At 42.3% G+C, this 124,029-nt stretch overlaps 2 protein-coding genes and 1 long non-coding RNA gene across 5 annotated transcripts in view; 2 read left to right on the top strand and 1 right to left on the bottom strand.

The window, feature by feature from the left end:
- The window catches only part of LOC112067853 (uncharacterized), an 8,696-nt gene extending 5,113 nt beyond the window's left edge, over nucleotides 1–3,583 (bottom strand). Inside the window, exons 1-2 of the long non-coding RNA XR_002893429.2 lie at nucleotides 3,481–3,583; nucleotides 2,427–2,537 (exon numbers count right to left, since the gene is read on the bottom strand). This is a non-coding gene — a long non-coding RNA (uncharacterized lncRNA). The remainder of the gene's footprint in view (nucleotides 1–2,426; nucleotides 2,538–3,480) is intronic.
- A 10,070-nt stretch (nucleotides 3,584–13,653) lies between these two features.
- On the top strand, nucleotides 13,654–31,316 carry LOC111951902 (rho-related GTP-binding protein RhoQ). 2 transcript variants are annotated; one of them, XM_023970227.2, is made up of 5 exons: nucleotides 13,654–14,187; nucleotides 14,551–14,609; nucleotides 23,302–23,466; nucleotides 29,218–29,313; nucleotides 29,576–31,316. In XM_023970227.2, exons 1-5 carry the CDS (start codon nucleotides 14,046–14,048, stop codon nucleotides 29,735–29,737), a joined length of 624 nt encoding a protein of 207 aa, XP_023825995.1. In that variant the 5' UTR covers nucleotides 13,654–14,045; the 3' UTR covers nucleotides 29,738–31,316. The 2 variants fall into 2 exon arrangements, with proteins under 2 accessions (XP_023825995.1, XP_023825996.1); XM_023970228.3 differs by having other exon boundaries at nucleotides 13,654–13,937.
- A 35,141-nt stretch (nucleotides 31,317–66,457) lies between these two features.
- On the top strand, nucleotides 66,458–97,066 carry socs5b (suppressor of cytokine signaling 5b). Of its 2 annotated transcripts, XR_011474060.1 has the most exons (3): nucleotides 66,458–66,997; nucleotides 91,169–94,894; nucleotides 94,927–97,066. XR_011474060.1 is itself a non-coding variant. In XM_023970022.3 (2 exons), exon 2 carries the CDS (start codon nucleotides 91,186–91,188, stop codon nucleotides 92,869–92,871), a length of 1,686 nt encoding a protein of 561 aa, XP_023825790.1. In that variant the 5' UTR covers nucleotides 66,458–66,997; nucleotides 91,169–91,185; the 3' UTR covers nucleotides 92,872–97,066. The 2 variants fall into 2 exon arrangements, 1 of the variants encoding a protein (XP_023825790.1); XM_023970022.3 differs by having other exon boundaries at nucleotides 91,169–97,066.
- Nucleotides 97,067–124,029: the final 26,963 nt, after the last annotated feature.

Consider the following 124,029-nt stretch of genomic DNA (forward strand, 5'->3'; position numbering starts at 1 on the left):
ATCATTACCTTTCCACTATGCAGCAGAACTCTAGTTACCCACTCAACCTGCACTCAGAGCATTTTGTATTATTCTGTACGTAAATCCGAGACCCTCCATTTAGTATGTTACATTTGGTATGGTTACATAAGACAGATGGTTACTTAAGGCAAAAACGAAAGTAGGATGGTTGGTTGGGGTGGATGGGTAAGCGTATAATGCAAGCCAAAGGTTGCGAGTTCAAATCTCATCACAGACAACTTTAGCTTTTTAGCTAATTAGCAACTTTTCAACTACTTACTACTTTTTAGCTACTTTGCATGTTAGCTAACCCTTCCCCTAACCTTTTTAGTTAACCATTCCCCTAGCCCTTTTAAACCTAACTCCTAACCTTAACCCCTAGCCTAGTTAACGTTAGCGAGCTAGCTAACATTAGCCATCTAGCTAGAATTCATAACATATACGTTTTGATAATTGGTAACGTATTATACATCTTGCAAATTCATAACATTGTACGTTTGGAAATTCGTACCGTATTAWACGAATTGTAATATCATACGAAATGTTTATTTTATGAATTTATTTTACCCTTATTTTACCAGATATGTTGAATCAGAACACACTCATTTACAGCAACAACCTGGGGAATAGTTACAGGGGAGAGGGGGGATGAATGAGCCAATTGGAAGCTGGGGATGATTAGGTGGCCATAATGGTATGAGGACCAGATTAGGAATTTAGCCAGGACACTGAGGTTGACACCCCTACTCTTACGATAAGTGCCATAGGATCTTTAGTGACCACAGAGAGTCAGGACACGCGTTTAATGTCCCATCCAAAAGACGGCACCCTACACCGGGCAATGTCCCCAATGACTGCCCTGGGGCATTGGATATACAGTAAATTCAGAAAGTATTCARACCCTTTGACTTTTTCCACATTTTGWTAAGTTACAGCCTTATTCTAAAATCTATTAAATWGTTTTTTTCCCTCATCAATCTACGCACAATACCCAATCATGAAGCAAATATCACCTTTACATAAGTATTCAGATCCTTTACTCAGTACTTTGTTGGCAGCGATTACAGCCTCCAATCTTCTTGGGTATGAAGCTACAAGCTTGGCACACCTGTATTTGGGGAGTTTCTCCCATTCTTCTCTGCAGATCCTCTCAATCTCTGTCAGGTTGGATGGGGAGCGTCGCTGCACAGCTATTTTCAGGTCTCTCCATTGATGTTCGATCGGGTTTAAGTCCAGGCTCTGGCTGAGCCACTCAAGGACATTCAGAGTCTTGTCCTGAAGCCACTCATGCATTGTCTTGTCTGTGTGGTTAGGGTTGTTGTCCTGTTGGAAGGTGAACTTTAGTCCCAGTCTGAGGTCCTGAGCTCTCTGGAGCAGGTTTTCACCAAGGATCTCTACTTTGCTCCATTCATCTTGCCCTCAATCCTGACTAATCTCTCATTCCCTGCCGCTGAAAGCCATCCCCACAGCATGATGCTGCCACCACCATGCTTCACCGTAGGGATGGTGCCAGGTTTCCTCCAGACGTGATGCTTGGCATTCAGGCCAAAGAGTTCAATCGTGCTTTCATCAGACCAGAGAATTTTGTTTACGTGCCTTTTTGCAAACTCCAAGCGGGCTGTGATGTGCCTTACTTAGGAGTGGCTTCTGTCTGGCTACTYTACCATAAATTCCTGATTGGTAGAGTGCTGCAGAGATGGTTGTCCTTCTGGAAGGTTCTCCCATCTCCACAGATGAACTCTGGAGCTGTGTCAGAGTGACCATCGGGTTCTTGGTCACCTCCCTGACCAAGGCCCTTATACCCCAATTGCTCCGTTTGGCTRGGCGGCCAGCTCTAGGAAGAGTCTTGATGGTTCCAGATTCTTCCATTTAAGAATGATGGAGGCCACTGTGTTAATGGGGACCTTCAATGCTAGAGAAATGTTTTGGTACCCTTCCCCAGATCTGTGCCTCGACACAATCCTGTCTCGGAGCTCTATGGACAATTCCATCGACATCATGGCTTGGTTTTTGCTCTAACGTGCAGTGTCAACTGTCGGATCTTATATAGACAGGTGTGTGCCTTTCCAAATCATGTCCAATCAATTGAATTTACCACAGGTGGACTCCAATCAAGTTGTAGAAACATCTCAAGGATGATCAATGGAAACAGGAGGCACCRGAGCTCAATTTCGAGTGTCATAGCAAAGGGTCTGAATACTTATGTAAATAAGGTTTATTTTTTTACATTTGCAAACATTTCTAAAAACCTGTTTCTGCTTTGTCATTATGGGGTATTGTGTGTAGATTTTAATGAGGAATACAATTAATTTAATCCATTTTAGAATAAGGCTGTAACATAACAAAATGTGGAAAAAGTCGAGGGATCTGAATACTTTCCAAATGCACTGTATCTATATTTTTAGACCAGAGTAAAGAGTACATACTGCTGACCCTCCAACACCACTTCCCGCAGCATCTGGTCTCCCATCCAGGGACCAACCCTGCTTAGCTATAGAGGCAAGCCAGCCGTGGGATACAGGGTGGTAAGCTGCTGCCTAAAATAGAAAATGGGAGATCCACAAATTAATACATCCCATATGAAACGTAACATACCATACTAAATGGAGTGTATCGTATTTAAGTATAGAATAATACGAAATGCTCTGAAACTAGCTCGATACAATCCACACTCAGTAGGCCTAACCAGTTTTCCAGTTGTCCAACCATTTTATGCAAGTAAAGTACATGTTGGTTAAAAAAAAATCACGCCCGGCCTGATGGAAACGGCACATTTGTCGGTAAACTTTCCAAATGTCGACAAAACAAAATACTCTAATCAAGGTGAGATATTTTTTGTCGGTAAAATCAATTACGCGAGAAATACCGGTGGTAATGGTATTAGGACCAAATATTTATATAATAAACATCATATCGAAGTAAACTTGGAGTCACGCGAGGATGTCATGTGTTGTGTGGTCCTACGAGTCGGGAAAACATGCAGTTTATTATAATACATATTAATTTCTGATTTTACAATATTCGCATTCCAATTGGATGGAAACCTAGCTAGTGATTGCAATAATAGATAAATGATTAGTCGGTAATTACAATGGCATTCATAAAATATAAAATGTTTAACTTTTTTTTTTAAAGATTCAAATTAAGGTACATTTGCAGATAATTAATATTAAACTCGCAAGGTTGATGACCTGGCTAAAAGTTAATTGGAAGCGCAACATCTAGGCTAACTTCAAAAGCTAAATAGCGTGCTACTACGCCATGGACTTCATGGGAATTGAATAATAAACAACAAAAACTCATGTCTGAATAAATGACAGAAAATTGTCTGAGTTAAATAGAGATCCATCCGGAGTCCATTCGTGGTGACACCTTGGCTATGTTTATGATACGGTGGCAGTGGCACAGAGTGAACTTAACAGTTTTCTTTATAAATGCTGTGGTATTTCTTCAAAATCATTCACGTTTTGTGGCACTCACCTACTGTGAAGATTCCCATCGAAAGCGTCACTGTTGTTATCCAAAAAAGACTGCTGCTTCTGAAATAATTACGGCCATGGTAGCTTTCAACTGGTCCCTCTGTCAAATCAGTACATGCAACAATAACAGTGGAAATGCTTGTGTACCGTAGTAGACTGGCCACATACATACTTACTTATTAAGGAAGTTTCTTATAAAAATGATTCATAAATATTATCCTGCCAACCACTATATGAAGAAGTTTTTAAAAAACAAATCCAAATTGTACCTTTTGTAATGACCACACAGAAACAGTGTTGTATCTTTTTTGGCATTRTATTCATGTAAGGAATCTGGCGAGACATCAGTAGATTTATAATTGAACACATTTATGAAGATTGTACACTTATGGAGATGTGCTGYTTGGATTCTCTACTTATGATAAAATTCTTTCAACTTATTTCTGTAATTCATTTCATTATTCTTTTGGCCAAATTTCATATTCACAAATGTACATTTACAAACAAAACACCACATTTTAAGACAAATACTCTGCCAACAAAAAAGCTGTTAGAATTATAACTGTGTGTATGCCTCTTAAGGCCCTTGTGTAATGTGATATTGTACCCCCTAGCCCAAATGTCCTTTGTATATTCTTTATATATACTTGTGTACTTTTTGTATTGATTTGTCGTTAATAAAAATGTATAAAAATGAAATGAACATTTTTAAATAAAACAAACAACAAAAAACAAAAACAAAAACGTAGTAGACTGCTGTCTGTTTGATGTTCAGTGCTATTCGCGATTCTAAACCCTAACCATAACCCTTTACCTAACCTTAACTATTTAAAATGTTAACTTCAATGGGGTATAGCATGGACCCTGTCTGAATAGGGTTAGGCTATTGTGGGTAAATCTTTCTTTCAGTCATATGATATCATCCAAGGAATGATAGGAATTGCTTTGAATGTGTGCATGCATAAAACATTTTATTTTTTAACATTTATAATATATAGGCTATATATTTCTTTATTTTGCTGATGCTTTGTGTTTTTTTTCTATTTTATTCAAAGTTATAAGATTAAAGTTAAGTCAAGGTGGGAGATTATCCAACTTGTTTATTGACATAGCCAAGATCTAAGCTAATRATTCTACAGTAAGCAGGTCATGGGACCATTAGATGTTTACAATCTTGATAATGTCTCACCATCTGAATGAAAATAATGAAACAGAGGTAATTTCACCATTAGTCAAATGGTCCATTGGCGAAACTGTTTATCATGACTCATGTATTCTCTGATCATTGCATGGTATGTGTCAGAAGTATTTAAATGCTGACAACAACAAAAACTGTTAATGGACTCAAAGAACAGCCTACATGAGGCTGTTAATCAATAGAAACTAGGTATATGTATGTGCTATGCATTGAACATCATATGATATATCCTGTTATATGCAAATGTTATATATAGACTATGTATGTATTGAGGTGGACAATGCTGATTTTGCAAGGGGCTTGATGTGTGATAGGATTAGGATAACCCCCAGAATGAATTGCTGTCAGGTACTGTACATTGGCCGAAAGAATGGAACTCTTGTGAGCCGTCCCAAAACATGGAGACGCTGATACTCATTTTCCAGATAAGGAATGAAAAGACACAATCTCACCGGCCAATATGAAAAGTAAGATAATTGTTGTTTATTGCATCTGATTACTTATTATTAATATATAATAGTATTACCGGTAAGAGATAAAATGCCTAAATATATTACAGTATATTGTAATACTATTTACTGAATATGATTGTTTTTTTAACTACTTGTGTGTCAACTACCTGTGTGGGGTGTCCCTAAATTTCTTTCAGGGGCAATGAGTGCCATTGAAGTGAAACTGTCCTCTGGCTCAGTGTTTACATAGGCTATGAAGAAACCAGCAAGTCTGGACAAGTCAAACTCAGTGATGAGCCTTTCACTGTAATGGGCCTATAYGTCAATGATAGCTGAGGCAGCATGTTGATAATGGTCCTATTAATTAACAAACAATTAAACAGCCACGTTTTTCTTAATTTGATGGCTTGTGTCTGTTGTATTTGAAAAGAAAACAGCAGTTGTGAAAAAGGTGCCATTCATGAATGGCATTGTGCATTTCACAAAGAAGTCATGTGAGTTCATATTTCTTCACGCTAATTTTGTAATTGTTTGGTTAATTAAAATGCTCCATTGTGGTTGTTGACATAGCCATCAGCAAAGGACTTTCAGCGACTCACCCGTAATCATTTTCAACATGTGCTGTTGAAATAATGTAACTTATTGAAATAATCCAAATTGTTGTCTTGTTTTTATAAGCCCTTCTGTAATTTATGAWGTTTAATAATGGATATACTTGCACATCTATCTATTCCTGTTCACATATTCATTTGTGGTAGTGCAACAACAACAAAAATGCACTAAACTCATACAAATTCCCTTCTCACTGCACACAAACCACTGGTTGATAAACACATACCAAAACACAAGTTATTGAATTGCTGGAAAAACAAATGTTAATAAATGCAAACAAACCATGAATTTGCACTGCAAAAAACAAAGCATTTATAGTAGTTTGTTTACACAATGCCAAACACTAATGTTCATAAGGCACCTTGAAAATGTAGTAAATCAACTACATGTTTGCTACACACAAGTCAGCATTTGTTACAGTTATACGGCACCTTGAAACAAAACGTTCAACTCGTCGTAAATGTCCGATTTCATTCAGTAATGTATTTTATGTCTGATTCTCGTGTGCCAATGACCTTGCATGTCATGTGTATGTCGTTGCTGGGGGTGGATGGGAGAGAGCCTTTAGTCCAAAGGCCATTCAGGTTATCTTAACCTCAGCAAATCAAAGATGACCCCCTCCCTAACACAAATTTACCCCACCTTAAACTGTCACCAAAAAAATCACACTACATCAGCACTTTATTTAAGGCGGAGTCTAATAGTGTAGTCCAGAATCTGGTGATCTATATAAAAAGGCCAGTCAAAGAATTTGGGAGACAGAGCTCTTACAGACACCTACAGATTCTTACACATCTTAAAAAGCGTCAGCCTCACAACAATATGTGGAAAAACAACAGCACTGGTAAGGAGAGATCACTGGTTGGCACAAAATATAGGTTGGATATCAAATCTGTATTTTTTTTTAGCAAGCAGGTGAATCATAGATGATAATTATTGTCATTTTGGGGGGGAAATGGAACCAAGTTGTTTAATTTTTATTCTTTAAAGCTGAACATTTGCTTTTGTAAAACATTGGATTTTTGTGGGTGAAAAATCAAAGGAACTTCACAGATTTTTGTCTTAACACCTTTTTTTCTAAGTGTATCTTGAACCTAAAAGGGTTCTGCGGCTGTCCCATAGGGAAGCCCTTTGAAGAACCCTCCAGGTATAATGGTTTTGGTTCCACTTAGAATCCTTTCTACAGAGGGTTCTACATGGAACCAAAAAGGGTTCTCCTATGGGGACAGCCGAAGAACCCTTTTAGAACTTAGAGTGTATGGGGTTTGTTTGCCACTTGTAATGCTGCAAAGTGATAGAGAGCCACATACTGTACACATTATCTCACTACATGATAAGACCCCACCATCTCTGTCCTGCCATGGCTCCTGTCTCCCTCTTATCTGACCTGTTTCCCCCTCAGATGACCCTAGAGAGGTTACAGTCACCGGAGCCTTGTCCCGGAGCACCAACCGCAGAAAGAGGACCAGCTTCACCAAAGAAAACGTGGCACTTCTCCGGGTCACATTTGAGACAGACCCTTACCCTGGCATCAGCCTGAGAGAGAGCCTGTCTCAGAACACAGGCATACCTGAATCCCGCATCCAGGTAAGCAGCTAAACACACACACACACACACACACACACACACACACACACACACACACACACACACACACACACACACACACACACACACACACACACACACACACACACACACACACACACACACACACACACAAGGCTGTAGAATACGGCTGTAACGTAACAAATGTGGAGAAAGTCAAGGGGTTTCAATACTTCCTGTATGCAAGCATGTACACACACACACACGTGTAATGGGGGTTGTTTACATTACAGGGGCTCTGTGTTCAAATGTGTCCGGCATAGGTGCTGCTGATACTAGTATCAGGGTTTCTGTTTATCTTTTAAATCACTAAGATGATGTAAGCGGTTTTTATCTGTGGTATTGTTTGGTCTGACTGATAGACTGTACTACACTTATAGTAAACAGAGCAGACAACAGCAAGACAAGCCCCAACACTCTCACACTATTTTACAGGTGCTTGTTGGTGGGCTTGGGAAATTATTAACATGGGCACAAAGCAGATAATAATCTTAGCCATTGGAGTCAACTAACTGCAACACAGTATCTGTTTGCATCGGATGTACATTCTAACTGCTATGTAATAACACAATTGTTTTGTCATCTCTCTCCAGGTGTGGTTCCAGAACAGGAGGGCTCGGACTATGAAGTATAAGGGAGTTAAGGCTGCGTGGCAGTTCGACTCTGGCTTCCACTCCCCTGGTGGGTTCACCCCTGTCCAGGACACAGTTTCCCAGCACCACACCATGGGGACAGGGGCAGGGGCTACCCAGCCTGGCCTGGCCCCTCTGTCCACCTCCCCCTACCTGCCCCCTGCCTACCCCATCCAGTTGAAGGAGGAGTTAGATGACTTGTTCTATGGATGCTGCCCTCCAGCCTACACTGGAGTGGAGGAGACTGGCCACTACAACTCCCTGTTCGAACCGAAGCAAGCCAGGGTGCTGGGATACAGCGCCAGCCCACCACTGAATAGCCCCAGGCACCAGATGATTCCAGGAACCTGGCCCCAGGCGGGTGATCAGATGTCCCCAGTGCAGTCCATGTGGAGCCCCTTTCCTCTGGAGGTAAGGAAATGCAGCGCAGGCTCCAGCCAGGCCTTCCTTTACCATAGCTCAGCTGAGCAGCAGCCCCTCTACAGCAACCCCCAGGAAGCCTATGGAGGCCCCATTACCCAGACCCAGGCCCCAGCCACCCCGGATTCCGGCTACTGGGAGGTTGGACAAGAAATCACCCCTACGATGGAAGGCCAAGGTTCCCAGTTGTATGGCTCCTGGAGCACGGATATGTCTACCCCAGAATACCCAGAGCTCCCTGTCCTGTCCCTGCAGGATATCCTGAGTGAGCTGGATGAAGAGTGCTGGGAGGGAAATGGCCTGAACAGCTACCCAAATGAGGATGATCTGGTTAACTGTTGAAAACTTTTTTTTTGTGGAAAAACAAGGGTTTTACTGTATAGCCTGTGTTGCTGGAATGTCAACTATGGACTACATGTTGACAGAAATGTTCTCAGAGAGACAGAGAGAGGGGATCATCTTTCGGAATTCTACAACAATCGTATTCATTCTCCCATGAACTTCATCCCACTTCATTTTATGTTATCTATCTATATATCTATTTATTAATATTTTGTTCTCTGTACTTAAATGCGAAATAAATTTACATAAGTTTACATTTGTTTGTTTTACTCTGAAGAACGTTTTCTGAAGAACTCATTGTGTTACAACAGCTGAGCCGACACTTTTGATTTCAGAGGAAGTAATATCATATATTGTTGATTTATAAAGTATTATGCCATAATGAAGGGTATTTCAAACAGATCAAAGAGCCTAAGTAGGCCTTCAAGATGTTTGTGAGTAAGCCTTGAATTTACATTCCTTTACACTCATTTGCATTCGTCACGCATGTGATCAGTTGTCACTCATGCACAGCGTAAAGAAACACATCCACTAAGATGGTGGTTGTGAGTCACAGATTCATAGTATGCGAATCCGAGTAGCTGGTCATTGTAGGCCTACTGTATTAGTTATAATGCTGTTTCTGACCATAACTCTTAAGTTGTCCATACAAGCTGCTTTGTGAAGTGCCACGTTGTTCTTGTGTCAAGAGTCCCGAGTGGCACAGTGGTCTAAGTCACTGCATCTCAGTGCAAGAGGTGTCACTGCAGTACCTCGTTCGAATCCAGGCTGCATCACATCCGGCCGTGATTGGGAGTCCCATAGGGCAGCGCACAATTGGCCCAGSATCGTCCGGGTTTGGCCGGGGTAGGCCGTCATTGTAAATAAGAAGTTGTTCTTCACTGACTTGCCTAGTTACATTTTTAAAAAGAGTCACTGGTGGTCAATGATACTGATCGTACCGTATTTTTACAGCAGTTATGCAATTATGCCACTTGAGGTCATTAGAGAAGCGTTCATTTTGAATTTCATGGTTACCTCTCAACGCGTCCAGATGTATTCAGAGATCTACTTTATCTATAGGTTTACTACATTAAGGTCTTGGTACATTTTACAACTAGCAACTTGAGACACAGGGAAAGTATCACTGTATGAGCTCAAGGACATGCTAGATGACCATAAATGACTAAATTGAAATGATGATATATCATAGGGTACATTTTATAGATTTTAGAAACTTGATTCTGATTCAATATTATGTATTTTCTCTATTTTGTTTTGTATTTCTTGGACCATGTACACTTGTAATGCTTTCCTGTGCTGAAATTTCCTTAGGTCGCTCGCTCTCAAAAATTCAACCCTCAAGAGACTTTATTCCTACTAAAATAAAGTATAAATACTTTGGAAAGAATGTATATTAGAAATGATTTAGCTAAAATCACAAACATTTTTGAATATAAATAGGACAGTCTATGCCATCCATGTTTCTGTCGCTCCTGGATATGTCTTAAGATACTGTAAGATTTCTATAGACAACATTGAAGATCCCTCCGTTMAACCCATGACCTCACTACACCTCTCGTAATACAGTGGTATCTACCAGATCAGCTGAGTAGGGAGGTGCATATTTCTGTTGCTAGGACCCAACATTTTCCTGTGGCTGCTAACTCTGTAGTCACACCTAAACCCCACAAGGGAAAATGAGCTGTGAGACACAATCGAAAGAGAGACGCTCTCTCACACAGCAACACCATTCATTCACAGTAACGTCCTAATTGAGGAACATGAAGGAAAATGTTTGAATGCAAAGGTGAACATAATAGTGATTTTTTTGTAGTAGTGTAGGTAATGAGCCTTGATACCTCAGAGACCTAAAGAGGAGACAGAAATGCATGTACGTATGGACACATGCACGCACGCACGCACACACACACACACACACACACACACACACACACACACACACACTATTCTAAAATTGATTAAAATGTTTTATTCCCTCATCAATCTACAAACAATACCCCATAATGACAAAGCGACAACAAGTTTTCAGAAATGTTTGTAAACTGAAATATAACATTTACATAAGTATTCAGACCCTTTGCTATGAGATTTGAAATTGAGGTCAGATGCATCCTTTTTCCATTGATCATCCTTGAGATGTTTCTACAAAAACCAAGCCATGAGATTGAAGGAATTGTCCGTAGAGCTCCAAGACAGGATTATGTCAAGGCACAGATCTGTGGAAGGGTACCAAAAATGTCTGCAGCATTGAAGGTCCCCAAGAACACAGTGGCCTCCATCATTCTTAAATGGAAGACGTTTGGAACCATCAAGACTCTTCTTGTAGCTGGCCTTCCGGCCAAACTGAGCAATCGGGGGAAAAGGGCCTTGGTCAGGGAGGTGACCAAGAACCCGATGGTCACTCTGACAGAGCTCTAGAGTTCCTCTGTGGAGATGGGAGAACCTTCCAGAAGGACAACCATCTCTGCAGCACTTCACCAATCAGGCCTTTATGGGAGTGGCCAGACAGAAGCCACTCCTTAGTAAAAGGCACATGACAGCCCGCTTGGAGTTTGCCAAAAGGCACCTAACAACTCTCAGACCATGAGAAACAAGATTCTCTGGTAGGATGAACCCAAGATTAAACTCTTTGGCCTGAATGCCAAGCGTCACGTCTGGAGGAAACCTGGCATCATCCCTACGGTGAAGCATGGTGAGACAACAACCCTAAGCACACAGCCAAGACAATGCCGGAGTGGCTTCGGGACAAGTCGCTGAATGTCTTTGAGTGGGGCAGCCAGAGCCCGGACTTGAACCCGTTCAAACATCTCTGGAGAGACCTGAAAATAGCTCTGCAGCAACGCTCCCCAAACAACCTGACAGAGATGAAGAGGATCTGCAGAGAAGAATACAGGTGTTCCACGTCATACACAAGAAGACTCTAGGCTGTAATCGCAGCTTCAACAAAGTACCGAGTAAAGGGTCTGAATACTTACGTAAAATGTGATATTTCAGTTCAATTTTTTTAAATAAATGTCTAAAACCTGTTTTTGCTTTGTCATTATGGGTTATTGTTTGTAGATCTATGAGTGGAAAAAAACACTAATACATTTTAGAATAAGGCTGTAATATAGCAAAATTCTGAAAAAGTCAAAGGGTCTGAATATTTTTCCGAATGTACTGTATGTTTATGTGTGTGTACATACGTACGTACGTGCGTGCTAGCATGTGTGTGTCTGTGGAGGCATTCGTGTGCACATGTCACATGAAAAAGGTCTTATCTAGAAATATGAAGAGCAAACCAATCCAACGATAAATCCCCAAAGAAAGTGCTGCAGACTTATCTGTTACTGAAGATACTGAGACACTGGGTTTAGATTTATTTGCATGGACTTTTCATTTCATTTCAATTTTCTCAACAAGAGGGGTCAATCAAAACAGTCAAACTTGGACTGTCAAAGAGGAGCTACTGGGACAGCAGCCCTGTCTTTTATAGATACCTTGACCTTTAAACCTAGTCCGGTTACAAATAGACAGTTGACATTAAAGTCCTCCACTGGGAAATCAGGTCAGCAGCTCACTAATGAACTCATGTAGCTTACCAACATCAAACGTACACCAGTAGCCTAGTTTAGGCCTACAGAGTGATGCTCTGTGAAATTAAGACAGGTTTTATATACAGTACATATACAGCAAATTAATATATGCATTATATGTGTATTCATTAGATTACATAAAAACAATGCAGATAGTCTCATTTGGAATTTGACTAAATGCTGTTACTTATCTTCTCTGATTGGTTCATAACACCTACTATGCTACATGTTATGAACAGCAAGTATGAGGTAATTGTTTGGTCACGTGAAAGCTACAGCAAGTGGCTGGGTTCCTTTTGCATGGGCTGGTGCCCCGGGTGGACGGAGTTAACACATTTGAGACCATTCCATTGGTTTTAACAAAATGCTCCATTCACCCGGGGCACCGGGCCATCCGAAACGAGCAGGCCCCTTGTCAAACGATATGATAGCGCTACACTGGAGGTTGAAAGCTAGAGCTTCGCAGCTCAGGGGAGCCACGCCCCTTGATGCTGATTGTACAGTTGTACAATCGGGTTAGGGACTATCAACAAAGTGGATATGAAGTATAGGGATGTTGTGTGGGAGAATGTATGCATTTGTGCACATGTGGCATATGATATCAAATGGAAATAGGGTAGGAGAGAGAAGTCCAGGACATATGTTTTCTGGGACAAACATGTGTAACAATACAGCTGTTCCCACCATTATCAAACAGATGTGTGTGTGTGTGTGTGTGTGTGTGTGTGTGTGTGTGTGTGTGTGTGTGTGTGTGTGTGTGTGTGTGTGTGTGTGTGCGCTTGCTTGCAAGTGTGTTTGTTTGCTTGTTCTTCCTCCTTAAAAATCATGGGTCTGGGTGCGCTAATTCAAGGAGCCAGCCCACACCTGTCCAAGTGCCACACAGAGTCACAGAGACTTCTCTTCCTGCATACTGTATTTGCACAGCATCCACTCCCCGTGGTGTTTCCATCTGCAAGATCCTCACGCTACTCTCTCCACTCCCTCTTCAGGTCATCATGACATTGTCATACTTTTGTTTAGGCTAATGATTTGGGGCAATTATGCCATCATTTGGGATTAATTAGGACTAAAACCATAGAGAAAGTCTCTGGATTTAACACCATTATGCGTAGGGTATAGGCTATGACTAAAATGTTGTGTCTGAAGATGCAAACCAAGTGTAATAACGATGAAACAAAGGCTATTTGGATACACCTCAACAATATAGCCAAGTAGTTTCCTAAAGCATAATATCAATATAAACCATCCACAATCTATGGATTTTTACCAAAACCCCATTGGTCTCAGATATAGCTCCGCCTCTACAACAAGCGAACTCACCTTTTCTATAGTGCCAATGCAAACTAGGCGAGGGACCGAGAGTCAAGGGGCGAACTGGGGAACAGCGGGCTTCCAAGCGCGTGTCTCGCAAATACATCGACGATAGGGCGGGGGACTGGGGCGAACCCGTTTTGACTACTGGGACTTTCTAGACTTTGCTGAACCGGTAAATAGCCACCCTGCACAGTGCCTGTGTTTTTTGTGTATGCAGTGTGGAAATAAAACCCCTTTACGGCCACATTTGCAAACTGGACGGCAGCAAGGAGGAAGGAGAAATGGAGTTTCCATTGGTCTCGGTGAGTCGCGCATTTGGTCTCCGTCTCTGGTAATGCCAGTGGTGTGGGGATCTCCGTGCAGCTCAGGAAAACAGGGCGTCGGAGGATGGTGGTAATGATAGGATCATCATGGCAAACGGAACTGGTACTCTTATGTTGAAATGCGTTGTGGTTGGAGACGGTGCTGTGGGCAAAACGTGTCTGTTGATGAGCTATGCCAACGACGCCTTTCCAGAGGAGTATGTTCCCACTGTGTTTGACCATTATGCAGGTAAAATGATTTAGGAACATGTCATGATCTTACATTAACATTTAGGCTGTGTGTGTGAGAGTGTGTGTGTTCTCGAATTGAATCATTTCCAGTTACCTGATCCTTCCTAATAAAATCGGACACTCTGGTAATCTAGTTACTGTTGCATGAGTTTAATCTCTATACCAATTTGTTTGAATAGTCCCTACATTCCAATGTTCAGGGGAAGGTGAAGTGTGTGTTTGAATGTAGTGCACTGCTTCCATTTTCTACTTTCTTTGTCTCAGATTGCATAGGAATACATCTGTTTTCTATAATCAAAACCACTTGGGATAAGAGATCCCTCTGTCTCTCTCTAAACAAGCCTTTTTCATTGCTTTGCAGTGAGTGTCAACGTTGGCGGAAAGCAGTACTTATTGGGACTGTATGACACAGCTGGTCAGGTACAGTGAGTTTATTTTTACTCTGGCTGGTTGCCAAGCATGCCACGTCCAAGGACACAACCTCTCCCGATGTGCTCCCCCCCTCTCCCGATGTGCTCCCCCACTGTTAACCAATGGTGCTGTAGACACACCCACAAGCTTGAAATTCTGATCACTCTAAACGGCAACAGGTGACGGATTTCTCCACATTGCTCTAGTTTCCAGTCAGTCTGGTGTGTGATAGACCGTGGTTGGTAGGCCTAGTTAAGCCTTTCAATAGGTCTATTATGTAGAGAACAGGGGTCCTATGTCCAGTAGGGAGGTTGTCACTGTCTTGTTTATGGGTTGGTTCTTTACAATGTGGCATTCAAATCTGCAAGTGTATCACTCAACTCACACTGTACACAGCAGCACGCAGTCAAATGTGCACACCCATAACATTTTCACTCACCGTCCAGCAAGCTCTCGCGTAAACACACACTCACTTTCTCCTCTAAGACCTCTAGCTCTGTTTTTCCAAGCTGGGTCTTAAGTTAAGGCATGTTACATGCAGCGACTAATTGATAACACTCTCCCCCGAACCCGTCCAAATAGGTCCCGAACTGAAACACTATTCACCTGGTGAAAGGGTGAAAAGGTTTTGAGGATGAGAAATAATACTACGAGGCCCGTTTGTTCATTTAATAAAATATAAGTACATGAATAGTTTAGCTATTGTCTCCCAACAATCCCAAATATTTATTCCCACTCGAATCTGTGGCTACCATAACTCATTCTTTGGAGAAACTATATGATCTCAAAACTACGTTTCAGTAGTGTTTCACACAGCTTTCTGTTACTCTTTGGTGTTTGATTGCAATTCCATGTCTGGAGCCTTTTTTTTTGTTTTCTGATTCAGACCGTCTGTGAAATTGAGAAGTTTCCCAGATGTCGACTGTGGGCGCAGAGGCCACCGAGAGTAGTTACTTCTCTTCAAACGCAGCCCCTCCACTGCTCCACCTCGGCTGATCTCTTTATGCTTGAGCACAAGGCCAGCTGGTAATGTTTATAGCTTCAGCATCTGATCAAAGAAGGGAGTGCTAGAGGGAGGGAAACCCGGAAGAGGGAATAGAGAGAGACCGAGGGGCTGGCTGAGACAGAGGGGGAAAAAACAGAGTGAGTGGGGAGCGAAAAACTACAAATCTGCTCTGGAAACCTGTAATACAGCCCTGTAGGAGGCTCGGGCTGGGGGTATGGAAGAATGCAATGCTAAATACTATACCCCTCTCTGTTGAGGAATCTCATCCAACCCAGCCACCCATCCGCTAATTCACACTCTCCTGCTACAGTCCCCACCTTCTGCTCTGCATCAGACATGTTTTATTGGCTCCAAAGACCTTTTAATACTTATGCCCCTGGCAGAGCTGAAGCTCACAGAATCGTCAGCTTTTTCATAGGGGAAGATGATTAACCATTTGCTCAAAGAGAGGGGAAATGAGCCTCTCATTTTGTCTGTGTATCACTTATTCCACCACCCGTGTATTTCACACATCTATACGTAACACGTTCAGTCACATTTCTTAGCTCTTGAACATGTGGGCCAAGAACAGAAGGAACAGAATGGAATATACTTTATTGATTTGTTCATTCATCCCCTCCCTGGCTGATGCACTAATCATAGAAAGCTAGCATTGCTGCTGTGGATAGGAGGAGGAAGCAGGAAGTGGATGTTAAGTGCTGTTGTACCCATGGCAACACTGGGCTCTCTCTACTCACTCTACACTCTTTCCCTTTTTTTTTGCCGCTCAGTTTCTCATTTGCTCACTCCCTCCTGCACTCGCACACCTCACACTCAGTTGCACATGCCCACCCCCCCTTTTGTTTTGTATAGTGCCTCATTAGGTTTTGTACCCTCCCTGAGATGTGACCCCTAGACATCCCAGCAGGGGGTAGAGTAAAGTGGGCTCTGCTGCTGCCACGGGGCCTTGTTCCTCTCCACTCAGCTGAACACCAATGGCAGCACTAGACATGTCATTCACATTTGAACACTACAGCTAGATAGAGGTTGCTGATGGATGTTTTAAACTGTTTCACCGTTGACCACCATAGGTCTAAAGCTCCATTATTTGGCATGTGATGTAATCACCTTGAATGGGATACATCAGTCTGAACTATCACTTTAGTCCCCGTGTTGGTAAATGCTCAGACAGTTTTGAGGATGAGCCGTGAAGTACTGTAATATGAAATGCAGTTACTAGCTGGCAACCAACTACCAGTAAGTTACTGTACAATTCACAGTAAACATTTTACAGTGCAGTGTTCAAACAGTTTTGAGGATGGGCCATGAAGCGTAGTGCCTGCGCTTGTTATTCTCCTTGTGGCTATGTTGGAACAGGCGTCTCTGACACAGCTGCCAGGCACGAGGAGGAGGGACTCATTGATAACATAGACTGTCATGTCAGTGACTCGACACACTCACAGCTGAGATCACATACCCAGCCAAGTAGTAATGCCATAGAAAGCCTCGCCCTGATCGAAATGTAAGAACCCGTATGGGGAGAGTGGTTGGAATATGCCCTGCCATGAGTACCTTTATTAGTTTCTTAACCCTTAGCCTGCAATTTCTGCTCCCCTGTGGAAATCGAATTAACATAATAAAAAAATCCCTAGCAAAATCTGTCAGTTTAAACTAGAGATCTGTTTTTTTGCATGGACTGCGTCTAGGGTTGCACATTTTGGGGAATATTCAGATATGGGAATTAACAGGAATATGTGGGAATTAACGGGAATATAGGAATTAACGGAAATATATACAAATTAATATTAATACCATTTAAATGTAATATTTTTTGCATTGGATATTTACCATATCATTTGGAGACAAACATAAACCTTTTACCTTATTTTAAGTAGACATAATTGCAAATTATTACATCCTTCCAATAGAAAAATTATAAAATAATTTGTTACGAATTTAACTTTAATTAAATGAGTTGACTCTTCACATGGGATCATTTCACTGAACAACAAAATAAAGGGAATATTAAATGATCCCCAATGATCCATCGCATTTCCCAAAAACATTTTCAACATACATCTGTAAAATGATAATCTAGAAACTAAAGCTTTGGTTGTCTTCCTCTCCGGCTTCTATGTCTTCTCCCTGGACTTCCTCAATGTTCACCTCTTGAACATCAGACTCTGAGGCCTCATCTTCACTGTCACTTTCCAACCTTGTTGAGGATGGCTCGTTGTTAGGCTCAAAAAGCCTCACAGTTCCCAGATGACCACCAATTTTTCAACCCTTGTATTGGTCAGCCTGTTGCATGTTTTGTGTGTTCCCAAACAAGGACCAGTTGCGCTCTGAGGTGGGTTTTGGAGGATGATGGAGCCAAGGTGGTGGCTGGTCCACCAGGTGGCTGATGAGATATGTTGGCACGACTGCCATATTGCATCTCCATCCCAAAGCCCTTGATTGGAAGTGTACTTCGCCAGACTGCCAAGAACCTTGCCCTCATCCAGGCCAAGGTGGTGAGACACGGTAGTGATGACACCATAGGCCTTGTTGATCTCTGCACCAGACAGGATGCTCTTGCCAGCATACTTGGGGTCTAACATGTACGCTGCGGCGTGTATGGGCTTCAGACAGAAGTCTTCACGCTTTTTGATGTATTTCAGAACTGCAGTTTCCTCTGCTTGGAGCAACAGTGAAGTGGGCAGGGCAGAACGGATCTCTTCTCTTGCATCTGCAAGCAGAGTCTGAACATCAGACAGGATGGCATGTCTCCCTCAATCTGTGCAATGGCTACTGCTATAGGTTTCAGGCTCCTTACCACTCTCTCCCAAAATACGTCATCCAGGTGGATCCTCTTGATGGGGCAGACTGGATAAACATGATAAACACACTCCAATGGGTGTTGCTGGGCAGCTTCAATGTGGTGCTCCTATTCTTCTCACTGTGCTTGTGAGATAGATTGCTGCTATAACTTGATGACCTTCACATACCTAAACTTGGCTCTCTTGTAGAGGGTATCCATTGTTGTCAGTGCCATGATGTTCTTGAGGAGCAGATTCAATGCATGAGCAGCACAGCCATTGGGTGTGATGTGAGGATAGGACTCTTCCACTTTACGACAAGCAGCCTTCATATTCGCAGCATTGTCTGTCACCAGTGCAAATACCTTCTGTGGTCCAAGGTCATTGATGACTGCCTTCAGCTCATCTGCAATGTAAAGACTGGTGCTGGTCTGTTGTCCCTTGTGTCTGTGCTCTTAGTAGAATACTGGTTGAGGGGTGGAGATTGATGTAGTTAATTATTCTTTGGCCCACAAACAACTGACCACCGTCAGAGATGATTGCAATACAGTCTGCTTTCTCTATGATTTGCTTGACCTTCACTTGAACTCTGTTGAACTCTGCACCCAGCAAATGAGTAGATAAAGATGTCTGGTTGGAGGGGTGTATGCTGGGAGAAGAATATTCAGAATCTCTTCCAATACATTGCCTGTGTGCATCAGAGGTGAATCAGTTGCATACACAGCTTGAGCGAGACATTCATTCAGCATTTCTCTGACTACGTTCCTCATTGAATCAAGAAAAGACTTCTGATTCCAGGAGGACCATGAGCTGTTGCTTCCATAAGGTGTCTGATTCACTTTTGTCAGAGGTTGCTTGTTGTGAGCGCTGAGGGATCTTTATGCACTTGGCCAGATGATTCTGCACCTTTGTTGCATTCTTCACATATGATTTGGCACAATATTTGCAAATGTACACAGCTTTTCCTTCTACATTAGCTGCAGTGAAATGTCTCTACATATCAGATAGTGCCCTTGGCATTTCGGGTAAAGAATTAGAATAAAAATGAGTAATGTTTTAAAATTACAATTCCATGAACAGATACAGTTAGATTAAACAGCTCTTTTGAGAGAAATGTTTTAAAATGAAACATGTATGGAAATGGGTGAATTAACACTCCTCGGTTATCAGGCTCAAGCAAGCTAAAACCCACACGTTAGAAATGATTTAAACCACACTTTGCTGTAGGCTACTTTTACTAATTAACAAAAAATCATGTATGTCATCAAATAAAATTCACCCAGTATTGTAATCAAACTTACCAGAAAGCATGTAGTCTTGGCTCAGACAGTGTAGTAGTGTGGGCTCCATAGCATCTCATTAGTGTGCAAGATCAGCTGTACATGTGATGGAAGAATGCACTGTGCATGCAGAGGGTTGCAATTCCATTGAATTGGGGATAGTGTAACCAAACAATTTTTTTTTATTTTTTCACCTTTATTTAACCAGGTAGGCTAGTTGAGAAACAGTTCTCATTGCAACTGCGACCTGGCCAAGATAAAGCATAGCAGTGTGAACAGACCACACAGAGTTACACATGGAGTAAACAATAAACAAGTCAATAACATGGTAGAAAAAAAGAGAATCTATATACAATGTGTGCAAAAGGCATGAGGTAGGCATAAATCGAATAATTACAATTTAGCAGATTAACACTGGAGTGATAAATCATCAGATGATCATGTGCAAGAAGAGATACTGGTGTGCTCAAAGAGCAGAAAAGTAAATAAATAAAAGCAGTATGGGGGGTGAATGCCACAAGACCTAGAATTGCTTCATGTGTATCCCTCAAAAAAAGGTTCACTGTTATAAGCAAACTTTTAAAAATGAATTTAAGTAAAATTCCCCAAATTCCAGGGCTTACTTTCTGGGAGAATTCCAGAAATTTACTGGAAAGTGTCCGACCCTTTGCAACCCTAACTGCGTCTCAATCCACCGCATCCTTCTGCATATGCGGTGAAAGGTGGCAGAGCTAGAGCTGTGTTTGTCAGATCATGAGACATCCCGAAGAATCAGTCTCCTCAAGAAAACGTCTGTTGCATCCAAACGTTTTGGCCTACAAACTGTTATGACCACTCAATTGAAAGATGAGACCCTCACGAACATGATGTTCTCCATTTTTGTAGACATTTTTGCAAATGTATTTAACAAAAAAATACCTTATTTACATAAGTATTCAGACCCTTTGCTATGAGACTCGAAATTGAGCTCAGGTGCATCCTGTTTCCATTGATCATCCTTGATGTTTCTACAACTTGATTGGAGTCCACCTGTGRTAAATTCAATTGTTTGGACATGATTTAGAAAGGCACACACACCTGTCTATATAAGGTCCCACAGTTGACAGTGCATGTCAGAGCAAATACCAAGCCATGAGGTCGAAGGAATTGTCCGTAGAGCTCCGAGACAGGATTGTGTCGATGCACAGATCTGGGGAGGGGTACCAAAAATGTCTGCAGCATTGAAGGTCCCCAAGAACACAGTGGCCTCCATTATTCTTAAATGGAAGAAGTTTGGAACCACCAAGACCCTTCCTAGAGCTGGCAACCTGGCCAAACTGACCAATCGGTGGAGAAGGGCCTTGGTCAAAGAGGTGACMAAGAACCCTATGGTCACTCTGACTGAGCTCCAGAGTTCCTCTGTGGAGATGGGAGAACCTTCCAGAAGGACAACCATCTCTGCAGCACTCCAGTAATCAGGCCTTTATGGTAGAGTGGCTAGACGGAAGCCACTCCTCAGTAAGGCACATGTCAGCCTGCTTGGTATTTGCCAAAAGGGACTCAGACCATGAGAAACAAACAAGATTCTCTGGTCTGAATAAACCAAGATTGAATTCTTTAGCCTCACGTCTGGAGGAAACCTGGYACCATCGCTACGGTGAAGCGTGGTGATGGCAGCATCATACAGGATTCGAGGGAAAGATGAACGGGGCAAGTACAGGGAGCTCCTTGATGAAAACCTGCTCCAGAGCTCTCCGGACCTCAGATTGGGGCGAAGGTTCACCTTCCAACAGGACAACGACCCTAAGCACACAACCAAGACAACGCAGTAGTGGCTTCGTGACAAGACTCTGAATGTCCTTGAGTGGCCCAACCAGAACCCCGGACTTGAACCAGATCGAACATCTCTGGAGAGACCTGAAAATAGCTGTGCAGCGACGCTCCCCATCGAACCTGACAGAGYTTGAGAGGATCTGCAGAGAAGAATGGGAGAAACTCCCCAAATACAGGTGTGCCAAGTTTGTAGCGTCATACCCAAGAAGACCCGAGGCTGTAATCGCTGCCAAAGGTGCTTCAACAAAATACTGAGTAAAGGGCCTGAATACTWATGTAAATATCAGTTTAAAAAAWAATCTAAATGTGTAAAAATGTCTACACCTGTTTTTGCTTTGTCATTATGGGGCATTGTGTGTAGATTGAGAGGGGGGCTGTAACGTAACAAAATGTGGAAAAAGTCAAGGGGTCTGAATACTTTGAGTTCTCATTGTGTATTATTACTTTTATTACATTTTAATACTTTTCTTTCTCTTTTCTTTAACTGCATTGTTGGGAGGGGCCTCTAAGTAAGCATTTCACTGTTAGTCTACACATGTTGTTTACGAAGCATGTGACAAATGCAACTAGATTTTTACATGCATTCTCAAACAGTTTGAAATGGACTAGAAAGCAGAAGTATCAGCATATTTTCTGTAAGATATCAGCTAGGCTTCATGAAGGCTATTTCTATTTCCATCAGTTCTTGAAACCACTGCGCTCACAATAACCTTTATTTATTTAACTAGGCAAGTCATTTAAGAACAAATTCTTATTTACAATGACGGCCTACCGGGGAACAGTGGGTTAACTGCCTTGTTCAGGGGCAGAACAACAGATTTTTATCTTGTCAGCTCGGGGTTTCGATCCAGCAACCTTTCGGTTACTGGCCCAGCGCTCTAACCACTAAGTTACCTACCGCCCCCAAATGGTAATAACAGACACTATTGTGGCATCGCCACTAGGTCGTCCAAGACTTCTTAATTATCCAGTGCACAGAATTGAATTCACTTAGATTTTTCTGTTTTTTTACCTGAGCAATGTTAAGTTAGTTTGTTGAGCTAATCAGACGGTCATATTAACGATTTTAAGACCTATTGATTTACTTCCTTCAAGCTTGCCACCTCGTCCATCACCATAACTAGTCTTCATGTGTGCACTCTGCATGTATAAACTCGGGTCATTCAGAGTGTGCCGGGTGATGTAGAAGAACATCCTCTCAGAATTGGGTATCAGGGAGCAATGAGGAAATGCTTGATCTCATTTACACAGACCGGACCATGTTGGATATGTGAATTAGCTATTGGCGCCACACAATAAACTGAGGCCTATCGGAGATGGCAGTTTGTCTGATGCCTTCCACACTGCTTCCTGTAAAGTACTGCTAATGTGAAATAATGCCCAATAGCCACAGTCAGAGACAGAGAGACGAGCTGCTGTCTGATGGTCATCTGTAGAAATCGGCACATCCCTCCATTTCAAAACTAAATTCTAGTGGCTAAATGTTTATCACTCCCTTCATACAAAAGTGTTCATTGTTCTCATAAAACAGCCTGGTAGCTTGGCAGTGTGCTGTGTTGTGCATGGTGAAGTCCGGTAGATAAGCACAGAATAAGTTTGCTCTCCTCTCTGCCTCAGTGAGGAGGAGAAAAAAAGATTGCTGCATTTGGAGCTCATTTTTCCTACGGTTTAATTATTCATGAGTATTAACTCTGAGGATGTGGCAGTCTTTTGGTGGATATTATGTAAGGAAGGCTGTTGCTCTCTTTCTCCCCAGTGTCTTTGTTCCCCTCCCCTAACTTCTCCCTCTCCTGTGTCTCTTGTTACCCGCCCTTACATTTTTCCAGGAGGACTATGACCGCTTGAGGCCTTTGTCGTACCCCATGACCGATGTCTTCCTCATCTGCTTTTCTGTGGTCAACCCTGCTAGTTTCCAGAATGTGAGGGAGGAGTGGGTCACCGAGCTGCAGGAGTATGCCCCAAGTGTCCCCTACCTCCTCATAGGCACTCAGGTGAGCCACCCCACCGATAGCCTGTATCTATACTTTGTCCTGGCCATTTCACATGCTGAGTTTCACAGAGTGTACTGTATTCACCTGGCATGTGCTGTCCTCATCCACCCTACTCATTCTTACGMCCTACTTCACATTGACAGGGGAGGTGGATTATAAAACTGAGCCTCCACTTAAATGTACTGTACTCTGGTTTATTTAATTCTTAAGACCATTCACGAACATGCATGAAGAAATATAGGTGTATAGTTCTGAATCATTCAAAAGTAGATGGAACTTAATAGTAAGAGTAAATTTAACTTTTTCATTTAGTAACTCTCAAATACTTTCCAAAAGATCAAACCACACGTATGGGTGTCCCTCTGCCAGCAATTCCCTGGCCACCAGAAATAGAAAATGTCCATATTGGCGGTGGTGAGTTTAGTGGAGTGGGTCTGTGGTTTATCGTTCTTTCAGCTGATATTTACTTCTCTTATCAGTCCCACCGTAACTCACATTCTCACACTGCATACTGATATGGACCCAATCAATTCACAGATGACCAGAGCTACAAATCAAACACTACCACAGAAGTGTTCATGAATGTTTGTCTCAATAAAGAGTTTGTTACACGTATCAGTTGGGCATGTGCGGGGTAAAGTAGGGTCATTTTTTTTCTCTCCCCTTAATCATATAACGATTCACTTTTACCAGTTGAATGTAGACACAAATAAGACTTTTGTATTACCATTTTTCTGAAATAAATTATTAAAATGTGCAAATGAGGCAATATCTCATTAAATGCGTTTAAATCACCATTTTATTTCAGCGGGCTCTCTCTTTGAAATCACTTCTAAGATTATTCACAATGATATTGGGCTGGGCGCTGATAGGGGAAACTTTGAGTTGAAGCTTTTATTTTAGGCTATTTACAGAAAAATAACCCCCGGATGCTTTGCTAGCAATAGACAAGAAATCCACAGGGGCCGGCCAATTGGATCCTAGTCTGCTTAAGTGTGCAGCGCCCATCGTTGTTGGCCCAATAACCCAAATGTTTTATTTACCATTGTTATCAGGAAATATTCCAAAAGTATGTAAATCCGCTTTTGTGCTGCCGCTCCATAAGGGTGGAGAAAGTAGAGCTCTTAACAATTATCACCCCATTTTCAAGGCTTTCGTGTCTAGCTAAGATTCTTGAATCCTTGGTAAATGTACAACTTTGCTCTTTTTATTTGAGAAATGTGTTTTTGAATGTAAACCAATCAGGGTTTAGGCCTGGGCATAGCGCTATTACAGCAACCACTTTAGTTGTTTATGATCTTGTCAATGCTTTAGACACTGACAAACAAAGCAGCACATTTCGTATGAAAGGCTTTTGATACGGTTGATCACGCTATTTTCTTGAATAAGTTGTCCTCGGTAGGCCTGAGCTCCGACGCCTGTTCTTGGTTTCACGATTATCTTAGTGACAGACCTCAGATTTGTAAAGCTTGTGCTTAATAAGAGCAAAACAAAATTCATGTTTTTAAACTCTAGCGAGAATGTTTCAGATGAACTACATGTTCACTCCATTAGATGGTTCGCCAATCGAACGTGTCCCGCATATAAATACTTAGGCATTTGGATTGATGTGGATTTGACGTTTTAAAAACCATATGGATGAGCTGGTTAAGAAGCTAAGATTTAAAGTTGGCTTTTTCTACAGAAACAGATCGCGCCTTTCTCTAAGCAGGAGGAAGAAAAGTATTCAGTCAACCTTTTTCATATGTTCTTGGTTACTTATCAAAGTGCAGCTGCTGCTACTCTTAAAAGTTCAGATGCCATCTCCCATAGTGCCCTTTGTTTTGTTACAGGCGACAGTTTTGATTCACATCACTGAATCCTGTATCAAAAGGTTGGCTGGACTTCGCTAAAAACCTGTAGATCTCTACATTTGGCCCTACTTCATAAACTTCCATCTTATCTAACTGTGCTAAGTAAGTGTGCTAAGTAAACCTAACTGTGCTAACTAAGTATAGACACCTGAGTTGCCTAACCTGTTCACAGGATTGGTTAACCCTTAAGGTTCGTAGGGTCTCCACTGAGCTAGGTAAATCTGATTTCTAGTTTAAATGTTTTCAAATTGATAAAATAAGAAACAGATGCCTTATTTACATAAGAATTCAGACCCTTTGCTATGAGACTCGTAATTGAGCTCAGGTGCATCCTGTTTCCATTGATCATCCTTGATGTTTCTACAACTTGATTGGAGTCCACCTACGGTAAATTCAGATTAGACTTGATTTGGAAAGGCACACACCTGTCTATATAAGGTCCCACAGTTGACAGTGCATGTTCAAAAATAAAGCCATGAGGTCGAAGGAATTGTCCGTAGAGCTCCGAGACAGGATTGTGTCAAGGAACGGATCTGGGGAAGAGTACCAAAAAAATTCTGCAGCATTGAAGGTCCAAGAACACAGTGGCCTCCATTATTCTTAAATTGAAGAAGTTGGGAACCCCGAGACTCTTCCTAGAGCTGGCCGCCCGGCCAAACTGAGCAATCGGGGGAGAAGGGCCTTAGTCAGGGAGGTGACCAAAACCTCGATGGTCACTCTGACAGAGCTCCAGAGTTCCTCTGTGGAGATTGGAGAACCTTTCAAAAGTACAACTATCTCTGCAGCACTCCACCAATCAGGCCTTTCTGGTAGAGTGGCCAGACAGAAGCCACTCCTCAGTAAAAGGCACATGCCAGCCCACTTGGAGATTGCCAAAAAGCACTCTCTCTACAATGAAGAGGCAACTCTGTGATGCTGGCCTACTAGGCAGAGTTGCAAAGAGAAAGCCATATCTCAGACTGGCCAATAAAAAGAAAAGATTAAGATGGGCAAAAGAACACAGACACTGGACAGAGGGAACTCTTCCTAGAAGGCCAGCATCCTGGAGTCAGCTCTTCACTGTTGACGTTGACACTGGTGTTTTGCGGTTACTATTTAATGAAGCTACCAGATGAGGACTTGTGAGGCGTCTGTTTCTCAAACGAGTCACTCTAATGTACTTGTCCTCTTGCTCAGTTGTGCACCGGGGCCTCCCACTTTTTCTATTCTGGTTAGAGCCAGTTTGCGATGTTCTGTGAAGGGAGTAGTACACAGCGTTGTATGAGATCTTAAGTTTCTTGGCAATTTCTCGCATGGAATAGCCGTCATTTCTCAGAACAAGAATAGACTGACGGGTTTCAGAAGAAAGTTCTTTGTTTCTGAGCCTGTAATCGAACCCACAAATGCTGATGCTCCAGATACTCAACTAGTCTAAAGAAGTCCAGTTGTACTGCTTCTTTAAATCAGGACAACAGTTTTCAGCTGTGTTAACATAATTGCAAAGGATTTTCTAATGATCAATTAGCCTTTTAAAATAATAAACGTGGATTAGCTAACAACGTGCCTTTGGGACACTGGAGTGATGGTTGCTGATAATGGATCTCTGTACGCCTATGTAGATATACCATTAAAAACAGCTGTTTCCAGCTATGATTGTTAATGTTGTAAATGACTGTCTACACTGTATTTCTGACCAATTTGCTATTTTAAAATGGGCAAAAAAATAGCTTTTCTTTCCCAAACAAGGACATTTCTAAGTGACCCCAAACTTTTGAACGGTAGTATATTATTTACAACATATCAAAAATTCTCTCTTGGCAAGTCTGGAGAATATATCTAAAGATAACCACACAAGTTGCTGAATGCAGATGCTTCTGAAGCTAAGAAATTAGTTGGCGTGTCAGAAAAGTCTGACTTTCGGGAAATGGGAGTTAAGGACAAGTACACTGAATTCAGACTACCAAACACCATCTCTTGAAAGTAAGTTACCAAATATAGTCCAGTTTGTAACATTCTCTATGAAATGGGCTTTTTAAATTCTGTAATTTAATATAGTGAGCTTTGAAATTGTTGATGTATGTCCATTTTAAAGTGGTTCAAATGTAGTGGACGGTGGTATGACAAACCTAAAGAAATACACGTTTAAAAATCTTGATAAATGTATATGTTTACTTTTTTTWAAATACTAATATTAATGGACCAAAATACCAACAAATCAAAAATTGTAAAAAGGCAGCCTGTGGTGCCTGGCCTCATATTGGGTGTTAGTAAGAGAGGAACAGCGTGACTGAGCATGGATTGTGTGTGTGTGTGTTCTGCACTCAAAAGAAAATGAAGGGACAAATGCCTCATGGTTGAATTCAATCACAAAAACATATGACGGAATAATATAATAGAGAACCAGCAGGGTAGCCTAGTGGTTAGAGTGTAGGGGCGGCAGGTAGCCTGGTGGTTAGAGCGTTGGGCTAGTAACCGAAAGGTTGCAAGATCGAATCCCCGAGCTGACAAGGTAAAAATCTGTCGTTCTGCCGCTGAACAAGGCAGTTAACCCACTGTTCCTAGGCCGTCATCGAAAATAAGAATTTGTTCTAAACTGACTAGCCTAGTTAGATAAAATGAAAACAAGGTTTGGATTGTGTAAAGGACTAACATGGCACATTTCTCAAGATGAACATTGTCTGTTTGAATACTACAGTGAAACTCCATAGAAGAATCGTGAAACAGAGGAAGAGCAACTCTTTGGTAATTGAAGTCAAATGTGGGGTGCTCTTTGAAAATGGGGAAGAAGATCCATTTGGTCTCCCATCTAGTCCAGCTCTGCTTAGCTTTGATATTTGCCACTGACTGTTACCAATCATGTGAGTGATTGAGAAATCGCCACTTAATAGATTCATTGTTGAGTTCAAATTCATTCCAAAGGGTAGGTTTAAATTCAACTGAAAATAGACAATACAGGGTTTCAAGCTTTGGTTAATTTCAAATGGAATAGAAAAGTTAATCAAAAAATCCAAAATCCAATCAAACTGCATTTTAAGTTTGTGCTGTTTTAGTCCTATTTTTTTACATACATTTTTGGTTGAAATGGAGATGTGAATTCAGGACATCAATTATTAATTTTAGACAAACTGGAATTAAAGCCAGACTCTGTGGCACAAATGGAACTACCTAAGCAGTAAATGCATCTCCTTTTAAATGTTTGCTTGTGTTGTTAACCAAACAAAATGTAACATTTTTGTAATCCAGTAAATAGCCTTCAGTTTAAGGCTATTTTACAAACTAATGTAACAGTATTTTAAAAAACTTTTTAAATGAGTAAAACACAATGGACACATTGAGGTTACTGCAACAAAGATATTGTTATGTAGTCATAGAAAGTGTGCATGTTCAAGATAGCATGAAAAAGTAGCAGGTCTGTGGAGATCTTCACAATTGCGATTTAATAATCTGTGCTTAATCTCGAATGGCATTGATCAGTTGCACGACGTATTTGAATGATCTCAATTGCAATCAAGGTCCTTTGTTGTGCTAGATGGAGCACAGTGATAACGTTGTTGTATAAATAAACTTAATATCTGACATTGTATTCCCTTTTGAACTTTTGATTTTTAAATGGTTGAAAGTGCAGCAATAACAATTTGTGAGAGAATTAAACCAAAAATCTGACATTGAGAATTTGGTTGTGGTTTTTGATGGTTGAAAGGATGGTCATAACACATTGTTAAATTCCCAAACTTTTGGGTGAAAATAGGTTGTAATCTCATTGATCAACGTATTAACTAAATATTACCAAATGATTTGCGTTGAAATGATGTGGTGTGCTCAGTGGGTAGTTGAATGAACAAGTTGCTTAAGAAGCAACCTATCTGCTGCCTTTCTGATTGGCTGTGCTGATTGGAAATGTTGTCTCTCCCTGTTTCAGATTGACCTGCGTGATGACCCCAAGACCATTGCCAAACTGAATGACATGAAGGAAAAACCCATCACCACAGAGCAGGGCCAGAAGCTAGCCAAGGAGGTACGTACCACTGTGGGGCCAGGAGGGAGGTTAGAAATCATTTTTAGTGTGTAGGAGAGACAAGTGGTCTACCTTACTTTACACAGATGGTCTGTCCCTCGTCAAACCAATTCTGTATTAAAATTATTATAAAGCTTGTATATATTCAGTTTTGGGCATTTGTTGATTTGAGTCTCACACACAAGACTTCCTCCCCAAGCTAGCTTGGTGATGAGGTTAACCCTATGTTGATAGTTTTGAGTGACAGCCTGTTCCTCTCCAGATTGGTGCGTGTGTCTACGTGGAATGCTCGGCTCTCACCCAGAAAGGACTGAAAACTGTGTTTGATGAGGCCATTATCGCTATCCTGAACCCCAAGAGGAGAAAGGGAGTCTTGAAGAGAAGACTGGGGCCACGCTATATCAACTGCTGCCTCATCACGTGAGAGGTGCAAACATCCAAAAACACCTGGGTCATATTTATTAGGGCATGCAATGGAAAATGTTTTAAAACATGTGAAAACGGAAAACAAAAACAAGCATTTCTTATTGGACAATATCAGGAAGCCCCACCCTGTTTCAGACTGTTTTCTTCCATTTGGTGCCTAATGAATACAAACCAGAACGAATGACAGAGACCGCGGAGAGGACATAAAAGGGGGGAGAGAGACTGAAGGACCAAAACGGACAAGGACCCTATTTTTAGTTCGGGGCTCTTGAGAGATTTTGTCTTTCCTGCTGTCGACCAATGGAGTTAGGGGGCAGCTTTACTACCAAAGGAGCACAATACCCAAGTCAACAACGCCCTTCAGTAAGACTTTATTTGCCTTTATAAGTACTTTTYTTTCTTAACTTTAACAAAACATATTTTTCCTGTACAAAAATGCTTACAGCATGTAAGCTGTCAGAAAACACATGGGTTTCACGTGTCCATTTAACTCCTGATATGACATGTATTTTTAGTAATGAATGGGTTGATTGCATTTATTGAAGGYGCTTTCCATCAAGCCTCCAAGCGCTTTACATTTTGTGTTTGAGTAACTCACCTCAGCCACAACCAATGAAATACTTTGTTTAAAAGAACAGGCTATTCCCCTCAACTATGAGGAGTTGTCTTTTTTTCTACTAATCCCATATTTTATAACATTATCCGCTCTTCTTGCTCAGTTTGCGGTGCCTGCAGTATTATTACTAAACTTGGACTTGAATTAATCAGTAACCCAATGGTGGCCAAATAATTGAATGCGCACACAGCTGCGTGGGATACAGGGATGTGGGGAGAGAGGCACACATGAAGCACAGTCCACATACCTATCCTTGTCCAATAAAGCACAGTTAAAAGTCGACCCGCGAACCCCTACCCTTAGCATTATCGTGCTGACCTGAACATACTGTGTACCAATGGCGGATGCAGAACCAGTCCATCCCAATTCAGCTCAGTTCGGCTTGGCTCAGTAGTGTGAAAAGGGTACCTCTCAATTCTGTCATTGAAGCACAGAACATACCATGGTTACAACATCCACCCCCAATGGCCAAGGAGGTGCACGCATGAGCACAATAAGCCTCCTCCAACCATATTCCAACTCCCGATTTCTCCATATTCCAACCCCCGATTTCTCCATATTCCAAACCCCGTCTTCAGACACGTATGCCTTCCCCAGCCGGAAGAGAGCTCTTCTTTTTTTATTTTGTTGCATTTTTCTATCCATTGGGAAGGTGCTTGCTGACTGCCTGATCTTACAGTTGTTGTTTTTTTAGGTCAGAGTTGGACTTGTTGATTTTTAAAAGCTTTAATGTATATGGTGCTCCTCTCTTTCTCGTTCTCTGTCCCAGCCCGCTGTGCTGTGTACTGTTTTTCCTAGAAGAGCAGAATGGATTATCGAGTGTTAACATTCTCTATTTACCAGGAAGTTGTTGCACATGCTGCTACTGAGGTAAATTGAATGGATCTTTAGCGGTGCAGAAACAAGTGCAGCTTCCGGTTAATCCTTTTCTCTACTCAATAAATGTGTTTTACTATCTAAAGCCTTTCTTTGGGGTCTTCCTTGAGGTTGAACTACTAAGAGGATGTGTTACAGGACATATTATGATGTTTGGTTATGTATAGATGTTGTTTTTATAAGTACAGTATTGGGCACAATTGATTTGGATCAGTTGCTAGCTAGGCCATGGTGACCTCATACAGGAAGGAGTGTCTTCGAACTGTGTCACACATGTGATTCCTCCCGAAACCCAGAACAACAAAGACCATGAATCACACAATGCAATCCATAGAACAGTAATTTGAGGAAAGTGTTGAAATGACATTTGTATCTAAAAGCATAATTGAGAAATAATTGATCCAAGTTTAAGACTCCATAGTGTTTAATCTGTAGGTGCTACAAAGCAAACATTGGTGTCATGTTAAGCTTTACAGCTTGCTCTGTAATATGAGTAGTATTTTCTAAAAATGTTTAATTTGGCTAGTTGTTTAATATTTTCTAACGGCATCTATGCTACTTTGAAAGTTAAGATCCAATTTGTAAGCATTTTCCAAGAGTGAATGTGAAAATGGTCACCCTCTGCTGGTAATTTGCGGGATGTGCAATGATACAAGTATTGTAAAAGGAGGGCTGTTATTGGTTACATTGCCTACTATGCCATTTTCTCTGGAAAAAAATGGGCCAAATGGGCCATAACTTTTAAACTAGCAGAGATCCCATTCTGGAACTTTGATATGCACGTAGAGTATATTATGTTCAGCAATATTTTAGCATGTGCCTATTTATTTTTCAATATTCATAAATTAATGTAAATGTTTTTTTAAATTGAAATCAAAATAATACTCATTACAGAGCAAGCGGTGAAGCTTCAAATGACCCAAATGTTTGCTTTGTAGCATCTACATTTTCCAAGGTAATGTAATCGAACTACTGGATCGCATCTCTAGCAACTAAAAGATGAGAAAGTATGAATTTGATTATAGAACTGAAAATATCAGTATTTCTACCGATAAATGTGTGCTTTCATGTTTTTCTTTGGCAACTGTGGTATAAGTGGGACAAATGCCTCCATTCTGTACATTACCTTGGAAAAATTAACTCCGCAAAGGGACTGGGCTCCGCCTCATCCCGCTGTGTCATCCATTACTTCCAAGGTAATGTACAGAATGTCGGCGTTTATCCCTTATACTTTTAGATTAAAATTGTCAACAATCCTTCCCCCATAGGACTATTCTATGGATTAGTAAATGGTTCCGAAATGACCATCTTTGAAGCTTGAGGAAAAAATACTTCCAGACACAGATCTCGATGACCAGAATCATACATTATATGGTTTGGGTCAGGTCACATGCTCAGGAAAAACTGCTGGCCCTAAATGTGTGTGCTTCAAAGTCTGAATATACAGAATGACCAGAAAAGATCACAGAAAGCTGAACCAGATTCATTCTTTAAGGGCAGCTTCAAAGCTAAATCAAGTCATTGGGAGCTTGAGACAAGGTTCTATCTGCAAAAAGATTATTCTGAGATAATTGGCTTTATAATTCTGAACCCTCTTTGGTTTGTTTTATCTTGTATTCTTTTGAACTTAACAACATGAATTGGGGGTATTTAGAGTATTATATAGGTAGAGAACATTGGACAGAACAAGGCTAATGTCAATAAAAAAAAATTGACAAAAACGCAGATAGAACCTTACAGTACCAAGCTCTCGTCATGTTGATTTGCAGAAATGTTCATCTCGGAACCCAGGACCAGATTTACGCACACACTGGCCAGCTGCTCGATCACGAGAGACTACAGAAAAATCTACATTTAAGCTGAGGGAATAGATTCAAGAACAGTCCACAAAATCCAGATAAAGACACTAGGTTAGGCCCTAAGACCCAACCCAGATGAGTATTTGTGTGGTCTCAAGACCACAAGATCAATTTAAGACTCAGGCAGAGGAACTGCTGTGTTGTGCAACATCAGTTAAACTAACGGCAACGGTGTCAGTGGAGTAAAGATATCTTAAACACTAACACATAAATAGACCAGACAAATTCCTGGGGGGGGGTGGGTATATCATAAAGCATTTAAACATCACAGCACAGTTGAAAAATGTATGGCAAATAGAAATCCAGTATGGATGGTGTTAAGAGAGGGATGGGAGGGGTTGAGTGGAGCTAATAAGATTAACTCATGTAAAATATACTGTGTGTGTGAAATGTATATAGGTTCAGAACTTTTGTGTGAGAGCACAGTTAACAATATATGGCAAATAGAAATCAAACTGGATGGTCTTCAGAAATAGATGGGAGAGGTTGAGGGTAGCTGAAGGATAGAAGTAAAAACAAATGAAAAGAGAACTATTGTAAAATAGATTGTGTACATTTTATATAGTATGTATAATCTGGAAGTAGAAGTTTAAGTGTTGTTCATTAGTTTACTCCAATTAGGGGAGGGGTATATATATWTTTTTTTAAAGATGTGTGTGGTGTACAGTGCATTCGGAAAGTATTCAGACAAATCTACTTAAAAATCTATGGCAAGACCTGAAAATGGTTGTCTAGCAATGATCAACAACCAATTTCACAGAATTTTGAAAAGAATACTGGCCAAATGTCGCACAATCCAGGTGTGAAAGACATCGCTGTAATCCCTGCCAAAAGGGCTTCTACATAGTATTGACTCGGGTGTGAATACTTAAACAATTCAGCGACTGAAACAAATACATCAGATTACACATATTTAAAAAGGAGAGCAAATCAATATACAATCCTGAAATCAGCTGTGGCTGTCAATAGTAAAACATGTTAGTGAACCTGAATCTGGAAAATTGATAAAGTCGCTTACGGACATGGTAGACTCCTCCTCATCACCCTATTCACGTTGTGCAATTTTTATGTCCCTGATACTGAGTTACCTTCCAGCGACTCCTCAGAAGCTTGTGTGCATCGTAGAGCAAAACAAGAATGTTAAATGTTCGTGAGTCTTATCTGTCGATGTTGGTGACGTAGCTCAAACGGTTCAGTCTGGACAGATGGTTTTGTGAGAAGACATCTTCGAAATTTGGACGTGGGCTTCAAACTTCAGACGACTGCCGTAGAGCTTGTGGATGTCGTAGAGCAAAAACAAACGACACTGGTGAGGTCATATGAGTTGCTAGCTCAAACGTTTTGGGTTTTACATAAGATTTTGTGACAATTTCTTGCCTGGATTCTCATGTGTAGAAAAACGAGCCCCATGTTATGGAATAGACGCATGCTTTATATCGGCAGAAAGAGGGGATGGAGCTAAAGCCACTGCAAGAAACGGTAAGTCTCTAGCATAAACACACAGGGAGATGTTCGAAATGACGTCACGTGTGATGCACGGGTACGTCAATCAAATCCTCTTTGACGAAAAGAGTCTCCTCTCTGCTTGTTGGGGCGAAGGGTGGTGGTGGGGTCGGCAAGTGAAAATCTTTACCTATGCCGGGTGAGTCGCACATGTCTCACCAGTGTCCAATACAGAGGAACATGCACACTGTGCCAGCCAGGCCAAATTGCACGCTATGGTTCTGCATCTTTCCCAGGATTCAAAATAGTAGTATTTACTAAAGAGGAAGTCTGAAGTCTTCATCAAAGTCACACAGTTACAGGGACACTTTTACATGTCATGATCACTTACTTTATTGATTTACTTCTTTGTTAATGTTTTTTCCCATTTGTAACGGTTAGAAAACACATTCTTAGTTTGACTAATTTCTAAGAAGGTTCTTAAAGCTCGTTTCCTCACTGCTTCATTGTGATAGCCGATGTGTGGTGAATTTTGTGGCACAAATGATGGCTGTGCTTTGTCGAGGTTACAATGTGAAGGGATTTGAGGGAAAATGCCATTGTGTCTATTTGTATTATTTTTATACCAAAAATCATTGTCATTATTATGGTTATCGTTAATTGTATTCGTACTGCATTTGTAGCAGTTGGAGGAGGGGAAGTAAAAACAATTAGTTATTGTCAATTGTGACCAGTTTGAGATTATGTAGCTACAGTAAATGGAGAAACTCCAAACATGATGACTTTCCATGGTCATCTACAACCAGTGCTTGACTTGGGCAGGAGCTCACCSGAGCGGAGTACCGGCACCTCAAATTCTCTACTGCTTGAGCTCCTGTTCTTCTTATAAAATATTATTACAGTCCAAGTCAAGTCTATTACTGTTAATCAGATTAGATACCACTGTCTGCTGCCTGTCTCCCCTCCTACGGGACTAAATGGTTCCATCCCCAGCTTAAACCCGAAGTGTTACTGAAGATCCAGCCATATGTTTGGTGCAGTATATGCATGGAATGGTCAAATCAGTGTTCAGCTCCTGCTCCTAGGAGTCTCTGACACGTACAGTTACTTGAAACATGTACATGAAACATGTAACAAGTGTGACGTGCTTCATGTAAAGCCTAGGTTAAGTCAGATCAAAGTCGGTGAGCAGTCTGCATAGTTGTGTCCTCTGGATGTAAGACCAGACCCACACAAAAAGAGAATATTGTGAAGTGAACAATAGCTCATAGTGATGTGACCTAGTGGACAAATACATGAAACTTTGAGTTAACTTAACAGCCCTAGTGAGCATAACATGTTACTTTAAGATATATTAGATAGATTTTTTAAATTATGATTCGCAACTCATGATCTGTGCAGAACAACTGTGGTATGCCATTTGATGAACATCCCATACATGAACTATTCAAGGATGGACAGTACATATTTGCTGTATTGACATTGGTTCTCAGACCTACCACCAGTTTAAAATCAGGTTGCTATAGTCTCTTTGACTGGCAAGCAGTCACATTATCTGTAAAAACCCAAGTGGATATCACGGAGTGAAATAGGTCATATTAGAGATGAAATCCACAGAACAATCTCATCAACCTTTAACTTTCTTCATAATGTGTGACTATGTGAATGACCTGCCGGAGGATCGTTAATGTCACATGCCAGCCCGAGTGCCAGCGTGTTGCACATGCACGACTAATGTTCATATGCACAACTAGTTTTCACATGCACGACTAATCTCCACATGCACAACTAATTTTGCATAAGTGAGTTCCAAAACTGACTCTGCATGATCACATGTGCTTGGTGTGCCTGCCATCCAGTGGCAAAAGGAAATAATTTGGTTCCACTTTAAATGAATTACAATTAATAAAGGCTTTATATAGCATACTTTGTCTTCATAAGCACAACATAAATGCTTCACAAATCATCTATAAGCTAAAGTCATACTTTAATGGTGGTTAAACATTTAAATTTAAAAGATAGAGGAAGACAAGTGTTTCCGATGAGGTCATCGGGTGTGTATCATGTGATTTTAACCAACTATAATCAGGCTTGCCTACTCATAATTGGTCAAAATCGCATGTTACATACCAGATGATGTAAATGCTTATCTTCCACAATTTTTTTGACTACAAAACATACAAACTCACCATTTTCACATACACTATAAGTGAATTGTTCCGAATACTTATGACACCTTCAAATTGGGGGGGGATTAGATACATAAAGTCAATTAATTTCTAAACGGTTAAACAGATACGTATGAAAATAACCTCAAATAAAAGGTGACATGCTGTACTGGTCGCCTCATATAAAACATTTGATCTCAAATCCAAAATGCTGGAGTATAGAGACAAATTAAACGTTTTAGCTTCACTGTCCTAATAAATATGTATTACATTTAGTCAATAGTCTAGTATTTGGTCCCATATCCCTACAGGCAATGACTACATCAAGCTTGTGACTCTACACATTTGTTGAATGTATTTGCACTTTGTTTTGGTTGTYTTTCGGATTATGTTGTGCCCAATAGAAATGAATGAAAAATAATGTATTGTGACATTTTGGAGTCACTTTATTTGTAAATGTTTTGGGGGAAGGATATTTATGCTTCTGTAAATTTCTCACTCATCACTATTCATGACTCATTCATGGTTATCTGTAATCATGGTAGCATCCACATTAATGTAGAAGTGTTGAAAATCATATTATATTCTTATTTAGAAAAAATTATACAAAATGACACTACATTATTTACCGTTAAATTCTATTGGGCAGAACATAATCCGAAACACAAACAAAATAAACTGCAAATGCATCCAGTCACAAGCTTGATGTCACAAGTTTCATTCCTAGCATGTAGATTGCATGCTAGGAATATGGGACCAAATAAACTTTTGACAAAATGTAATACACTATTCATTCAAAAAAGTATTTAGACCCCTTCCCTTTATTCCACATGTTGTTACGTTACAGCCTCATTCTAAAATTGATTAAATAAAACATTTTCCTCATCAATCTAACCACAATACCCCATAAAGACAAAGCGAAAACAGGTTTTCAGAAATGTTTGAAAATGTCTTCAAAATAAAAAACTGCAATACCTTATTTACATAAGTATTCAGACCCTTTGCTATGAGACTAAATTGAGCTCAGGTGCATCCTGTTTCCRTTGATCCTCCGTGATGTTTCTACAACTTAATTTTAGTCCTCCTGTGGTAAATTAAATTGATTGGACATGATTTGGAAGAAACACACCTGTCTATACAAGGTCCCACAGTTGACAGTACTTGTCAGAGCAGAAACCAAGCCATGAGCTTGAAGGAATTGTCCGTAGAGCTCTGAGACAGGCTTGTGTCGAGGCAGAGATCTGGGGAAGGGTACCAAAACATTTCTTCAGCATTGAAGGTCCCCAATAACACAGTGGCCTCCATCATTCTTAAATGGAAGAAGTTTGGAACCACCAAGACTCTTCTTAGAGCAGGCCGCCCGGCCAAACTGATCAATCGGGGGAGAAGGGCCATGGTCGGGAGGTGACCAAGAACCCGATGGTCACTCTGACAGAGCTCAATAGTTCCTCTGTGGAGATGGGAGAACTGTCCAGAAGGACAACCATCTCTGCAGCACTCCACCAATCAGGCCTTTATGGTTCAGTGGCCAGACGGAAGCCACTCCTCAGTGAAAGACACATGACAGCCTGCTTGGAGTTTGCCAAACGGCACCTAAAGGACTCTCAGACCATGTGAAACAAGATTCTCTGGTCTGATGAAACCAAGATTGAACTCTTTTACCTGAATGCCAAGCGTCACATCTGGAGGAAACCTGGCAACATCTCTATGATGAAACATGGTGGTGGCAGCATCATGCTGTGGGGATGTTTTTCAGTGGCAGGGAATGAGAGATTAGTCAGGATCAAGGGAAAGATGAACGGAGCAAAGTACAGAGAAATCCTTGATGAAAACCTGCTCCAGAGAGCTCAGGACCTCAGACTGGTGCGAAGGTCTTCCTTTCACGAGATCAACAACCCTAAGCACACAGCCAAGACAACGCAGGAGTGGCTTCGGGATAAGTCTCAATGTCCTTGAGTGGCCAAGCCAGAGTCTGGACCTAAACCTAATCTAACATTTCTGGAGAGACCTGAAAATAGCTGTGCAGAAGTTTTTGCTTTGTCATTATGGGGTATTGTGTGGGAGACTAGTCAGGATTAAGGGAAAGTTGGATGGAGTAAAGAATGATGAGGGGAATTTTTTTTGGTCCATTTTAGAATAAGGCTGKAACATAACAAAATCTGAAGAAAATCAAGGGGTCTGAATACTTTCCGAATGCACTAAGTGAATTTGTCCAAATACTTATGACATCTTGAAATGAAGGGACTAGATACATGAAGTGCTTTTATTCCTTTCTTTTTTTGTACTTTTACTCCTTTTTCTCCCCAATTTCGTGGTATCCAATTGGTACTTGGTCCAATTGGTATTCCAGTCTTGTCTCATCGCTGCAACTCCCGTACGGACTCAGGAGAGGCGAAGGTCGAGAGCCATGCGTCCTCCGAAAAACAACCCAGCCGCACTGCTTCTTGACACAATGCCCGCTTAACCCGGAAGCCAGCCACACCAATGTGTTGGAGGAAACACTGTACACCTGGTGACCGTGTCAGCGTGCACTGCGCCCGGCCTACCACAGGAGTCGCTAGAGCGCGATGGGACAAGAACATCCCTGCCGGCCTAACCCTACCCTAATCCGGACGACGCTGGGCCAATTGTGCGCCGCCCCATGGGTCTCCCGGTCATGGCCGGCTGCGACAGAGCATGGACTCAAACCAGGATCTCTAGTGGCATAGCTAGCACTGCGATGCAGTGCCTTAGACCCCTGCGCCACTCGGGAGGCAGTGCTTTCATTTCTAAACAGTAAAACAGGTATGCATGAAAATACCCCCAAATAAAAGGTGACATTCTGTACTGTCCCCTCATATTTTTTACATCTTAAATCCAAAAAGTTTTAGGTTCACTGTACAAATAAATACTTAGGGGAGTGTATGTTGATGTTGGGGTGGTGCTGGATGTGATGAATATGAAGTCGATTTTTAAATCTAATTTAACCAGTTTCTCCCTATCTGTACTTACATTTGTCCTGTCAAAAACAATCAAATATGTAAGGGGATCAGATCTCCTTTAAAAAATATCCTTTTCTCCGTTAAAAAATAAATCAAATATAATTGTATGCTAAGAGGAAGGTTAGAGGTACAATAGGTGACGATATTGGGATATAACCTTGCTCATTTCGATCAAACAATATCAATACCATATCGAATTATATCTATTGGTTCCTACCAATAGTTATTAGTGTGCTTGCTGAAGCTAACACAATATAATGTGGAAAAAGTCAAGGGGTGTTAATACTTTCTGAAGGCACTGCAAATGGGAAGGTGCACACAGCACAGAAGGAGCGAAGGAGACGAGACCAAAAATACAACATGAGAACAAGCGGACATAAACGCTCATGAAAACGGAAAAAAAAGACATTGATTCTTGCGATACAGGCATTTGGAATATCGCGCTAAAACATACATTAGAATAAATCAAATTAATTCGATATATCGCCCAGCACTAGGAGAGGTGGGGTTCTAGTCAGGCTCAGGTGGCGAGCAAACCATCCACCGCTTCAGAGTATATTACTCGCTAACGTTCAGTCTCTGGACAATAAAGTAGATGAGCTCTGGGCGAGGATCTCCTTTCAGAGATACATAAGTGACTGTAACATACTCTGTTTTATGGAATCATGGCTCTTCTGATATATTGTCCACGTCCATACAGCCAGCGAGGTTCTCTGTTCATCGCAAGGATGGGAAAAAATAACTCTCTGGGGGGAAAAAAGGCGGAGGGGTCTCATGATCAAATCAAATGAATTTATATAGCCCTTCTTAGATCAGCTGATATCTCAAAGTGCTGTACAGAAACCCAGCCTAAAACCCCAAACAGCAAGCAATGCAGGTGTAGAAGCACGATGGCTAGGAAAAACCCGCTAGAAAGGCCAAAACCTAGGAAGAAACCCAGAGAGGAACCAGGCTATGAGGGGTGGCCAGTCCTCTTCTGGCTGTGCCGGGATGGAGATTATAACAGAACATGGCCAAGATGTTCAAATGTTTATAAATGACCAGCATGGTCAAATAATAATAATCACAGTAGTTATCGAGGGTGTAGCAAGTCAACACCTCAGGAGTAAATGTCAGTTGGCTTTTCATAGCTGATCATTAAGAGTATCTCTACCGCTCCTGTGGTCTCTAGAGAGTTGAAAACAGCAGGTCTGGGACAGGTAGCATGTCCGGTGGACAGGTCAGGGTTCCATAGCCGCAGGCAGAACAGTTGAAACTGGAACAGCAGCAAGGCCAGGTGGACTGGGGACAGCAAGGAGTCATCATGCCCGGTAGTCCTGACGCATGGTCCTAGGGCTCAGGTCCTCCGAGAGAGAGAAAGAAAGAGAGAAGGAGAGAATTAGAGAGAGCATACTTAAATTCACACAGGACACCGGATAAGACAGAAGTACTCCAGATATAACCAACTGACCCTAGCCCCCCGACACATAAACTACTGCAGCATAAATACTGGAGGCTGAGACAGGAGGGGTATAGTTTTGTGGTTGAAAGTCTTCCAACTCCCTTATAATCAAAGCTGAAGAGTTATGACTCTTCATTGAATTCCCATCTAACTAAATCTGCTGAGCCAGAACTTTACAGAACTTTATTGTAGCCAAACAATGCTTTACACCATTCAAGATACTCATCCCTACATGTACAGTGGCATGACACTGATGGTCAAAGGAGTTGGCTATAACACATGCAGAGCTGGGATCAGGCTAACATACTTGTCTGGTTACCCAGACTCCTGACAGCCAAACGCTATGCCACACCCATGGACGTTAGTTTCCTCTCCGCAATGAGTCTGGATCCGAGTACCTCCCAGACCTGTCACAAAAATATGAACACATTCGGGGTCATCTGATTGGTCCAGAAACCGATGGGTTGGGCCAGAACCAGAACACACATTGGTAAAGCAGTGGTTTGAAAATTTGTAATTGGCATTGATACTCTGATTGGTTAGACTTTGTTTTGTACAACGCCCCTCGTGCCCCTGGTCACCAAAAACGACTTCAATGATGGCAGTCTCAGACTAAAGTATGTCGCGAACAACAGAGCAGCGGAATAACTTAGTGTGAGTTGTCAGGCTACTAACATACCCCATCTAAAAAGGAATGATCACTAACTTGGCAGCCCTTGACTTCCAAACCAGTCTTAACTATTCTGGTTTACTGGAGGGGACTTTCAGAATCGGCGTGCCCATTTCAATTCAATTAGGAGTGCCGGTCCTTGATTGTAAGCACTTGATGCACATCTAAATTCAAACGTAATAAGGTCTGTCATCTATATGCGCCAACAAACTTCAAAGCAAATCTGGCAATTACACAAAATGAATCATAAATAAATGGTGTAAAACAGATCTAAGAACCTTCTGTGTTTGTGACAAAAAGTAACTAGGACCTCAAAGTTGAACTGCAATTTCTGTCAAACATGCCATGAAAACCTTTGAAAGATGTGTTCTGCATCAGCCTGCTTTGGAGAGGTTCAAGTAATGTAATGTATGGTCTTGTAAATAGAGTATCTCATTCGCACACCTATTACACCATCACGTTGTCTTCTGTACCTCATTGCACAATACATCAATCTAGTGCAGTGATCTGATTGTTTACATTTGGCCTACTAAGAATGCACAAGGCCTCAGAATGCTTGCAAATCATTGACTGTTCTTCCTCTTACAGTACCAGTCAAAAGTTTGGACACACCTACTCATTCAAGGGTTTTTGTTTTTACTATTTTCTACATTGTAGAATAATAGTGAAGACATCAACACTACGAAATAACACATATGAAATCATGTTGTAACCAAAAAAAGTGGTTGGCAAGAGTGTGCAAAGCTTCACCCAAATTATACAATTACATATTGGTTTCCTTACCCTGTAAGCAGTCTACGGACAAGGTATGACAGCAATTCCTACCACATTGCTCACAGCACTTCCTGTTGCTCACAGTGACCGTGTTCAAGAGCATCAAAACCCTGATGTATCGTGAGTAAATTGTGACTGACTTACAAGTAATATTGACTAGTTATTTATGATGCAAGGGGATTTGCAGATCAGTCAGTCTTGGCTCACCTTTAAAGTCGGATGCAATGTCGAACATGCCAATTTGTGTCCCATCACATGGTCATTAATACTCTGACTCCAACAGATGACATCCCCTATAGGTGGCTGGGTATGAATGCTCCTCTGAGACCATTGCGATAAGATTTATTAGTGTGTACTGTGTAGGCTAGATTTAATGATACTATATGGCCATATGGGGATAGCTGGGKCTGTTCACTCTTACTTCATGTTTTCATCCCACCCTCATCACACCCTACATTTCGCCACTTTCTCGAAGAATGTCATTTTTAGTGGTTGTCAACATTGCACACAGAGAAAAAAAATTGTCTATGGTTTCAAAAGTAATACAGTATATTACTGAAGGGTCCACAAGTAGCGGTTCTCCAGTTGAGCTGGTCTGTGATTCACTTACACCTGTGACCCGCTAGTCTGTAGTCTCTCTGGCACCTTCGGGGGATGGGTGGAGTGAGATGGTAATGAGAGACGAGCGGGCCATAAACTTGCTCCTCAAACTAGCATGACCTATCCAGGCCACTGATGGGTTGCTGTAGGTCAGGTTGGCAGTCCTTTTGCCTGCTCAGGTCAGTGCCTTCTWAGTCTCTCTCCAAGTGGACATGTGTGATGGAGTGCGTGGGCCCACCAGGACATACCATTAGCAGTGGGAATTCTCAACAAAGGTCTTATTGCGTCTCATTACAACTTTACTACATCTCAATGCCAACAGTTAAACTGAAAAAACAAATTAATTGAGTGGACAATGTGATTTCATATTAGTAGGCTATTCAAATCAGCAGGCCCCCAGACTAACCAGTTCCCCTGTTGGCACTGATGCCACTAACTGTTTCAGTTGGTGGCACCAGCCCACGATTTGGTCACAACCCAAAATATTATACGTATAAAGTAATTCCCAATGCTTAATAAGAAGTGTAATTTCGAATACTGAGATGGTATTCAATAAATAAGTTACATACAACATGTCCAAGCAGGATTGCAAGATATTGTGATATGCAACCTGATCATGTGACTGTCATGAATTTTGGGTTGACAATTAGGCTATTATTGTTATATTTTACCATCAAAAAAGGCCTCCAGATTTGTTGGGGTTCATTAGAGATGAATGTAATCATTTTGTACACTAATATGACATATAGGCCTTATTCAATGAGTGCTAACTCACCACCTGAGAAATGGGAACTCTAGGACCCTATACATTCTATTTCGTTTTCTTTCTCACACTTTTTTTGGTAGAAAAACAACAACATTGCATGTTCTACATCCACAACAATGCTGAAACCACATCAGGAGAACATTTGAGGTCTACGAAAAGTCGAATAATTTTGAATTCAAGTGCACACCCATAGAATAAGATCAATAAGATCTCCATGTGCATACCTAGCTGTTGTTGTTTTGTAGCGCACATGTGATGGTAGAGTTTGACAAACAAACACCTAATGGATTGATGCAAATAAACATTACATTGTTACGCTATGTATGCATGCAGTTGAAGTCTGAAATTTACATACACTTAGGTTGGAGTCATTAAAACTTGTTTTTCAACCACTCCACAAATTTCTTGTTAACAAAGTATAGTTTTGGCAAGTCGGTTAGGACATCTACTTTGTGCATGACAGAAGTTTACATACACTAAGTTGACTGTGCCTTTAAACAGCTTGGGAAATTCCAGAAAATTATGTCCTGGCCTTAGAAGCTTCTGATAGGCAAATTGACATCATTTGAGTCATTTGGAGGTATACCTGTGGATGTATTTCAAAGCCTACCTTCAAACTCAGTGCCTCTTTGCTTGACATCATGGGAAAATCAAAAGAAATCAGCCAAGACCTCAGAAAAAAATTGGAGAACTCCACAAGTCTGGTTCATCCTTGGGAGCAATTTCCAAACACCTGAAGGTACCACGTTCATCTGTACAAACAATAGTACGCAAGTATAAACACCATGGGACCACGCAGCCGTCATACCGCTCAGGAAGGAGACGCATTCTGTCTCCTAGAGATGAACATACTTAGTTGCGAAAAGTGCAAATCAATCCCAGGACAACAGCAAAGGACCTTGTGAAGATGCTGGAGGAAACAGGTACAAAAGTATCTATATCCACAGTAAAACGAGTCCTATATTGACATAACCTGAAAGGACGCCTTAAAAAAGCCAGACTACGGTTTGCAACTCCACATGGGTACAAAGATTGTACTTTTTTGAGAAATGTCCTCTGGTCTGATGAAACAAAAATAGAACTGTTTGGCCATAATGACCACCGTTATGTTTGGAGGAAAAAGGGGGAGGCTTGCAAGCCGAAGAACACCATCCCAACCGTGAAGCACGGGGGTGGCAGAATCATGTTGTGGGGGTGCTTTGCTGCAGGAGGGACTGGTGCACTTCACAAAATAGATGGCAACATGAGGAAGGAAAATTATGTGGATATTTTGAAGCAACATCTCAAGACATCAGTCAGGAAGTTAAAGCTTGGTCGCAAATGGGTCTTCCAAATGGACAATGACCCCAAGCATACTTCCAAAGTTGTGGCAAAATGGCTTAAGGACAACAAAGTCAAGGTATTGGAGTGGCATCACAAAGCCCTGACCTCAATCCTATAGAAAATTTGTGGGCAGAACTGAAAAAGTGTGTGTGAGCAAGGAGGCCTACAAACCTGATTCAGGTACACCATCTCTGTCAGGAGGAATGGGCCAAAATTCACCCAACTTATTGTGGGAAGCTTGTGGGAAGCTTGTGGAAGGCTACCCGAAACGTTTGACCCAAGTTAAAACATTTAAAGGCAATGGTACTAAATACTAATTGAGTGTATGTACATTTCTGACCCACTGGGAATATGATGAAAGAAATAAAAGCTGAAATAAATCATACTCTCTACTATTATTCTGACATTTCACATTCTTAAAATAAAGTGGTGATCCTAACTGACCGAAGACAGGGAATTTTTACTAGGATTAAATGTCAGGAATTGTGAAAAACTGAGTATAAAAGTAGTTGGCTAAGTTGTGTATGTAAACCTCCAACTTCAACTGTATTCAGAGCCATATCCCTGTAATGTTTAAATAATATCTTCTGTCAAGTGTTGTGGTTGCAGGTTCACATGGCACATCTAAAGCGTTTTCTTTTGGGGTGTTTCTATAGGCCACCAAGTGCTAACAGTCAGTATATAAATAATGTGTGTGACATGCTTGATAGTGTATGTGATGTAAACAGAGTCTACTTTCTTGGAGACCTGAATATTAACTGGTTTTCATCAAGCTGTCCGCTCAAGAGGAAGCTTCTTATTGTATCCAGTGCCTGTAATCTGGTGCGTGTTATTAATCAACCTACCAGGGTGTTTACAAACACTACATGAACAAGATCATCCACATGTATCGATTACATTTGTACTAATACTGTCGAACTTTGTTCTATTTTTATTTATTTAACCTTTTTTTAACCAGGAAAAGCCCATTGAGACCCAGAGTCTCTTTTTCAAGGGAGACCTGGCCAAGAAGGCAGCAACCATCAATGCATTACATAATTAAAACATACAACAATAAGATCCAGCCTAAAAAAAAGCATTTACACTCCTCTGTAACAGAGTCTCCCATCAATATTTTAAATCCATTCAGTGGCACTAACATATCTGGATGAAGCACGGATTGTATACTATTCCATGCATCTGGTGCACAAGAAGAGAAGGCAGACTTGCCTAATACTGTGAATGTCCTGGGGACTTTAAGTAGCAACCAACCTAGCAGACCGGTTATGGTAACTGCTGGTGGTGAAGGAGACCAGACTACAGAGGTTTACCCAAAAGGGCTTTGTAGATGAACACATAAAAATGTATCTTTCTGCGCATATAAAGTGAGGTTCAACCTACCATTTGGTACAATGTGCAATGGTGGGGGAGTGACTTGGCATTTGTAATAAAGCACAAGGATGCATGATAAACAGACTCCAGTCTCTGTAAGATGGAGGAGGCTGCATGCATATACAACAAGTCGCCATAATCAATTACAGAGAGAAAAGTGGCCTGAACAAGCTTCTTTCTAGCTACAAGCGGGAAGCAAGCCTTATATAAAAACACCATTTCAATGTAAGCTTTGTCACAAGATTATCAACATGAACTTTAAAGGAGAACTTGTCATCCAACCAAATACTGTACCTAGGTATTTGTAGGATGACACTTTTTCAATGGATAAGCCACCAGATGTGACAATGCTAACGTTCTGCGGCAGAGTTCTAGCTCTGGTAAAGGTCATGAATTTAATTTTTTTGTACATTCAAGACCATAAAGGGAGGCCTGCACTGACGGAAAAGCAGTCTGGAGCTCTTCAACAGCCTGAACCAGAGAAGGAGCACATGAACATGACTACCATCTGCATATAGATGTAACTTTGCTGGGTGGGGCACACCTCTAATAATATCAAGAAAGCTAGACTTGTGATTGTCAGTATATACACACACATTGTGTTCTGTCAGAAAGATAGTTCTTAAACCAATTTACTGCCCCTTCACTGACACCAATGAGTCTAGCTAGCAACAATTCATGGTCAACTGAATCAAAGGCCTTTGATAAATCCACAAACAGAGCAGCACAATGGTGCTTTTTTATCAAGGGCGTTAATTTACATTTACATTTAAGTCATTTAGCAGACGCTCTTATCCAGAGCGACTTACAAATTGGAACGTTCATACATATTCATCCTGGTCCCCCCGTGGGGAATGAACCCACAACCCTGGCGTTGCAAGCGCCATGCTCTACCAACTGAGCCACACGGGACCATTAATGATGTTATTTGCCACTGCCATGGCTGCAGTTGTGGTGCTGTGCCCCCATCTAAAGCCAGACTGAACCACTCAGTAGGTTATTTTTAATTAAGAAGTTTTAACTGTGAGTTCACTAGGGATACATAGACTTTGGCCAGGATAGGGAGTTTAGAGATAGGACGATAGTTATTAGCATCTGAGAGATCTCCACCCTTTAGCAGTGGGGGACATAAGCTGATTTCCAAATGCTGGGTATGGAATTGGTCAAGAGACTCAAGTTGAAAATGTGAGCTGGGTTCAGTAATAATACCAGCTGCTATCTTTAAGAGGTAGGGATCCAGGTTGTCTGGACCTGCAGAGTTTTTAGTGTCTATAGCCTTTAGTGCTATATAGACCTCAGCATAAGAAACAGGTTCAAAGTTAAAATGGTTCACATGAGAGCCGATATCATATTTGACTGTAACAGAGCTTACATTAAAGACCTGGGCCACACCATTATCAAAAACTGAACCAGCAGATATGAAATGCTTGTTAAAAAAAGTGCTTGTAACATTGGGCCAGTAACAGAAACGTTGCTAGATCGAATCCCTGAGCTGACAAGGTAAAAATCTGTCTTTCTGCCCCTGAACAAGGCAGTTAACCCACTGTTCCTAGGCTGTCATTGTAAATAACAATTTGTTCTTACCTGACTCATTATAATCCATCATTAAATGGTCAGGAAGGCCAGTGGATAGATTAGAACCTGACATTGATTTGATTCCAGAACTTGGTAGGGTTGTTTAGGTTCTCTGTGACTGCATTTAAATAGTAATCTGATTTGGACTTCCTGATAAATCCTGTGCATTTGTTTCTTAGCGCTCTAGCTTGAGCCCAAGATATATTTATCTTTCCAATATATTCTGCCGTGTATTCTGAAAACCAGGGATTGTCCCTTCCACCGATTCTAAATGTACTCAAAGTGCATGTTCAACACAAATCGACACAAATTTCATATAAAAAGAGTCCCGGGCAGTGAAAACATTGGGAATCAGACTTAGTCTGTCAATATTATGGTACAGATCATGTAACTGTCTAAAATGTATTTTAAAAATATAACAGGGTTTGGCTTTGGTCATTTGTGTATTTCTAACACAAGCAATTGCACAGTGATCACTGGCATCATTACAGAATATCCCAGTCCATGTGTATTTGTGAGCGGTATTCGTTAGAATAATGTCCAATGGCGTTGATTTGTTAGGTGCTCTGGGATTCGGTCTTGTACGCGCATTAATGAATTGAGCGAGATTCAGAGTCACACAGTTCTTTAAAATAGTCGGATTCAGGATGTAAGCATGTCCCAGTTCAAATCTCCTAAAATAATGAATTTAGAGTAATTTAGCTTGTGCAGGACATCAGAAAGAGAGTTAAGTGCGTCTCCCGAAGCCAAGGGCGGTCTGTAAATTGCAGCCGACTACAGTCCTTATATTACGTTCACTATAACCGCAAGCAATTCAAAATGTTTGGCTTGGTAATCGAGAGAATTTTAGAGGTGTTAAACTCGGATTTCACATGAATTGCAAACCCTTCTCCGATCCGCTCTAAAAACCGTGTACCCATCAATAGAAATCAAGTTTCTAATAAAACCATTACGTCTGCATTTGTCGTTCTGGACCATATTCTAATCATATCTAATTTTGTGAATAGACTTCTGACATTAACATGCAAGAGGCCAAAACCTGCTCTGTTTCTAAAATCATAGGGAGTCGGTAGAGATTGCATGGTATCTACCGGCCCAGAGTTTGGTCGCACATTACCAGAGATCAAAAAAGCATAACAATATATCTCAGTTGCCCAATGCGTGAGGACTTGGTGGAGCCAGCACCATTGTCAATAAAACGAACTGAGTCTTTCGACACAGAATAAAAGTAATTCAATAGTTTGAGATTTTGGAAGTATGCTTTCAAGTATAGGTCCAGTTGCGTTTGAGAGTGGTACAAATCAGGGGCGAAAATCTGATATCAACCTTGGAGGGGACAATTACATGACATTTTCTCAGGAGCAATTCCTGAGGGGGACACCAAAAGTAGTGCTGTAACACAGACTATGTTGTAATATGTTAAATGTATATTGAGGGACCATAATCACTACTACTGGATAATTGTTAGGTACAGTAGTTAACTGAAGGGTTGTCCCAACTTGTTTAAATCATTATAATGACTAATAATAATATAGTTATAGCAGTGTTCCTTATCAGTGCAGTGTTCCTCTCTCTTGAAACGTCAACACTCTGTTTGCAAGAGTTTGCGGTTCTATAAATTGTGGGTGTGGCTGATATGGTTCTGTGTCATCACTGAGGTAACTGGGACGATGCTGTGCCACTGTCCCCTATACTGGTGCTGCTGGCAACAAAGGGTGAACACCTGTTCCCTGCCGTGGCTGTGACACTGTCCTCTGAAGTCCTCTCCTTGGCTCTTTCCCTTTCACACACCCTCACTGACTCAGTCCTGTCTCCTAGAAAAGAAATAAGGTGTTTGCTGTACTCCTAACTACCGGGTACCCAAAACTACACAATTAATCACAACAGCAATACCATTGCCTTAAACAAATCTTAGTTTAGTCACCAGTTTAAGTTGAGAGCTGGGGTATCCATGGCATTTTCCAATTATGTCCCTATTTTACAAGTAAAAAAATGGAGAACTTTCATAAATGTTGCCAAACAAAGACTCAACAACTTACCTGAGACCCCTGTCTCTGCCAGTCTTTCCCTGCCAGTCTGTCCTGCCTATCTGTCCACAGCTCTGCTGTCTGTGTGCCATCTGTTGCCTGCTCTGCCTAAGACATCATGTGAAAACATTCCATAGCATTTCACTTCTTTTCTTATGAACATTTTATCAAACTGGTCTTTGAGATATTAGGACTACTGAGTTCTTTACTTTGCGTTTGGTGTCCTGAAAAATACTCTGATGTCCGTCTTTTTTCTGACATTTTTCTACCTGGCTGGCTGGCTGGCTGGCTGACCGGTCTAGCTGCACACACACACATTTACACAACACATGCTGCAACGTTTTGAAATTTTAACCTAGTTTGTTTCAATATTGGCAGGCTTCCAACAATAGCTGAATTTGCAAAGCTAGCGAGCACCAATTCCGTTTCTGTGGTGTTTGCTATAATCTTTGCTACCTGGTATAAGGTGGAAAAAAAAAAAAAAATTCACTAGCGACAATTTTGCTTTTGCAACGAGACCATTTAATATATTAAGACAATGGTATAAGAGAGTGTAGTTCTGTTCAGTTTGGACTTCAGTTTATCGCTAACCTTATCACGGGGACTTTGAAGCACTACAGCTGCATGCTAATCTTGGAATAAACTCACGATAGCAAATATTCCATCTTTGACGACGCCACATAAATGGAATAGGTACTAGCTAGCTTGATAGTTAATGTTTGCTTTAGTTTTGCGCGCTAGCTCTGCAAATTCAGCTAGTGTGTGAACCCTGCAACATTAAAAAAATATATACATTGCTATGGCACGATTGACTGGATTACCTCACGTCAGTTACGTACACTGAGTGCCTTTCGGACAGTAGATACGAACCCTCTATTACCTTGCAAGCTAAAGAACTGGCAGTGGATCAAATCATTGTGGGGCAAGGGGCGGGGGGTCGCAATCTTGTGAAACTTAAAAACGCGCTATTAAGTGTCTATAATCAGCACAAGTGCTTTCATTGCGTATTATTAATATTATTGAAATTACATAGTTATGTGTACAGTGATATATTGGGGGGGACAAATCATATTTTTCCCAGGATGGGGGGGTCGTGTCCCCCCCGTCCCCCCTGGGATTTCCGCCTATGGTACAAATGTAATTGCAGAGAGAGACCAAGTTCCCGGTGGTATTGACATGATGGTCTCGGAGTGTTTGCAAACTGTATGGCATAAGGCGAAGATAATTCACTCCCCCGTTGATCATTCAGCCTATTTAATACAGGATGGCATTGAGTAAAGAGCAGACACAGTAACAGATACAAAATGGCTGGTTTTAGAGGTATTTCAGCACAGGTGTGCAATGACCAGTAAACGTTGTGTAGAACGTAGATTTTCCCACGGCCCATCAGGTTTTCCAATCCAATAACCGCTTCTCAGCTCCTAGCCTTCAGTGCGCATCTGCGCTCGCGTAGTAGGCCTTGCGCGCAGACAGACGCTCCTAACTCGGAGAGCTCCAACTACAGAAAGGGGTAGAAAAAAATAAAGGCCTTCTCAATCCGAACTCTTTGTACAAGTAAAATAGAGACTGAGATCTAAAAATAATAGTTGTTATATACAGCATCCATCTTAACATAAAATATTTGCTTCTGTAAACAGGATCAGGGTCATTAAAAACTCTGATCTCAAGGATCACACATACAAACGGACAGACTGATTGGCTACCATCTTGGATTTGGGGACCTTCAAATGCTGCAGAAATGTACCCATTGGATGTATCCATACCCATTGGATGCAGTGATCACAATATAGTGGCTCTATCCAGGAAAGCCAAAGTTCCAACAACTGGGGCTAAAATAGTGTATTGGAGATCATACAAAAGATTTTGCTGTGACTTATGTGGCTGATGTAAAAACAAAAATGTTGGTCTGATGTGATTAATGAGGAGCATCCAGAGGCTGCACTTGATGAATTTATGAAATTGCTTCTTCAAATTATTGCTAAACATGCACCTGTTAAGAAACTGACTGTTAGAACTGTTATGGCTCCATGGATTAATGAGGAATTGAAAAACTGTATGGTTGAAAGAGATGGGGCAAACGGAGTGGCTAATAAGTCTGGCTGCACATCTGACTGGCTGACTTACTGCAAATTGAGAAATGATGTGACTAAACTCAACAAAAAGAATTAGAAACTGTATTATGAATCCAAGATCAATGATGGAAAAAAACTTTGTACTACTTTAAATGAAATGATGTGCAGAAAGACAAGTTCAACTCCATCTTTCATCAAATCAGATGGCTTATTCATCACAAAACCATTTGATGTTGCCAATTATTTTAATGATAACTTCATTGGCAAAGTGGGCAAACTTAGGCAGGAAATGCCAACAAACAGTGAGCCATTGTATTCATGTATAAAAAAAACTAATAATGAAAGAAAAACATTGCAAGTTTGAATTTTGTAAAGTTATTTTGGGAGAGGTGGGAAAATTATTGTTATCGATCAATAATGACATTGGCATTGACAACTTAGATGGAAAGCTACTGAGGATGGTAGCTGACTCTATAGCCACTCCTATCTGTAATATTTTGAATCTGAGCCAAGAGGAAAGTTTTTGTCCTCCGGCCTGGAGGGAAGCAAAAGTAATTCCGCTACCCAAGAGTGGTAAAGCGACCTTTACTGGTTCTAACAGCAGAGCTATAAGCTTGCTGCCAGCTCTCAGCAAACTGTTGGAAAAAATGTGTGTTTGACCAAGTACAATGCTATTTCTCTGTAAACAAATGAACAACAGACTTTCAGTATGCTTATAGAGAAGGTCACTCAACATGTACAGTACTGCACGGACACAAATGACTGATGATTGGTTGAAAGAAATTGATAATAAGAAGATTGTGGGAGCGGTACTGTTAGATTTCAGTGCAGCCTTTGACATTATTGACCATAACCTGTTGTTGAAAAAACTTATGTGTTATGGTTGTCAACCTCTACCATATCGTGGATTCAGAGCTATCTATCTAATAGAACTCAAAGGCTTTTCTTAAATGGAAGCTTCTCTAATGTCAAACATGTAAAGTGTGGTGTACCGCAGGGCTGCTCTCTAGGCCCTCTACTCTTTTCTATTTTTACCAATGACCTGCCACTGGAATTAAACAAAGCATGTGTGTCCATGTATGCTGATGATTCAACCATATACGCATCAGCAACCACAGCTAATGAAGTCACTGAAACCCTTAACAAAGAGAAGCAGTCTGTTTTGGAATGGGTGGCCAGTAATAAACTGGTCCTGAACATCTCTAAAACTAAGAGCATTGTATTTGGTACAAATCATTCCTTAAGTTCTAGACCTCAGCTGAATCTGGTAATGAATGGTGTGGCTTTTGAACAAGTTGATGAGACTAAATGATTGCCGTTACCTTACATTGTAAACTGTCATGGTCAAAACATATAGATTCAATGGTTGTAAAGATGATGGGGAGAGGTCTGTCTGTAATATACTCTGCTTTTTTGACACCACACTCCAAGCAAGTTCTGCAGGCTCTAGTTTTGTCTAATCTTGATTAGTGTCCAGTCATGTGGTCCAGTGCTGCAAGGAAATACCTAGTTAAGCTGCAGCTGGCCCAGAACAGAGCGGCAAGTTTTGCTCTTCATTGTAATCAGAGGGCTGTTATAAATACTATGCATGCCAGTCTCTCTTGGCTACAAGTTGAGGAGAGACTGACTGCATCACTTCTTTTTTTTCTGAGAAACATTGTGTTGGAAATCCCAAATTGTTTGCATAGTCAACTTACACACAGCTCTGACACACACACTTTCCCCACCAGACATGCAAACAGGGGTCTTTTCACAGCCCTAAATCCAGAACAAATTCAAGAAAGCGTACAGTATTATATAGAGCCCTTATTGCATGGAACTTCCTTCCATCTCATATTGCTCAAATAAACAGCAAACCTGGTTTCAAAAAACAGATAAAGCAACACCTCACGGCACAACAACTCTCCCCTATTTGACCTAGATAGTTTGTGTGTATGCATTGATATGTAGGCTACGTGTGCCTTTACTTTGTTTTATTGTAGTTCTGTCCTTGAGCTGTTCTTGTCTATTGATGTTCTGTATTTTGTCATGTTTCATGTTTTGTGTGGACCCCAGGAAGAGTAGCTGCTGCTTTTGCAACAGTTAATGGGAATCCTAATAATATACCAAATACCAAATACATCCACAGTGCGATTTCAACTGATTTGTCATTTTTTGTCAAATTAACGAATTATTGTATTTTGTTGAATTTATATAAAAACATTCCAAACAGGTTAAGCATTATCTAGTCGAAATAGACCATGATTCCACTATTTGTATCCGTTTGCATCAGTTTTAATGAAGGACTTTTATTTTGAAGTCGAACCGCAAATTCCACTATTGTGGCTAAACGTTATTGTGGCTAGCTTCACATAGGTTACTCTGGCAGTGCTTTTCTGTGTGGAGGCATGCATCGAAAACTTGGATTAGCTTGCTGCTACAAGGGACACATATATAGGTGAATTAATATATTTGCTAGCTATTCATCTGATTGATAAATAAAATGCCATTAACTTGCCAGCTATCTTGAAAATGCTGGGGTGAAGCTAGCTAACTCCCACCATCAGAGTTCACTTTAGCTGGCTGTGAAAAATAAAAATAAATTCACTTTAGCTGGCTAAGTGGACTGTAGAAAAGAACTAGCTATATTTTAAAAAGATTAGCTAGTTACTTACCTTTCAACAGTTTTTGTCAAACTACTTTGTTCACCTGCCTGTTTGATGTATTGGTGACTGAAAGTTGGCAAGAATAATGTCCCTCTCAATTTCACTGCAAATAGGCTGTTTTCATATAATTTGGCTCATTAGGTTTGTGCACATTTACATGTTCCATTAGCTAGTTAGCTAAATTACTGACATGTTAGCTAATTCTTCATGTTTTTATTGCATTTCAGGTGGAGTGGCATTACTGACGAGCCAGAATGCTGAGAGGCCAGGGCCCATATTCACAAAGAATCTCAGAGGAGTACTGATTTAAGGATAAATTATGCCTTCAGAATCAAATCAAATTGTATTAGTCACTGCGCAGAATACAACAGGTGTAGACCTTAGTGAAATGCTTACTTACGAGCCCCTAACCAACAGTGCAGTACAAATAAGAAATAAAAATAACAAGTAATACTGTGGCTTTCACACAGAGTACAATTGCATTGACAAGGGGGAGGTTATTCTAGATCAATATCCTTACTCTGAGACGCTTTGTAAATATGGGCCCTGGAAGAAAACTGTTTCCCAATACATCGCACAGCAGTCGCTTTACCCCTGTTCTAAGGTCCTGTGGTGGACAATCCTGTTCCTGGAGTCCCGCAGGATTTTGTTCCAACTGGGCTCTAAACCAGGGGGTGTTTTCAGTTCGCTTGAACATTTGCTACGTTGCGGAACGGGTTTGTATTGAACGACATGTTTTCCCAAAACGTTTTTGAACAGACAGATGTGTTTGCTCCGTTCAGTGGGTGCGCCAGGGTGTGGCTTGAAGCAAAAAGTGGCGTATTTAAAGGGCAGCGGTGGATTTTAAACCCACAACCTAACTCTTACCCGTTTTTCAACAGGTTGTTTAGTACAGCACCATTTCCGTTCAATTTAACGTTCTATCACATTTTTATGTACTGAACGCAGCCCTGACCAACACCTAAATTCAACACACCTGGTCTTCCAGGTCGGTTAAATCAAAAACATGTCGTGCCTGGGGCCCTCAAAGACCAGGGATGCCCCTGCCCTAGAGGTATTAGTCAATGCTTATGAACTGAATATTGTTTATGAATTTCCATATATCGATGACACTAACAAAAAAAGAGTTGAATTGTTCAGCAACATGTGCAGTAAATGTTATCATGGCTTTGGTGATGAAAGGTACATAATACATTGTTATCTCATCTTCAAGTTGCCTGACTGAATACTGTGGCTTTCAGTGGTACTGGAAGCAAGGGCCTTACCTGGGAGTAGAGCAAGTCTCTCTCTCTCTCTCGCTCTCTCTCTCTTTCTCTCGCAGCAATTCTGTCAACATGTCTTGTATGTAACCATTCAAATTCATACAAACTGCTACTGATGCAATCACTGACTTATATGAAATGTGTCCCATTCTTCAATTTTGTCTAGGAAATATTTTAGTTGGCACATAACAGGAATAAAAATGTATTCACTATAGCCACAAGACTTGCATTGACTTTAGACCTTTTTAATCATAAGCTAAGTGTTGTCTTTGTGTTTAAGTTACTGTAAAATTAAGTGTGAAGACCAATGTGAAAGTCTGTCTTTTTTTTCTAATTAACAAAATGAAAATGAGTTTATACAAAACTTTATTACATTTGGTCATCCCCAAAGGGGATTAGCAAGGTGTTAATGTTTTGTACACTGTATATTATGGCACCGTGTCTCATCTCACTAACAATTGATTAACAATTAATCTTCTCCTTTCCCCCCTCTGATAACCAGGTGGTGAATCGCATCTCTGCATGTCTGGCAGACATATCAGTGTGGATGACGGATCACCACCTCAAGCTGAACCTCGGCAAGATGGAGCTGCTCTTCCTCCCGGGGAAGGACTGCCCGTTCCATGATCTCGCCATCACGGTTGACAACTCCATTGTGTCCTCCTCCCAGAGTGCTAAGAACCTTGGCGTGATCCTGGACAAACACCCTGTCGTTCTCAACTAACATCAAGGCGGTGACCCGTTCCTGTAGGTTCATGCTCTACAACATTCGCAGAGTACGACCCTGCCTCACGCAGGAAGCGGCGCAGGTCCTAATCCAGGCACTTGTCATCTCCCGTCTGGATTACTGCAACTCGCTGTTGGCTGGGCTCCCTGCCTGTGCCATTAAACCCCTACAACTCATCCAGAACGCCGCAGCCCGTCTGTGTTTCAACTTTCCCAAGTTCTCTCACGTCACCCCGCTCCTCCGCTCTCTCCACTGGCTTCCAGTTGAAGCTCGCATCCGCTACAAGACCATGGTGCTTGCCTACGGAGCTGTGAGGGGAACGGCACCTCCGTACTTTCAGGCTCTGATCAGGCCCTACACCCAAACAAGGGCACTGCGTTCATCCACCTCTGGCCTGCTCGCCTCCCTACCTCTGAGGAAGTACAGTTCCCGCTCAGCCCAGTCAAAACTGTTCGCTGCTCTGGCACCCCAATGGTGGAACAAACTCCCTCACGACGCCAGGTCAGCGGAGTCAATCACCACCTTCCGGAGACACCTGAAACCCCACCTCTTTAAGGAATACCTAGGATAGGATAAAGTAATCCTTCTAACCCCCCCCTTAAAAGAGTTAGATGCACTATTGTAAAGTGGTTGTTCCACTGGATATCATAAGGTGAATGCACCAATTTGTAAGTCGCTCTGGATAAGAGCGTCTGCTAAATGACTTAAATGTAAATGTAAATGTAATTGTTAAGGTGAAAAGAAAATTCCACTATTGTGGCTAATCTGTATTGTGGCTAGCTTCACATAGGTGATTTATTCAATCATGACATCATGCTCCGCCTTTTTGACTGTAGTTAGCTAGCTGCTAGGTTAGATGCCTGTGATTGGTTGCAAAATAAGGTCTCAACAAACTGATTCAAAGATGGATGATGTTGAGAATTAGTTTATTGACAATCCTATTCATTAAGTATCCACTCTATTGCTGAATAATAAGTTATCCAGCTAACATAAGATAGCTAACATGCATTGCTTCTGACACATGACACGGTTCAGCTTGTTTTACATCTGACAGATATTTAGCTACTGTAGCAAGCTAGATAATGATTGATGATAATTGCAGTTTAGTTCATATCTTGCTCGCTACTGTAAGTGTAAAACTGCCCTTACCGCAAAAACAGGCTTCTGGCAAACAGTTGTGGCAAACTGTCACATGTACAAACCAAGGTGGCTTAGCAGTTAGACGTCTTTTTCTGTTCCGTATTTGTCGTGTCCTGAATATATATATTTACACCTTTCCTCGCATATCTTTTATTTATTTTATTATCCAAGAACTCAACTACAAAAGCTTTCCTGCAAAAGCTTTCCTGCAACCCGCTTCACCAATTACAAAAAGTATTATTTACCTCAATCTGAAAATCCATCGTGGAAGCTAGCCAGGGGCTAATTCAGAAGCTAGCCTGAAAGCTAACCAGAAGCTACTCCGATAGCTAGCCAGAAGCTAATCTGTAGCTGCCCGAAATTAGCCCGGTTTGCTGGCTAACGTTGGTGTTTCAGCTGCCCACGTTTAGTGGTCATCAGCTATTCCTTTAGCTCGATAACTACCGGCACTTTTGTGCAACGCGACTCGGACCGGAGCATTCCGGGACTCTTTTTCTCTCAGTTTCCCCGGATTCCAGCCGCAGGCTCTGGTCACTTGCACCTTGATTCGCAGCTAGCTAGCGCAAACCGTGTGACTATTGGCTTACGTCGACCCCGGAGCAAACTCAAATCATTCTGGAGCTAGCCAGCTGAGGAGTTCCATCACCACCGGACCCGTTTCTTTTGTTGCTGCTGCAGATACGGAACCCCACCGGCCTTCACGACTGACTGCCGCGACTGACTGCCGACGTTATCTGCCCGAGGGATTTATCCAACTGGCACCTCCGTCCCGACGTTACCTGAACGCTCATCTGAGGCCCGCTAATCGTTAGCTGTCTTATCGGCTGCTATTGAACAAGTATATCGGACAACTATTATTATTATTATTATTATTATTTTTTTTTCCTTGGGTCACTATATCTATTTCGCCAATTTGGATTGATCCCCTCTCCACACGGAACCCCACTACACGGAACCCCACTAACCTACCGACGGAAACGCACGAGGTATCTACAAACAGACCTCCATCCTATGCTGCTACCGATAGCCATATACCCGCCAGCTGTCTGGATCGCCACGACCCCAACCAACCTCTACTCACTGGACCCTTATTGATCACTCGATTAGCATGCCTCTCCTTAATGTAAATATGCCTTGTCCATTGCTGTTCTGGTTAGTGTTATTGGCTTATTTCACTGTAGAGATTCTAGCCCTGCTCTCTATACCATATCCAACCTCTCAGTTCCACCACCCACATATGCGATGACATCACCTGGTTTCAATGATGTTTCTAGAGACAATATCTCTCTCATCATCACTCAATACCTAGGTTTACCTCCACTGTATTCACATCTACCATACCTTTGTCTGTACATTATTCCTTTAAACTATTTATCGCCCCCAGAAACCTCCTTTTACTCTCTGCTCTAGTAGCTCTAGGCGACCAATTCTCATAGCTTTTAGCCGTACCCTTATCCTACTCCTCCTCTGTTCCTCTGGTGATGTAGAGGTGAATCCAGGCCCTGCAGTACCTGGCTCCACTCCTATTCCCCAGGCGCTCTCTTTTGATGACTTCTGTAACCGTAATAGCCTTGGCTTCATGCATGTTAACATTAGAAGCCTCCTCCCTAAGTTGTTTTTCACTGCTTTAGCACACTCTGCCAACCCGGATGTTTTAGCCGTGTCTGAATCCTGGCTTAGAAAGACCACCAAAAATTCAGACATTTTCATCCCCAATTACAAGATTTTCAGACAAGATAGACGGCCAAAGGGGCGGTGTTTGCAATCTACTGCAAAGACTGCTGCAGAGTTCTGTTATACTATCCAGGTCTGTTCCCAAACAATTTGAACTTCTACTTTTAAAAATCCACCTCTCTAAAAACAAGTCCCTCACCGTTGCCGCCTGCTATAGACCACCCTCTGCCCCCAGCTGTGCTCTGGACACTATATGTGAACTGATTGCCCCCATCTATCTTCAGAGCTCGTGCTGCTAGGCGACCTAAATTTGAACATGCTCAACACCCCAGCCACCCTACAATCTAAGCTTGATGCCCTCAATCTCACACAAATTATCAATGAACCTACCAGGTACCACCCCAAATCCGTAAACACGGGTACCCTCATAGATATCATCCTAACAACTTGCCCTCCAAATACACCTCTGCTGTTTTCAACCAAGATCTCAGCGATCACTGCCTCATTGCCTGCATCCGTAATGGGTCAGCGGTTCAAACGACTCCACTCATCACTGTCAAACGCTCCCTGAAACACTTTCAGCGAGCAGGCCTTTCTAATCGACCTGGCCGGGGTATCCTGGAAGGATATTAATCTCATCCGTCAGTTAGAGGATGCCTGGTCATTTTTTATTAATGCCTTCCTCACCTCTTGAATAAGCATGCCCCATTCAAGAAATTCTAGAACAGGAACAGATATAGCCCTTGTTCTCTCCTGACCGACTGCCCTTAACCAACAGAAAAAACATCCTAGGCGTTCTGCATTAGGCATTCGAACAGCCCCCGTGATATGCAACTTTTCAGGGAAGCCAGAAACCAATATACACAGAGCAGTTAGAACACCAAGGCTAGCTTTTTCAGCAGAAATTTGCTTCCTGCAACACAAATTCAAAAAAGTTCTGGGACACCGTAAAGTCCATGGAGAATAAGAACACCTCCTCCCAGCTTCCAACCGCTCTGAAGATAGGAAACACTGTCACCACCGACAAATCCACTATAATTGAGAATTCAATAAGCATTTTTCTACGGCTGGCCATGCTTTCCACCTGGCTACCCCTACCCGCGACAACAGCACTGCCCTCCCCTCTGCTACTCGCCCAAGCCTTCCCATTTCTCTTTCTCCCAAATACAGTCAGCTGATGTTCTAAATGAGCTGCAAAATCTGGACCCTTACAAATCAGCCGGGCTAGATATCTGGACCCTTTCTTTCTAAAACTATCTGCTGAAATTGTTGCCACCCCTATTACTAGCCTCTTCAACCTCTCTTTCGTGTCGTCTGAGATCCCAAAGATTGGAAAGCAGCTGCGGTTATCCCCTCTTCAAAGGGGGGACACCCTTGACCCTAACTGCTACAGACCTATATCTATCCTACCCTGCCTTTCTAAGGTCTTCGAAAGCCAAGTCAACAAACAGATTACCGACCATTTCGAATCCCACCACACCTTCTCCGCTATGCAATCTGTTTCAGAGCTGGTCAGTGGTGCACCTCAGCCACGCTCAAGGTCATAAACGATATCGTAACCGCCATCGATAGGGAAACAATACTGTGCAGCCGTATTCATTGACCTGGCCAAGGCCTTTGACTCTGTCAATCACCACATCCTCATTGGCAGACTCGACAGCCTTGGTTTCTCTAATGATTGCCTCGCTGTGTCACCAACTACTTCTCTTGATCGAGTTCAGTGTGTCAAATCGGAGGGTCTGTTGTCCGGGCCTCTGGCAGTCTCTATGGGGTGCCACAGGGTCAATTCTTGACCGACTCTCTTCTCTGTTTACATCAATGAATGTCGCTCTTGCTGCTGGTGATTCTCTGATCCACCTCTACGCAGACGACACTATTCTGTATACTTCTGGCCCTTCTTTTGACACTGTATTAACAACCCTCCAGGCGAGCTTCAATGCCATACAACTCTCCTTCCGTGGCCTCCAACTGCTCTTAAATACAAGTAAAACCAAATGCATTGCTCTTCAACCGATCTGCTGCCTGCTCCTGCCGCCCTTTCCAAACATCACTACTTTGGACGGCGCTGACTTAGAATATGTGGACAACTACAAATACCTAGGTGTCTGGTTAGACTGTAAACTCTCCTTCCAGACTCACATCAAACATCCAATCCAAAGTCAAATCTAGAATTGGCTTCCTATTCCGCAACAAAGCATCCTTTACTCATGCTGCCCAACATACCCTGTAAAACTGACCATCCTACCAATCCTCGACTTCGGTGATGTCATTTACAAAATAGCCTCAAACCCTACTCAATAAATGGATGCAGTCTATCACAGTGCCATCCGTTTTGTCACCAAAGCCCCTATACTACCACCACTGCGACCTGTACACTCTCGTTGGCTGGCCCTCGCTCTCACCTACACCAACTCTGCTGTTCCAGTTCTACCAAGACCCTGCTAGGTAAAGTCCCCCTTATCTCAGCTCGCTGGTCACCATAGGCAGCGACCTACCTGTAGCAGCGAGCGCTGCCAGCAGGTATATCTCTCTAGTCACCCCAAAACCAATTCTTCCTTTTACGCCTTTCTCCAGTTCTCTCTGCCAATACTGGACACGAACTCTTCATCTAACCACATCTCTTGAAACTGGAAACACCTTCTCCCTCACTAGCTTTAAGCACCAGCTGTCAGAGCAGCTTATAGATTACATGCACTGTACATAACCCATCTACAATTTAGCCCAAACAACTACCTCTTTACCTACTGTATTTATTTATTAATTTATTTTGCTCCTTTGCACCCCATTATTTCGTCTCTACTTTGCACTTTCTTCCACTGCAAACCAACCATTCCAGTGTTTTTTAGTTTTTATTTTTACTTGCTGTGTTGTACTCACTTCGCCTCCATGGCCTTTTATATTTTTATTTATTTATACATATATTTGTTGCCTTCACCTCCCTTACCTCACCTCACTTGCTCACATTGTATATAGACTTTTTTTTTTCACTGTATTATTGACTATATGTTTGTTTTACTCCATGTGTAACTATGTGTTGTTGTATTTGTCGAACTGCTTTGCTTTATTTGGCCAGGTCGCAATTGTAAATGAGAACGTGTTCTCAATTTGCCTACCTGGTTAAATAAAGGTTAAATAAAAAATAAATAAAAAAAAACCTTTGGCCAATTTGCTGCAAGCTCATATTTTCACATGCAAATTAGTTTTGTGGCAAACTGTTGCGGCAACATGTGAACTTCTGGCAAACAATTCTGGAAACTTGAAGCGAACATTCTACTTTTTGCTGAAAATTAGATCTGGTTTTTGGTTACTGTTTTAACAACATTGAAATGTATCTACATAAACCAAATCACAAAACTTTAAATGAACTTTCTTCTCACAGTGAAAATTATTCAATGTCTTAACAGATACAAATAAATCCAATACAACTTAAAATCATCAGCATGCTAATGAAGAAAAAAGCAAGGATTGGATATTTCCCAAATTGTTTATAATTTTTTTAAATGTATATACAATATTTACATGAGAGAAATGTGAACACTATGGGAATGTTGGCCTTTGGATGTTTAACGGGGCAAAAACATAATTTACATGAGCCAAGTGATAACTGAGCAATAGCTTTCAACCAATGGAACTTTTAAAGATAATAATTCAAACAAAAGCAAACAAAGTTCAGAACTATTGCCTTTTTGAGTGAACTTTGGAGATGGCGGCCTTTGGAAGTTCTTCATCCAAAGCTTGTAGAATGCATGCTCTGAAACAATTAGAAAACACAAAACAAAATTAGGATACTGAAAACTATTACTGAAAACATTTCATATTTTGGCATTTTAAAACGGTAAACTCAGTGGCTAATGGGCAGGTTTGGCTTTGGGAAAATTGGATCAGCTGTTTGAGTTTCCTTGATGTTGCTATGCTTCGCACTGAAACTGGCATTTTATATATTTTTCAGCGAGGAAACGATGTTCCTGCCTTGGATGAATGCAATATAAACAAATGATGTAGCTAGCATAAACTGGGATTTAGGCCTACTAAATCTACTTTTAAATGTGTGGCCAAGTGTTCCTTGCGAGCCACAGCCTTGCCTGTTCTGCACATTTTAGAGTGGCCTTTTATTGTCCCCAGCACAAGGTGCACCTGTGTAATGGTCATGCTGTTTAATCAGCTTCTTGATATGCCACACCTGTCAGGTGGATGGATTAGCTTGGCAAAGGAGAAATGTAAACAAATGTGCGCACAAAATTGTAGAGAAATAAGCTTTTTGTGTGTATAGAACATTTTTGGGATCTTTTATTTCAGCTCATGAAACTAACACTTTACGTTGATTAATGTAAATATGTGAAGCTAGCCACAATACAGATTATCCACAATAGTGGAATTTGCTTGTCACTTTAGCAATTGTTAGTGAGATGAGACGTGATGCCATATAATACAGTGTACAAAACATTAAGAACACCTTGCGCTTATATTTTTGTTTAGTGTCATTTTCTACAAACAATGAATGTATGGGCTACATTTATGAGAATAATACATGTATTTGCCGACCTTATCAAGCTTGAAGATGATACACTAATTTATCACACAAAAAAAGGTATGACTGGTTGCAACACAAACATCTTTCCAGGGTGTTTCTGCAGCCTATATGCGCTAATCATTATTGTTTGGGGGGGTGCTAATGTGAAACATGGCCTTAAACACCATTGTGTCATCCTGAACGCAGCCCAGGCAAATGCAATCGAGCAACATGCGGTGGCATTGGTCAACCAATGTTGCGTTAGATACCACCCATACGTTTGCTTGACACCCCTTCATTATCATGTTGGAGGAAGAAATACATATGTAAATATATAAATGAATAAAATGAAATAAGGTGGGACTAATTATGTATCTATTTATGTGGGCATAAATTTACATATATGTACATGTATTTATTTATTCATGTATTCATCTATTTATGTGTGCATTTATTAATTAATTAATTTCTAATTATGGCAGATTTGGTCCTCCATAAGGTATACACTACTTTCTAATTAATGAGAAGGTTTTTGGGAAAGCCTTTCTCCATTTACCAGAATACCGTTATCATTAGCATCACTTATGGCTACAGTGACACACACACACACACACACAAAAACAGGCATTGCAGTGTCATTGCCTCTACAGAAACTTGCAGGAAATACGAATCACTGTCTTCTGTTCATGTCTTATTATGAATTTGGGCAAATGAATACATTTTCTAATGAGTTCAATACATTTAATTGATTTCCTATGAAGTTTAATAGGCTACTACTACCCAGTGAGGCCTAGCACACTCGCAGTAGCCAATGTGCAGCTTCAAAGCCATATCAGATACACTACATGTATGTGGACACCCCTTCAAATTAGTGGATTCGGCTATCATCGGGAGCTTCATGAAATGGGTTTCCATGGCCGAGCTGCCACACACAAGCCTAAGATCACCATGCGCAATGACAAGCGTCGTTTGGAGTGGTGTAAAGCTCACCGCCATTGTACTCTGGAGCAGTGAAAACGCGTTGTCTGGAGTGATGAATCATGCTTCACCATCTGGCAGTACGACGGACTAATCTGGGTTTGGCGGATGCCAGGAGAACGCTACCTGCCCCAATGTATAGTGCCAACTATAAAGTTTGGTGGAGGAGGAATAATGTCTGGGGCTGTTTTTCATGGTTCAGGTTAGGCCCCTTAGTTCCAGTGAAGGGAAATCTTAATGCTACAACATACATAACATTCTAGACGATTCTGTGCTTCCAACTTTATGGCAACTGTTTGGGGAAGGCACTTTCCTGTTACAGCATGACAATGCCCCCTGTGCAAAAAGCAAGGTCCATACAGAAATGGTTTGTCGAGATCGGTGTGGAAGAACTTGATGGCCTGCACAGAGCCCTGACCTCAACTCCATCAAACACCTTTAGAACGAATTGGAACACCGACTGCAAGCCAAGCCTAATCGGACAACATCAGTGCCTGACCTCCCTAATGCTCGTTCGTGGCTGAATGGAATCAAGTCCCTGCAACAATGTTCCAACATCTAGTGGAAAGCCTTTCCAGAAGAGTAGAGGCTGTTATAGCAGCAAAGGGGGGACCAACTCCATATTAATGCCCATGATTTTGGAATGAGATGTTCGATGAGCAGGTGTCCACATACACTACATGACCAAAATTATTGATTGTAAAACAGTGTGAAACAGGCACAGCAGCTGGGCAGACACTTTCATTACAGTTATCATTAGGATAATGCACATTACTGTTTGAACAAACCATGGTTTTATCTGCCGACAAAATAGGATTTGATTGAGGTGAGTAGGTATAATGTACAGATCGTACCATTGCACAGCCAAGTGAAAAGGGTCGAAAAATGCGACTACGCTATGGTCGCAGACTGGAGCCCTGAATCAGTCAACTAAAGTCACCAGTAATATAGGATGTAAGAATATAGCATTTCTAGAGGCCTTCATCAATCAAATCAAAGTTAAATAGCATAGCCCATTGTTGAATGCATTGGTACAAAGTAAATTAAATAATTCAGGATTTGGCAGGTGGAACTATCCCAACATAATAACCTTTAAGGCAGAGAGCAGCCCAGTCTCTCATTAGCTGCTAAATTATCACGAGGAACTTCTTCGACCCAGGCCCCTCTAATATAACCTGCTGTTTGTCTCGAGCAAATTGACACGAATCAACCGAGACACCCGGGGCTCACAGCAGCCTCTCCACGTTTCCAAGTAAATGCCAACAGGCCACTACTTGATTTTCTACTCCGCTGTCATTGGCGAGATGCAGTGCCTGTCATGCTGGGCCACAGGCATGGACTTTCCCTGCAGTATCCACCATCAGAAGCTCGCTCTCGTCCTGCTTCCCCCATTGGAGTTCCATGTTGCCATTCTCTACCCGCCTGCAATCAACACTGAACGCCCCTTCTTTTCTCGGCTTTGCTTAGCGACGGCATTGGCTGTCAGGAACAGGAACGACCACCACGGCCGAAGAGAAGTGTCGGCCAAGAGACCGAACAGGATTTCTGACTTTTATGTATAATTTGAGTTTTTAATTAACATATACATTGTCTTATGTATTAGAAAGACCATTCAGAATGACATTGAAAAGCGCCCGCGTACGTTTTTGTGTTTCGTTCGACACCGTGGAGCTCAAGGGGGATATGTGCCTGACTTATCTTGATAGCCATTTTTTGCAGACAAAGAGAACTGTTGAGTAGTGTTTATAAAAGACAAAAGGGTAAGTTGAGAATATTAATAACCATGATTAATTACGGGATACATGTCATTTAGCTACTTTATGTCGCTAAATAACTGTACTGTATACGTCTGTCTGTGTAATTTGGTAACAGATTTGTTCATCCTGCTAGCTAATTAGCTAGCAGACCAACTCGATGTTGAAGCTCACGTTAGCATCCAGCTAGTTGACGTTAGCTAGACACCGTTATTTGTGAAATGCAGCCATTTTTTTGGAGGAAGGTGGTGATCTGTCGGTGAAGTTTTTTTGTTGCATAATGTTAACATTGATCTACGGAGGTATATTATCACAACTCCTACATCATGTCTAAAACATATCGCATTAGACAGATCCTTACTTACAGCCAGGTCATGATGCAATGCCAACTATTGTCAACGTCCAGTGGTAGCAGTAGCTAACTAGCTACTGTAGATAGTTAAACAGTTAACCAGTGCTGTCTGACCGATGATAGGCCTCGATTTGGCACATCGGTTTAAATGGCCCTATCTCATCTATCTCGCATGCAATGCTAAACTATTAGTTTATGATTGCCTAAATATTAGCATGTCAAATACTAATCTCACAACCTAGAAAATATTCAACAATTATGATGTTGTAAATTAGGCTAACGTTAGGTTGTTACGCTATAGCCTACCTCACCAATGCAGTGAATGATCCAAATTATAATAACGTTATAGCTGATGTCGTTCTGTGCAAGCACCATATCCTAATTAATGCTATTATGAAGTATTTCACTTCATGTTTATGTCAGAATAATTAATCCAGGAAAGTAGCCTACTGTAGTTGTGTCCATATCTGTGTCCCAGTATGTCTTCCACCGTTGGCATTGTCATGCAGTAACCTGAAACGTCTGATTTATTGTAGGGCTAGCCTATCCCAAGGCTATGTAGGCATATTATTTAAGATAAGAGAACTTGATTGTCAGTCAAGTTTGCACAGAATGGAAATGTGTCTTAGGCGATCTGGCTTACAGTAAAAGGGTAAAAGCAGACATTAAACATACACATTACACACACACTAAACATGTACATGTCAGTCCATCAGTCTAATTTAGGATTGTCACTACATTTGGAAGGATGTGTGCAGTGGGTGGGTGTTGTCGAAGACCTGGAGGGCTTTCCTTGTGATGATCTGTGTACACTTCTTGGAGTTGTGGCTCTTTCCTGCCCACTGTTTTGCTGGCCTGATTGACAAATTGTGTTAGTTTACTCCTGTTCCTGACTGAGAAATTCCAATTCCAGGAAGAGATGTTGAAAATGAGAACACTATCAGGTGTACACCATGATCAGTGTGTGTTTGCTTGCATTAACTTATTAGCTTCCTAAGTAGGAAGATACACTGACTTGCCTTTTTGTTAATGAGGTAATTTAAAATGTGACTTGTTCCACATCCCAGCCTTTCCGTGATGATGTGCTCAAAAGAGGGACTTGCGTTGTTCCCCAGCTTACCCTCCAAGCCACAGTTCTTTAGTCTTGGTGACATTGAGGTCAAGGAAGCTATTGTCAATCCCCTTCACAAGGCAGTCAATTAACTGGGAGTAGCTTGAGCTAGACTTGCCCTCCAAGCAAGCAACCAGAGCCATGTCGTCCGCATATTTGATGAGGTCGCTGTTGTTGCATGCCATTTCATTAGTGTATATGGAGAACAGGAGAGGTGACATGACACAACCTTGTGGGACGCCTGTGTTCAGGACAAGGTGGTTAGATAGGGTGCCTTTAAAAATGAAATAAAACATGTTTTATTGTCGTCTTTAAAGATCAGCTGCCACTAAAAAAACAAATTAGAAAACAGCCTGTGTGGCATCCAGGGTGGGAAATTACCAGCCAAATGCTGGTAGATGTTGGCATTGGATGTCAGAATGGATATTCTTACCAGAGACATTGGCAGGTGGTCATCACAGAGCATTTGGGAGTAGTTTTTCCCCCCCAAATGTGTTTGTGTCAGCTCTGGAAGAGAGAATCTCAATGCTACAGTGGTGAAAGTGGGGTGGGGTACAGCATAGGTTCAAACAAGAGAGAAAGATGTAGACCTTGCCTGCTGGAACAGGTATAGAACACACTCTGATATTCACTGTCTGTCCATGTTCTGTGTTGTTCTTTGAAATCAATTTCAAAACCATTCAATAAATGTCCTGTATGGTCCGATTCCCGGAGCCACCAATACGCAAAAATATATGCATGCAGGACTGTAACTCGCTTTGGATAAAAGCATCTGCTAAATGGCATATATTATTGTTTTAACATTACAATGCGTGCATGTGTTTTCTGTCATTTTATCCTCATAGTTTTTATTTGCGAGGGGGCTGGTAAAACATTTTAGTGGCTGGTAAAATTTGGGCATCCACCAGCCACTGTGTTAAGTTCATTTCCCACCCTGGTTGCGTCGATATGAGTCAGAAACATTTATTCTACTGTCAAAATTGACCACTAAGTGGATAGGATAATTTTGGTCATAGTCAATCTCGTCCATAAGAGTTTTGTGATACTTGTGGTCGTGACTGCATCACAACTTAAATGAAGGTTAGGTTTGTTTCAATCCAGCCCACAACTGGCAGCACACACATATTTGTTACACGCTTCATAGACAACAGGTGTATACTAACAGTGAAATGCTTACTTACGGGTCCTTTTCCAACAATGCAGAGTTAAAGATAAAACAAAAAAATTATAGAAATAGTGACACAGGGAATAAAGAGTAAAAAAAACATGACTTTATATAGGGAGTAGAAAATGTCATGGCTATATACAGGGAGTACCAGTACGAATCGATGTGCAGGGGTAGCTATGTACTGTACATTTACAGTTCCTTTAGAAAGTATTCATACCCCTTGACTTATTCCACATGGTGTTGTTACAGCCTGAATTCAAAATGGATTAAATGTGTTTTTTTCTTACCCATCTACACACAATAGCCCATAATGACAAAGTGAAGACATGTTTAAATTCACACTCCTGTGTCAATACTTTGTAGAATAATCTTTGGCGGCGATTACGGCTGTGAGTCTTTCTGGATAAGTCTGTTAAGAGATTCCACACCTGGATTGTGCAATATTTTGCCCATTTTTATATATACGTTTTTGTGTATGTAAATATGGCTGTCCTTGTTTGCCATCGGACGTCATTCAGCGATGTTCCTGTTTGCGGATTCATTAGTAAATATACAAGCAGGTCACACATTTGTCCTGTCTATGAAAGACTACAACTTGTGTTGAGCGGTGCTTTGTGCTCTGGCCCCCATCTCTCCCCCAAGGCAGACTTTTTTTTCTTCTTAAATTTTTATTTTTTTGATTATTATTATTATTATTTTTTTTACAAAGGAGGTGGAAACTAACAACAATCCTTTGGGCAAAACTGAAAGAACTGACCAGACGTAATTGCTTCAAGTAATTCCTCTCATCAACACGAATTTGACGATGGAGCTTCTATTAGCTACATGGTGACATTCAACCATACATGTTTCAACCGGAATATAGCGAATAGGATTCAAAGCTAAATCCAACTCTTTGTTAATGTTTGAAGCTCCTCTACAGCCGATGCTAGCACCAAGAAGGCAGATGACAAATGCGGTGCCCAGTTAAGTTATTTTTCCTTTAGTTTATCTACTTAAATCCATATTGTGTATTGCTGGCTAATATACTACTGTGTTACAGTGGGGGGAAATACAATTATTTGCTAACTTGGCTAGCTATCGAGGTAGCTAGCTAGCTAAGCTAGCTTGCTAAACAACTACCGGGATCCATATCTATGACAAAAAATAGAGGTTTTACAATCGGCGATCTTTTGTATCTCGATATGTAAAACCTCTTCTCCTTTTAGTCGTAGATATGGCTAGCTACATAAACAGCAAGCTATAACGTTACAACCAGCCACCTAAAGCTAGGTTTACCAGCAAACGTTAGCGCATGACTGGAGTTGACTAGCTAGTTAGCCACGCGCCTGCTAACTTGTTATGCGCCACGCCTCCCATTTGTAACTTGTTAGCAAACGTGTAACATCAGCAACTGTAAATAAATGACTAGCTAGCTAATTAACATGATTGACGAGGGTTGACATTGGTTATGACCTTTGATGCATTTCAATCTCACAAAATGATAGGCGTGACGTAAGATATCATTACAAACAGATGTAAATAAGTATTGCATATATCATACATTTACTACCAAACAGTGAGGAGAAACAATAATACAACAATTTACTGTTGTAAATTTCTGAAACTGAAGCTTGTTTTACTATAAAGATATTTGCCTAAGCATGCCTGATGGACATGGCTGTAGGTAGATACTGTCTACCTACCTACTTACCTACCTACCTAGGCTCATTTATACGGTCTGGTCACTGGGCAAAGTTTGAGGGTTATGCCATATTTATTTCTATTAGGCTAGATATTGTTGTACATGTAATCTTTATGCCTGTGCACATGTATGCATGTACAACTAGTCTACCCTAATGTTGATGTAATGCTGGCATGGTTCAACTGTTGTTCAAACTGTACAATATAATATAGTTGTTCTTGTTCTTTGTCCAACAGACAAAACAGTGTAGTGCCTGGGTTTCTTCCTGTAGTGGATTCCTTTGCCTGCGTGTGTCATTGTAGCAGAACTGTATCCCTGTTGAGGGATTAGACATTATGCTGGATTTCAAGCAGATTACTCATGAGGTGCTGAATGGCAATTTAATTATTACAACACTCCTCCCACAGCTTTACAAGTATTCCCTGAATTTACTGTATGTTTCTTTGGAATGGCAATTTCATCGGGGCAACCTCTCCCATCATCTGCTTAGCACCAGTTCTCTTAGCTACAGATTGTTACACCAGATAATGTGAATTAACCAAATATATTTTTGGTATCCGTTACTGGGAGTTACAAGATAGGTACTGTTTGGTGTAGCACAGTGAATTTGAGACCTACCTTAGCGATGCTGTCTTTGGCCTCGATTCGTGGAAACTGGTGTGTGGTAGGGACACCAGACAATAACGGATTACAAATGGAAAACCAGCCACATCGCGGACACCGACGGCTTGTTTCCGGACAAGCTAAACACCTCCTTCGCCGCTTTGAGAATAACACAGTGCCGAGGACAGTGGGCTCTCGTTCTCCGTGGCCAACATGGGTAAGACATTTAAGCGTGTTAACCCTTGCAAGGCAGACGGCATCCCTAGCCGTGTCCTCAGAGCATGCACAGACCAGCTGGCTGGAGTGTTTACGGACATATTCAATCTCTCCCTATCCCAGTCTGCTGTCCCCACTTGCTTCAAGTTGTCCACCATTGTTCCTGTACCCGAGAAAGCAAAAGGTAACTGAACTAAATGACTATCGTCCCCGTAGCACTCACTTTTGTCATCACAAAGTGCTTTGAGAGGCTAGTTAAGGATCGTACCACCTCTACCTTACCTGCCACCCTAGACGCACTTCAATTTGGATACCGCCCCAATAGATCCACAGACGATGAAATCGCCATCACACTGCACACTGCCCTATCCCATCTGGGCAAGAGGAATACCTTTTGTAAGAATGCTGTTCATTGACTACAGCTCAGCCTTCAACACCATAGTACCCTCCAAGCTCGGGTCTGAACCCCACCCTGTGCAACTGGGTCCTGGACTTCCTCTCCCTCAATGTCATCAAAACGAAGGAGCTGATTGTGGACTTCAGCAGACAGAGCACGCCCCCATACACGTTGACGGGGCCGCAGTGGAGGTGAAAAGCTTCAAGTTCCTCAGCGTACACATCACTGACAATCTGAAATGTTTCACCCAAACAGACAGTGTGGTGAAGGCGCAATAGCGCCTCTTCAACCTCAGGAGGCTAGGAGACCTCAGCATCACTCTCCTTGGTCAAATACCTCAGGATCACTCGCCAAGGAGACCTCTGGATCACTCTTCTTGGTCAAATAATCCTTACACAGCCTGGAGGTGTGTTGGGTCATTTGTCCTGTTGAAAAACAAATGATAGTCCCACTAAGCGCAAACCAGATGGGATGGCATATCGCTGCAGAATGCTGTGGTAGCCATGCTGGTTAAGTGTGCCTTGAGTTCTAAATAAATCACTGACAGTGTCACCAGCAAAGCACCATCACACCTCCTCATTCATGCTTCACAGTGGGAACCACACATGCGGATATCACCTACTCTGCATCTCACAAAGACACGGACGGCGGTTAGAACCAAATATCAATCATTTGGACTAATCACAGCAAAGGACAGATTTCCACTGGTCTAATGTCCATTGCTCGTGTTTCTTGGCCCAAGCAAGTCTCTTCTTATTAGTGTCCTTTTAGTAGTGGTTTATTTGCAACAATTTGACCATGAAGGCCTGATTTCAGGCAGTCTCCTCTGAACAGTTGATGTTGAGATGTGTCTGTTACTTGTACTCTAAAGCATTTATTTGGACTGTGATCTGAGGTGCAGTTAACTCAAATGAACTTATACTCTGCAATTCCGGGTCTTCCTTTCCGGTGGCAGTCCTCATGAGAGCCAGTTTCAATTTAGCTCTTGATGGTTTTTGCGACTGCACTTGAAGAAACGTTCAAAGTTCTTGAAATTTTCCGCATTGACTGACCTTCATGTTTCAAAGTAATGATGGACTGTCGTTTCTCTTTGCTTATTTAAGCTGTTCTTGCTATAATATGGACTTGGTCTTTTACCAAATAGGGCTATCTTCTGTATATCACCCCTACCTTGTCACAACACAACTGATTGGCTGAAATCCCGCTAACGGGATCGATATGACAACAGCCAGTGGAAGTGCAGGGCGCCAAATTCAAACAACAGAAATCTCATAATTAAAATTCCTCAAACATACAAGTATTTTACACCATTTTAAAGATAAACTTGTTGTTAATCCCACCACAGTGTCCAATTTCAAAAAGGCTTTACGACGAAAGCACACCAAACGATTATGTTAGGTCAGCAACTAGTCACAGAAAAACAGGAGTCACAAAAAGCAGAAAGAGATAAAATTAATCACTAACCTTTGATGATCTTCATCAGATGACACTCATAGGACTTCATGTTACACAATACATGTATGTTGTGTTCGATAAAGTTCATATTTATATCCAAAAATCTCAGTTTACATTGGCGCGTTATGTTCAGTAATGTTTTGCTTCCAAAACAGCCGGTGATTTTGCAGAGAGCCACATCAATTTACAGAAATACTCATCATAAATGTTGATGAAAATACAAGTGTTATACATGGGATTATAGATACACTTCTCCTTAACTTCTTTGGGGTAGGGGGCAGTATTTTCACGTCCGGATGAAAAGCATGCCCAGAGTAAACGGCCTGCTACAAAGCCATAAAAGCTAGAATATGCATATTATTAGTAGAATTGGATAGGAAACACTCTGAAGTTTCTAAAACTGTTTGAATGATGTCTGTGAGTATAACAGAAATCATATGGCAGGCAAAAACCTGAGAAAAATCCAACCAGGAAGTGGGAAATCTGAGGTTGGTCGATTTTCAACTCAGCTCCTATTGAAGATACAGTGGGATATTGGTAATGTTGCACTTCCTAAGGCTTCCACTAGATGTCAACAGTCTTTAGAACCTTGTCTGATGCCTCTACTGTGAAGTGGGGCCGAATGAGAGGGGATTGAGTAAGGTCTACTATGACCTGAACATGCGCATTCATGTGAGAGCGAGCTCTGTTCCATCGCACTTCTGAAGACAAAGGAATTCTCCGGTTGGAACATTATTGAAGAATTATGTTAAACATCCTAAAGATTGATTCAATACTTCATTTGTCATGTTTTTACGGACTGTAATATAACTTTTTAACCGTTTCGTTCGTACTTTCCCCTGAACTTGAACGCGCGTCGTGAGTTTGGAAAGTGTACTGAACGCTAGAACAACAAGGATTAATTTGGACATAAATGATGGACATTATCGAACAAAACAAACATTTATTGTGGAACTGGGATTCCTGGGAGTGCATTCTGATGAAGATCATCAAAGATAAGTGAATGTTTATAATGTTATTTCTGACTTCTGTTGACTGCACAATATGGTGGATATATTTGTGTCTTGATTGGGCTCTTAGCGCCGACCTCAGATTATTGCATGGTTTGCTTTTTCTGTAAAGCTTTTGATGGCGCAAAAGCCATGACAAGGAGACAGTGGAGTGGTAACGCATGTGCAAGCAGTTGCTCCCGACGCCACTTGGGTACACTGCAGCATCCACCGAGAGGCTCTTGCTGTCAAGGGAATGCCTGACAGCTTGAAAGACATTTTGGACACTACAGTGAAAAATGGTTAGCGTTGTTAAAGCAGGGCCCCTGAATTCTGGTATTTTCTGCATTATGCAATGATATGGGCAGCGACCATGTAACGCTTTTAAAACATACAGAAGTGCGCTGGTTATCAAGGGGCAAAGTATTGACACGTTTTTTTTTTTAAATTGAGAGACGAGCTTAAAGTTCTCTTTACAGACCATTTTCACTTGTCTGACCGTGGTTTGGCTAGCGCAGTTTCTATTGCGCACGTGATGTGGTTTTCGAAATGAATGGCAACTGGATTGACGCAGATAATCATAATTCTGTCAGGTAGGCATAGTCTACTTTGTCGTTAACTTTTAATTGCCATTCCATATACCCAAAAACAGTTAGGCTGTCATTAGCATCGCTATGGCTACACAGTGGTAAAGAGAGAGGCCCTATGCACACCGCACACAGCAGGACTAGACATTCAGGTAAATTTGCCAGTGGCACACTTGGCCAGTGCCAAATGAAAGCTACAGGCCCAAATGGAGGGGGGGAATACTGCCCCGGGTCAAGATCTGACAGGAAAGCGAATGATGTGTGCAAAATTTCAATAGCAGGAAATGTTGTCTTTCATTTGCGGGCTGAGCAAGTAGCTTATACAGGGTTCATACAGACATTGGCAAGTCAAATTTCAGGAGTTTAACAAGCACTTATAATTTTCAAGGACCTACATTTTATATTGAATTGTTGTAATAGCCTATAGAACCCCCCCACCACCCCCACAAATGCACGCAGAAAAGTATGCATTATCACTTTACGAATAATGCATTTTTTTATAGGCCTATTCAATGGTATTATGTGTTGACATTCACAATATTTTTACATTCTAAAATGTGTCCGAATAATGTGGGCATTGCTTGATTCAATGGACGGCATGTTCCTCACACAAACACACTGATGAAGTCTGTCCATGTGGTAGCTAGTAGGCATCCAGATTTTCATATCGTCATACTGTCCTAATATCATCCTGGGATTTACGGGTTTTACCAGCATAGCTAGTTAGTTTTACCAGCATTGCTAAAAACGCAAGAAAAGCCCATTGTGTTACTAAATTGTCACAAACAAATAGCGAACACATAGACGCTGTTAGCTAAATGCTAACGAGCGAGAGCGAACATAAATATGATTTATTTATTATTATTAACCTTTATTTAACTAGGCAAGTCAGTTAAGAATAAATACTTTTTTTTACAGTGACGGCCTAGCCAAACCCTAACCCGGATGACGCTGAGCCAATTGTGCGCCACCCTATAGAACTCCCAATCATGGCCAGTTGTGATACAGCCTGGAATTGAACCTGGGTCTGTAGTGACGCCTCTAGCACTGAAACGCAGTGCCTTAGACCGCTGCGCCACTTGGGAGCAAAGTCTGGCAAATCGAGCTTGTGAAGTTATACAAGCATAGCTAGTACCTACCGAATGTCATTTTCGGTGAGTGTGGACATTTTATGAGCGAAAGTGAATGAGAGAAATGAACAAAGTTGTGATGCATACTTTTCTGAAGGAAGCGCAGCATTTGTACATGGAGCAGAGGGGAGTAAACTCATGGAAAACAGACAGAAAAACGCTGCACACTGCCGCTCATGCTCCCAGGTGATATTTATTTACAACGGTTCGACCCTTAGGTCTTCATCAGGCATCCGTATCCCAGGTGGGGGTGGACGGTCCTATATATAGGGGCACTTCCTGAAACAGGAGGTAAAAAATGTATAACATAGTTTCACAGTATTAACATTCAATGTATCAAAATATATGATCATACACAGAGAATGTGATCAATATTTATAGTAATATACATACAATATTCAATTAGGATAAAAACACAATTCAGACTTATTGAAACTATAAAAACAGTTTCAAGTCAAACTCCTCGTTAAGGCCAAGAGGAGTCGGTGTTCAGCCTGTGGATCCAGAAAGATTCCCTTTGAAGAAGTTTCCTCTCAATGTCCCCTCCCCTGCGTGACATCTTGACCATTTCTATTTCAATGTATCTCAGAGAAGTAATAGGATGTCCAGCTTGTACAAAATGAGCAGCCACCAGATTTTTTTGTATCATCTGTTTTGTATGTTGCTGCGGTGCTCACTGATCTGTGTCTTAAGGCTTCTATGGGTTTTCCCTATGTAGGACATTTCAACATGTAAATAACATTGGTGGACATGCAAGTAATCAAGCCCTTGATCTTAAATCTTTGTCCTGTGCGTGTTGGGTAAATGAGTTACATTTGTACGTAAAGCTTCATTGAGCACATTGGCCACATTTGTAATTACCCTCTGGAACTTTTTTCAGATTTAACCACAATATCTCTCACGTTTGGAGATATTTTAAAAACCATACGTGGGGGATATTGAAAAATGTGTTTCAATTGTGGGTCAGTATCAATAATATACCAGTGCTTCCTGATAATGTCCTTAAATGCCTTCCCCAATGGTGTGTATTGGGTAAAGCATGATGGGACATGTTCTGCTTTTACTTTTGGTTATAGGCTTTCCAACTGTGTTAGTCCTTCAAAACGATCATTGGCATGTTTTACACAATTGTCTTTGTACCCCCTTTCCTTAAACCTTTGTTTGAGGTCCGTTGTCTGTTTCAGATAAGAAGCATCAGAGCTGCATATTCTTCCGATACGACTGAATTGACTTCTAGGGAGACTTTTAGTAAGTGGACATGGATGAAAGCTGTTACCTCTAAGGAGGGTATTTCTGTCCTTATGTTACAGATAACTCATCCAGGTCTCTTTGACTTCTGGCAGAAAGCCATTATAAGACGGCCGATGGCAAACATTTAGTAGTGAATTGCATACAAGTGTAACTTCATCACCTCGTGTGCCGCACAACAGAGACTCGCCAAAATTATATAGAACGTTATGGACTCACCAGTTCCTGCTTTCTTCCGTTGTGCTATTTACAAACAAACACGTGACTGGCTCGACTGTTCCAGGGAACTACAGTAAGCTTCATAATGTGAAATGAACGCAATCTGCTTAATCTCCTAACGTATTGCATAAGTTGACTGCAGTTATTAACTTAAGTAGCTACAAATATTCAAATGTATTGAAAAGCTTCAGAAGTACACTACTGTTCAAAAGTTTGGGGGCACTTAGAAATGTCCTTGTTTTCCATGAAAACATACATGAAATTAGTTGCAAAATGAATAGGAAATATAGTCAAGACGTTGACAAGGTTCTAAAAAATGATTTTGAATTTAAATAATAATTGTATCCTTCAAACTTTGCTTTCGTCTAAGAATCCTCCCTTTTTACCCTGTACAAATCTCCCACTTTATCACCACCAAAGCACCCCCAGACCATCACATTGCCTCCACCATGCTTGACAGATGGTGTCAAGCACTCCTCCAGCATATTTAAATTTTTTCTGCGTCTCACAAATGTTCTTCTTTGTGATCCGAACACCTCAAACTTCGTTTGTCCATAACACTTTTTTCCAATCTTCCTCTGTCCAGTGTCTGTGTTCTTTTGCCCCTCTTAATCTTTTATTTTTATTGGCCAGTCTGAGATATGGCCTTTTCTTTGCAACTCTGCCTAGAACGCCAGCATCCCGAAGTCGCCTCTTCACCGTTGACGTTGAGACTTGTGTTTTGCGGGTACTATTTAATGAAGCTGCCAATTGAGGCGTCTGTTTCTCAAACGAGACACTCTAATGTACTTGTCCTCTTGCTCAGTTGTGCACCGAGGCCTCCCACTCTTCTTTCAATTCTGGTTAGAGCCAGTTTGCGCTGTTCTGTGAAGGGAGTAGTACACAGCATTGCACGAGATCTTCAGTTTCTTGGCAATTTCTCACATGGAATAGCCTTAATTTCTCAGAACAAGAATAGACTGACGAGTTTCAGAAGAAAGGTCTTTGTTTCTGGCCATTTTCAGCCTGTAATCTAACCCACAGTTGCTGATGCTCCAGATACTCAACTAGTCTAAAGGCCAGTTTTATTGCTTCTTTAATCAGAACAACAGTTTTCAGCTGTGCTAACATAATTGCAAAAGGGTTTTCTAATGATCAATTAGCCTTTTAAAATGATCAACTTGGATTAGCTAACACAACGTGCCATTGGGACACAGGAGTGAAGGTTGCTGATAATGGGCCTCTGTATGACTACGTAGATATTCCATAACAAGTCTGCCATTTCCAGCTACAATAGTCATTTACAACATTAACAATGTCTACACTGCATTTCTGATCAATTTGACGTTATTTTAATGGAGAAAAAAAAAAGCTTTTCTTTCAAAAATGAGGACATTCCTAAGTGACCTCAACGTTTGAACGGTAGTGTAGTTTTTTTTTTAAATGTATTTTATTTGAGCCCCTTTTTCGATCTTGTCTCATCGCTGCAACTTCCCAACAGGCTCGGGAGGCGAAGGTCGAGTCATGCATTGTCTGAAACATGACCCGTCAAACCGCGCTTCTTAACACCCGCCTAACCCGGAAGCCATCCGCACCAATGGGGAGGCAACATCGTTCAACTGACGACCAAGGTCAGCCTGCAGGCCCGCCACAAGGAGTTGCTAGAACGCGATGAGCTTTGCAATCCCCCCGTGTAAGAGTAGAATACCCTGGTCTAGTCAATGTTAGCTAGCTGCGCTTATGATGCTATTGTTGTAGAAAGCCCTTGTTGATACTAGGCAGATGGCCACAGCTATATAACTAGCTAGCAAGATGATTTAAAAAAAACTATGCTAAACTAAAGTATAAATGCAACATGAAACAATTTCAAAGATTTTACTGAGTTTCAGTTCATAGAAGGAAATTTGTCAATTTAAATAAATTCATTAGGCCCTAATCTATGGATTTCACATGACTGGGCAGCCATGGGTAAGTCTGGGAGGGCATAGGCCCACACACTTGGGAGCCAGGTTCACCCACTGGGGAGCCAGGCCTAGACAATCAGAATGAGTTTTCCCCCACAAAAAGGCTTTATTACAGACAGAAATGCTCCTCAGCACCCCCACTCCCCCTCAGACAATCCCGCAGGTGAAGAAGCCGGATGTGGAGGTCCTGGGCTGGCGTGGTAACACGTGTTCTGCGGTTGGAAGGCTGGTTGGATGTACTGTCAAATTCTCTAAAACAACATTGGAGGTGGCTTATGGTAGAGAAATTAACATTAATTTCTCTGGAAAAAACTGGAAAATTTCTGGGATCTTTTATTTCAGCTCATGAAATATAGGACCAACACTTTACATGTTATATTTAATTCACTCTTAATAATCACATACAGCCCATAGATACATTTTTATCTAGCTGACTAACGTTAGCTAAATGGTTAGCATGATTCGCAAGCTAGGTAAAGTAAAGACACTGCATTGACTCTCGACAGCCAGCTATAGGCAGCTGCTTCATGAAAACGGATCCATTGTGATTTAATAATTATGTTACTAGCTACAGTGGCCAGATAGCTAGCTTGGTAAAGCATTTAGTGTTGTGTGCATTGCTGTACTTACCACCCCATTCATTTCATATGAAGTTTGTGACTGCCTTGCTCAGTTAGCAAGCAAGTAAATGTTAGCTAGTGTTACAACTAGCTAGCTAGCAAGCTGAAATTGCAAGTAGAAACGGCAGGCTCCTCCGTATGCTCCAGGTACATATTTTGTACTAGCAAGAGATGGAATGGCCTCTTGTGATAGACTGCAGATAAGCGCTTATCAGCAGCTGGTGTGTTTCATGCTTTTAGATCAACATCAAATAAATAAATAAAATATATCTGATATTAAGCCTTTCTCATAACTCTGGTTAAACAAGTAGGCCTAACTAACCTAAAAGTTCTGTTCTGTGAGTGCCTTGAACAGAACAGACCCGCCATGGCTTTTGGCCATCCCACAGGACTTTCTAAAAGCAACGCACCAAAAATATCTAATTTACTCTGGTCTGGGCAGAGAGAAGGCTTCCTCCCATAATCTTGTCCACTCTCGAACCCTCCCTTAGATCACTGGGATCCCCAGAGAATGGGTGTGTTAAGCAGAAGTAGCCCAGTTCTGTTTCATTGCAGCCAGGGTTTTCTATGGGTAAGAGTTGCACTTATTGTCAGTTTAGGCTAGTTGATTATACGTGCAGTGAATAGTAACCAGATAAGCACAGTGCACCAGCATCTAGTAGGCCTCACTTGCTAGATGCACTTTTGACTGTTTTCGATAATCTTCCAGATTTGTTTATTTATTCGATAGCATGCCTACACTAATTGTAGCAAGGTCAAGATGGGTCAGACATCCCTAAAATATAGTTTTGGCACATTATTCATTGGGAAGTTCTGGTCGTGGCTGCTGTTTACTGCTGGTAATTTCTATGTGAAAGGACCAATGAGCACCAACATGTCTAGTTCATAGGAGCATGTCAAATGAAAGCTAAGAGTCCATTTTTTACAGCCATTTTCCATCCTAAAAATTAGGAATAAGCAAAGGCTGTGATTTCTGGTCAAACAGATGGGTCTTAGAAAACATCTACCAGAAAAAGTCTTAACAGGTATTAGAAATACATCAAAACACAATGTTGAAGTAATATCAACACTTATATTTAGTTTGAGAGATTGTTCTGCCTTCTGTAAATTTAAACACCCACACCAGTAGAAATCCACCTTTTCGAGCTGAAAGACAGTGGCTAGAGCTTACCCTTGATGTTGCACAATGATGTAAGTGAATAAGTCATCGTCTTAGTCAAAGTATGATGTATTTGGGCTTTAAGTGCCAAATCCAAATGTGTGACTTCGGATGTTTCCGTGAGTCTTTACGTGTCTTTTCCTATGAGATGACGTGCAAATTCTTTTCAGCCTATGTTTCGTTTCAGGGCTGGGTTTTATTTAACTCTTACCATCCACCAGCATGGCAATCTTTATTAATCAGAAACACCTGCTGTAAAGTTCTTCCTATTCGCGAGTTGTCCGAGAACCAAACAGCTTTTCTTTGTAGCCTACACTTGTGCTTCCACTAGATAAAACAGCCTCTGAGTCAAAATTGGCTATATCGTACAAATTCATGAAAACAAACATTTTCTTTTTGATCCTAATTTAAGGTTCGGGTTAGGCTAAGGTGCATTCATCTTAAGATAGCTAGGTGGGACAACCACATATTACAGGCATAGAAATATATATTTTTCTCAATAATGTAGCTGTCAGTAGAGTCAGAGCTAGAAGGGGGGGGGGGTTGGGTTTCAAGTGTAAGTGTGGGTTAAGGGGTTCTATTTTTTTATTTAATTGTATAAAACAAATTGTATTACATTTTGGGGTTTGGGGGGGTCGAGGTGAGGAGGAAGAATTTTTTTAAATACTGTTTGAAGAGGTAGGGTTTCAGATGGTTTTGGAAGATGAGCAGGGACTCTGCTGTCCTAGTTTCAGGGGGAAGCTGGTTCCACCATTGGGGTGCTAGGACAGAGAAGAGCTTGGACTTGGCTGAGCAGGAGCTGCCCTCCCATAGGGGTGGGAGGGCCAAGAGACCTGAGGACTGCTCAGATTGGGGTGTAGGGTTTGAGCATAGCCTGAAGGTATTGACGCATCCGTGTTTATAATTGTTGTTATTTCCCTGCTACATGTGAAAATCACCACAACATTCCCACCCCCAATTCCTGTATGTATTAGCAGCCTGCGTCAGTCTTCGAGGTGGAACCTTAACTTCTTACGGCTGAGATCCCGTTAACAGGAATTTGAATGGGTCATGTTATAGCTGATACCCCATTCTTTCAGCAGACATCATAGAATCTTAATTCGGTGCAGTTATTTAAGAGTTTTTGGAAAACGTGGACACATTAACTGAGGGAGATTTTACTGAAATTCTGTTACCAAACTTTGCAACTGCACAGTTCTTCCAAGTAAATGTATTTTTGTACATTTTTCAGTGTAAATTGTTCAAAGTTGACATTGTGCATAGAGTTGTATGGTTTGTTAAACTGAACTCAATCAGGTGTTTTTGGCACACATGTTAAGTGAAGAATCTGAGTCTCAGCACAATTCCGTTTACCGTGGAATTGACCTGCTCTCTGAAGTAGCATGACCCATCCATAATGGTGCTCTGTGGGCTGTTATTGGTGTGTATTATGTGAAATTGGATTGCTTAGTCATTTGGCAAAGCTGGAATTGCAGATGGCTGCAGTTTTAGTTGTGTTAAGAGGGCGATTGTTGTGGCGTTGATTGTGCTTTGTTGTCACCTCTCTCAATAGGTTGCTCTCTGCAACCCTCTCTCCCCTTCTCATCTCTCTCTTGCGGAACTTAGGCTTGTATCTTGTTAGCTTTGCGTTGATTTGCACTGAGATGCGGCACAGGCACGGTACACAGGGAGGTGTGCATATAGACCTACCAATAGGGATCTTTTTATACACAGGATGGATGCAGATTAGCTAACTGACCCCATACCAAACACTGGCAGCACTCGTCATTTTTACCTGGTCACTCGCTCCGTGTTAGCCTAACGACAGCAGCATATAGGCTACCCTGTTTAGGAGCATTAAGCAGATAAAGGTCATACTACTCTTTAGGCCTTTAAAACTATTCGACCACATTACATTATGGTGGCAGTGTATGTAGCCGAGGCCTCATCCTATTTCCTAGTTCCCACCGGCTTCATATCGTTCTGAAACACTCCTCATTACATGTTACACCTCTGCTATGTTGGATGAATGGACAGGCTAATGTCCTTCTGATGTTTTGAAAAACTTTGCCTACATTTGATTGTGATTTTAAAGGTTATGTGGCGGGCAGTGCGTGCAGATACCAAAATTCAGATTTGTTACCAGCCCAACATAACCACCGTTAAAGTTGCACAATCACAATATTAATTTCTGTGTAAAACACCACATGGGTTAGCTGTTCTTGGGCACGATTAACATTTTATTTTTTTTATGTTGGAATGTAAATCCTCAAATGACTCTTGTCTTGTAAACTAACCTTTGTTTTTTCATGGACGTGATTAGACTTCGTAAGGATAAAATCCGCCAACCCACATGGAAAAACATGGCCCCCCTTAGAAAGTTTGGATGTTGCTTCACATTACCAACCAGTCCATTTGGAGGGAAAGACAAAAGGAAAAGGAGGGTGTGCCCCTTTCTCCTGTTAAGTGCATTTGCTGAAAGCTGCATTGTCCAGTAGACTGGGCAGTTCTTTTTTTTACCACAACCTTGTTTGTTTGTGAAAGGCCTAACCGTTCCCAATCAGTCTGTGTATGGAATTGAACTAGGCCCACACATGCAAACCCAGTACTCTGCACAGATTAGCTCACACAAAAGGTTACACATGCACGTATGTTCTTAGTTAGTCTTGCTTTGAGTGGGATGATTCTTACCTTTTTTGTAGATTGCTTTGCGTTGGACTGTTATAATGGTAGTAATAGAGGCCATATCTCTGATATTACTATGTGAGGGAATTTCTGTGCATATCTGAACCTAGCGTGTAAGTGAATGGCTTTGCTGTTTGAATCTTAGACTAAGTCCTTATATCAAGTCTGTCAAAGCTGGATAGTTTTTTTTAATGAATTGTACACTATAGGCTAGTGAGTTTTTCAGTAAATCTTGTGAGAACCGATGATGGATAGGTTGCCGTAATTGCAAATGCCTGTTAACTTAAGCTTTTGACCACTAAGTTATGATAACATGGTTGAGGGTGAATGGGGCCTCAAGGTCCATGTCTTGAAGGAGGGAAGGGAGATGCCGTGTAAAGTCCGTAAGTTCTTGTGGAGAGAGCGGAAGTGGCACCACCCCTTGAGAGAATAGAGGGAACACCTCCAACCCAACACACAATACACCCCCACTCGCACTCTTATCCACGACTTAGTCGGGACGGGAGACTGACTGTAACACTAGATCAATTACAAAGAAAGAATGAGGGATGTCACACCCAGGCCCCCTGCTCCAATCTTGGCTGTTTACAGCTACAGTTCAAGGAGGAATGTCCTGTTTGAAACTCCCTCATCCCTCCCTCCCCCTCACTATTTAGCCTGCCATGAGCAACCTTATGAGTTAGGCCTATGATCATTACACACTGTTCACTGTTGATTCTCTCCCCCCACGTAGTGACGGGTGTGTATTTGTGTGATCATTGTTAGTAGTAGGGATGGGCATGAGTAATGGAGTACTCGAACGGACGTCAAAGCTCGATCTTTAACCAGAGATCACATTTTTTTGAAATACTGTGAAACTATTTGATGGAATGTGTTTTGTGGCTGCCCGGCAAGTAAAATTTTATCTTGAAGACCACTTTTAATATGCTTTGACTCAAGTGTTCCATTTCTACATGTGTATTTCCGGGGCACAACAGAAAATAAACCAAGCCAAGCATCACACTGTTCTACTCTCTAAGGTCCCTTTCCCCTCTGTGTCTCATTCACTCAATTGCGTTCCGTCCGCTCCCTCCACACACATGTGCTGAGTGCGCACAAAAGCACCCCTTAGGCCTACAGAAATAAATGCCTATAAAATCGTATCTACTGGCCCTGCCGAGTGGCGCAGCGTTCTTAGGCACTGCATCGCATTGCTAGAGGCGTTGGTACAGACCCAGGTTCATTCCCGGGCTGGGCCACAACCTGCCGTGGAAGGGAGTCCCATAGGTGGTGCCCAATTTGCCCAGCGTTGTCCGGGTTAGGGCAGGGTGTGGCCGGTGGCGCTTTACTTGGCTCATTGCGCTCTAACGACACCTTGTGGCGGGCCGTGTGCCTGCAGGCTGACCTCGGTCGCCAGTTGAACTGTGTTTCCTCCGACACATTGGTGCGGCTGGCTTCCGGGTTAAGCTGTTGGTTGTCAAGGAGCGCGGTTAGGCGGGTCATGTTTCGGAGGACGCATAACTCCACCTTTGCCTCTCCCGAGCCCGTTGGGGAGTTGCAGCAATGAGACGATCGACTACAGTTTTATCACAAATGATTGAAGTAGGAAAATATGTGTTCCAACAACGAGCTGCAGTTTTGGAATAATTGAGTCCCGTCTATTTTCCACTTAAGCTACTTTGCGAACTGCTAGTGCCAATTAGAATTGGTTAGGAGGGCTGTCCCCGACCCAACAAAAATATTGGTTGACCGACAGTCGTCTGTTCTTTTGACCAATCAATTTGTCAATTTTAAATTGTGTATTTTTCCATATACAGTACCAGTCAAAAGTTTGGACACACCTACTCATTCAAGGGTTTTTCTTTATTTTTGACTATTTTCTACATTGTAGAATAATAGTGAAGACATAACTATGAAATAACACATATGGAATCATGTAGTAACCCAAAAAGTGTTAAACAAATCAAAATATATTTCAAGTAACCACCCTTTGTCTTGATGACAGCTTTGCACACTCTTGGCATTCTTTCAACCAGCTTCATTAGGTAGTCACCTGGAATACATTTCAATTAACAGGTGTCCCTTCTTAAAAGTTAATTTGTGGAATTTCTTTCCTCAATGCGTTTGAGCCAATCAGTTGTGTTGTGACAAGGTAGGGGTGGTATACAGAAGATAGCCCTATTTGGTCAAAGACCAAATTCATATTCTGGCAAGAGCAGCTCAAATTAGCAAAGAGAAACAACATCATTACTTTAAGACATGAAGGTCAGTCAATCCGGAAAATGTCAAGAACTTTGAACCTTTCAAGTGCAGTGGCAAAAACCATCAAGCGCTATGATGAACCTCTCATGAGGACCGCCACAGGAAAGGAAGACCCAGAGTTACCTCTGCTGCAGAGGATAAGTTCATTAGAGTTACCAGCCTCAGAAATTGCAGCCCAAATAAATGCTTCAGAGTTCAAGTGTGTTTTTAATAAAATCAACTATATGTATTGAGCTTGTCGTGTGCTTTAAGGACACTGCTTGATTAAATAAGACACATATGACCCGAGGGAGCCAGAGATCAAACAAGCAGAAGGGGAAGAAACGTAACCTGACCCAGCCATCGTCCCACTCCTGCTAGCTTTTGCAGATTCTGCCATTACTCTCCTGAAGTGGCCAGTAATAGGCTACACGAGGAGTCTGCAAACTTTTTCATGTGGAATGCCAATTTATCTTACCATTTCTACCGCTCTGCGTGCCAGTTATGATTTTCAAATGCACTTTTTCGTGGAACATTTTTTAATTACATTTATAATAACGTCTTCGTATCTCATTGTCATGTGGTTAAATCAAAATTCTATCAAAATCTTAATGAAAATGATATAAACCTAAAAAGTAACTTCCATTGCCTACTATGTAAAAATAGCCTACATAAAGCCAACAAATAAAAACATTGCAGCCTGCAGGTAGAAAATATCCTTATTTAAAAACAAATATCCTATAAATCACATTGGCTACTGCATGGCCTGTCTGCAACCAACTTGAAATATTGTATCAACTATTAACTTGGGTCTGAACTCCAAGTTTCCCGGGCCAGTGAGCTCTGGACAGAAACAATTGTAGGCTATTTGTGCAAGGGATAAGAAGTAAACGGGTAGGCATATTTTATGAAGTTTCCACTGGATCAGAGCATGACATTTTTCCCTTTCACGCTGAGTGGTTATCGAAAAGGAGAGGGCTGTAAAGATATTTAGAATATCTAAAATACTACTACTTCTAGCAAATGCATATATCACGAGAGTTATGTTTGCTGCGTCTTCTACCAAACATGACATACTAGTCATATCTCGTGCCTCTCTGTATTTTAGAATACATGACGCTATGCAGTCATTTTGTCATGACCACCTCTGACCACTTGACTTAGGACAATTGGACACATCATTCCCCTAATTGTGCTCCATCTTGGTCCAGTCATTATTGTAAAAGAGCGTCTGTTGTCAGTGATTTACCTGGTTAAATTAAGGCAACATTTTAAGAAGAAAAAAGTCCTTGGTAAAAATAGATTTAAAAGATAGCCTAATGTTAAGAGAAATCATCTGGTTTTAGTTCTGGATGTCATGAGTGGCATTAGCAACAGTCATAGGCTGCTCTAGGCCAGGGGGGATAGGCCTTGGTAAATCGACGTAATCAGTCATGTGCTGAGTCTGGGCCTGATTCCTCTGGCATCTTCATGCCGTTGCAGCTGACTGCAAAATCCCTGTATCTCTATTGAAACAGAGGTTTTACTCTGTCTATGTGTTTCACTGCTGTAGGCCTAGTTGGTGACGCTAGTGCAGACTGTAGAGCCTGCTCTGCTTGGCTCATCTAGGCTAACTGGGGCAACTATGTTATGTAACTGGGGCAATAATATATAATAATAACATTTGCCATTTAGCAGACACTTTTATCCAAAGCGACATAGTCATGCGTGCATACATTTTACGTTTAGGTGGTCCCGGGAATCGAACCCACTACCCTGGCGTCACAAGCACTATGCTCTACCAACAGAGCTACACAGGACCGCAATGGTATCTCTGCAAATGTGAGAGGGTGGGAGGGAAACTGGGAGTACATCGTGGCAGTTTGGAGATCAGATGAGATCTCCCACTACTAGAGGTCCTTTTGTAGCTAAGTTAGTAGAGCCTGACACTTGTAACGCCAGAATAGTGGGTTCAATTCCCGGGACCACCCATACAAAAAATGTATGCACACATGACTAAGTCGCTTAGGATAAAAGCGTCAGCTAAATGCCGTATATTACAGTATTATCAAATTGTATTTGTCACATGCGCCGAATACAACAGGTGTAGACCTTACAGTGAAATGCTTACTTACAAGCCCTTAACCAACAATGCAGTTTTAAGAAAATACACCCCCAAAAAAGTAAGAGAAAGAATAACAAATAATTAAAGAGCAGCAGTAAATATCAATAGTGGGGCTATATACAGGGGGTACCGGTACAGTCTGAATGTGCGGGGGCACCAATGTCGAGGTAATTGAGGTAATACGTACATGTAGGTAGAGTTATTAAAGTGACTATGCATAGATGATAACAGAGAGTAGCAGCAGTGTAGAAGAGGGGGGGCAATGCAAATAGTCTGGCTAGCCATTTGATTAGGTGTTCAGGAGTTTTATGGCTTGGGGGTAGAAGCTGTTTAGAAGCCTCTTGGACCTAGACTTGGTGCTCTGGTACCGCTTATCATACGGTAGCAGAGAGAACAGTCTATGACTAGGGTGGCTGGAGTCTTTGACAATTTTTAGGGCCTTCCTCTGACACCGCCTGGTATAGAGGTCCTGGATGGCAGGAAGCTTGGCCCCGGTGATGTACTGGGCCGTAGGCACTACCCTCTGTAGTGCCTTGCGGTCGGAGGCCGAGCAGTTGCCATACCAGGCAGTGATGCAACTAGTCATGATGCTCTTGATGGTGCAGCTGTAAAACCTTGTGAGGATCTGAGGACCCATGCCAAATATGTTCAGTCTCCTGAGGGGAATAGGTTTTGTCTTGGTGTACTTGGACCATGTTAGTTTGTTGGTGATGTGGACGCCAAGGAACTTGAAGCTCTCAACCTGCTCCACTACAGCCCCGTCGATGAGAATGGGGGTGTGCTCGGTCCTCCTTTTCCTGTAGTCCACAATCATCTCCCTTGTGTTGATCACGTTGAGGGAGAGGTTGTTGTCCTGGCACCACACGGCCAGGTCTCTGACCTCCTTATTATATTACTAAAGGTTTAAAGTCAATAGTCAATGCGTTCAATTGGAAGGAAATGTGGTGTTAAAGAGATCCATTACCTTTGGTAAGGAGGGAAGAGAGCTGGCTGCCACAAGTAGATTTTATTAGCCTAAACATGATCTTGGAGAGGCAAACCATTTTGAAGGCAGTTTGGGGTCACTGCGCTCAAGAACCTAGTATTGTCCATGCACACTGATGAATTTAGTGTTTGTGTGCGTGTTTGTGCTGGCTATCTACACTGTTCTTGGTCAGGTCCAGACGGACGTTGTAATACGGTACAAACCAGCAGATCAGCTGGGTGCAGGCAGATCCCTGTGTTAGTTTACAGCCGTGGCCTTGTGTCCCTGCACGTCTGCCTGGCAACTCCTCACTCATTTTACTGCTCCAACTAGTCCTCTTTCTCTCTCACACACAAGAAATCCCTGTGCAAAAATCCCACGTGCAAAGAATCACCCAATTTCCGCCACACCCAAATGTTGTCTCTAGGATCACTACCATTGAATTTGCAGAATTGCTACGGTAACCACGTTTTCATCCACAGTTTTTATTCAAGTAAAGTCATATAGTATAAAAAATTATCGTGACAGAAACATTAAGTTTCCGTGTAATTTTATAAATACCGACAGATAGTTTGCTCGTTCGACATGGTGGGATCTTTTTGTGTCTAAAATTAATTATGCGGGAAATTGAGGTAGAAACGCCTTTATGCTCAAATATTGATAGAATAACCATCATATCGAAGTCAATTTGGAGTCATGTGTTGATATGGTGTTTGGTCCTCCCACTACGACTCGGGAAAGCATGCAGTTTATTTGGCTACATATGAAATAAGTTATGATGAACTTGACAGGGTGGTGAAAGTGCACGTTGATGAGCTTGATGCTGCTTTCCAATATATATCCAGGGTCTTATCCATTATCCATAATAATCTCATCATGTAGACTAGACAACCCACACAGTTTACCCACACTGTATCTGTGAGCTGTTGGCTAGAGCGCAGGTGCCAAGACCAGAGTAGGCACATTTGCTATTTAACGCAACCATTTTTGTGACAACTATTATTCGAGTTTAAACCGATGGAAACCGATTTGTTTTGGTACATGGAAACTTAAGCATAAAAAAAAATATGTGTGCACTACGTCATCACGCACTGATTCTTTATCTGCAACAAGTCAATTTGGTGAAAACACATCACTGGTGTGAAATTTGCATATTTTCTTAATGCGGATTCCAGAATATTCGCATGGAAATCTGTCGCCAATTGGATGGAAATTGTTTAGGCCTAACAAAAGTAACTTTTTTTAGGTTAAATTCTGCAATTGTATTGTAATGTAGGTCATGGATTTTGTGAGATTCCTGTACCCTACAACTGGTCTAATCTGATGTGTCCATCTGTCTGGCAGGTCTTGGTCTCCTATCCATGGAGAAAGTGGGCAAGATGTGGAGCAACCTGAGGATCCGATGCCAGACCCTCTTCCACAGCGACGGTGCGGGACCCAGTACAGAGAACAGCGTGGTGGAGGTGGACTGTATGCACTGTGTGGTGGACCTGGGACGGGGAGACAATTCAGGCGAGGCCCAGGCTTCTCGGGCCTCTAGCCTGTCCCGAAGCCTCTTGCCGCTCCCCATGGTTACTGGAGGACGACGTCACAACTGTGTGTCGGAAATCCCCCAGATAGTGGAGATCACCATAGACAGCAAAGACAGTGAGGATGCGAGGGGGGGTCGTGGAGGAGTCCCTGTGGCACGGAGAGACTCGTACTCACGCCATGCACCTTGGGGGGGCAAGAAAAAACACTCATGTTCCACAAAGACTCAGAGCTCCATGGATACAGACAGGCGGTCAGGGCGCGCGCGCGGGGCCGCTGGCCGGAGGGAGCGTCGTTACGGGGTCAGCTCTATCCAGGAAATGGGGGACTCTGGGGGCGGGGGTTGCAGTCTGAGCGCCCGTTCCCTGCGCCAGCGGCTTAGCGATACAATGGGCCTGTGTCTCCCCCTGCCCCGCCGCCGCTCGCGCTCTTCCAAGACCCCCACCATCTCGAAGCGCAAGATCCACCTAACAGAGCTGATGCTGGAGACCTGTCCCTTCCCCCAGGGCTCGGACTTGGCCAACAAGTGGCACCTGATCAAGCAGCACACAGCGCCCGTCAGCCCGCATTCCTCCACGGCTCTGCTTGACGCCTTCGACACCGCCCACCCCTCCCCCGAGGACGAGGAGGAGCGTCTGCGCGAACGCCGCAGGCTCAGCATTGAAGAGGGAGTCGACCCCCCACCCAACGCCCAGATCCACACCCTTGAGGCCTTGGCGCAGGGCTCCTCTCTATACAAACTGGGACCAAAGATGGCCCCCGGCATTGCAGAGGCCTCTGGGGAGGCCCGGGGCGCCGCGGCCTGCTGCTCAGGAGGGGGGGTATCGGTGCAGGTGCTCGGGGGGGCTACAGCCCAGTTGGCTGACTGTGACTCGGAGGAGGACTCAACTACACTATGCCTGCAGGCCCTGAGGCCCAAGCAGCGGCACGCGTCCGGGGATGGCAATCTGAGCCGGAACCAGCCTGGGCCATGGAAGGTGCACACCCAGATCGACTATATCCATTGCCTGGTACCGGACCTGCTGCAGATCACTGCACTGCCCTGCTACTGGGGCGTGATGGACCGCTATGAGGCGGAGGCGCTGCTGGATGGACGGCCCGAGGGCACCTTCCTGCTGCGCGACTCGGCCCAGGAGGACTACCTGTTCTCGGTCAGCTTTCGCCGCTACAACCGCTCGCTGCATGCCCGCATCGAGCAGTGGAACCACAACTTCAGCTTCGACGCCCACGACCCCTGCGTGTTCCACTCATCCACCGTCACAGGCCTACTGGAGCACTACAAGGACCCCAGCGCCTGCATGTTCTTTGAGCCGCTGCTCACGGCGCCACTCCACCGGGCCTTCCCTTTCGGCTTGCAGCACCTGGCACGCGCCGCCATCTGCCCCCGGACCACGTACGACGGCATCGGCGGCCTGCCACTGCCCCCGGCCCTGCAGGACTTCCTCAAGGAGTATCACTACAAACAGAAAGTGCGTGTGCGCTGGCTGGAGAGGGAGCCGCCACTCAAGATCAAATAGTGGCGGGGCTCTGGCTGCCTGTGCATGCAGCCGCGGGCTTAGTCAAAACAGGAAAAACTCCCATCCAATCAGGAGAGGTAATACTGAACATGGCACTTTTCAGTCAAGCGGGGAGGGGTAACTGGAGGGGAGGAGTTGGGTAAAGTGATCGATCCAAGATTCATTCTAATCTCTTTGTTTTACTTATTACTACTTACATCACATGGAATACATATCTATTATATTCAGTATAATGCTGTCTGGCAAGCACATTTTTACTATTGAACAGATTCTGAAAGGGAGAGCACAAGCCTTCATGCTTGGTCTCCCTCTCTCCTCTTTCATTCTGTCAAGTGTCTGCCTGATCCCACAGCATGAGCTGCCTGCATGGCCCCCCTCCCCCAGTCTCTATCTAGGCCCACATGGTTAGCTAGCTATGTTGTACAGTCACTCATACTTTCTATCCTTCCTTTTTTTTCCTGTTGCTTGATCAAGCAACTAGAAGAATGCCTGGCGGGCATCGTGAGGCTTGAGGTGTGGAGTTGACAGTGGCTTTACTGGAGAGAGAGGGGGGTGGGTGGGGGGGGTTTGCTGCAACTAAAACTCCTACTGCAGTTCGTTAGGGCCCGCTTGGTGGACAGTGTCGTACAGACACACACCCAGCCATCATCAAGCATCTTTGAGTAGGCCTATGTCTGAAATAAAGTGCTGTTTAAGGGTGCTGTCCAGTAGGTCTTCGCCTCAAGGGCAATGTGGAACGCGGCCAGGTCCAAAGGTGCTGCTACAGCGTCCTGCCTCCGTACACCTGTAGGGAGCGAGTGGCTCAAACTGGCTACAGAACAGGCACTTTAACTGTGCGTGCAGTTTTTGAAGACACACACACTGGTTATTGTCTCAGGGTCTGGTTTGTTTCTGGACCTGTGTCCTGCCTTCATGGTGTCCCTTATCTCTCTCTGTGGCATCCTCCATGCTGCTCAGGGTTAATATAATTCATGTCTGCACCCTCCATAGACCATTTACCTTTTACAGTTAACCTGACTCCGCTTTACACATTACAGCCACAGTCCCGCTTTATAGTATTAGTACCCGAAGGAGCTGCATTTGATATGCGCATTGTCACTGCTGCTAGCCATGCCCGTAATAACCCAGCATATTGTGAAAGCTTGCATCAGGAAGACGAATACAACAAAGCGTAACCTATGTGCCTTTCATAGAGCCTCCTGATCTACTTTAAACTCTTGAGCCTGGTGCATAGAATACTCCAGCAGCACTTCCCACTCATGTAGCCCTTAAATGGAGGATGAGGAGGAGGAGGAAAAGGAATGATGAAGAGCAGGGGATGAAGAGCTCTCTGTTCATTGGTGCACATTCAATATTTTTTATATATATATTTACATTTTTCACATTTCTATTTCATCAAGAAAATATTGTCAATGTTAGCTAGCTAGCTAGAAGTGAATACACTACTCCATTGTCTAGCTGTGGAGGCTGGTGGGAGGAGCTATAGGAGGACGGGTTCATTGTAATGGCTGGAATGGAGTCAGACATGGTTCCCGTATCGTTGAGGTGTTTGATACCGTTCCATTTATTCCATTCCAGCAATAACAATGAGCCCGTCCTCCTATAGCTCCTCCCAACAGCCGCCACTGCTGTCTAGAATCATTTATTGGCTTCACTTCCAAAAGTCATTGGGTTTTATAGGTGGCTGGATAGGTTGGGCAAGGCAGCGTCAGGTCCTGGAGGGAATCTACACTGGACATGTTTTAGAATGGCACACCTATAGCGACACATAGGCACGAGTCTGTAAAATCTATGGAACGCTCTGAAAAAGATAAGAAATGAGGAGTACCTGTATATGGAAATACTATCTGCAAATGTATACAAATATAATTCTTACAAATTATCGGTGTGATATCAGTGATTTTTATCCTGGTTGGATAGGTAACTCGAATCCCGTCTCTCTGAATGGCAGGGAAGATGTTTATTTTAACTACCCAACACGCTGTGTGTGTGTGTGTGTGTGTGTGTGTGTGTGTGTGTGTGTGTGTGTGTGTGTGTGTGTGTGTGTGTTATCAGAGGGGGAGGATCATGAATGAAAATGCAATGAATGCATATGATTAGCTTATTCATGACCATCTCTGAGTGTCTGTGACCAAAGCTCTGTTATTCAACGGTGTTGCACACAACCTGTATTGTTTTTAGTAGTATTGCTCGCCACTTTGTCTTTATGGCTCTTTAAAATTACCATACTGAATTTGATTTCAACTGAACAGACATTTTAAGCCTACAGGGCAGGCGATGTTACCAGGTAGAAACAGAGACAAGCCCCCATCACCTTACACCTCAGTCTTGCAACTGCTCTGGCCTCTTCCAAGCCCTTCTGTGCTACTATCACAGTGTGCTAATGAAAGGCAGAGGGGCAGGAAAGTGTGTCGTTGTCAAGGGTCAATGGTGTAATTGAGGCGTGTGGGTGATAGTTAAATCAACTAAATGCTCTTTTTCATATCCGACCCTCCCTCTCTCTTCTGTGTCCTAAACCCAATCAGACAGAACTTACTTTGTTTTCAGAAAGCTTGGAGATTGCATGTGAAAATCACCCATTTGTATGATCTATGAAGGGCTGTGGAGAACTTTTTGAAGAATGAAAAAAATAGGTTGACATATAAGTCACTTGCATGTGCACTTGTATGTTCTATATCCGCATCCATATCTATCACCCTGACATCTTGTATGGGATAGCTGTTACAAATTCACTCTCCTGCGCACACACACAGGCTCTTACCCTCGCGCGCACACACACCTACTATTTGCCACCTGTTTATCATGCTATGGCCTACTGGCACTAATCGCTGGCTAAATGTACCTCGCCAGGATCTACATTTACCGTGCGCTAAAAGGGCCACTGTGTTTCCTAATGGGTGCCCCTCTCTTTCTCTGACCACATCCTCAACATGACCCTGCTGATGCTGCTGGGATATGTGGAGGAGACTTAGGGGCTATTGTTTGTGCTGGTGGCTGCTTCCCCCTCCACGTTCTGCGTCCCAGCCCTGTTTGGGAGCTAGGCTAAAGTTAGCATTAAAAGAGAGTAGCGCCTTAGTCACACAATGTACCATTGAAGGCCCGGTTTCCTGCTGTTGGAATGGGGTGCGGGGGGGATTGGGGGGGGGGGGTCTAGGGATTTGTTGACGTAATGGCACTTTAATTGTCTGTGCGTGTGTTTGTTTATTTGTTCAAGGTGGAGATGTGAGTGTGAGTATGGAGTATTTCATTTGTGTTCATACATCACAAGCAATGTTGGAGGACAGATTTATGTTCTGTTGAGTTGCAGACGTGTGTTTGTGTGTGTGTGTGTGTATGGACCACATAGAGGGGGTCTGATGGAGGGGATGTGGAGTCTGCTGTGAGGGGTACCCCCCCCTATGAACAATGCCTCTTGTCCACCTATTCTCAGGCAGGCCCAATGTTAGGCGAGTTCCAGGATCTCTTCTCAACTTACTTGTTATAAATCTGAGACAGGCAGGTCATATCACCAGCCAACCCTGTTTGACCACATCACGACTCCTGGCCTGGATCAAGGTTTCAGCTCTTAGAGGAAAAATACAAGTTTTATTCTCATCTTTCCCCTATTTTTTGGGAAAGCTGGGTAAAAATGCTATATGCAAACGAGGGGGGAAAAATGAAAAGATGTATGACTAAAGAATTATTATTTTTCATTCTTCTTCTCCCTTATATGCAATGGAGTGTACTGTAACAATGGTCACAATCCTCTGTCACTTTAATGCTGTATGTGCACATTGGTTGCTGTGTGGATGTGGGTGCCGTGGCAACAGGACTTGACAATGATGGGGACTAACGGTTGTCATTCTACAGCACCATTGTGTTCCCAGACTGCCTTATTCATTCTGACCAATCACAAGAGCCCTTTCAAATCTGGGGCCGCAGGCACTGCCACAGACTCTGGTCAGACGAATATCGCCGTCCCATTATTATTAAACAATTTTTTTACTGTTGTCAGGAAGGATTTGGAGAGTGTAAATGTTCACATTTCAGTGTCTTTGTTATTCTGTGTATCTGCTTCACCATTCAGACAGTTGTTTCTTTCCATTATAACCTGTTCATTTTAAAGAGCCGTTGATGCGACACTTGTAGCTGTCACTCTTGGTGCTTGGCTTATGCTTCATTGTCTTAATATTCCAAATAAAACTGTTAAGTGTAATCCAAAATGGTGCTTTGGTCTCTCGTCCTTTTTATCTCGTTCTCACTGTGCTGCATTTTCTTACCTCTCACCATTCGATCTACCTTAAAGGGATAATTCACAATTAGACAATTAATTGTAGTCTAGTCAAGTAGTCTAGTCAAGTTTACCTTAACTTAAATGAGGGTATGCAGGATTTGGTTTGGGGAGTCTATTGGACTTGAGTTTGCCTAGCTAGCGACACAGGGTTCAGTAGGAGTATTTGGAGCCAGTCTACTCTGTTTAGCCGGAGAGCACTGCGTGTATCGCCCCCTTCTCTGTATTCTATCCCTGCTCCCACCCCTTCCTTCCCCGGGACTGGCTGCTGATCTTTTCTGGTCCGACCCTCCCAGGGCTAGCCTGAGCCTACCCACCAGGGCCTACCAGTAGCTGGCTGGAGACGCAAGCACGGCCCGAACGTTAAGTATTTGTTCCTTGAAATAAAGTATAAATAGCATGTGGGTTATCGGTTTCAAGTTAGCTAGCCGAGACGTATAAATAATTGAAGCTCGCCCAGAGGGAGAGAGGGGGACAAGCAAGCGCAGGATGTAGGCTTGCAGGGTTTGACTCAAAAGCTTGAACCTGTTGAAAAACCTCAGAGCTCAATACATAATAAATACCTGAACATGCACAAAGCTCACAATCCCTCTCAACACTCAGCATGTTTGAGGAGATGAGCCTGAGCAAGGTGCTACACAGATTTGCTCAGCTTGATCACATAATGAGTGGTTATTTGGCATGTAAGGTGAATTTTAGATCAGTGATTCTGAGCAGCACTTTTTTGCAGGCAGATCCCCAACAAATGTGCTGCACTACCAATGCCAACATCAAGTTCACTTGTAACCCCGCCTCAGTCCCTTAAAAGCTTCAGCCTTCAGCCACAAATACCCCAAGGCGTTCAGGGAATTTCCAATAAGTTGTGGAATCCTGAGCTGGACCAAGACACCACTGGAACGAGGTGGGGATTCTAGCGGTGAGCTCTGGGCCAAACCCACAAGACCTGCTGGGCTCTGACTCGGTTCAACCCGAGACACCTCATCAGTAGAGAGTCTTAGTGTTAGCCTCCACAATATGCACACATATCTCTTGAGCACATTGAGCTGGAATAAGCAGTTATTGTTGGAAGCACCATCAATGAAAAGGTGCCTCGGTTCCAAAACACACGTTTTCTGGAGACTTGTGGGAGGAGTGCTGATGACGTCGCCCACTGTATGCACTTTTGGTAGCCTGATTGCGTCCAGACTGAGGAGAAATCCGCACACAATGCATCCCTGACCACCACCTGAAGTGGTCAGACAGATCTGAACACAATCAGACCACAAAGCAACGTTTGTGCGCCTAGACCCGTCCAGCTTCGTACAGGGCATTCGGAAAGTATTCAGACCCCTTGACTTTTTCAAAATGTTACATTACAGCCTTATTCTAAAATTGATTGAATTGTTTTTATCCCTCGTCAATCTACACACAATACCCCATAATGATAGAAATGTTTTTTTTTTTTTATTGCAAATGTATAAAAATAACTCACATTTACATAAGTATTCAGACACTTTACTCAGTACTTTGTCAAGGAACCTTTGGCAGCGATTACAGCCTCGAGTCTTCTTGGGTATTACGCTACAAGCTTGGCACACCTGTATTTGGGGAGTTTCTCCCATTCTTCTCTGCAGATCCTCTTAAGCTCTGTCAGGTTGGATGGGGAGTGTCGCTGCACAGCTATCTTCAGGTCTCCAGAGATTTTCAATCGTAAGAGACCTGACTGGTCTCCAAGCCCTTGCCGCTGAAAAACATCCCCACAGCATGATGCTGCCACCACCATGCTTCACCAAAGAGCTGGTGCCAGGTTTCCTCCAGAAGTGACACTTGGTATTCAGGCCAAAGAGTTCTATCTTGGTTTCATCAGACCAGAGAAACTTGTTTTTCATGGTCTGGGAGTCCTTTAGGTGCCTTTTGGCAAACTCCAAGCGGTCTGTCGTGCCTTTTAATGAGGAGTGGCTTCCGTCTGACCACTCTACCATAAAGGCCTGATTGTTGGAGTGCTGCAGAGATGGTTGTCCTTCTGGAAGGTTCTCTCATCACCACAGAGGAAGCTCTGTCAGAGTGACCATCGGGCTCTTGGTCAACTCCCTGACCAAGGACCTTCTCCCCCAATTACTCAGTTTGGCCGGGCGGCGAGCTCTAGGAAGAGTCTTTTTATTTAAATTTTTATTTTTTATTTTAGGGGGTGGATCAGCAACATTGTTGCTTCCGTCCATGTAATTGTCTGCATCATTTCCAATCCCCCATATTTTCGGGGTAAATATATACATACACATACCCACATATATACAGTTGAAGTTAACATGCACCTCCAAAAAATACATTTAAACTCAGTTTTTCACAAATCCTGACATTTAATCCTTGTAAAAATTCCCTGTCTTAGGTCAGTTAGGATCACCACTTTATTTTAAGAATGAAATGTCAGAATAATAGTAGAGAGGATGATTTATTTCAGCTTTTATTTCTTTCATCACATTCCCAGTGGGTCAGAAGTTTACATACACTCAATTAGTATTTGGTAGCATTGCCTTTAAATTGTTTAACTTGGGTCAAATGTTTCGGGTAGCCTTCCACAAGCTTCCCACAATAAGTTGGGTGAATGTTGGCCCATTCCTCCTGACAGAGCTGGTGTAACTGAGTCAGGTTTGTCGGCCTCCTTGCTCACACACGCTTTTTCAGTTCTGCCCACAAATTCTCTATAGGATTGAGGTCAGGGCTTTGTGATGGCCACTCCATTACCTTGACTTTGTTGTCCTTAAGCAATTTTGCCACAACTTTGGAAGTATGCTTGGGGTCATTGTCCATTTGGAAGACCCATTTGCAACCAAGCTTTAACTTCCTGACCGATATCTTGAGATGTTGCTTCAAAATATCCAGATAATTTTCTTCCTTCATGATGCCATCTATTTTGTGAAGTGCACCAGTCCCTCCTGCAGCAAAGCACCCCCACAACATGATGCTGCCACCCCCGTGCTTCACGGTTGCGAGGGTGTTCTTCGGCTTGCAAGCCTCCCCCTTTTTCCTCCAAACATAACGATGGTCATTTTGGCCAAACAGTTCTATTTTTGTTTCATCAGACTAGAGGACATTTCTCCAAAAAGTACGACCTTTGTCCCCATGTGTAGTTGCAAACCGTAGTCTGGCTTTTTTATGGCAGTTTTGTAGCAATGGCTTCTTCCTTGCTGAGCGGCCTTTCAGGTTATGTCGATAAATAAGACATGGTGTTTATACTTGCGTATTATTGTTTGTACAGATAAACGTGGTACCTTCAGGCGTTTGGAAATTGCTCCCAAGGATGAACCAGACTTGTGGAGGTTTACACATTTTTTTCTGAGGTCTTGGCTGATTTCTTTTGATTTCCCCATGATGTCAAGCAAAGAGGCACTGCGTTTGAAGGTAGGCCTTGAAATGGACAAAAAAATAGCTTTTCTTTCAGAAACAAGGACATTTCTAAGTGACCCCAAACTTTTGAACGGTAGTGTGTATATATATAAACATTCATACATATATACACATACACACTTTGTTTTTAGAATATACCTTCCTGTATTATTCCCCAAACCCTACCACCGCTCCCCCAATTGGAGTAAACTAATAAACAATAACACTTAGGCTTCTACTTCCGGCCTATACATACTACACACATTTTAAAGACACAATCTATTTTACAGTAGTTATATTTTGTTTGTTTTTAGTGCTGGCCTTCCTTTATTTCTGATTTCCATCCAGTTTGATTTCTATTTGCCATATATTTGTAACTGTTCTATTTCATAAAAGTTCTGAATCTATGTACATTTTACAGACCCTGTATGTTTTACATTGGTTGTCTTGTTATTAGTCCCATCCTTCCCTTTCTTAACACCATCCATATTGGATTTCTATTTGCCATATATTTTTCAACTGTGCTGTGATGCTTCACAAAAGTACTGAACCTTTCTAGTCTCATAGTTTCTACAGATTGTAAATTAAAGATAAACATTTTTGCTAAAATAATTATTATATTATTGATGGATTGACTATGACTTTTCAAATCACCCAGTATTGCTAGATCTAGGTAAATGTTTCAATTCTTCAGCCATTCCTGGACCTGTGACCAAAAACAAGCTACCAATTTTGGTCTTTAATGCAGGGTCGACAGAAGATTTCCTTACATTTTCCCCCTTTCACTTGCCTCTTCCATTTTTGTGGTAGTACTGCAATTAGTAGTTTGTAATTTTGGTTAGAGCAGACATTTCCATGTCTGTGTTAGCTGCATGTGTGACATAACTCCACCAGTCCTATTTATGATATAATTTACAAAGATTATATATTTTAAATGTTATAAAAGAATTAAGTTTTTTTTAATCAATTAGTATATTTGAGTTTAACCACAATATTTGTTGTATTATTTGTTCTGTCTTTTCAGGTGGATTAAACTGAAATTGCAACCAACTTTCTATGGCTTGTTTAAAAAATAACGATATTTTGGAAATTTTTGTTTTCAAATAACCAAACGTGAGCAGTTTCCATCTGAATAAAGGGAAAAAGGCCATTCTTGAACATGGGGTGAAACATTCTTACTAATTTACTACAGAACCATTTTTTTGTATGACTGATGCCTTTAGTGAGAGGTATACTGCTTTAATATTTAATCATTTCTGCCCTCTGAATTAATATTCATTATATAAATAGGCCCTTTTAATTTTGTCTGGCTTGCCATTCCAAATAAAATTTTATATTTTTTGCTCATATAATTTAAAAAGCAGGTCGCTATGTGTAGGCAAAACCATAAGCAAATAAGTTAACTGTGATATGACTAAAGAGTTAATCAGGGTGATTTTTCCACAAATTGACAGGTATTTTCCTTTCCATGGTAGCAATATCTTATCTATTTTTGCTAACTTTCTATTACCATTTATTGGAGTGAGATAATTTATTTCTTTCGGGATATGTATAGAGTATGTCCACATACCCGTCAGACCATTTTATTGGTAAACTACATGGTAATGTAAAAGTTGACTTTTTTTGTGATCCAATACGTACACTTATCATAATTTGGTTTTAATCCAGAGAGGTTAGAAAAAGTATCTAGATCCAACATAAGGCTGTGGAGGGATTCTAATTGTGGATTTAAAAGTAAACATGAATCATCAGCGTACAATGACACCTTTGTTTTTAAGCCATGGATTTATAATCCCTTAATATGATTGTTGGATCTAATTTTAACAGCTAACATTTCGATGGCAATAATAAATAGATATGTTGATAGTGGACAACCTTGTTTTACTCCTCTTAACAGTTTAAAACTTTGAGATGTAGCCATTATTTGGTTACTATACATAACTTTAACCCATTTTATAAGAGATTCTCCAAAATTGAAATATTTGAGGCATTTATATATAAACTCCAGTCGTACTTCATCAAAAGCCTTTTCAAAGTCAGCTATGAAAAACAGGCCTGGTTTCCCAAATATTTAAAAGTGTTATATTGTTTCCAGTACTTGTCTTATTATCTCCAATGTATCGTCCATGTAAAAAAACCTGTCTGATTAGGATTAATAATTTCTGACAAAACCTTTTTAATTCTATGCGCTAAGCATTTAGCTAGAATTTTTGTATGACAACACTGAAGTGTATGAGGCCTCCAATTTTTTTAAATGGACTGGATCTTTATATCACTTGGATCCTGTTTCAGTAATAATGAAATCAGACCTTCTTGTTGAGTGTCTGATAATCTACCATTTAATAGGAGTGGTTAAAACATGCTAATAATGGTCCTCTGAGTATATCAAAAAAAGTTTGGTATACCTCCACTGGTATGCCATCCAGCCCTGGAGTTTTCCCGGACTTAAAGGCTTTATTTGTATCAAGAAGTTCCTCCTCTGTAATTTGGCCTTCACGTGAGTCTTTCTGTACAGATGTTGATTTTACTTTATTAATAGGGGGAAAAATCCACACAATTAGCTTCGGTTAGTGGAGATGGAGGAGACAAACGAAAAAATATGCTTAAAGTACTTCCTCTTTCAAAATATTGTTCGGTGAATCATGAGAGACTCCATCATTTGTAACAAGTTTCAGTAAAAAATGTTTGGTAGCATTTCTATATTGAAGATTGAAAAAGAATTTGCTGCATTTTTCCCAATATTCCATCCAGTTCACTTTATTTATTTTGATTATATTTTACACTGGATCTTTCTTGAATAAGTTCCTACATTTCTTTTTGTTTTTCCTCTAACTTACCTCTACTTAGCCTCTATGGCACAGTTTCTATTGCTATCTATCTGTACTGTTAGTCCTTAAATTTCCTTTGTTAATATCGACTATTTTGACCTAAATTGCTTTTGTTTTATAGATGAGTACTGAATTGCACGGCCTCCTAAAGGCACATTTAAAGTGTCCCATACAATAAGGGAATCTGCTGTACCTATGTTATGTCGGAAAAAGTCAGTTATAAATTCTTCTGTTCTAGTTAAAAACAAGTTATCATCCAATAGGCTTTGATTAAATTTCCAATATCCTCGCCCACGTGGAAATTCTGTAAGAGTAATATATATGCCAATTATGTGATGGTCCGACCGCATTCTATCCCCTATCAACACTTTTTAAACTTTTGGTGCCAGAGAGAGTGACAAAAGAAAGTAATCAAGACGACTAGCTTGATTAAGCCTCTGCCATGTACAGTATATCTCACTAGGTCAGAGTATTTAAGCCTCCATATATCCACTAATACCAATATATCCATGACATTCCTGATTTCCTTCAGTGCCTGAGGGTGATAGTTTGTAGTGTGATTTCCTTTACGGTCCATAGAGGTATTTAAAACCGTTATATAATCTCCCACCATAATAATATAGTCTTTTGTTGCTTGTAGGGTTGATAGATTATTATATATATTTTCAAAGAAGCGTGGATCATCATTATTTGGACCTTATAGGTTAATAAGCCATATCTGTTTATTGTCCAATAACATATTTCAAATAATCCACTTACCTTGATGATCTGTTTGGACAATTTGCACATTTGGATCAAAATTACTGTTAATTAATATCATCACCCCTTTTGAATTTCTTTGCTCATGGGAGAAATATATTTTGCCCCCCCCCGTCCTTCTTCCACAAAACCTCAACAATTTTAGATGAATGAGGTTCCTGTAAACAGTAGATATTATATAATACTTCTCTTTTAGCCAGGTAAATACTGATCGTATTTTCTTATCTGCTAAGCCATTACAATTATAACTAGCTAAACTTATTTCACCACTTACCATAATGAGACACAAGTTTCAATTATATTTATCATAATATATGTTTGTAAACGTACCATTAAAAAATAACATGATGATTGAGTGTCTATATTGCTGTACCATGATATTTGCATTGCTACTAAGTAAACCTCCAATTGGTCCCCAATCTCCACACGCTAAAACCCTTCCTCATCCCGAGTTGGGTTGTCATGCCAATGACCGGCAGACCACCTCCGAACCCACCGTATCCCATGGCGCCGGAGAGACCGGGACCCACCCTTCGAAAAGAACACACAGTGCCACCCACAGAACAGAAGCAGATCACCCGTCAAAAGCATTTCCATCGCCCTAACCTCGATTTGTATTATATATATATAGCTATTAAAATATATATATATTTTTTAAATCCTATTTGTCTTAATTTCCAGAATTAGCTATTCATATTTGTAGTAATGTAGGCAGTTTATGCAAAGGATTGTTACCTCTTACCAGTATTGCCATTACAAAAATTACATTTTGGCAAGCAATTATTATTTTAGCAAACAATTATTGTCCCTAACATCTTTTACTCCCTCGCAACACACACACACACACACAGACACACACACACAAACACTCATATACTAATACACACTCAACCCTTTACACCCACAAACAACCATACACTCAGATGCTCAACATTTGCACCATCCCAGAGCCCAACTCAAGAAAGGTCTTGATATACGAATGCATATACTGTTGCAGCTGTATGAGAAGGGCACTGCGTTCATCCACCTCTGGCCTGCTCGCCTCCCTACCTCTGAGGAAGTACAGTTCCCGCTCAGCCCAGTCAAAACTGTTCGCTGCTCTGGCACCCCAATGGTGGAACAAACTCCCTCACGACGCCAGGTCAGCGGAGTCAATCACCACCTTCCAGAGACACCTGAAACCCCACCTCTTTAAGGAATACCTAGGATAGGATAAAGTAATCCTCCTAACCCCCCCCCCCTCCCCCTTAAAAGAGTTAGATGCACTATTGTAAAGTGGTTGTTCCACTGGATATCATAAGGTGAATGCACCAATTTGTAAGTCGCTCTGGATAAGAGCGTCTGCTAAATGACTTAAATGTAAATGTAAGGCCTGCATGGGGAGATTTGATTAAACATTGTCACATCCTAGGTGATGGAGATCAGATATACCCCCATCCCCTGAAACACCCACACGTGGTCCCCTGTTGTGACCTTATTCCCAAGCATCTCCGTGCAGTCAGACATTTGATGATTTTGTGCCACCAGGGCCACATTAATATGCCCCCTCTCTGAATATCCGAGTGTGACCCCCCCCCCCATGGGTTACTGCAGCTAGTGTTGCCAGAACTACCACTGCCTGGGTGGGGGCACCCCAATGGAATCCCCACCGACTAGGTACAAGGTCATCAAGGTTCTCATTAGCAGCTTTGAGAGTTTCCTTGTGTATTATGTTCTCCCATCAGAGGACTTTGGCTCTGCAGGACCAACCCTGCCAGGCAGGCTCAGAATCTTTAGGGGGCGGTGCTTCTCTAGTAGGTCTCTGACCACATATAGGCAGCTTACAGCAGGCCATTAAAACAGATAGGGACTTCTCTTTAGTATCTGGGTTGTTCAGGTGGGTGTATAGGGTTGTGGACCGTTCCATCAAGATAGGACCATAAATAAATAAACAAGATTTATAATTTATTTAAAAATGCAGTTCCACCATGATAGGAAAATAAATAAATTAGATGTAAAATTCATTATAAAGTGTATATCCCTCATCTGCACAAATTTTAAAGCTCCCTCACAACCCCTGCTCACAGACATACATTGGTTCTGGGATATGCAACCATTTCCTTCCTCACTCACTTAACGTCAAACTTTCCCAAACACCAAAAACACACACCACACCATCCATCACAATTCATCCACACATACCCACATACTGGGCCTTCTGTCTGCTGTGTTTTTATCTCTTTGCTTGGACTTCAGTGGCATTATGTTATAGTATGAAGAATACAATTGAGCATAGCAGAATAAAATAGAAAGGATGTTTTCTCCAAACGATGTGGCTATTCTGTGTTGAGCTGTTAACAAAGAAACAGGTCCTCCTATATGCTTCATTTAGAGTTATTTATGTAACTTTAGTTGTGATACAAACGTTTGGCTATATGTTTTGATTTTTAATACATTCTAAGGCTGCATGATGCGACTCTAATGATGATTTGAAGTAACATGAAAGGCATGAGCTCTGCTTTTTTTCTTGCACAGGCTGCACACACTTCATCAGTCTCTCATTCACAATTTGACAAGCACTTGATAATACCTCGAATTTCCCGGCGGTATCCCCCTAGTGTGGCTGTAATGCCCCTTAAAAAAATCCACACCTTTTGCGGCCAGTGGCCCTTGTGCTCTTTGGGCTAAATATAATAATTATAATTCCCTTCTCCTGGCTGCGTGTTCCGATGCACCTCTCACTCACATGGCTCTCTCAGATATTTAAATTCTTGTTAGCCAATGCTCGTCACGTGATCTGGTTCTTCTCACAGACATCTATCTCAGTTCCGAAGTCGGCTACAAATGAAGACAGACACATCGGGGACGGAACTGCGCTCAACCTTCTTATCAAATTCCAAGGTACATATTGAAGATGTTAGAAGAACTGGGGTGGCAGGTAGCCTAGCGGTTAGAGCGTTGGACCAGTAATCAAAAGGTCGCTGGTTCAAATCCCCAAGCCGACTAGGTGAAGAATCTGCTGATGTGCCCTTGGGCAAGGCGCTTACCCCGAATTGCTCCTGGAAGTCGTTCTGGATAAGAGCGTCTGCTAAATGACAAAAAAATGTAACTGTCAGCCAACAAGATGAGTAGGCATAATGTAGGCATAACGAACAGCAAAAGCACTAGCCTATGTCAATCTACTATCCCCCATAGTACAAAAGTTGACCTATTCTATTGGTCACCTTGTCCTTCTGTGCGAGAAGTAAATATTCCAAACAGTCTGGGACAGTTGTGGGATGCGATAGATCCCAAATGAATACCACTACTCGCATCAACATTTTTTGAGGCTGATACAACAGATCAGAACTTTTATCTTAAAATATTGATAAACTATTAGGCTATTTCTTCAAATAAGCGCAGCAATGTGCACACGGCTATAGGCTATAAGTGTGAATGTTCCAAAATTCTATCAATTAGCTTGAAAACACCATTCTCAAAAGTGACCACATATGCGATTATGCATGTAATGCTTTATTATAAAGGTTCATTTTTATGGTGAAAATGATCTTCCCCAAACTTGAAACTCAAGCACTGCCTATGTATGCCAGTTATGTTCAACACCGGTTGTAAAGCAGATTCATGTGCTTAATCTTAAATGATTTGGCCTCTTTAGTTGTGATGCAAACCTTATCAAAACATATAGGCCTATGAGGTGAGGGACTATGATTTGAAAAAGTAGCACAAAAAAATTTATGAGCTGTTTCTTGCCTTTCTACACACGAGCTGGGCATCATGCACAAGTAATAATACATCATTCATAAGTGATAATATATCCTTCACAAGTGATAATACATCATTCATAAGTGATAATATATCATTCACAAGTGATATGCTAATATTGTTACCCATCAGATTATTCTATGCACTTAAATAGTGAAAGGAGGACGCTTTTCCCTGTGGTAAATTTTCATGCCAGCCAGGTAGGCTATACTGTTGTAAAGCGAAGCAACGTGCTTAATATTAGGAAAGTTGAGAGATAAATATAGTAGGCCTAGCCTATAGAAAGCTGATGGGATCATCCTATTTTTAATAGAGGCCATCAAAACTCTGTTTTCTCACGCAATTGCGTAGCCTATAGAATTGTTGCACAACATGAGCTCATGGACTCTCATGAAGTGTTTGATTAGATTTTCCATCACATTTGCATTGATGTCAGAGTGATTAGAGGGACAATAGAGTGCTGAGTACCCGGCAGTTAGCAAGTTTGGTAGGCTACAAATGACCATTAGCAGCATCAGAGCTTGGAGAAGCCTAGTTACCGTGACTAAACTCAGGACTCGTGACTGCCGGTGTGGCGGTTATACGGTCTCCGTAACAACCCTAGCAGTGGTAAGGATTCAATCCATGGTGCTGAAAGGAAAGCTCCGCTGTTGAGACAGCTTTATGTAGGCCCTAACAGTTTGTTGGCAAAGTTATAGTACAATTTGTGTATTGTTTAGTGTTGCCCCACCACTGCAGCCACCCAAGCCATAGACTGTTCTCTCTGCTATTGCATGGCAAGCGGTACCAGTACACCAAGTCTAGAACCAACAAAACCCTGAGCAGCTTCTACCCCCAAGCCATAAGACTGCTAAATAGCTAATCAAATTGATACCTGGACTATCTGCATTGACCCTTTTTTGCACTAATTCTCTTGCACTGACTCTATGCACACACACTGGACTCTACACACACACTCACACATACTGACATTGACACCCCAACCAACAAACAAACACACACACTTCATACGCCCACACGCACATAATATGTGCACACATGCCTACTGATGCCAAATAAACTCACAAACACACACTCACCCTGCTGCTGCTACTGTCTATCTATCCTGTTGCCTAGTCACTTTACCCCTACCTACAGTGCCTTCAGAAAATATTCATACCCCTTGACTTATTCCACATTTTATTACAGCCTGAATGCAAAATGGATTTCAAATATTTATTTATTTACACACAATACCCAACGATGACAAAGTGAAAACATGTTTTTAGAAATGTTAGCGCATTTATTGAAAATGGAAATCAATAAATATCTCATTTACATAAGTATTCACATAACACCCCTGAGTCAATACATGCTAGAATTGCCTTTGGCAGCGATTACAGCTGTCGTCTCTAAGAGCATTGCACACCTGGATTGTACAATATTTGCACATTATTCTTTAAAAAATTATTCGAGCTCTGTCAAGTCAGTTGTTGATCATTTATAAACATCCATGTTCAAGTCTTGCCAAAGATTAGCAAGCCAATTTAAGTCAAAACTGTAACTGTAACTTGGTCACAAATTAACTTTTTACAAGGCACATCTGTTAATTGAAATGCATTCCAGGTGACTACCCAATGAAGCTGGTTGAGATAATGCCAAGAGTGTGCTAAGCAAAGGGTGGCTACTTTGAAGAATCTCAACTAAAAAATATATTTTGATTTGTATCCCACTGTTTTGGTTACTACATGATTCCATATGTGTTATTTCATAGCTTTCATGTCTTCACTATTATTCTACAATGTAGAAAATAAAGAAAAACCTTTGAATAAGTAGGTGTGTCCTAACTGGTACTGTATATATCAAAAAATATATATTTTTAACTCTGAATTGTTGGAAAAAAGACCCATAAGTAAGCATTTCACTGTTAGAAAAGAACCCATAAGTTTTTACGTAGCATATGACTTGTAGGTTTTTACTCTCAATTTACAGGAGGGTAGCTCTCCAGAAAACAGTGTTAAAAGAGCCATGCTCTAGTGCCTTTCTAAGTACACATTCCTATCAACTTTGTAGAATGGCACTGAGACATCTGATTCTGAGAGATGAACTGCTTCCATTAATGCCAAACAGATGTCATAATCAAACGCCTGCTTGTTGATCTGACTCCTCCCTCGCTCCTGAACCACTTCCGTTTTAAAATGTATTTCACTTGTCAAGCTCACAGCTCCACATTTCTTCACAAGTCCAGCACTCAACAGAGATACACACCACGTGGCTCTCACATGTCATCTGCACGCAGGCGGGCCTACAGTACTAGGAAGGAAAGAACAGTAGGGAAGAGGGAGAAAGCTGCTGCGTGCCTGTCTCCATTGTTGGACTGCCGCCAAGTCTGTGGCGGCAAAGTGAGCTGTGACCTCCCGCTGACTTCATCCAGCCGCACACACACACATGCACATAGGCTCCCATCCATATTTCATACCAGAAATAAATCCCCAGACAGTATTTTAGACCTCCTCCAGAGATGATCACCTCCCAGTGGCTGGGCTGAGGGGGCAGGGCCAGAAGCTGTGCCTCTCCTCTCTGAGCCAACCTAAAGCCCTGTGGCCTGAGCCAAGAACAACAGACCTATTGAATCGGCACCGTCATCTGGAGAAAGAAGACTGTGCAGGGACTACAGGGATAGTAGCCTACACATCCAAATGTAATTCGAAAAGTGTTAGTGGTGAAAGATATTCAACAACTTTGTCTTTTTTTGGTACTTAGATTTGAGTACTATCTTGATTTTCCCGTAATTGAATCCTAATGCTCTTTATCTTTTTAACCATTCTTTAGTAAATCGGGCTACTGTATGTACTAACTTCGCTTAGTGATCCCTAGCCTATTCATAGACGCTAGCTATTCACAGGGGGGTTTGTTAAGAGCCCTGACACTCGGTCTGAACATTTTAACACATCGCTTGCAGTACAGTTTTGGAAACATAAGGACCTTAGCTTTCGTATCATCGAGAAATTATTTTCAAAAAACAAAAGGTTCAATTACTACACACATCATTATAAGGTTAGGGTTAGGGTTCCCACACGGCCATACAGTATTTCCATGTTCCAGCGCTTGTTTACAGAAGACAGGCTGCAGACAGAGGCGACCACCTTTGCTAATTAGCTATGTAGCGCACTCCGAACAACCATGTGTACCGGATGAAATTACTCTTATAATCTCCACCTGGCACAGCCAGAAGAGGACTGGCCACTCCTCAAAGCCTGGTTCTTCTCGAGTTTTTCATAGCCGCCATGCTTCTACATCTGCATTGCTTTCTCTTTGGCGTTTTAGGCTGGGTTGCTACATCTGCTGATGTATAAAGGGCTTTATAAATACATTTGATTGATTGATGCCATAAAAGTGTTGTAAAAGTGTTTTAAAACAGTGTACAGTAAGTGTATATTTTGCATTTGTGGAATTATTTTTATGCGATGTGAAAGTAGAATGCTATATGTTTCCAAAACCGTATCGCAAGCAAGCATTATTAACGTTTCTAATCGTTAAAACCGAGCATCAAGGTTATAGTTCACATGGTCCCAGCTGTGGGTGATACTTATGGCTGAAGACCCTAGGGATAAGGCAGAATGCCACCTTGGGTTCTTGAGAGCAAAGTGATCCCCAACCTCCTCACACCCTGTCAGGACCCGGTGCGAGAAACAGTCACTAATAATCGTCAGAACCCAGAAGATGAGGCAGACACAGCAGTACTAGAGATGGTGGTTTAATTAAAGAACAAAATCTTCAGGCAAAGAAACTAAATCCACAATGTCCAAAAATAAAGCCAARAGGCACAAAATGGAAATCCTCCAAAATACAAAAGAAACTCCACAAAGTGGTAAAAAACAGCAGAGAAAAACAAACCTCAAAAGACTACTCAAATAATACACAAGAACTAAACCAGAGAACCTCTGGAAAATCCAACAAGAGAAAYATCTGWATAAAACAAGGCTTGGGCTGGGGCTGGGTGCTAACTTACAAACACTGAGCAAGGAACTGAGGAACACACAGGGTTTAAATACTAACAAGGGAATGACCTACAGGTGCAAACAATAATTAGAGCAAGAAAAACAAAAGGTACAAAAAAGGTGCAATGGGGACATCTAGTGACCAAAACCCGAACAGTCTTGGCCAAAACCTGACACACCCCAGTTAAAAAGTTCCCACCTGTCCAATATCTGGGAACCAAAATCGGATTTTCTCCCCCTCGCTCACCCTGCCAAGTCAGTGAGTGAACACCCAGCTAGCTCTTTCCTCACCTCTTTCCCACATTTCCCCTTCCATCTTCATCACCAACACCCCTTCCCCTCTCCCTCCCCTGTCTTCCCAAGAAAAGACAGACCACATGTTAACAGTGAGCATCTGGATTGACCTCCCCTTCTGGCAGATACACTTGAAAATGTTAGTGGGCATGTCCTTCTGTTAATTCCTCGGGGTAGGCCGTCATTGTAAAATAAGAATTTGTTCTTAACTGACTTGCCTAGTTAAATAAAAGTTAGATAAAATCAGGTGACGGACGAGTGGCTAATCTGCCCTTGCCCTCTGTCCTGCTAGCTAACGTTCAATCGCTGGAAAATAATGGAAAATAATTCACTGAGATAGAGTATCTCATGATAAGCTGTAGACCACACTATCTACCTAGAGGGTTTTCATCTGTGTTTTCCGTAGCCGTCTACATACCACTACCGGCTACAGACCACCTTTACTCCACACACAGAGACGCGTACAAAGCTCTCCCTCGCCCTCCATTTGGCAAATCTGACCATAATTCTATCCTGCTGATTCCTGCTTACAGGCAAAAATTAAAGCAGGAAGCACCAGTGACTCGTTCAATAAAAAAGTGGTCAGATGAAGCAGATGCTAAGCTACCTAACTGTTTTGCTAGCACAGACTGGAATATGTTCCAGGATTCTTCCGATGGCATTGAGGAGTACACCACATCACTCACTGGCTTGATCAATAAGTGCATCGAGGACGTCGTCCCCACAGTGACTGTACGTACATACCCCGAGCAGAAGCCATGGATTGCAGGCAATTCGCACTGAGCTAAAGGGTAGAGCTGCCGCTTTCAAGGAGTGGGACTCTAACCCAGAAGCTTACAAGAAATCCCGCTATGCCCTCCGACGAACCATCAAACAGGCAAAGCGTCAATACAGGACTAAGATCGAATCGTACTACACCGGCTCCGACGCTCGTCGGATGTGGCAGGGCTTGCAAACTGTTGCAGACTACAAGGGGAGGCAGTTGCCCAGTGACCAGACGAGCTAAATTACTTCTATGCTCGCTTTGAGGCAAGTAGCACTGAACCATGCATGAGAGCATCGGCTGTTCCGGACGACTGTGTGATCACGCTCTCCGCAGCCGATGTGAGTAAGACCTACAAACAGGTCAACATTCACAAGGCTGTAGGGCCAGACAGATTACCAAGAAGTGTACTCTGAGCATGTGCTGACCAAATGGTAAGTGTCTTCATTGACATGTTCAACCTCTCCCTGTCTGAGTCTAATACCAACATGTTTCAAGCAGACCACCATAGTTCCTGTGCCCAAGAATACTAAGGTAACCTGCCTAAATGACTACTGACCCGTAGCACTCACTTCTGTAGTCAGGCTGGTCATGGCTCACATCAACACCATTATCCCAGAAACCCTAGACCCACTCCAATTTGCATACTGCACCAACAGATCCACAGATGATGCAATCTCTATTGCACTTCACACTGCCCTTTCACACATGGAGAAAAGGAACACCTATGTGAGAATGCTATTCATTGACTACAGCTCAGCATTCAACACCATAGTGCCCTGGGACTAAACACCTCCCTCTGCAACTGGATCCTGGACTAACTGAAGGGTTGTCCCCAGGTGGTAAGGGTAGGTAACAACACATCCGCCACGCTGATCCTCAACACGGGGGCCCCTCAGGGGCGCATTCTCAATCCCCTCCTGTACTCCCTGTTCACTCATGACTGCACGGCCAGGCACAACTCCAACACCATCATTAAGTTTGCTGATGACACAACAGTGGTAGGCCTGATCACCGACAACGATGAGACAGCCTATAGGGAGGAGGTCAGAGACCTGGCCGTGTGGTTCCAGGACAACAACCTTTCCCTCGACGTGATCAAGACAAAGGAGATGACTGAGGACTACAGGAAAATGAGGACTGAGCACGCTCCCATTCTCATCAACGGGGCTGTAGTGGAGCAGGTTGAGAGCTTCAAGTTCCTTGGCGTCCACATCACCAACAAACTAACATGGTCCAAGCGCACCAAGACAGTCGTGAAGAGGGCACGACAAAATCTATTCCCCCTCAGGAGACTGAAAATATGTGGCATGGGTCCTCAGATCCTCAAAAGGTTTTACAGCTGTACCATCAAGAGCAATCTGACGGGTTGCATCACTGCCTGGTATGGCAACTGCTTGGCCTTCGACCGAAAGGCACTACAGAGGGTAGTGCGTACGGCCCAGTACATCACTGGGGCCAAGCTTCCTGCCATCCAGGACCTCTATACCATGCGGTGTCAGAGGAAGGCCCTAAAAATTGTCAAAGACTCCAGCCACCCTAGTCATAGACTGTTCTCTCTGCTGCCGCACAGCAAGCGTTACCTGAGCGCCAAGTCTAGGTCCAAGAGGCTCCTAAATAAGGTCCAAACAGCTTCCACCCCCAAGCCATAAGACTCCTGAACAGCCAATCAAATGGCTACCCAGACTATTTGCATTGCCCCCCCCTTCTGGAACACTGCTGCTACTCTCTGTTATTATGTATGCATAGTCACTGTTATAACTCTACCTACATGTACATATTACCTCACTTACCTCGACACCGGTGCCCTCTGTATATGGCCCGCTATTGTTATTTACTGCTGCTCTTTAATTATTTGTTATTCTTATCTCTTACATAAAAAAAAAATTATTTAAATTTTTGGGTGTTTTCTTAATTGCATTGTTGGTGAAGGGCTTGTAAGTAAGCGTTTCATTGTAAGGTCTACACCTGTTGTATTTGGCGCATGTGACAAATAACGATTTGATTTGATTTCAAATGCATACTAATTGCAGGGTTCAGTTGCCCCACCACAAAATGCAACTCTCCAGCTCTCTTTTTTTGTTTTGTTGTCTCTCTCACCGTCTTTTTTTTCTGCCTCTCCCTCTCTCCAAGTGTAGCCTAATGTATCATTTTTGCTTGGCTGGCCTTCCTGTAAACTCTAAGCCCAGGAGCTCTGCTAACTCTCACCTCAAGCTTCCCTGCCTCTTGAAGGCCCCGGTGTGTTCTCACTTAGAATACTGGTATCAGGATCTCACTCTATACATGTGTTTATGGACTTCAGACAAATTCGATCCTCCTCGTTCCCTCTCTTGTGTTGCAGACATACCACCATTATATTTCATCTCTCTTTCCTGAGAAAGCTCAGGCCCTGCGGTGGAGCAGTGTGGGCCCTGAGCTGGAGCTAAATGGGCTTTGTGGTGGAGCAGTGGGTTGTGTGGTGGAACTACCACATGGGCTATGTGGTGGAGCTGCATGCGCTGTGTGGTGGAGATGCCCAGATTTGTGGATGATTGGCTGTGTGAACACTCAAACAAGACATTTCATTCTACAAACTCAAAAGAATAACGGAAACCATAAGATGAAGCCAGGGGGTGTAGTTTCCTGCATTCACTGCAGGCAGACAGGGATGGCAGGTAGAGTCTGAATGAGACGAAGGAGAGAGAGAAAAGGCTCTCTGCAGTTTCCTTTCCCACAGCCTGTTCCCAGAAGGATGAATCAGAGAGGGAAACCACAGAGTGGCCATGAGCCTTTCCATCCTCTGTTCTCCAGCCCAGTGCAGTGAGGGGGGCCGGGGCCTGACCACAGCGTCTCTCCTCCTCTCCCCAGGGGACTCCTGTGACTCACGCAGCTGTCATTACAGGACTTGCCACCATTTCAACACTTTTCATGGGAGTTTAAGCTCCGATCAAATGTGTTGGTTTGAGTATGAACCCCTTAAGAGGTCCACCAGTAAATAAGGACATAAAAACACATTCATAAGCAAAGCAGAACACACCCTAAACCACTTAAACATCCATTAAGTCGTCATGCCCCATGTCACCTTGGCTTGTCGACATAACCTTATATTAGGCTCCATGCTTGTTTGTCTAGTACTAAATAAGCTGTTCCAAAACGCTAGTAAATGTGTTGTGCTGTTGTTATTTAGGGCCACAATGTTCATGTTGCCCAATGATTTATCACACAGGGAGTTGGGCTTATATCTTTACATGGAACAGAGCCAGAAGTTGAGGAATTGCTCTGTCCGTAAAGATTCCTCTGTTACTGGAATTGGGAAAGAAGAGCCAGAAAATGAGAAGAGACAGAAAGAAGAGACACATTCCCTGTGCTTGAACCAATGATGGATCATTGCTAATTAAATTTAATGTGATAGGTGGTGTTGTGCTAATGTTTTCCTGGTGAAATATGGTGTTTTGGTGGTTAGAGAGTTGGGCCAGTAACCGAAAGGTTGCTGGTTTGAATACCCGAGCCGACAAGGTGAAAAATGTGTTGATGTAGCCCTTGAGCAAGGCATTTAACCCTAATTTGCTCCAGGGGCGCTGTACTGCTATGGCTGACCCGGTAACACAACACGTTTCACTACACCTATCCAGTGTATGTGACAATACAAAAAAATGTGTTTAACACATAATGTTTGATGTCGAGAATGGTGTTAGCGTCAAAGCCTCAGCTCAGAGGCTGTGTGTATACTTGTGGGCTGAACCAAGTGTGCAAGGGCCTGAACCTCAAACAGGAAATGACAGAAGTCTGTGCACAAGCTAAAAATAATGCCCGAGAATAGGACTGGGGAGGCTGCGGAGTACAGCAAATATTATTGCAATTGAACCACACACCCCCCACTGGCCTTATTTCAGAGAAAAGCCTGGCCAGGAGGTTGGTGAAAAGGGAGAGAGGTGAGAAGGAAGCCTTCACGTAGAACAGCTGGATTGCATACAAAGAAAACCAGAGTGTGGGGAATATTGTCGTGAGGAATCCCATTAAAGGAAGCCATGGTGCTACCAATCACCTTATCTCCAAAACCCAGAACTAAAATCGAACATAATTGCGTCAGATGCTCGATTCAATTCTGGGGGAGACGCGTACGAAAAGATTCTGGTCGTGTTCCACTGCTTAGATGTTACATGCATCAACCAATGGGTGTGTTTCACGTCATCAACTGTGTCATCGACTGACAGATTGCTATAACATATGATGTGCTAAACTGATGGGTAAAATACCCATCGATGTTTTGTAAGATCTGGCAACGTGTCACGGCTGTTTAAAGAAGAGGACCAAGGTGGAGCGTGGTCAGCGTACATTTTCTCTTTATTTGGGAAAAAGACACCGAACAAAACAACAAACACTACAAAAACAAACCGTGAAGCTAAAGGCTATGTGCCCTAAACAAAAGTCAACTTTCCACAAAGACAGGTGGAAAAAAGGGCTACCTAAGTATGGTTCTCAATCAGAGACAACGATAGACAGCTGCCTCTGATTGAGAACCACACCCGGCCAAACACAAAGAAATAGAAAACATAGAAATAAAGAAACTAGAATGCCCACCCTAGTCACACCCTGGTCTAACCGAAATAGAGAATAAAAGCCTCTCTATGGCCAGGGCGTGACACAGCGTCTAAGCAGTGGAACGCGACCTCTCGAAAGAGGAGCAGAAGCAGGGCGGTAGCTCCACTCCCTCTCTTTGTAAATTACGAGTAAATCTAGGGGCCAAATTTCCCCTTCCAAAATTCGAAAGATGCGAACCCCTGCAAAATCGTGATTCGTCCAAGTGATCAGTGGCGAAAAGTCTGGGCACCGGGAAAAAAACATTGTTGTTAGCTGTGGCATCCCACAGTCTACGATACCATTTATGATGTGTGTGTCTGTCCACGAGAGATTACCAATCCTCTGGCAGGGGAAATAAAATACTTAATCCGTCTGTTATTGTGACTGGCTTTATGTGTTTTCTTTTTCTCAATGGTTCAGCAAGTGTTCTCTCTGACTTCAATATTGTTGAGAAGAAAATAAATTAAACAAATCCTTCAGAAATGTAATGTTGGCACATATCCCATCCCACTCCTCCTCCCCTTGCCCCTTAGCAAGCCAAGGCACCCTGGCACTCAACGGCATGGAGCTAAGAACGGCGCACTCCTCCAGGCTCACGCAATGTGGTGTGCTGAAATTTGAAAGAGTGAGGAAAGAGCTGCGAGCATGCCAGCCAACTGCTCTGAGAGAGAGAGAGAGAGAGAGAGAGAGAGAGAGAGAGAGAGAGAGAAGAGAGAGAGAGAAGAGAGAGAGAGAGAGAGAGAGAGAGAGAGAGAGAGAGAGAGAGAGAGAGAGAGAGAGAGAGATGCGGGGTGGTTGATGATGAAGGGGCATTGAGAAGTTAAAGAAAAGAGGAAGGAAATGGATGGATATTTTCCCAGTTGACCATGACACAGGGTGATAGGCTTTCCTCTTCAAAAAAATAAAACATCTAGTCCCCACAAGAGTTTTTTTTCCCTAGTACTGTTTTCATTTAGCATATGGCAAAGCTCGCTCTCTTGCTGAGTTTCCAAACCAAAGCTATTTACTGATTCACTCTCTCATATAATTATTCCACTGGACTGCTTTTTTTTACATAGCTTTTCCAGCGCTGCCTGTTCTCCATTTGGGGTGACATCATGGCCTCAGTGGGGCCCAGGTCCACGGCGGCCTGGCACCAGACCTGCAGGTCCAGGGTCACCTGGGAGTCAGGGGCGGACAGAGAGAAAGTCACGGATAGAGAGAGGAGAGGGACTGAGTCACATAGAGAGAGGAGAGGGACTGAGAGTCAGGGGAGAAAGGAAAGACAGAGAAAGAGAGGGGGGAATAGGAATCAGGGGAGAGGGACTGGGACTGGGAGTCAGGTGGAGACAGAGAGAGTCATGGGAGAGAGAGGGAGAGAACTGGGGGTCAGCGGGAGCAGAGAGTCAGGGGAGAGAGAGGGAGAGAGACCTGGGGGTCAGGGGGAGACAGAGAGTCAGGGGAGAGAGAGGAGAGAGACTGGGGGTCAGCGGGAGACAGAGAGTCAGGGGAGAGAGAGGAGAGAGACTGGGGGTCAGGGGGGAGAGATAGAGAGTCAGGAGAGAGAGAGGAGAGAGACTGGGGGCAGGGGGAGAGAGAGAAAGAGTTGGAGACAAAGAGAGAGGAGAGGAACTGGTTGCCGACAACTCAAATGGAACTCTTCCCTGCTCTATCGTTCGCTACACAGGGCGTGGCATGGCGTTTGGCCGGGTTCAATGTGGTTGGGTAGCCAGGCAAGGAGTCAGGGGGAGACAGCAAGAGAAAGAGCGAGAGGAGGGGGACTAAGAGACTGAGACTGAGCCAGATAGAATGAGAGAGACGAGAAGGTAATTAACTCCGTGGAGGACACACATCCCAGGCAGCTCTGAGAGAAGTCTGCTCTGGCAACACCTAATGTGAACATTTTTAAATATTACGAAAAAGGAAAAAGCTCATAGTATGAAATATGGACATGTACACTCTGAGCTCTCTGGTCATCTGTGTACACTATTAGAAAAAAGGGTTCCAAAAGAGTTCTTTGGCTGTCCCCGTAGGATAACTGTTTTTGGTTCCAGGTAGAACTCGTTGGGGTTCCATGTAGAACCCTCTGTGGAAATTGTTCTATATGGAACTCAAAAGGGTTCTACTTGGAACCTAAAGGGTTCTACCTGGAACCAAAAATGTTTATTCAAAGGGTTCTCCTTTTAAGTTCTAGATAGCACTTTTTTTTAAATAAAAGTGTATGACAGGGCGGCTGCTTCTCTGGGCTCAAGTGGGTCACATGGCTGATATATTAACAGTCCTTGTTACAGATGGTTGCATACAGTCTATAAATGGCTGCAATGTTCCCATTCACATACAGTACAGCTTTTTTACCATAACCCCTCTGAATACCCATAACATGCCCACAAATTTCCTGTCAAACTCAATACAATACTCGCCACTCCAGGGCATGAACTGTAGGCCTATACATTTTTCATTTTCATTATTTTTTTCTTTTTTTTAATGTTCCCTGGTCTCTATGTTTTGTCTGATTTTAAGCTGTGTTGACACATTACTCTTCCCCTCCCAGCTGTGAGTTATTGTCCCCAGTCCAGCTGTTAGGGTGTGGGGGTTGGCATGGTGGGAAATCTCCACAAACTCTGCTACAGGTAACTGCCAAAATAAAGGAAACACCACCATAAAGTTCTACAAGTGTCTTGAACTATTTTCTTGAACTCATTCTTGCACAAGAAATTCCATCAGTTGGTGTTTTGTTGATGGTGTTGGAAAATGCTGTCTCAGGCGCCGCTCCAGAATCTCCCATAAGTGTTCAATTGGGTTGAGATCTGGTGACTGAGACACACACACACACACTTTAACCTGTTCTCCTTTTGAGACCCCTCTTTCAAAGTCACTGAGATCTATTCTTCTTGCCATGGTAGCCAAAATAGTGGGCAACTGGGTATTTTTCTACATAACTCTAAGCATGATGGGATGTTAATTGCTTAATTAACTCTTGAACCACACCTGTGTGGAAGCACCTGCTTTTAATATACTTTGTTTCCCTCATTCACTCAAGTGTTTCCTTTATTTTGTCAGTTACCTGTAGCTTTTGCCCATTAATCGACTGACTGACACGAGGCCACGAGAGGAGAGTCTGGCTCCAGATGGACTCACGTGCACGCATGCGAGCATACGCATGCACGCTGACATACACATACACACACGTGCACACACACACACATTCTCTCACTATAGGAGGTTTGCTTGTCAGTTAAAATAGTTAAACACTTGTGATATAATGCACAGCCGGAATAGGCAATTTATCCTCATGGTGAGATATCGGCATTTTCTCAAATGTATGACTGTCTCTGCCCCTCCTTCAAACAACTCACAGCGAGATAAAGCATTGCACAACATCATATTATATACGGTATCTAACATGATATAGTCAATGTTATGTGTGATGTGTTACTCTGCCTGTGTGGTGGGAGGAGTAGCATGCATGCTTAAGGCTACATTCTGAAAGTAATAACTTAGTTATAGATCCCAATGCGTCAGCTATTAAGGAATAGACATTGCCCATTCTTGTCAAATGACTTTGTTCAAACCCAACAAACCTACCCAGATATCTTCACAATTCAGGACAGAACCATGTTTAGACAGTCCATAGAGTACAGGCTTGATTCGTGTGAAACATTTGTGTCCGTGTTGAGGGAATAAAACATCTGAATGAAGAGAAACACCTGCCGACACTGCCATGATGTGTGTATAGAAGGCAAACGGTATAATCTGCATTGTAATGGTTGTGAAATAGAATATGAGTGGTCATGCATGCTTGCAGATACATGTGCAAATGTGTGCTTATGTGAATGAGTGTACATGTGTGCTCCATCTCGATTGTCAATGTAAAAAGAGGGTCTTGTCACATAGGCCATTGGGTCATACCATGGTGGGAGATTTGGATAAAGCATCAATACTCTGGATGCTTGGTGGCCATTGGATGACTGGGCATGGTATGGAGAACGGGAGACAGGAAAAGGGAAAGCTGCTCTAAACTGTTTCCGTTAGAACAGGCTTCTGTAACCATGGCTACCGGCGCTGAGGTGTTGAGACAGACCACCTCTGAGCTGTTAAAATAACTACTTAGAATCTCGTTCTCGTTATTTTCAATGAGAATTAGCTGGATAGTGTTAGTGAGGAATGGAGGTAAATGAGAAAAAGATGGAGAACAAAAAAAAGGGGAAGAAAATGAAAGGCGCTACGGGAGAGTGGCGTGTGGCGGCCTGCCGGTGCTGGGGTTTTGAGGCTCAGCTGTTGGCAGGACAGGGCTACAGGGCTGTTGTCTGGATACGACTCCCCTGGTGGTGTCCTCTTTCCTGCAGCCTGGTTTATTGGCTCCCAGGGCCACCTGCATTCCTCCCAGTCACTCACTGAAGGCACTCTGATACCCCTCTCTGAGGGAGACAGGCCCCAGCCAGAAACAACCCCTATAGGCTCCTCACCTTAAGCACTTGTGTAGTTCTGAAACGATTGGATAGGAATAAGCAATATGGTTGTAGGTCCACCTTACCTGGCTTCTGAGATTAATTTAAATTGTTTCCATAGGCTATTGCATAGACATATCCAATAATTGCATATCTATACATGAAGTGCCTCGGCAGTATGGGATATGGGATGTTTCTGAACCAGACCATAGTGTAGAGCTCTGTCTGTCTGTCTGCCTGCCTGCCTGTCTGTCTGTCTGTCTGTACACATGGCCCTTACTGTCCCCAGTTAAAAGTTATGTGCGTGTAATACACCAGTACACCAGACAGCCCAATAATAGTCATATGTTCTCTACTGGGGGGTCATTTTCACTGGGCCATGCCACACAGTATATCAAATGTTCATGCAAACTTAAAGGGGAAGTTCACCCAAAAACACTTCTGGGCCCTTTATAACACTTTCCTGGTCGTTTGTCAGCACCCCAGGCAGTTTTTAGGTCCATTGCTTGAGTATTTAGACATAGGTAATATGCTGATTCTACCCCCGCCTTCCTCATAGAAACGCCATGCACCGTTAAAGTCCATCATAAATACCTCCCAAACACAGCTCTCTGACCTCCCATGACCGCAATAGTCCTTCTAATGACTTTCTCTGCACAATTTTTCAGCTAACTTATTTCAGTAGGCACATTTTTACCAATATATTTTGTTATTTTCGTAATGAAATCCAGGAAGCAGAGGAATGCGTGTCGCGAGTAGGAACCTAGGTCGGGACTTCCGAGGTGGGCGTGGTTGAAGGATGTAAACCATAATAATTTGAGTAAAGAATGTCAGATCAAAGAGGAAATTGGAGACCTGCCTTATTTTCGGAATGTTAGTGTTGTGCCATTTTGGTTTGAGCCAGATTATACTGAGGCTGAGTTGTTTCATTTGCGACCTAGAGAGAGACAGGAGTGCCGACCGCATTATCTACCAAGATAATATATCCCCCCCAAGCAGACACCTCAACGGCCCTGAAAGAACTTCATTGGACTCTATGTAAACTGGAAATCACATATCAATTATTGTAGCTGGGGATTTTAACAAAGCTAATTGGAAAATAAGGCTCCCTAAATTTTATCAGCATATCGAATGCGCGACCCGGGCTGGCAGCATTCTGGATCATTACTACTCTAACTTCCGCGACGCATACAAAGACCTTCCTCGCCCTCCTTTCGGCAAATCTGACCACGACTCCATTTTGTTGCTCCAGTATAGAGACAAAGTAGAGTAGCAATTCAACGGCTCAGACACGAGACGTATGTGGCAGGGTCTACAGTCAATCACGGATTAGAAAACCAGCCCCGTCGCGGACACCGACATCTTGCTCCCAAGACAAACTAAACAACTTCCTTGCTCGCTTTGAGGACAGTACAGTGCCACCGACACGGCCCGCTACCAAAACCTGCGGGCTCTCCTTCACCGCAGCCAACGTGAGTAAAACATTTAAACGTGTTAACCCTCGCAAGGCTGCCGGCCCAGAAGGCATCCCTAGCCGCGACCTCAGAGCATGCGCAGACCAGCTGGCTGGTGTGTTTACGGACATATTCAATCAATCCCTATCCCAGTCTGCTGTTCCCACATGCTTCAAGAGGGTCAGCAATGTTCCTGTTCCCAAGAAAGCTAAGGTAACTGAGCTAAATGACTATCGCCCCCCGTAGCACTCACTTCTGTCATCATGAAGTGCTTTGAGAGACTAGCCAAGGATCATATCACCTCCACCCTACCTGACACCCTAGACCCACTCCAATTTGCTTACCGCCCCAATAGGTCCACAGACGACACAATCGCAATCACACTGCACACTGCCCTAACCCATCGGGACAAGAGGAATACCTACAGTATGTAAGAATGCTGTTCATTGATTACAGCTCAGCATTTCACACCATAGTACCCTCCAAACCCTGGGTCTCGACCCCGCCCTGTGCAACTGGGTCCTGGACTTTCTGACTGGCCGCCCCCAGGTGGTGAGGGTAGGAAACAACATCTCCACCCCGCTGATCCTCAACACTGGGGCCCCACATGGGTGCGTTCTCAGCCCTCTCCTGTACTCCCTGTTCACCCATGACTGCGTGGCCATGCACACCTCCAACTCAATCATCAAGTTTGCAGACGACACTACAGTGATAGGCTT

Source organism: Salvelinus sp. IW2-2015, linkage group LG25 (genome assembly GCF_002910315.2).
Source record: "Salvelinus sp. IW2-2015 linkage group LG25, ASM291031v2, whole genome shotgun sequence".
NCBI lineage: Eukaryota > Metazoa > Chordata > Actinopteri > Salmoniformes > Salmonidae > Salvelinus > Salvelinus sp. IW2-2015.

What these genes read in the sequence shown, in the direction of transcription:
- LOC111951902 (XM_023970227.2), top strand. Translation starts at nt 14,046, where the DNA reads ATGGCAAACGGAACTGGTACTCTTATGTTGAAATGCGTTGTGGTTGGA. An exon ending in TGTGTTTGACCATTATGCAG is followed by an intron (nt 14,188 to 14,550) that starts GTAAAATGATTT and finishes ATTGCTTTGCAG; the next exon opens with TGAGTGTCAACGTTGGCGGA. An exon ending in ACCTCCTCATAGGCACTCAG is followed by an intron (nt 23,467 to 29,217) that starts GTGAGCCACCCC and finishes TCCCTGTTTCAG; the next exon opens with ATTGACCTGCGTGATGACCC.
- socs5b (XM_023970022.3), top strand. Translation starts at nt 91,186, where the DNA reads ATGGAGAAAGTGGGCAAGATGTGGAGCAACCTGAGGATCCGATGCCAG.